At 29.2% G+C, this 144179-nt stretch overlaps 4 protein-coding genes across 10 annotated transcripts in view; 2 read left to right on the plus strand and 2 right to left on the minus strand.

Moving 5' to 3' along the window:
* The first annotated feature begins 299 nt into the window (after nt 1–299).
* On the plus strand, nt 300–18313 carry LOC147812972 (very long chain fatty acid elongase 7-like). 3 transcript variants are annotated; one of them, XM_087158849.1, is made up of 8 exons: nt 300–438; nt 3057–3145; nt 6050–6240; nt 9576–9656; nt 12860–12916; nt 14380–14485; nt 16646–16782; nt 18042–18313. In XM_087158849.1, exons 2-8 carry the CDS (start codon nt 3073–3075, stop codon nt 18213–18215), a joined length of 819 nt encoding a protein of 272 aa, XP_087014975.1. In that variant the 5' UTR covers nt 300–438; nt 3057–3072; the 3' UTR covers nt 18216–18313. The 3 variants fall into 3 exon arrangements, with proteins under 3 accessions (XP_087014975.1, XP_087014976.1, XP_087014977.1); XM_087158850.1 differs by lacking the exon at nt 9576–9656; XM_087158851.1 differs by lacking the exon at nt 6050–6240 and having other exon boundaries at nt 319–438.
* A 17272-nt stretch (nt 18314–35585) lies between these two features.
* LOC110282901 (very long chain fatty acid elongase 7) lies at nt 35586–84200 on the plus strand. The gene is made up of 8 exons (XM_043047530.3): nt 35586–35986; nt 66368–66473; nt 67564–67754; nt 70379–70456; nt 73527–73583; nt 76408–76513; nt 77750–77886; nt 82491–84200. The coding sequence occupies exons 2-8, from the start codon at nt 66437–66439 to the stop codon at nt 82749–82751; spliced, it is 867 nt and encodes a 288-aa protein (XP_042903464.2). The 5' UTR covers nt 35586–35986; nt 66368–66436; the 3' UTR covers nt 82752–84200.
* Nucleotides 84201–89233: 5033 nt separating this feature from the next.
* LOC107454138 (Golgi-associated plant pathogenesis-related protein 1) lies at nt 89234–119461 on the minus strand. 5 transcript variants are annotated; one of them, XM_016071209.3, is made up of 6 exons: nt 119257–119461; nt 102691–102749; nt 102060–102506; nt 98306–98435; nt 96049–96126; nt 89234–90862 (listed from the first exon to the last, which is right to left on the minus strand). In XM_016071209.3, the coding sequence occupies exons 2-6, from the start codon at nt 102736–102738 to the stop codon at nt 90708–90710; spliced, it is 858 nt and encodes a 285-aa protein (XP_015926695.1). In that variant the 5' UTR covers nt 102739–102749; nt 119257–119461; the 3' UTR covers nt 89234–90707. The 5 variants fall into 5 exon arrangements, with proteins under 5 accessions (XP_015926695.1, XP_015926696.1, XP_087014979.1 ...); XM_016071210.4 differs by lacking the exon at nt 119257–119461 and adding an exon at nt 116097–116303; XM_087158853.1 differs by lacking the exon at nt 119257–119461 and adding an exon at nt 112540–112780.
* A 16727-nt stretch (nt 119462–136188) lies between these two features.
* The window catches only part of dysc (whirlin protein dyschronic), a 396379-nt gene continuing 388388 nt past the window's right edge, over nt 136189–144179 (minus strand). Inside the window, exons 12-14 of the mRNA XM_021146525.4 lie at nt 143964–144095; nt 140925–141176; nt 136189–138716 (exon numbers count right to left, since the gene is read on the minus strand). Coding sequence (XP_021002184.3) covers nt 140934–141176; nt 143964–144095 — 375 coding nt within the window. The 3' untranslated portion in view covers nt 136189–138716; nt 140925–140933. The remainder of the gene's footprint in view (nt 138717–140924; nt 141177–143963; nt 144096–144179) is intronic.

Here is a 144179-nt window from a genome sequence, read left to right on the forward strand (position 1 = left end):
CTTGCATAAAAGTAATAATTAGTTTAGTCAAATATTTTGCTTATAATTATCTTTAAAAACTGTAAAATAGTATTTGTAAATTTACTGAAATACACACACATTATTTTTTCAAGCTGAGGACTTGTATTACATTTCGATCAATTAGTTAGTCACAGTCAGTTTTAGATTTCTATCACTACTTCTGTTAAGGTATTTAATCATTCTCCCTTTCAAATTAATTATTTCCTCTATTATATGATGGGCTGATATTTATCACGCGCATGACCTTAAAGATTATGATGCCATAATTATGGAGGAAATGCTTGGATCCGAGCATTTACTTGTAAAAATAGAATAGCGATGTACTGAAGAAACAGTGAAGGCCTACTTGAAAACAGTCGAAAGTTATCTTTTTTTCAATAGAAAGAACAATATTTGCTAGGACAAGCATTCAGAAAGGTATTTAAATTTTTATTTTCAATGTTCGACGTTATTTCTTGTGCAAAAATGCAATTATATCTGTTTAAACCATTTCTTAATGTGACAAGCGTAACAATATGAGTTACATTGTTAAGATTCTTATAAAAAATTGACTGGGATATAATGAAAAAATATGTATTTGCATTTATTTATTTTCATTATAGAATATATCATTTATGCATAAAAATGATTTGTGATAAGAGTAGAATTAGGTAATTATTTACCAAATTTATTTTACTCTGAAAAAAGATACAATTTCGAACAAAAAGATGTAATTTGTGGTCGACTCACACGTAAATTAGTATGCTTTCTAATATAGCATTAATATAGCCAAAGCAAAATATATCATTATAATAGTGTGAAGTTTCTCGATTTGTTTCACTTATTACAAATTATTTTAATTCTCTTTATTTGATTAAAAATAGTACTTAAATGAATGCTTATAGAAACACTAGAATTTCATGTAATTAGTTAATTTATATTGAATTTAATAATTGATTTCTTTTATCTAATAAGTCAACAATGTGGATATTTTCCTCTTTTTTATTACTTCAATCCAAAATAGTAAAAATAATATTATCGTCACGATTACAAAATGGGATTAATTCTTCGGGGAAAAGATTATTTAACAAAATTGTATAAATTTGAAAATTAAGGTTAATTAAATCATAAATAAATCTAAAAACATATTTAATATTAAGAGTATAATTTATTTTCTCTCTCATTAAAGTGAAAAAATATGCAAGCTAGATGCGACGAAAAATTAGATTCCTCTTGTATTCTATCTATTTGAACAAAAAAATGTTTTCCATTGTAAAGATAATTATTAAAAAGACATATATAATTAGAATTTCCCAATAATCAGAGATGCAATTAAGGATAAGTTTATAATCTAACTCAACTAGTAACTAACTTAACTAGTAGTAACTCAAAATGACATCAAAAGGAAAAGAAATCTTGGAAATCAAGAGATTGCATAATTATTGTTAGCTTTTTATACGGGGGTAATTAAAGTTTTTTTTTTGTGAATGCTTAAATGCTCGATCAGTTTTAGAAAAAAAAATGTTGAATTGTTGCTGTTATTGTTATTATTAAATATGGAATTAATTTTAAATTTTTAACCTCTGAACGAAAACAAATTTTTTTAATGATAATATTGTTATTTAAATTACTAAACTTAAAATGTTTACAATTCATTAATTCCTTACTTAAAAGTCCAAAATAGAATTTACGGTAGATTCCATAGTTAATGTTAACCTTGTATATGGGGGTAATAATTTTTTTTTTTTTTTTTGAAGTTGCTAAATTGCTCGATCAGTTTCAGAAAAATTTGATGAATTGTTACTGTTATTAAAAAAGGTTTTCAAATTCCTTCATTATTTAAAAAAGGTTTTTAAATTAGTAATGAACAGGACATTTTCATTCTGTTAACAAACCAGAAGGTAACGAGAATCAAATTGAGATCTTTAGACAAAAGTTATTGAGGTCATTAAAGAAACATTTTAGAATTTTACTGATAGAATGGGTCTATATTTAGGGTCTTTTAAGATTGAAATTTATTAGTTTCAAATTTTATATAATATTTAAATTACCGGTAGTAATATATTTATGATATTTATCAACAAAGTCAAAATATTTCTCTCCATCACAGTGACATTCATAATCGGATATATTCATTTTCTCTAAATTTTTGCTAATAATGAACTATAATATGTAATAAAGAACTATTTTTGCTATAATTAAAAATTGTCCTACCAAGAATTTTATTAGATTTATATCTTTTATTTATGTTAAAATCTTTTACTGGAAACAAATTATTTAACTTGTCAAATATATTATGAAACTTAAACTTAATAAAAATAGGGTTTTGATGGCCGATAAGATATCAAAAGGTTTTTTTTTAATTTGATTAAATTTTACTAATTTTTTTATATTTAATATCATTTACCTTATTGAACTAAAGGGCCTATTTATCATTCATAGAAAAATTTGAGGAATTTATTTAAATATCTGCTTAGGAATTAAAAAAGAGAAAACTTTAGGATTCTGTAGCTAGATTACAAAGCGTGCAGCTCTTTTTCTTCAATTCCAAGCTGACTCCTTACGGAAAATTTTTTTTTTTTAATAAAGTGTTATTCGATATTTTTTTGTTTTCAATGTAAGGGCAATTTCACTTAACTTTCTAAGTTGGCATTTTTTATAATCTAAATTTAGTAAAATTCGTAGCTAACAATTGAAGAAAACAAATATCTCAATTAATGGAGAAAGTTGAATGGATGATGTAAAAAAATATTAACACAAGTGTGCCAAACTTGAAGCGTTAAAATGATATAAAATACTTTTTTTTTCTAGTAGAAAGGCAACAATTTATTCTCGATTTCCAATTTCTGAAATAAATTATGCCTGCTTCAGGAAAAATGCTGCTGCTTGAGAGGCAGTTTGGAATTGAAGCGCTGTAAGTTTTATTATCGTTGCGACGTCCGGTATTTTCGAACTTTCCCCTGCAAATTTGCTTGTATCCTAAAAAAATAAAAGATATATATTTGTTTATAGAAAATTATTAAATCAAAATATATTTTACAATGCATTTATTACAGATTGGATTACTGTAAAATGGCCACCGAGATAATGGATTCTCATTCTCATAATATTACGGTAGATGTAGATTATGTCCTAAAATATGGAGGTAAGTTCCAGTTTACCTTTCTATATAACATATACACACACATATACACTATTGGCCATTAAAATTGCTACACCAAGAAGGATTGCAAATGACAGGATGTTATTTATTAGGCACATACATTATAGTTGGAAAAACAAGTGATTGAATTTTCAGGATATTTGGATGTATAGATCTTGAGAAATCAGTACTCAGAGCAGCCTCCCTTGGTAGAAATAATAGCAGTTATTCTCCTGGGGATCGAGTCGAACAGAGATTGGATAGCATGGACGGGTACAGCATTTTATTCAGCTTCATTATTATGCCACAATTCATCGACCGTAGTGACTGACGAGTGGTGGCACGCCAGTCGTTCGGCAACCATTGACCAGACGTTTTCATTTGGTGAAAGATCAGGAGAACGTGCTGGTCAGAGCAACAGGCAAACATGTTCTGTGTCAAGGAAAGTGAAAACAGTGCTGGCAACATGCTGTCGTGCATTGCCCTGCTGAAACGTAGCGTTATGGAGGCCTCAAAGATAAGGCAGAGAGCAACTGGCCCTAACACATCAGAAATGTAACGGCTGCTGTTCAAAGTCTCGGCAATGCGAACACGGGGTGATAGAGACGTGTATACAATGGCACCCTATAACATTACTCCAGGTGATGGGCCAGTAAGACGATGTCGAATGCAAGCTGCCAATGGACGTTCTCCACGATGTCGCCAAACACTGAGGCTGCCATCATGATGCTGTATACAGAACCTGGATTTGCCTGAGAAGGCGACGTCATGCAATTTCTGCGTCCAGATTCGGGGTTGATTGGAGGCTCTTCTGCCTGTTATGCGGCGTCAAGGGTAGCCGAAGATATGGTCGCCATGCTGCCAGTCAATGCTGCAGCAAACGTCGACGAACTGTTCGTGCAGACACTTGTTGTCTTGCAAATGACCCCACCCCATTTATTGACTCAGAGTTCGTGACGTAGCTGTACGATCCCTTAAGGCCATTTAGACAACAGGTCTGTCTTCTCGGCTGTTAGTGATGGGGCTCTACTGAGATCCTGCATGGCGTTCCATATGACCGTCATGAACTTATCTATTCCATATTCTGCTAACAGTCATGGGATCTCGACCAACGCGAGCAGCAATATTTCGGTAAGATATAAAGCAATCCCGGCAGGCCACTCTATTTACTTCACCAAACTTTAAATTAGTGTTACTATCTCTCTGTCTTATTCTCATTCTATAAAACAGAAATACGCATTACGTTTATTTTAATAGAAAAAAAGAATAGTGCTTGGAGTCCCTCCACGCGGAAGAAGTTAAACTTCGCAACCTGCGACGTTAATTGTAGAAGAATCAGCAGTCGTAGAAGGATCACTAGTTCTATTCAACGAATCTTTTTCCTGATCCGCTCGCTTCCGTGCTCTGTAATCACGGTAATATTGTGCATTTTTCCCTCGTGGACCTCTTGAACCAGTGGAAGTGCTTGTAGTTGCCTTATCGTCTCGCCCTGGAAAATGTATTTGTATTAATAATGTATGTGAATGCATCATAATGTAATTTCAGAAGAGAAAACCTAACAATCAATTGATATTCACAAGAGATTGACATAACCCTAAATCCGTCGTATTGTCCGTGGGATTGTTTTCACTCATTTTTTACAATTGTTATCCACTAAATTTGAAAATAAAAAAATACTATCCTATTAAGTTATATGTGTATGAAAACAAACTAAAAAAATATTTATAGAAAAACAATACTTTTTTTATTATTTTTATGCTACTGATAACCAAAACAATATGGAAATGAATGAGGGAAAACTGGATCCTACCACGTGATTTCCCGGCCAATAAAAATGTAGCGTTAAACGTTTAACCCAACCTTGTTGGAAGTCGCATAAGAAGTATAACTTCAAAAAAAAAACTGATAAAATTTCTTTTTCGCGTTGGCAACAAAGGATTGAAGACAGCCGAACTCGAAGAGCACAAAAATATATATGAATCAAAAGTTTCACAGGATGTATATGTTACCTAGTTTTAGAACTTTACTTTAAAAACGAATAACGCGATATATATACGAAACAGGGTAAAAATACGTTAATTAAGCGAGCGTAAATTGCGATGCAATCTAGCAAGCGGTAGGGGGTTCTAGTATTATATGAGACACTACATAATAGATACTATTATAATAAAAACACTATTGTTTAAAGTTACGTTAATTTTCAATATATTGAATGCCACGAATTCCGCATCCGGCTTGCACCGACCACAGTGCTGACGTGAAATATCCTCAGTGGTAGACAGATCATGGGTTAGAGTTCCCATGCCGTCATTCTAACCGTGGGAAGTTTTAGTGGTCTTCCTCTTCAAATAACGCAAATGCGGGTTAGTTTCATCAAAAGTCCTCCACGAAGGCGACATTTCTCCTAACACTTGATCCAGGAGTTCCCTTGTCTTCTGTATTGGGTTCAAAATTACAAGGCAACGGAGTTGAACATTAGTTGTCGTATACCCAAAAATTGGGTCTGCTGTTCAGCGACGCTTATAGAGTAAAATATTAAATGCCACGCTGCTCATCGGTAACAAAATTAGTATAAAACTAAAAATTCATTATTAAGTGTGTAAAAATTAAGATAAAACTAAAAAAAAATGTCATAGTTATTAAGTAATTACTGAAAATTTATTAAAAATTTAATTGATTTTTATTTATTACAAATACTTTAATTTTTATGTTAATCTGTCAGTGGTGTGCTACGATTTGCTATATCACAATACTAGCACTAATAAACAGCGCGTATGGCAGGACGGGGATTTAATTAAGAAAACGAGCGGAGTTCAATGTGTTAAAACTTATTTATGATTATAGAAAATTTAATAAAAGTCAAATATTTAAATTTCCTAAGCGTAAAACCAACTTTGTGATTTTTAGATCCACGAGTAATTTCTTATCCTTTGATGGATTCACCATACAAGACATACGCAGGTGTTATCATTTTTCTTATTTATATCAAAATAATTGGACCTAAGATGATGAAAAACAGGAATCCATATGATTTAAGAACACCGATGCTTCTTTACAACATTGTTCTTGTAGCTTTAAGTGGATGGATGTTTTATAGGGTGAGTAAATTGGTCTTTATTTTATTTTTAATTCAGTGTCATTTTGTCACTGTCTGAAAGATATTTTGGCATAATTCTTTTAAACTACATTTTATTTTATTTTATATATTTTATAACCGTCGTTGAACAGCCGACCCAATTTTTGGGTTTAAGACTACTAATGTTCAACTCCGTAGCCTTGTAATTTTGAACCCGATTCAGAAGACAAGGGAATTTCTCGATCAAGTATTGGGAGAAGTTTGCCTTCGTGGAGGACTTTTTCGATGGAACTAACCCGAATTTACGTTACATGGAGAGGAAGATCACGAAAATCTCCCACGGTCAGCCTGATGGTAACGGGACTCTCATCCATGATCTGTCTACCACTGAAGATATTTCACGTCAGCACTGTGGTCGGTGCAAGCCGGATGCAGATTTCGTATCGACCAGCCATCGCCGGGATCGAACCCTGGTTCACCTCATTGGAAGGCGGACGCTCCATCCCCTGAGCCATCGCGGATCTTTTAAATTTTATCTCGCTGCTTTTTAAACAACATAAGGATTAGTTGATGGATTTTTAAATTACATAATTTGGTACTTGTACTTTAAGAAGAAGACACACGTGATCTATGACGTCAGCATCATCTGATCGTTTATAAACAAAATGGCGTGATAAAGTCGAGCCAAGTTTTTTCACATAAGTTGGAATATTAATAAACACAAAGTTAATTAAATACAGCGACGCATCGCACATCGAATTTGTTAAAGTATAATTATTTCTCTTCTACGTCTCTTACTTAAATAAGATTTGTTTTTTGGCTATGCATTTTATTGTAACCATGACATATGTTCTGTGTACCTGGCAACTTCGATGCATAATTAGTTTGTTTTTGTTCTGCATGGTATCGTACCTGTCTTTGTGTTAAGTAAGAAATATTCAGTGAAAGAAATGAAATCTTTGTGAAAGAATCTTTGTTAAAGAAATTTAAGTGTGACACTTAAGACAACTGGTACTTGGTGGGCTTGGCTTAATCGAAATAGAATGGAAAGAACAGTTGCTAATGTAAACAAATGCCACGTTTCAATAACCTATAAGGATCAAGGTACCCATACTACATCAACAGCAGGCATACCATTGGATTTCCTGTGGTGTTAGAGAAACTGTTGAGAAAAAAAAATTAATAAATTTATTTTGAGAGCTGTATATTTGAAAATTTTATGTTGGAATGTTATGTGGTTTCAGTAATTTTACAGTTGTGTGTATTTTTATTTTGTCAAGTCTATTATCAGCAATAATTAAAATATATTTATTTGTTTATTTATTCAAATGGATAATTCAGCTTTCTACAATTTTATCCAAAAGGAAATAAGAATTTTCATACTTTTTTAGAATTATTTGCCTTTCTGAAATTTCGTCTTGTAAAATTTTATGTCTCTTACCCTATTTGGTGATAAATATGGCAAGTCTGACTTTATACATAGTACTATTTATACAATTTCCTTTTAGAAATTTAAACTTACATACTATTAATAGAATTAAAGTTATGTAGAAAATATACAACCCTTGACCATATTATAAGACGCACTATAAGATTCTATGTAAAATTATAATTATCAGGTGATACTGTACAGCTTTATTATTTTTACTCGGATGAAACCGGTTTGCATTTGTTTACCGTCCTGTATCAATTGGTTAACATTGTAATGCAATACGTTAAAAATAAATACTCATAGGAAGTATATAAGTATATGAAAGAATCTCCTGAATAAAAACCCATTACATGTATGTTTAATTATTTAAGCATTGTCTATAAACTGGTGCAAATCATGTAATTATTAAAAAACTACAGTGTGTCTACTAATTTGATCTAATTATTATAATATACTAATATAGTGCTTGATATAATAAATATTCTATATTTATATAATATTGTATATCGTCTAATTTATCCTATAGTTGAATTTATATTATTTATCGTCTAATTTAACCAATTGATACACAGACTTAAACAAGTGCAAACCGGTTTCTGTCACATAAAAACAATGAAGCTGTATACTATCACCTGATAATTAAGATTTTACATAGAATTTTATAGTGCGTCTAATAATTTGTTCAGTGACTGTATCTGTTTGGAATATATAAAAATAATACTGATTATGGAAACATACATGACAATATTCATGGTATCTGGCAAAAAGTGTATCAACTAAAAATAATTGAGAAAAAAAAAGAACTTGAAGAGAAACACATGTTCAATAATTTTTAAAGGTTACTTATTCTCATACAAAAAGAAATGTTTAAGTTTTAAATGACACCGAAGTTTGTGAACTATAGCCTTATCAAAAAGGTAAACGCGTGCGCTGATTTAAAAAAAAATATTCGTCTTTAAAAATATTTTTGAAATAAAAACTAAAAATATTGTTCGCAATCTTGGAAATATAATGTTCCTAGTATTTGTTTGGTCAGTCGTAAATTTAGTACCTTTTATGTAAATTTTAGTTTCCAAACTTACGACCACATATTTTCGTATCTATAGAGTATTTGATACTTTTCCGTTAGCTTGTCACAAATGTTGCCAATTGTGAACAAGACGCGAGCCAAGTCGCAAAGAGAAGCGAATGACAAAACAGTCAACGGAATAAAAGTCTAAAGCTCTTCAACTATAAACAAATATTTATTAATAGTAAGCAGAACAAGTTCAACTGTAAACAAATATTAATGAATTGTAAACAAAACAGTTTTATCCCCAAAGAATTCTTACAATAGAGCACATGGCACCAAGCTAACATTTCCCATATGGTAGTAAGAAATTTGGCGCAATTCTACATTTCTCGGCGATTATTTGCTTGCGCCAGGCTCAGGGAGAAGTCCCGAACATTTTAAGTGAATTGAAAAAAATTTCTACTAAGTTATTAAATTCGTTTTCTTAAAGATAATTTCACAAAAAAAAATAATTTTAATAAGTATTTATTATTTTTAATTATGTTACATGATAATAGTCGAAACATTTTTCAATAACAAAATACTCATATTTTTTAATTATTTTAAAGAATTCATTTTTGTGTGGCGAAATACAAAATTTGAGCGAAATCGGTCAAGTAAGCCACTATTAGGAGAAAATACGTTTTGTGTCTGATTTCGCAATTTAAAATGTCGTCTGCTCTAACTAGTTAGCATATTTGTATCGCTTGAAGTTCTCGAAACATTGAGTCCAAATAGATGGAAATCCAATCACTAGATCAAAAGTTATTCACGGCGTTTCATTTTTTTTTTGTGCAGTGAAAACGTCTTATTTTATTTAGCAATTTATATTAGTGTATGGAACACTTCTTAATTTATGAAATTTTTCTTGCAGTTTGCTGCTTACGGCTGGTTTAATAACTTCAACTGGATATGCGAACCTATGGATTTTTCGAATGATGATGCTGCTGTCAAAGTTGGTGATTTTAATATATTTTAGAAACTCAAGATATGTGTGGGGAATTAAGTTTAGATTATGTCAACCTTCATTTATCAAAAGGTACCTCATGATAGAATCAAGTCAACATGTCTTATATACTAGTGAATTGGTATTTAATATTTATAGTGGTAGTTACGCCACATTACTCCCCTTCCAGAATTTTATCTGTAATAGAATTCGATGAACAGATACCACTAGTTGATTAATGCTGTTTATTTATTAAATTTAATTTTTGCTCATTAAATTTTATTTTTTTCTTCCAAGCATTTCGCTCATTATTATTTATTAACCGGGAGACTTTATTTACTTCACCGGACTTCTTTTTTTTTGGAGCAGTATATATATATATATATATATATATATATATATATATATATATATATATATTTAGAGCAAGTCAACTGTTTTAATGTGGTTTCATCAATCAATATTGACAATTTCTTATCACGTCCGGGTCACCAATGTGGGGAATTAAGTTTAGACTATGTCAACCTTCATCTATCAAAAGGTACCTCATGATAGAATCAAGTTAACATGTCTTATATACTAGTGAATTGGTATTTAATATTTATAGTGGTAGTTACGCCATATATGCTCACTCAAAAAATTCTGATTTTTGCCATTGTCAAAATGGGTCATTGGTTGGATTTGATGGCGTCTACACACTTTTCAACTGTGTTCAAGAGTAAAAGTAAACAGTGCGCATGCGTCGTCATTGCATGCGTTGCTAGGGCAACCGCTGCTGTTTTTCTTTTTATTTTCACTAGCAGGCATTTTTAATGTATTTACATAATAATAATTTAAAGTATTTTTATATTCTTTTTATTATTTTAATTTTAATAATATTATTTTAATTTATTTTAAGTATAATTACTGGCCTGAGGGTGATTTTATTCTGAATACGAATGCTGAAGAAGGAAATGTATTTCGTGACGTCTTGAAACACGTACTACATAGGCAGGATTTGAAAATCAATCCGATGACAAACATCAATTGAGACAGTTTTTGCGACCCATGATTTGAAATGTTGTGTCGTTTAACGGAGTCAATCTAGAAAGAAAAAGCATTTGACCAATGAGTGACCAGTGATCGTCATAAGGCTATCACAACTTTTTTGTTGATTTTCTTTTTTTTTTTAAAGTATAACCTAGTAGAAAAGTGCCCCGAATAGCTGTGTTGAAACACATATCAACAAGGCTTGTTTTTAGTTCAGTGCCTGGAAAATTGTTCCGAACTGGTTTAAACTCCATTTAGTAAGCTGATTTTAAAAATAAAACAAATTTTCTCTTTGAGCTTCAAAGCTGCAAGATACGCGATGATAATTTGAGATCCAAGTAGGGGAGAGTCGGGTTGCCCCGCCCAGCTGGTACCCCCGCCCACTGTCAATTTCATATGCATAGAATATTTTTTCAAGTCAATGGGCCATTCAACATTAATTGTTACATTAAAAAAAGTTTATTTTCAAAGTTTCAAGCATTTATGCAGCTGTTAACGTGGTAAACAATAGTTTTGAAAATATGTTGAATACAGTAGTTATGAGATTAAGAAAAATTGGTTGAATGTTTCGATTAAACTTCATTTTAATACTAAAATAATAATTTTTTCTATACGTACAGCATTAAAGTATGCAGTCTTAAGTTTAATTTGCGCAAAGAAAGAAGCCAATATGTGAAAAATTCGAGTAATTACAAATTTACAAAAAAATTGGATTTCGGGTAGCCCCGCTCACATGAATGTCGGGTATCACCGCCCAATTTTATTTCGTCGATAAATCTACGGTTGCAAAGATTATTATTTTATTGCTTCAAATTTGAATGTTATATGCATTTTTAACAACAAATATATGTTTTAATATTATATGAAACATAAATTTATATATTTAAAAATGAAAAATTAAATATTTTTAAAATGTAATTGATATATCCAAATTAAATTTAATATCAGGAAATCATAAATATTATGATAAGCTATTTGTTTACTTATTTCACTTATTTGTGAACGAATCAATCTACAGAAGCATTTGAATGCAATCAAAATACAAAGTGAATTTGTAATTTTATAAGAAGTATTTTATATTAAGTTTATAAGAAGAGATCAACCAAATAAGTTTATATTGAAAAACAACTATTGTTATTAATTATTGTTACTTAAATTAAATTATTTTCGTTAAATATTTAATATAAATATATATTAATATTATAATATATTAATATACATTAATAATGATAAAAAGTATGACATTTGTTGTTATTAAATGATAGAATTCACTAAAAGTATATAAATATGCAATAAATAAAATAATTTTGTGATAAAAATGATAAACGAGGTTTACCTATTGTCAATACATTGGTCATTTTCATTTACACCTGAAAAAATAGTCATAAAACATAATTTTTGTAACTGAGCGGGGCTACCCGACACATTTTGAAAAGAGCTGAAAAGCATGTTTTTTTAAATTTCTATTTAAGTAAAACTATTCTTTTTTCGGTTTATTCTTTTTGTATTATTTAATTAGATGATAAAACAATAGAAACATACAAAAATATTGATTATTACTCAATATTATACAGAAATATAAGCAATACTCCTTAAGTGAGCGGGGCTGGCCCACTCTCCCCTATAATTTTTTGATGGGTAAAATTACTTATAGTTTTTTATTAAAATTATTTTAAATTTATTTTGAAAACCTTTCAAAACGCACACTTGTGAAAATAAAAAGAAATTATTCTAACCGGAGTGGAACATTTATTAATATGTGTTTCTTCCAGAAATTTAATTCCAATTTATCTGATTTCTCCTAGTTGACATTTATATCTTTTATCCACATGTTGATTTTTTAAAACTACAGCAAAGTTTGATGCGCTTCTCTTAAATGCTTCATAATTAATTTTAGAAGTTTAAATTTTCGTTTTTCACATATGTCTCTAAGCAGACGATTTCAGATCATTCATTACTGCGTTGTATATATCGGCTCAGTATTTGAGTGATTAAGTTTACGTTCTTGTGGAAAAGTAGTTTACAGATGAGTATCAGTAAACATTTACCCGATATTCGGGTATTGTATACAAAGGTCCCGGCATTGTAGACAAGGCCTGCATTTCGTATATTTCAACTTTGCATATGTAGAAACTGTATGAGATATTTAATTTACCATTAAAATATTATTATCATTTTTTTAGATGCTTGAAGCCTTTTACGTCTTCTATATATCAAAATACATTGAATTTCTAGACACAGTAAGTATTTCGTCAAAATATATTGTCTAAAATTGTCTTGTGTCTCATGAAACTGAAGTTTTTTCTTCTTTTTTTTGTATTTTTCTTGTTTGTATTTTTACTAAGCTTACACGTAAAATACTGCATTTTTCCTAAAAAAAAATTCTATTTATAGTAAACATTTCTAGTATATTTTTTTTGATCTTGTTTACTTTTTAAATTTTTAATATACAGTCCTTGGCCAAATTTGTGACGCACTATGAGATTCTATATAAACTCGTAATTACCAGGTGATACTATACAGCTTTATTGTTCTTACGCGGATGTAACTGGTTTGCACTTGTTTACGTTCGTGTATCGGTTGCTTAACATTGTAATACAATACGCTGAAAATAAATATAAATAGGAAGTACATGAGAAATCTCCTAAATAAAAACTTATTACAGGTATGTTTAAATACAAAAGTATTGCATATAAACTCGTGGAAAACATATAATTATTAAAAAAACTACAGAGCGTGTAATAATTTCGTCTAATTATTATAATATACTAATATAATACCTGATATAACAAATATTCTATGTTTATATAATATATATCGCCTAATTTATCTAATCTTCGAATTTATATTATATATCGTCTAATTTAACCAATTGATACACGAACGTAAACAAGTGCAAACCGGTTTCAGTCGCGTACAAACAATAAAACTGTTTAGCATCACCTGATGATTAATATTTTACATAGAATCTTATAGTACGCCTAATAATTCGCCCAGGGGCTGTAATATATTAAGGAGGTTTATTATATTATGATGATTATAAACACGCACATGCACCGAAGAGCCATAACATTATGACTACCCTGCTAATAACATGTAGGACCACCTTTAGCCCTCAAGACATCTAGCATCTGCCGTGGCATTGATTCCACAAGGTGCTGATAGGTAGTCTGAGGTATCTAGTACCAAGCGCTCACCAACTGGTTCTGCAATTCCCTCACATTGCGAGGGGGAAACGTGGCAGCACGAATTTGGTTTTCAATGTAGGACCAAAAATGATCTATTGGATTAAGGTCAGGTGAATTTGGGGGCCATGACATGACTTGAAAGTCACTGGAATGTTCCTCGACGATTCGACCCTTATGACATGGTGCATTATCCTGTTGGTAAACACTATCCCTCGCAGGAAAAACTGTTGCCATGAATGGGTGAACCTGGTCTGCAACTATATTTAAGTAGTTTACAGACGTCAGGGATTGTTCTATGAGGATTATGGGTCCTAATGTGCCCCATGAAAACATTGTTCCTGGGCGAGAAACCATGAATACCTGGGCGAGCCCAGTGTTATAGATGGAGGGTGGTCATAATGCAATGGCTCTTCTGTGTATATGTTTTAACATTTATCTGTAATCTTTCTGGGACTTTTTGTTTAACTGCTCTTAACAACAATGACTTAACTTTAAATTTTTTTCTTGATTTGCAGATATTTTTTGTTCTTCGGAAAAAGAATTCTCAAATTACATTTTTGCATCTATTTCATCACGCGATTATGCCAATTACAACTTGGCATTTCGTTAAATATGGTTGTGGTAAGTTGAGTTACTTACTTTTTTTAAAAAAAATAAATTTAAATGTTTTGCGTCATACGCTTTAAAAGTATAATACATTATTTTTAAGTGATTAATGGCGACTCGATAAATTCATGAAAATGCAATTTATTCAATAAAACAGTACTCTTCTCTCGTCCTAACTAGTCCTAGTAGTTCAAACAACATACATGTTTATAAATTACTTATTTTCAAAAATTCTTGTCATTAGTGCTAAAACATTAACCAATGATCCACGCGTCACGACCAAACACCAGAGGCAGTCTAAATGGAGAGTAGTTAGGAGAATAAAGAGGATGATGTAACATTTCCCATCCAATGTGTGTTTGTCAATTATTTACTCGCTTCTGCCGTATGAGTTCAGTCCTTTTTCTTAAAGGTGATAATTTCTATCCTGTATTTTAATGCTGATCGTTTATGACCTAGTGCAAGTGCAAGTTTTCTAATTAGGTCAAGTGCACCTCAACAATAATGGCTTCGACAGCTTCTAAATTTAAAGAGAATAGAAGCAATGCTAGTCATCATAGATGTAGTGTAAGATGGATCAGACTTTTTCTTGTTTTTAGAAAACTGCTCGTTTAGTTTAATTTTTATGCATATATGCATATTTTTTTAAAGTATTTATATTGAGCCACGATGGCTCAGGGGATAGAGCTTTTGCCTTTCAATGAGGTGAGCCGGGGCTCGATCCCGGCGAGGGCTGGTCGATACGAATTCCGCATCCGGCTTGCACCGACCACAGTGCTGACGTGAAATATCCTCAGTGGTAGACGGATCATGAGTAAGAGTCCCCTTGCCGCTAGTCTAACTGTGGGAGGTTCTCGTGGTCTTCCTCCCCATGTAACGCTAATGCGGGTAAGCTCCATCAAGAAGTTCTCCACGAAGGCAAATTTCTCCCAATACTCGATCCAGGAGTTTCCTTGTCTTCTAGATTGGGTTCAAAATTACAAGGTTACGGAGTTGAACAGTAGTAGTCGTAAACCCAAAAATTGGGTCAGCTGTTCAAAGATGGTTATAAAATAAAATAAAATAAAAAGTATTTATATTTATATACAAATATCTGAATAAAATTTAAAATAAAAGAACAGTAATAATAAAAAAATGTGTGCTCTACGCCTAAGCTGATTTTTGATAAGCATTTCTTTCCATTTTTTTTTCTGTAATTTTATAAAAATCATCTCAGAAAAAACTATGTTATACTATATAAACCAATGCTATACTTATAAATTACAATGTTAACTTTAATAACTCATAAGGGTATAGAATTTTATAATAGAAAATGACAAAAAAAATTTTTTTTGACCTTAAAACATTATTATTATTATTATTTTTTAAAAAAAACTGAAATTTATAGTTAAAAAAATAAGTACCAAAACAATTGTATTGTGTAACTAGTGTTTAAAGACGATGCTAAAATTAAAAGCTCCCGCCATGATAAATAACTGTAAAAATTCTGTAATATTCATAATTACAACATTACCTTCTTAATTTCAAAACATCACTGCTATATTGCCGTGCAATTGAAAAAAACAACGTTATTGCTTCACGATTGATTCCGAGATGTACGCTAAAACAAAATTTCAAACGACTAATAAAATAAAACTTATTGAAATTTTTTTATTTTTTTGTATTATGTAGCTTACCATACAAAGATGTCAAATATATAAAAATCTCAATTTCGAATTTTATGTTGCTTACGTTGATTTTTCAATTGCACAGCAGTATAATTCTAAACTAAGAGGCCTACAGCGCAGCTTTCAGGAGAACTCCGCCAGACATCAGTCTCGCGTAGTGGCGGGTGCCATGGTTACGAGGAAAAGTCACTTCGAATAGGGGTGTGGGGTGAATAGTTTTGTCTTGATCTTAGCATAGGTCAACGTGAGTAAACTAATCGACACCTTCATTCCTCCATTGCACCCCCATTTGAAATGAGCTCTTGCTCGTTACCATAGCAACAGACTTTTTGTCTGGAGGAGTTCTCCTCAAAGCCGCACTGTAGTTATAGTACTCTGCTCAAGAAAAACTGATATTGTGTAGAAGCAATAAATTAATACTATCAGAGGAATCTCATGATAGACAATGTAGATTTTGCGTACAAAGAAAAATATTAAAATCTACCATTGAAAATGTTTTATTTTTCAGGAGGTTATGTAACAGTTTTACCATTAACTAATACTTTTGCACACATTGTGATGTACTCTTATTATCTCTTGTCTTCCCTTGGTCCTTCAGTTCAGAAGTATATCTGGTGGAAAAGACACGTGACAAACGTACAGATGGTATGATATTTTCGGCTGTTCATTCGTTTTTTTATTTTTGGTAATCTTAAGAAGATGCTATACCGTTCAATTAAAAAGGCGTTATAATTGTTCCAACTTGTTTTAAAACGAGCATTTTGTGGGTATACAATCGATGTTTTGCTTTTAAGGATATTTTTTATTTGTAGTTAAAACAAAACATTTTTAATGGATTTACAACATCTTTCTCTTAAAATTGCTCTTTTTGATCAGATTATTATTTTTTTTGTCTTATGCCTATTTAGGCAGAGGAGGTGCGATTGTTCTTGTTTTCAGTGGCGCCATCTATGGCCAAGAATTCGATTTCTGCCACACCATTCATTCAACCACAAACCCGCTTATAGGGCGGGTCACATTCACACACATTCACGCACACAAAGGAGAAAGGTCACAGAACACACAGAGAGAAAGAAACATCCATGCCTTGCCCGGGAATCGAACCCAGAACCTTTCTGATGCAAGGACAGTTCTTTCCCCCCTACACAGGCTGGTCGGCTTTTGATCAGATTAATTACTGAGTAAAGTTTAAGCTCAGAAAAATGTAATTCTTACAAAAAATAAGGTGTTTTTGATGTTGTATTGAGGTTGACCGGTGTAAAAAAAATATACGGCAAAACCCCGACTTTATATATTATTAAGGTAATAGTGAATGTTATAACACATTAAAAAATTGTGTTTAAAATATTTAATTAGAGGAATGAAGATTTCTCATCGTTTTACCATTAATTAATAATCTTTAATTAGGTTTCAAGTCCGATAGTTAAATTTGTTAATTTAAAAATAGTTAAATTTAAAAAGATACTAATACAATATTTTATAAATGCTCTTTCCGTAGTTTATTTAAAGTATTGTTAATAGAAATATTATATCCCTTACAAAAAATAACGTATTTTTGAGGTTGAAAGACGTAAAAAAAATACACATGAGGAAGAAAATCAGGTTATCTTTTGCAAGAAAAATAAACTGGTCCATAAACCTCAATTTCACCCTCATTTACACCTCATAAAATCACTAAGGTGATCAACCTCAAGTGTGAATGAAACAACTTCATACACCTTGTTTATAAACTCTGAGAGATGATTTTTTAAAAGTTACTTTTGATGTCAACTTCAAATCAAATGTAAATCAGCCTTAACATCCCAAAAGAATCTCAAAACACCTTACATTTTTGTAAAGGAAGTCGCCCATGCTGAATTAAAAGCCAAAAGCTCCGATTTTAAAATTTTTTTTTTCTCTTTTAGATCCAGTTTATAGTGATAATGGCAACGACTGGATTGGCGATGATAATACGCCCCGAAAATTGCAATCTGAGATTTTTTACAGCTATATTTGGATTCCTGCACGGACTTGTTTTCTTTTGTCTTTTTACCCCTTTCTACATCAATCAATACATGAAAAAGAAGGAAACGAAGTGAAATATAACACCTAGGTACAAATTGCAACTTTCTTTTTTAGTGTATAAAAAATTAGAATTGAAATAAAAAGAAATAAATAAAAATATTTATTTATTGTACTTTGAATTCACTCAATCGCAAAACGATTCATATAACACTATGGCTTTATACAAGATTAATCTGAGTTAAAATTTCCAACTGTTACAAATCTGTTACTTAACCTCAAAAGCTTAAAAACTGGTTGTAAAAACATTTCGTATTCTTTTTTTTGTTGTTCATTCAGATCATTTGCTGTTCAGGATTTAAGTAATCATCCGCGAATGCATGTAGTTCCGTTTGTATTCTTTTTTTTCGCCAGAATAGACTATTCTAGAATACGATTTTTACTCCGTTGCAAGTTAAGAAAAGACCATAGCTGTTCAGGATTTAAGTAATCATCCGCGAATGCATATAGTTCGTTTGTATTCTTTTTTTTCTCGCCAGAATAGACTATTATAGACTACGATTTTTACTCCGTTGCAAGTTAAGAAAAGACCATAGCTGTTCAGGATTTAAGTAATCATCAGCGAATGCATATAGTTCCGTACGTATTCTTTTTTTTGTTGTTGTCAGAATAGACTATTCTAGACTACCATCTATACTCCGTTGCAAGTTAAGAAAAGATCATTTGCTGTTCAGGATTTAAGTAATCCTCCGCGACTGTATATAGTTCCGTTCGTATTCTTCTTTTTCTCGCCAGAATAGACTATTCCAGACTAACATTTATACTCCGTTGCAAGTTAAGAAGAGACCATAGCTGTTCAGGATTTAAGTAATTATCAGCGAATGCATATAGTTCCATTCGTATTCTTTTTTTTCTCTCGCCAGAGTAGACTATTCTAGACTAACATTTATACTCCGTTGCAAGTTAAGAAGAGACCATAGCTGTTCAGGATTTAAGTAATCATCCGCGAATGCATATAGTTTCATTCCTATACTTTTTTTTCTCTCGCCAGAATAGACTATTCTAGAATACGATTTTTACTCCGTTGCAAGTTAAGAAAAGACCATAGCCGTTCAGGATTTAAGTAATCATCAGCGAATGCATATAGTTCCGTTCGTATTCTTTTTTTTGTTGTTGTCAGAATAGACTATTCTAGACTACCATCTATACTCCGTTGCAAGTTAAGAAAAGATCATTTGCTGTTCAGGATTTAAGTAATCCTCCGCGACTGTATATAGTTCCGTTCGTATTCTTCTTTTTCTCGCCAGAATAGACTATTCCAGACTAACATTTATACTCCGTTGCAAGTTAAGAAGAGACCATAGCTGTTCACGATTTAAGTAATTATCAGCGAATGCATATAGTTCCATTCGTATTCTTTTTTTTCTCGCCAGAGTAGACTATTCTAGACTACGATTTTTACTCCGTTGCAAGTTAAGAAAAGACCATAGCTGTTCAGGATTTAAGTAATCCTCCGCGACTGTATATAGTTCCGTTCGTATTCTTCTTTTTCTCGCCAGAATAGACTATTCCAGACTAACATTTATACTCCGTTGCAAGTTAGGAAAGGACTATAGCTGTTCAGGATTTAAGTAATCATACACGAATGAATATATTTCCGTTTGTATTCTTCTTTTTCTCGCCAGAATAGACTATTCTAGACTACCATTTATACTCCGTTGCAAGTTAAGAAGAGGCCATAGCTGTTCAGGATTTAAGTAATCATCCGCGAATGCATATAGTTCCGTTCGTATTCTTCTTTTTCTCGCCAGAATAGACTATTCCAGACTAACATTTATACTCCGTTGCAAGTTAGGAAAGGACTATAGCTGTTCAGGATTTAAGTAATCATACACGAATGAATATATTTCCGTTCGTATTCTTCTTTTTCTCACCAGAATAGACTATTCTAGACTACCATTTATACTCCGTTGCAAGTTAAGAAGAGGCCATAGCTGTTCAGGATTTAAGTAATCATCCGCGAATGCATATAGTTCCGTTCGTATTCTTCTTTTTCTCGCCAGAATAGACTATTCTAGACTATCATTTATACTCCGTTGCAAGTTAAGAAGAGACCATAGCTGTTCAGGATTTAAGTAATCATTAGCGAATGCATATAGTTCCGTTCTTATTCTTCTTTTTCTCGCCAGAGTAGACTATTCTAGACTACGATTTTTACTCCGTTGCAAGTTAAGAAAAGACCATAGCTGTTCAGGATTTAAGTAATCATCAGCGAATGCATATAGTTCCGTTCTTATTCTTCTTTTTCTCGCCAGAATAGACTATTCTAGACTACCATTTATACTCCGTTGCAAGTTAAGAAAAGACTATAGCTGTTCAGGATTTAAGTATAATCATCCACGAATGCATATAGTTCCGTTTTATTTCGTTATCAAAACATACAAATATGTTTTTAAAACAATATGAAAGCTTTTAATACTGTAAAACACGTCAGATAGACATTTAATTCGTGCTATCTTCCTCGATATATATCATAGAGTTATTAAAAAAAGATAATAGTTCCGTAGTTTGACTGGTAAATCCTAGACTTGGCGACACATTTCGATAAATAAGGAGAATATTCATTCATGCAAAAGAAACAACATGACGTAACAAGAGCATTGGATTTGATTGGACCACTAAAAATGGCACATCGTATGCTCACATGCCCTTAACAAATCAAATGCGAGATAAAGAGTTTTACTTTTGTTTCGCTGTAGAGTAAAATCATCTGCAAAAAACAATATTTATTATTTTTTCATTCGTTTCTTTAAAAAGCGAACAGAAAGAATATGATGCAACTCTAATTTTACTCGAAACAAAAAAAAAAATAATAGTTTTTATCCAATAAGCTTTGTTTTCCTCATTTCACGCGATTTAAGAAAGCAAGCAAAAGAAAACCAACGATGGTGTTGTTGGCGATGTTCGTGATGGGAGTTTGGCATCTATTTGGCATGCACTTAGATGCAAACAGAATTTCTCTAAGGGGATAATGGTTTTCTCTTAGTTTGTAACAGAGTATAATTATCAATAGTTATGATGTACATTAAATTGAAAAACTAACGCTTGTTGCCAAACCAGCTTCAATAAATATTTTTAAAAAAAAGTAATAGGTATAAAAATGATTCTTAGCTCTGTGGGCGTTTTTACATAACAAAAATACGCTTGTTTTTAGGTTGCGTAAATTTAACTAAATTTGTACTAATATTGAATACGTAAATGATACAAAATATCCCGATAGGTGTATATTTATAGGTGTATATAGGTGTATCATCATTTGAAGCTTGGGCCACGTGCTACCTAAAGAACGTGGAAAGACAAGACATCTTTTATTTTAAGACGCATTTTTATAAATTTTCGTCATTGCATTTTTAATTAACATTTAGAATAATACCTTATTTCGAAAGTAATATTAAAAGAATTTATTTTATATTTTTATTTATTAACCTTACTTTTGTTGTCTTATAACTGGTCCCGCAGTGGACTGATCGTTAAGACACGGCTCCCAGCAGATCACCGAAGTCAAGCATCACTGACTGCTGTCAGTGTGCAGGTGGGTGACCACTTGGATCAGTCTGCGTAGAGACCGAGGGTGTGCGGCATTGGTCCTCGTTAAACTGTTCTACCGTAAAGTGCTCGATTTCGCGTGCAGGTCGTCGGGCTACCGAAGTGGGGGTGCCATCCCCTCTGCAGAGGATCAAAATTGTGATGGCATGTCTTCGGATCATCCTCAGGGATGTTTCCCAGACCGTCGCCAATAGCCCATTGTGCAGCTCTAGTGCGACGTAAATGAACAACAACAAGTATTTTAATTACCTAAATTTAATCTGACGGAACATCTCAAACACAGTGTACCAGGTGGCGCTAGTGACATACCCAAAACTTACCAACGTTTACGTTCGATAACATTTTAAATTTTTATGTCAAGAACTGGAACAGCGCCATCTGTAACTTTTGAGGAATGCGCATGCGCTCAATGAACCAGAGAAGGATAATGTATGTAACCATCAACGGGAGAACATCTTCTCATTATCATAACTAAAAATAAAGTTGTTTGTTATTGTTTATCGAATCGTTTAATCAACATCCATCGAATTGACAACAAGAACCATGTTATTATTGAAACGTAGGAATAAAGAAAAAACTAGGCGAGAACAAGAATAAGAGAATAAATAAGAGGATTCTTTTTTGATATTGATGTTAGTTGATAAGATGGGATGTTTTGTTATTATCTCTTCGTGTTGAAAAATATCTATTGTTTGGATGATGTACTAAAATAATAGCTATCATTAGCAACCTTGTAATGATAAACTTTGAATATTGTTGTAGTAAGAAACGATATTTTGTCTTTAAAATTAATCAAAACAATGCACTAATTATTTACCCAATAAAACAATATTAACTTAAAATTTCTTTGTTCCCTTAAGTGCTTGCTTTGATTTCATTATTTTAATCGATAAATAAAGATTCATGAAGAATTGCTGAAAACTTTTATAACATATAAAAATATGAATAAATTAGGTTTAAAATTTGTTTGGTATTTTTTAGTTAAAATTGAGCGACATTAATAGTTTTTTTACATAACAAATTATATTTTATATTTCTGAGTAAATTCCTCGTTGCCATTTTCCAGATAAAACCAGAAATTATGATTCAGTATAGCTGCCAGCTTAAACAAATAGAGCTTTAATTGTCTACCAGAGCAATATTGCTTTTGCGACGATCTATTCTAGAGTATATTAACATAGCCTTATATGTATTGGGAGTACAAATTAGTTCGATCCGTTTTTTGAAGGTCAAAAAGGCATTTATTTCAGAACAAAATGAATGAACAGATCAATCAAAGTATTGTCCATCGGTAGCTACTACTTTTTCCCACCTCTCAGGCAACTTTCGAATTTCATCTTGAAAAAATGTCTCGTCTTTTGATGCGATCCAAGTTATCAGCCAATTTTCGGTTTCTGAGAAGGAAGTAAACTGGTGACCCACCAAATCGTGCTGCATCCTTTGAAACAACCTGTAATCAGAAAGAGAAATGTCCAGCAAATGCAGCGGGTGTGGTAAAATATCCCACTTGAGCGTTTCCAAATAATTTTTTACGACATCAGGCCGACCGTTATCATGCAGAAGAATAATTTTGTCATGTATTTGCTCGTATTGCCGTTTTTCTCGCAAAGCACGACTCAAACGAATCAATTGTAGCCTATACCAATCGCCCGTAATGGAATTGCCAGGTTGTAGCAGCTCATAGTATACAACAACATTCACCATTCTTCATTCATCATTCACCATTCTTGAAACGTCGAAACCATTCCCAACATGATTTATCAGTTGGAGCATTGTCACCATAAACTTAAACAAGCATTCGATGCACTTCAGCTGCACTTTTCTTCCAATTGAAGCAGAAACATAAAACCTCCCGCAAATGCTGCTTAGTTACCATAAAATTTGACATATTCAACAAAGTAAAAAACAGGGTTTTTGTATGAAACTCAAAGCGCTATAAACTGAATATTATTGACAGATGTCTAACCTCTTTGAAACCACCGAAACCAGCTGTCACTATGAAACATTCATAACAGCCAGAGACATCTCTCAAAAACGGACCGAACTAATTTGTACTCCCAATAACAATGAAATTACTGATCTAGTTCAGCCTTGGTTTTTTCATAAAAAATGAAAGATTCAGTTAGTTCAAGATTTCCATACATTGTATGTAAATAAATTCCTTGTCTTTTACCTTTGTAAATAGGAAAATGTTTCTGTATAAAAGTAACGTATAATTTACGTTAGTCGAGAAATTCACGCACCACTTTGCCCAAATTTTAACATATATTATACATCTATGCTGCCTGTGCTGTAATTTTGGCTGGATCTGATCTATGCAAATATGTAGTTTGACAATCTGAAGATGAGTCTTCATTTACAGCAACATCACCGAGAACTCCGCATGTGACCTGCCAAATATTATATAGTGAAACCTACCGAGAATGAAAACCTCTATATAGCGACCTCCTTAATTTACGACCACTTTTGGGAGGCGTTAAAACCACTCCCAGCAACCGGGCACAAGCACTGTAGAAAACAAGGAAAGGGTCAAATAAGGAAACACGAAAAAATATCAAAACAGAAAATATTAACAAAACAAATAAGTAGATTAAAATGTGTTCAAAATCTTTGGCTCTTATTTTGAGAACTCTTTTTAATATCATAGAGATCTACAACCTCATGTTGCAGTTAAAGTGCACTTAAGATGATGCTACCAAGAATTTTTTTTAGGGTTGTAAGTTAAATTAGAAAAAAAAGTTATTTCAGAAAAAATTAAGCATCTCAAACAAGCAATCCTCTTCTCTTCTTTTATAGCTAACTAATTTTTGAGATATAAAATTAAATGCAATCTCAAACATAAAAAACATAATTGTTTATTTATTTAAAATAGTTCTATCCCTCATAATTGTGGAGTTATACACATAACTCCACAATTATACACATAATTAATTCAGTAGGGATCATTTTTATCTACGCCAAATTTCATTCGTTCATCAAGTTTTCATGACGCAAATGTCACTTGTGTTCACAAGTGACATTTCCCCACCAAGAAAATTACTATGACTAAAATTAAAATCGTTTGAGAAAAGTGATGTACCCTCGATAGCATTTTGAAGTGAATGGAGGTAATCTCTAAGAGTGAGCACCCTCCATTAATGGTCATTTTTTAATGGAACAGACTGCAACTTTTCCAAAATATGCTTCCTTAACTGGTTATGGTGCCACTTTGAAGTGCTTTTTTTGTACAGAGTAAATAATAAGGCAGTTTCCAGAACCAAAATTTTTAATTATTTAAAAAATTAAATTAAATTTTTTAAAACGTTAAAATGTAGCCCTATGAAATAATAATTATATTGCAATGAAGTTCTGAGATAAATTAAAAATACTAATAAAAAATTCTTAAGAGACTCATAATGCGCAACAATCCTGCAAAAAACAAGGTTTTAAAAACTTTTCCAAATTATGCCTCCTCAACACTTTGAAGTGCTTTTTTCTGCATAAGGCAGATTCCGGAACCAAAATTTTTAATTATTTAAAAAATTAAATTAAATTTTTTAAAACGTTAAAATGAAGCCCTATGAAATAATAATTATATTGCAATGAATTTCTGAGATAAATTAAAAATACTAATAAAAAATTCTTAAGAGACTCATAATGCACAACAATCCTGCAAATCACAAGGTTTTAAAAACTTTTCCAAATTATGCCTCCTCAACACTTTGAAGTGCTTTTTTCTGCATAAGGCAGATTCCGGAACCAAAATTTTTAATTATTTAAAAAATTAAATTAAATTTTTTAAAACGTTAAAATGTAGCCCTATGAAGTAATAATTATATTGCAATGAATTTCTGAGATAAATTAAAAATACTAATTAAAAATTCTTAAGAGACTCATAATGCGCAACAATCCCGCAAAAAACAAGGTTTTAAAAACTTTTCCAAATTATGCCTCCTCAACACTTTGAAGTGCTTTTTTCTGCATAAGGCAGATTCCGGAACCAAAATTTTTAATTATTTAAAAAATTAAATTAAATTTTTTAAAACGTTAAAATGAAGCCCTATGAAATAATAATTATATTGCAATGAATTTCTGAGATAAATTAAAAAACTAATAAAAAATTCTTAAGAGACTCATAATGCACAACAATCCTGCAAATCACAAGGTTTTAAAAACTTTTCCAAATTATGCCTCCTCAGCACTTTGAAGTGCTTTTTTCTGCATAAGGCAGATTCCGGAACCAAATTAAAAAATTAAATTAAATTTTTTAAAACGTTAAAATGTAGCCCTATGAAATAATAATTATATTGCAATGAATTTCTAAGATAAATTAAAAATACTAATAAAAAATTCTTAAGAGACTCATAATGCGCAACAATCCTGCAAATCACAAGGTTTTAAAAACTTTTCCAAATTATGCCTCCTCAACACCTTGAAGTGCTTTTTTCTGCATAAGGCAGATTCCGGAACCGAAATTTTTAATTATTTAAAAAATTAAATTAAATTCTTTAAAACGTTAAAATGTAGCCCTATGAAATAATAATTATTTTGCGAGGAATTTCTGAGATAAATTAAAAATACTAATAAAAAATTCTTAAGAGACTCATAATGCACAACAATCCTGCAAAAAACAAGGTTTTAAAAACTTTTTCAAATTATGCCTCCTCAACACTTTGAAGTGCTTTTTTCTGCATAAGGCAGATTCCGGAACCAAAATTTTTAATTATTTAAAAAATTAAATTAAATTTTTTAAAACGTTAAAATGAAGCCCTATGAAATAATAATTATATTGCAATGAATTTCTGAGATAAATTAAAAAACTAATAAAAAATTCTTAAGAGACTCATAATGCACAACAATCCTGCAAATCACAAGGTTTTAAAAACTTTTCCAAATTATGCCTCCTCAGCACTTTGAAGTGCTTTTTTCTGCATAAGGCAGATTCCGGAACCAAATTAAAAAATTAAATTAAATTTTTTAAAACGTTAAAATGTAGCCCTATGAAATAATAATTATATTGCAATGAATTTCTAAGATAAATTAAAAATACTAATAAAAAATTCTTAAGAGACTCATAATGCGCAACAATCCTGCAAATCACAAGGTTTTAAAAACTTTTCCAAATTATGTCTCCTCAACACCTTGAAGTGCTTTTTTCTGCATAAGGCAGATTCCGGAACCGAAATTTTTAATTATTTAAAAAATTAAATTAAATTCTTTAAAACGTTAAAATGTAGCCCTATGAAATAATAATTATTTTGCGAGGAATTTCTGAGATAAATTAAAAATACTAATAAAAAATTCTTAAGAGACTCATAATGCACAACAATCCTGCAAAAAACAAGGTTTTAAAAACTTTTTCAAATTATGCCTCCTCAACACTTTGAAGTGCTTTTTTCTGCATAAGGCAGATTCCGGAACCAAAATTTTTAATTATTTAAAAAATTAAATTAAATTTTTTAAAACGTTAAAATGAAGCCCTATGAAATAATAATTATATTGCAATGAATTTCTGAGATAAATTAAAAAACTAATAAAAAATTCTTAAGAGACTCATAATGCACAACAATCCTGCAAATCACAAGGTTTTAAAAACTTTTCCAAATTATGCCTCCTCAGCACTTTGAAGTGCTTTTTTCTGCATAAGGCAGATTCCGGAACCAAATTAAAAAATTAAATTAAATTTTTTAAAACGTTAAAATGTAGCCCTATGAAATAATAATTATATTGCAATGAATTTCTAAGATAAATTAAAAATACTAATAAAAAATTCTTAAGAGACTCATAATGCGCAACAATCCTGCAAATCACAAGGTTTTAAAAACTTTTCCAAATTATGCCTCCTCAACACCTTGAAGTGCTTTTTTCTGCATAAGGCAGATTCCGGAACCGAAATTTTTAATTATTTAAAAAATTAAATTAAATTCTTTAAAACGTTAAAATGTAGCCCTATGAAATAATAATTATTTTGCGAGGAATTTCTGAGATAAATTAAAAATACTAATAAAAAATTCTTAAGAGACTCATAATGCACAACAATCCTGCAAAAAACAAGGTTTTAAAAACTTTTTCAAATTATGCCTCCTCAACACTTTGAAGTGCTTTTTTCTGCATAAGGCAGATTCCGGAACCAAAATATTTAATTATTTAAAAAATTAAATTAAATTTTTTAAAACGTTAAAATGTAGCCCTCTCAAATAATAATTATATTGCAATGAATTTCTGAGATAAATCAAAAATACTAATAAAAAATTCGTGAGCGACTCATAATGCGCAACAATCCTGCAAAAAACAAGGTTTTAAAAACTTTTCCAAATTAGGCTTCCTCAACACTTTGAGTGCTTTTTTCTGCATAAGGCAGATTCTGGAACAAAAATTTTTATGCTCTTAAAGCCTTGTTAATTATTTAAAAAATTAAATCAAGTTTTTTAAAACGTTAAAATGAAACACTATGAAATAATAATTATATTGCAATAAATTTCTAATATGAATTGAAAATATTAAAAAAAATTTTTTAAGTAGCTCAGAATGCTCAACAATCCTGCAAAAGACAAGGTAACTTTTCCAAAATATGCTTCCTCAACTGGTCATGGCACCACTTTAAAGTGCGTTTTTTTTTGTACAGAGTAAATAATAAGGCAGTTTCCGGAACAAAAATTTTTACGTTCTTAAAGCCTTGTTAATTATTTAAAAAATTAAATCAAATTTTTTAAAACGTTGAAATGAGACCCTATGAAATAATAATTATATTTCAATTGATTTCTAAAATAAATTGAAAATATTGAAAAAAAAATTTCTTAAGTGGCTCATAATGCTCAACAATCTTGCACAAATCAAGGTTTTAAAAAAATAAACATTTCAAAGATATTTTTAACGATTTAAAAATTTGTTTTAAAACAAAATAACTACAATATCAAACGTTTAAAAATTGAATTTGTGTGTTATAATAATATTATACTCTGTTGCAAATTAAGAAGAAAACGTGTTTTCTTCTTATTTTATCCCTATGGAGATTATATTATCCCTATAGAGATTATATTATCCCTATAGAGAGAGCCTAAGTGCACGCTAAATGGATGCCAAGCATCAAGTGCGAACGAATATCAACATCGCCAACTCTTGAAACGACGTAGTGTTGCCTTCTTTTTGCTTATAAAATAAATATTAATGAAATTCCTGTTCGAATTAACTTTCAAAAGCTTTTATATTGTTTTGAAAACATAATTATATGATTTGATAGCTAAATACAACGGAACTATATTCAATCGCGGATGATTACATAAATTCTATGACGTAATAATGGTCTTTTCTAACTTGCAACGGGGTATAACTGTGATGCAAGAGAATTAAACTTATTATGAATTGAAATTGGTGGCAAAAATCCTTTCGATTCAAAATCTTGTTATTCTTTTAAAGTCAAGTTCTTTTGCGATCAATTAAAAATAGTCACACAACAATTGAAATATTTTACACTCCCGCAAGACTTGAAAAACACTGTTTTCAGATAATATTTTTTTTATATTGAAATCTTGTTTTTAAATGAAACAGTTGTTTCTAATCTCCATATTGAAAACAAATCGTGCAAGTATAGCCACCACCTGTTTTGTTCAATCGACTTTACAGTGTATTTTATTTTGCTGCCCAAATCTATCAGATGGAGACAAATTTGCAATGCTGATGGAGACATTTAGAAACTTGAAAATGTGGAAGTATGCAGAATTATGCAAAGTGTGCTAAAAATAAACCGACCAGCCTGATTAACTTTTGATCTAATGATTTTGATCTTCACGTTCCACGACTCAATCTTACTGGTTCGAAAAGGTGATCTAAAATATGCTAATTAATTAGTGCTGACAATGTCTTAAGTTACAAAATCAGACATAAAAACGTACTTTCTTTGAATAACATAAATTTTTTCAATGGATCCGGATTTCTGACCCCCAAAATATAGGGGGTAGCCGCAATCTGGAAAATATAGTCACAATAGTTTGGTCACAATAGCGGTCCAACGTTTGGACCCCTTAATTTTACTTTTTGTGTATTTCGTTATATCTCGAGAAAATTGTGAGCGAATTGAGAAATTTTTGCACACTTTTATAAAATTCGTTTATCCAAAGATAATTTCATGAAAAGTAGAGCTTTAAGTAAATAATTATATTATTTTTTATTATTTTATTTAATAATGGTCGAAAAAAAATTTGAATTGTAGGGTATAATTTTTTACCTAATATTAAAGGACTTAATTTTACACCACAAATGTCAAAACTTGTCCGAAATCGCTCGAATAAGCTCTTGAGAAATCGAATTTGTTTAAAAAAGAAAAACGGTTTTCTTTAAAATTTAATTTTTCAGAAACTATTTGACCAACGACGCTCAAATTTGTTATTTTGCCTTGTAAATTTTACATACTTTAAAAAGATGTGAAAAGTGATATACCTCACAATTCAAAATTTTCGTAGACCAATTTTTAATAAATAATAAAAAAATAATAAATATTTCTGGAAAGTTATATTTTTCATGGAATTATCCTCGGATAAACGAATTTTTTTCTTATCAGATTGCGGCTACCCCTATATTTTTGGAGTCGAAAAGAAAGGTATGTTTTTTACATTATTAGATACGTTTTTGTGTCTAGGTACGTTTTGGTTTAAAGGTACGTTTTTGTGTCTAAATTTGTAACTTAATATATCACCTGCACTAATTAATTAGCATATTTGAAGTAAGATTTATAAGATTCTATGTAAAATTAAGGATTTCTGTTTTGTTTAAGAAGTAACATCTAGATCAAAGAGTTATGTATGGTATTTAACTACACCACTTTGCTATAAAGTAGTTGCCACCATTTATGGCGGTGATATACAATGACCATTTTTTATAGTGTGTTTAAAATATATATATTTTAGGTATCTAAAAAGAAATGGACCTTTATAATTATTAAATATTAATTTAAATATTAATCAATTCATATAATAGTCTACAAATCTTCAAAGCATGAAACTATTCACTCTTGCGTGTAAAGCATTAATTGTAACATAGAAGAACCAGCAAGTCGTTTCCATAGCAACGAAAAATTAACGAAATGTGGAATAATACGTTCGATGTTTAATGTTCTTTTCCAATCCTCTATCTTGTTTTCCATCGTTAATGGTAAATTTATTGGAAATATTTCTAATATTTCTAGCGTTGGCCAAAAAATTCGAAATTACAGAATTTCGTACTTGAAAGGCATTAACTAGAATATGTATACAAAGTACATTAAATGTTTTTAGATATCGTGACCACAATTGTTGCAAAAATGATAAAACTTCTTTTAGGATTGTTTGTTAAAAAAATAATAATTGATACGTGTTTTGGTAAATTTACCTAAACTCCTTGTCACATGAATATTTTTTACCGTAACATAAGTTTCAACTTAAAATGAGAAAAAAAACTTGAAGAAAGATATTGCTTTGGCAACTTTTTTTAAAATATTTTTATGTTTAAACCGTATTTAAACTGTATATTTCATTAAAATTTTGTTGTATAGACTGTAATAGATGCAGCTATATGCATCACAGAACTAAGTTAATATATTTACTGAGTGTAAAAATTTTTTTTTTTACATATTACGACCACAAATGCCACACAACTAATAAAAATTTTTAAGATTTTCATTTTCTTTTAGAATTTTGAATTTTGTTTTAAAACTGGCAATGCTTGATAAAAAAAAAAACGAATGCAAGATTTTCAACTAATACTATATAGTTAAACTACATTGTGCACTGAGAAAAAATGTATGGCCAAAACTACCGAATATATGGTAAAATTTACCGTATTTACCGGCTCTTTGGGAATACCAAAAATCTCGGTAATTTTTACTCAAGCGCTTTGGTAATGATTTATCGTAAAATTAACAATTAAATATGGTCTTATAAATGAGTGGTAAATATGGTAAAATTTAGTAATTTTATCATGATGCCTTAGAGCATATCATGAAAACCATTTATTCGAGAATATTTACTGTTTTGTTTTGTAGTTTTTACTAAATGCGTGGTAATAAGAAATATAATTTAGAAAACCAGGATTTCCGATAAGCACCTTTCTAAATCTGAAATCAGTTAGAACTCTCATTTAATACAACACCTATTTTCTCGCCAACAGCCGACATTTTTCTCGCCAAAAGAGGCAACTGAATAAATTTAAAGCTCAGCCATTTTAGGAAAAGCGTGAAATATGGCTGACAGCGAAATGAATTACGATCAAATACCAAATAAATATTCTAATATAATGTAATAAAAATATTCTAATCAATCTTTTTTAAGAAGTTCTTTTTAAGTTAATTAAAAGTGTATACTTATTACCCAAAAAAAATCAAGAGGGTGCGTTTGTGTAGGAATATTTTTAGGTAATGTTCCTTTAAGCTGAAATTTTTTAACTTTGAGAATATAGGGATTCCACTGCGTGATGTAATTTTTTAATTCCTAGCAAATTTAGTAACTGACTTCATACGGATAAAACCGCAAAAAAATTTTAAGTCGAGATAAAAATTTTGAGAAAGCGCGGGGATTCAGGGGATAGAACTTTTGCCTACAAATTAAGTGTTCCAGGATCGAATCTGAGCGATAACTGAACGATACAAACTCTACTTCTGGCTCCCATTGACCATAGTAATGACATGGAACATCCTCAGTGGTAAACTGGTCATGGGTCGTCGGGCTAACTATGGGACATACCGTGGTTCTCCTCTCCATGTAACGCAAATGCATGGTTAGTCAAATCATGGTTTATTTCCTTTAAAATGTACTCTACAAATACTAGTTTGTTCCAATGCTTGATCCTGAAGTTTTCTTGTCTTCTAGGTTGGTAAAAAAAAAAAATTAAGGAAACAGAGTTGAACATTTAAATTCGCAATCTCAAAAATTGATTGTTTTTTCAACGCGGTTATAAAATAAATTATTTTGAATAAAGCTAGTTCTAAACCCTTTGAATTCAACGTCTAACCACTCCGAATTAAAAACCCTTTTCTTCTAACTTATAGTGTATGAAATGACAAGATCTTTGGATAAATCATTTATACAGTAAAACACTTTGAGTTCCCTAATTTTTTTTTAATCCCGTTACTTCTTCTGTTTAGTTTTCAGTGCATGACCTTAAATTTTTTTCTTTCTCTTGCACAAATTTTGGAACATGTTGAACAGTTTCAACACTAGTGTTCCCATTTCTAGTGCTATTGATTGCTTAAAGCTACGGTTGTAATTATCTAACTACTCTTTTATTGAAATTTAATATATTATCTTCCACTAACTTTTCAATTTAGTTGTAATTTATGTGTATATATATATATATATATATATATATATATATATATATATATATATATATATATATATATAGTATAGTATAGTAATATATGGTATAGTATATAGAAAGTAAACAGAATTCATAAGATAATCTCAAAATGAAGATAAAACAAAGGAAAATTACAGACATATGAAAAAAGGGGTGAAAAGAAAGAAAAATAATAAAAAAAATAACAAACAACTGGGGAAAAAAGGATAGAATTAGGAAAAATAATAATAAAAAAAGTAACAAACTGGGAAAAAAAGGATAAAATTTAAAAAAAAAAAATACCATAAAGGATAAAAATTTTTAAAATTTTTTTTATCCTTTTATTTTCCTCAGTTGTTTGTTATTTTTTTTATTATTATTTTTCTTTTCCCCCTTTTTTCATATGTCTGTAATTTTCCTTTGTTTTATCTTCATTTTGAGCTTATCTTATGAGTTCTGTTTACCTTCAGCTTATGCGAAATAAATTAAACTTATTGTTTTTCTTAATTTTCTTCGTGTTTTTTTGCGATATATATATATATATATATATATATATATATATATATATATATATATATATATATATATATATATATATATATATATATATATATATATATTTCTTTTTCTTTTAAGAGTTACTTTCTGTTGTCAACTCGATTAACCCCAACATTCAATGTACTTTAGACACAGAAATTGATTTCACTTAGATGTTCTTGTAACTAAATACACTGATCATTTTTCCTCTCCTGTTTATCGTAAACATTTTGTCGTCTCTTTGCCCACTCATATTATTTCTCATCACCCTAATTGTCATTCAAAACTTTCGCTTTAAATGACACTTAATCTTTAAATGACACTTCGCTTTTAACCCTTTTGCGTCGACTCTTCTTCTTCCTTAAACTCCCAATCCAATCCTCCCGTTGCTAATCGCAGATTTAACCCTTCTATGGATGATTCAGCTCATGCTTAACTTACTAGACTCAAACACTTCTCTTCTTCTAATCATAACAGAGAACCTGTTTACTTAACCGGTTTTTTTTCTCTCCCCTTTCGATTTTAAAGTCGCTTTGAGTGCTGTTAACAAAATTAAATCTCTAAAAGATCCTATTTGTTTTGATAATTGATGGCGGATTTATCACATTCCTTGTCAGCGTGAACTGCGTTGCATCGGATAAAATAGACTAACTTTAAAATTTTCACTGAAGAAGCTCAATAGATTTGTTCGTTATCAAGAATACGAAAAATCATCGATTGCTGCGCATTGTTAGAATCTTGGGAATATATTTAATTACGACAGTGCCAAAACTGTTTCCACCCCAGTCACATCAGCTCATCTTGATACCCTGGAATCTTATTTTATTCATATGAATGATGGTTCCCTTATTAACGACTTACATGGAAATGCGTTTTATCCTGATTTGACCCGCTCTGCCACTGTTTTTTCTTGTTCTATTTTTCATCTTTCTTTTTCTTTCTCGGCTATTGTGGTTTTCTAGTTTTGTGTCTCACTTTTTGTCCACTTTTCGTTGGCAACTTTATATTACAAATCACTTATGTTTGTTTTCATTCACATCTGGCAAGTGTGTTGGGCGTTTATGTTTGAGAGCTTGAAACGTTTTGACTGTTACTTGGAATTTATATATTTTTAAGAAGCGAATGAAGTTTTTTAATCAAGTAATATCTTACCCAGGGGATAGAGCGATCGCCTTCCAATGAGGCGACCGGGTTCGTATCCCAGTCGATACGAATTTCGCATCCGGCTTGCACCGACCACAGTGCTGACGTGAAATATCCTCAGTGGTAGACGGATCATGGGTCCCCTTGCCGTCAGGCTAACCGTGAGGGGTTCCCGTGGTCTTCCTCTCCATGTAACGCAAATGAGGGTTAGCTCCATCAAAAAGTCTCCACGAAGGCAAATTTCTCTCAGTACTCGATCCAGGAGTTCCCTTGTCTTCTGGATTGGGTTCAAAATGACAAAGCTACGGAGTTGAACATTAGTAGTCGTAAACCCATAAAATTGGGTCGGCTGTTCAACGACGGTTATAAAATAAAATATTATTAGTTAACTATCTGAAATTAAATGTAAGATTATTTATTTAATTATCTGAAAATTACTTGATTTCTCGCTTCTTTTTTTTAAAAGTATTTTTCCTCAATTTAGAAACGAGCCTTATTATGCTTATCATATTGATAGAAGCTCTTCAAAACAAATGTTTTTAACAATAAAATTTTTTAAATCTTTTAATATTTGAATTTTTTTTTAAAAAAAGTGTGGCCAGATGTTTAAAAAAGTGAAAACTGTTAAAAATGCCATAAACGACCACTAGAGATTTATCACTTAATTTACTATTGAATTTTTGTCCTAACCCATTGATGTCAATGTCTTACATCCCCCGAAATAAATTCTCCCTTTTCTCTCGAAATATTGCGTGAGAATTCGTTTCCGAATTTTTTGACCTATACAGGCAGCGGAGTACGGAGGTATTTGGATGAGATCCAAAGAAAGGGCAGTCCTATGAAAAATCTATGCCTTAATACTCCGAATCCGCGCCATCTGGATGAAGAATTGGCGCTATTCCACCGGTCCTGCCCTTAGAAAGCCACACTCTCGAAAAAGGGGCGGTGGTTTGAAACAGTTAAAACTAATTATCGATCATGAACTTTTTCAAATCTACCTTATTTACATGAATAAATCTAATTCGAAAGTGCACCATCTAAACTGTGAAAGTTTCAACGGTTACATTTCCTAGTGATAGGAAATGGATTCCTAAAAGCCACTCCGTCCCTGAGAGATCTAAACTCATTTGCAATGAGTGAGAGGGTCTTTTGATAAATGTATTTTTGATTAAAATATAATGTCCTTTAAATTCCTGCCAACGTGATGAAAAGTGATTTAGTGCTTATTTAAAGAAGTGTGGAAACCAACTCCAGGAGAATGAAATCTTCAGAAAAAGTAAGAGGAAGTTTTTAATTTAATTACATGAACTCTCTTATTCATTTTCTTAGGAACGCACATACTACCTTCTTCTTAGCTATTTTAGTACCTGGCAAAAACTATTACACGCACTATAAGATTCTATGTAAAATCTTAATTATCAAGTGATACTATACAGCTGTATTGCTTTTACTGTATTGTAATGCAATACGTTAAAAATAAACACAAATATTAGGAATATAAAAAAATCTGAATAAAAACCCATTACACGTGTGTTACTACACAGCTAAAAACCCATTACTATACAGTTTTATTGTTTTTATTTGACTGAAACCGGTTTGCACTAGTTTACGTTCGTGTATCAATGGGTCAAATTAGACTATATATAATATAAATTTGACGATGGAATAAATTAGACGATATATTAGATATAATATATCGTCTAATTTACATAGAATATTTTAATAAAATATAGAATATAGAATATTGCTATGTGATGCTTGATATAAAAATATAGAATATTTTTTATATCAAGCATTATATTAGTATATTATAATAATTAGATCAAATTATTAGACGCACTGTATTGTTTTAATTATTTCATGTTTTGCACGAGTCTATAGGCAATACTTTTATATTTAAACACGCATGTAATGGGGTTTGTATTCGGGATATTTTTTATATACTTCCTATTTGTATTTATTTTTAACGTATTGCATTGCAATGTTAACCAATTGATACACGAACGTAAGCAATGCAAACCGGTTTCAGTCGCGTGAAAACAATACAGCTGTATAGTATCACCTGATAATTAAGATTTGACATAGAATCTCTTATAGTGCGTCTAATAATTTGACCAGCAACTGTAGGTCAAAAATTATTTTATTAAAATTTCATTATGTTATGATATATATATTTTGATAGCATTTAAAAAGAATAATATTTTAGGATTTTTTTATTTATATTTCTAGAAATAGTAAGAAATGTATGTGTACCATTTCGAATTTAATGTATTAAAATGGGAAAATTTTTGCAAACAAATTATTTATATAAAAATAAATGCAAAGGTTACAATATTGATGAAAAATTTTAATTGTTCATCAGTATTGTAACCTTGTATTGTAAGGCAGTATTCTCTCCTATTAATTATTTGACCTACTTCCCGGATGCTTTTCGCGTAGAGATTAGTAAATTATCAAAAATTCAGTTCTCTGATAATGACTTAATAAAAGATTAAATCCCAGTTTAATATTTCTCTATCTTTTTCTCAGTTCCACCCATATTTTTTTTTAATTAAAAAAAAAAGAAAACTTACCTCAAGTTTCTCAAATGATATGTATAAAAAACATTTTAAGATTAAGTTGAATATCACCAGATAATATTTCCTTATTTCTTAAGCAATTTTTTTCAATTAAATTAATATTGCTTCCTTTTTTTTAATATACAGTGGTCCAATATATAAGCCCAATATATATCCCATTTATATAAGCCCAAATCCCATTGAATAACTTTTGATCTAATGATCAGATTTTCACGTACTAAGACTCAAATTTAATGATTTGGGAGGCGTCCTCAAATATGCTAATTAATTAGTGCAGACGATATTTTAAGTTACGAAGTACTTAAATGCAATAATAGTACACACAGTAAGGCACTATCTGAATAAACGAATCATTATTTCGCTGGATTTCGATTTCTGACCCCCCGAAATATAAGAAGTAGCCTGAATCGATGAAATATGTTCCAATAATTTGGTCTGAAGTTTGAAGCCCTAAATGCTAATTTTACTTTTTACTTATTTCGCCACATCTCGAGGATTTTTTTAAAAATAATTTAAAAGTTTTTACTCGTGATTATAAAATTTGTTTGTTTAAAGATAATTTTACGCGAAAAGTCGTTTTTAATAAATATTTTTTTTTTCTATTATATTCTTTAAAAATAATCGAAAAAAATTGATTTGTAATGTCCATAAACTTTTGCATAATTTTAAGAAATGAAATTTTTTAAGGCAAAATACAAACTTTGTAAGGTGCTGGTCAAGTAGTTCCTAAGATTTCACGTTTTAATTATACAACTTTTTTAGATTTTGATTCCTTAGAGACTATTTGACCAATTTCGTTCTAGTTTTATATATTTGTATTTGTGCATATTGATTGATAATCAGCACATTTATGGTCATCTCTTCAAACCATTAAAATTGAGTCCAAGTATGTAAAAATCCTATCAATAGATCAAAAGTTATTCAGGGTGATTCGTTTTTTTTTTCAGTACTGTACGTTAAAATCTGTGCGGGGAATGCAGTTTTTTAATGATTTTTTTTAAAAGGAGCCTAACAAACATAAATATATATATAAGAATTTATGTGAGTTTTAAAATTAAAAGTGTTTGACTTCATCTATATATCAAGCTATTATTACATTTTGGTTAAATTTTAAATTTTTTTTTTGTATAAAACAATTATCTTTTAATTTGATACAGGATATTCCGTAAAATAGCCATTAATATGTAATTTGTATGAAAAATTGAAAACAAAAAATTACTCAATTTGAGATTTGCCAAATTAATATTTAAGCAGAAAAAAGAGAAGCACAAATGAAATCTTACCAATTACAGTAGAGGAATAAGTTGAAAATTGAAAGTTGATATTGAAAGCTTTCTAAGAATACGTATTACGAGCGGTCTCCATGTAACACCCTGCTTAATAGTTATCTAACTTAAATTATGTTTTTATACAAAAATAATATCTCCTTACTTAAATATAAAACTCAATTCATATAAATGAAAGTTTTATATAAAAATGTAGTATTAAGTATGCAAAAATTAAAATTTATATAAAATTAATATCATAATTAAATGTAATATTTAATTTACATAAATTTAGCTTTTATAATAAAATTTAAAAAAATCTTTAGTTAATTATAAAACTACCTTAAAATAAAAATTCTTATATTAAAATGAACTTGTTAAATCTACTATTCAATTGATACAAATTAAAGTTTTGCTTAAAACTAATATATCTTTGTCTAAATATAATATTTAATGTACTTAAATTAAAGTTTTAAATATAATTAATAATTTTTAGTTTCATAATAATAATAATAATTTTTGGTTAATGAATAATTTATTAATAATTTGTAGTTTCAATATAATTAATAATTTTTAGTGAATCAGTAATTTATTAATAATTTTCAGTTTCAATATAATTAATAATTTTTAGTGAATCAGTAATTTATTAATAATTTTTAGTTTCAATATAATTAATAATTTTTAGTTAATTAATAATTTTTAGTTTCAATGTAATTAGTAATTTTTAGTGAATCAGTAATTTATTAATAATTTTTAGTTTCAATATAATTAATAATTTTTAGTTTCAATATAATTAATAATTTTTAGTTTCAATGTAATCAATAATTTTTAGTTTCAACGAGCATAAATTAAAGTCTTAGGAAATATCCGTTTATAATTTTAAGGCATGAATTATAGTTGAGAAGATGCCAATGGCATAAATCTTTACTCTTTGACCATTTAACCCCAAATTTAGTCCCTGTATCTAACACGGTTACAGAATTGCGAAATGCGAGTTTTTTGTAATTGGCTGAGTCTTTTAACCAATCGACGCCTTTTAATATTTTTTTTTATCATTTTTTTGTATTATTTTGGTCAAAATAGGTGAAAAATGAAATCAAATTTAGCATTCTAATTGTTTATGGTTATGAAATACAGCATGAGACACCAGTGTCTTTTTCTACGTTGAAGGTAAAATCTTCCAAAGAATAATTTTTTTTTCAGATTTGCAATTTCTTCTGTTCTAAGAGAAGCAGTTATTCATCATTGAGATTTCTTTAATTTACAAAATCAATTATTGATGCATTTGAATATGAATTAAAAAATCTTTTTCAAACTACTTTTTTTATAATTTTAGTGCGAATACAACTCCGATATTCTAACAGAACTTTTTTCGATTATTAGATTGTTTTTTTATAATTAAAAAAGGCCAAAATGTGTTCTTTCTTGTAATTAGAGCGCCAGAAAAAAATATAGATAAAAGGGTCACCAAGGGACATCCTCGTCAAAGGGGCATAACATGGAATGATGAACAAGACATCTTTGTCCATAGATATTTCAAAATTATATCTTTGTTTTATTCTTTTATTCGTTTTTAAAACTAAGCTTAACAGTTATAAGCAAAAATAATATTAAGTAATATTTTTATTCTTATCGGTTCTATCACTACTCACTGACACACCTCAACCATCAAAGATTGCAGTGCAATCTTATAAGGTTTGCCTTGTTCGCTTCTCTCGCTACTATAATCTTATTTGATCCATGATAGCTCAGGGGAATAGAGCGTTCGCCTTCCAATGAGGAGAACCGGGTTCAAATCCCAGCGATGGCTGGTCGATACGAATCCGCATCCGGCTTGCACCGACCACAGTGATGACGTAAAATATCCTAAGTGGTAGACGGATAACGGGTTGGAGTCCCCATGCCGTTAGGCTAACCGTGGGAGGTTTTCGTGGTTTTCCTCTCCATTTAACGCAAATGCGGGTTAGTTCCATCAAAAAAGAACATTAGAACGGTAGTCGTAAGTCCAACAAATTTTGTCGATTGTTGAACGACAGTTATAAAACAAAAAATAAAAATATAATGTCATTTGAAATGTATTGTAGTGTCAGAATTTAAATAAATTTTTAAAACGTTAAAAAACTTATTTCTCTTAAAAGATTAAAATTTTCACTCAATAATAAGATACTGAAATATTTTTTTTAAAAAAATACATGACATGATCAATAGTTAAATCAATTAAGTATGTCAGTGCGTGTCCTACGCATTCGCTCAATGTTACTTTCATAACTGTCATCAATGCCTTTTTCTGCTCTTTGAGCACGCTTTAAAAGCGTAACAGCACGGCTAATACTCATTTTTGAATGAATAAAAATAACAATTAATGAAATTAGTGTTAATAAACTTAATTATGTTTAATCAAAGCATAATACAGAACACTTTATTTGTTGATATGAGCTGTTCGTTTTGAACCTTCAAAACTTATAGCTCAGTTTTTCGTACGCGAGAAATCAAATTTTAATACAGAAAATATCGATATTTTTAATCTAGATAGAAAATATTTTGATAGACACTGAACCGAGTTTATTGACTTACTCAACCGCATACTTACGACGCCTTGAGATGCGCTTTTATCTGTTGTTTTTCCTGCCGAAACATCAGTTTTTCTCTTTGTTATTCAACGGAGAAATTGCTTATTGATGACCGAAATTTCTATACAAACAAGTCTGAGTGCGAAATACAACAGTTGGTTAACAATTTGCATTTTTTTCTTAATTAATATCTGATATAACAAAGTATATGCCTTCGTTTATTTTTTTTCTAATTGTTACTAAGAGTCAAAATCTTGTAGAATAATTTCCTCTTATGGTGGATAATTTCTTTTAGTTTAAATTGTTAACCTTTGCTTATATTTTTCAACCTTTGTTTAACTTTTGTTAACTTTTGCTTAACCTTTGTTAACTTTTGTTAATCTTTGTTAACTTTTGTTAACCTTTGTTAACTTTTGTTAACCTTTGTTAACTTTATGTTAACTTTTGTTAGCTTTATGTTAACTTTTGCTAACTTTTGTTAACTTTCGTTTAACTTTTGTTTAACCTTTGTTAACTTTTGCTAAACTTTTGTTGAAGTTGTTTAACTCTGGCCATCTTCTCTATGTTATTATTTTCTTTTATATCTCTTCACAATTTCTTTTTGGAGATACAGTGATCTTCTTATGCCTAAGCCTCTCAACTGATCAGACGCACTCAATAGGAATCCAGTGTTTTACTTTTTCTTCAGCTTTCTTCAAATTTATTACATCAGTTCTTCAAGATTCTAAATTACCGATGAATTCGGAGATCTGAACGTGTCATTAGTTCGTAATGTTAGATCGTAAACTATCTGGTCTTTTCAGCGTTGATCAATATCAAAGCAAGATCAATCTATTCTTGAGGTATTTACAGAGCACATTTAAGTTTAGACATGAGGCTTCCTAAATGTGAGATCTCTGATGAAAGGTATTTAATTTTTTTAAAATGGCGTTCTTCCTTTAAATTTTTTTATTCTTTTAAAAATTTAAAAGAAGTTAAAATATATTTAGTTGCTTAAAAACAGGGAGCTATTTACTTAATGTGTTATAAAAAACTATCTCATTTTTTAAATGAGCTGAAGTTTTTTTTTAAATTATTAATATTTGATCAAAAGTTTTAATGAAAGTTTAGGATTTGAAAAGAAAAGTCAGTTCTAAAAATTTTTGCTTATTTTGATTTTGATCCAAATCTTTCTCATTGTATTCCGAGAAAAATTGCATTCTCAATAGTATAAAGTGAGTTAATATTTAGAAAATTATAAAAAAATACAGAAAAATGTGTCAATTAGAAATAGAGTTCTATAAAAATAAATAAGTTCCATAAATTCTTAATAAGTTATATGAAAATCATAAGTTTTATTAAAGGTTCATTACATACATTTACAATAATATATTTATGTTAAAATAATCTCTTATAAAAGTAAATAAGTTGCATAAATTATTAAAAGGTTATATGAAAATAATAAGCTGCATTAAAGGCTCATTACATACATTTACAATAATCTGTTTATGTTTTAATAGTCTGTTATCAAAATAAATAAGGTGTATAAATTGTTAATAAGTTATATGAAAATAATAAGTTGCATTAGAGGTTCATTTCATACATTTATAATAATCTGCTTATGTCTTTACTTAGTTTTGACAATATTTTTGCTTCAAGCTCTTTCATGGATTGACTACAACTGTTAAAACGCAGTCTTCTTATTAAGAAGACAATAAAACTTATTTCGAAAGCTGTTATGTTCCCGTTATGAATTTATGTACTCTATATTAATTGAATAAGTCAATTCTGACTCAGATTCTGTTACTTATCTACGCGACTTATTAAAAAAAAACTAGAAACAAAATCGAGTTAGCAATTCAAAAGCTAGTTTTAATTGAACAAACCCAATTTTTATCCCAGATTTTGTTACTGGAATCTATGCCAGTGGTTCCCAAATGGTTCCACGGAACCCTCTAGTTCCGTGAAAGTGTCACATGGGTTCCAAAAGTTATGACTTTATTTTTTACCATTTACGACTTTCGAAAGCTTTAATTAAATCTGGATCTAATTAATTACGCATTTATTTATAAAATATTTCCATTATTTTGAATTATTTAATTGAATTGTTCGCAAAGAAAGAAATGCCAAATTGAAAACCATGTTTTTTCGAATAACAAATAATAAAAAATAATGAAAAGGATATGCATTTATTGCATTAGTATTCGTATCGAAGGTAAATAAACCAACTTCAAGTGAGTTTCTCTGATAACAGTTCTCGGTGTTTATTTCTCCCCTTTTCTGTTCTTATTTCAAAGGAAACCATATTTCAGCTCATTCATTTTCCGATTTTATCAAATTAAGAAATTGACAAAAACAATCAACTTAAGAGCCAGACAAGATGGCGCTCCAGACCTGTGACTTTAACTGTTTGACAAAAGAACAGAATTTTGAAAACGATATGCTGAAAATTTTTTATTCTTCATCAATTTACTAAATGTATTCATCATAATTAATATTTGAATATTTTAAAAATGATAAATAGTTTTTCGTTGTTTTATATGTTCCACAATTGCTGATGAAATTTATTCATTAAATCTCGGGAGTTCCGCCAAAAGAGAGTTAGTTGATCGCCAAGAGTTGAATAGCAGAAAAAAAATTCGGAACCGCTGACCTTATGCAATTGAAACATACAGCAATGAAATAAAACGAGCTACAACTTTAATGCAAAACTAAGTTTACGCATGCAGAGAAATCGTTTTAAGATAGTTCTCACAAATGCTTGGCTTAAATCCATATTTAGAATCTTGTGTCATCATCACAAAATTTAATTACAAAAGAGGAAAATAATTTTATGCTTTCAGAAAAAAAACATATTATTATTTTGTATCGGTTTTAATTACTTGGAGTCCGCAAAATCCATTAATGAATGTCATAAGTAGCTCAGTACAAATAAAAACTTCCGATCAATAATAAAAATGTATTTGGAATTGCTTACAGGAAATGATTATAAAAATATCACAAATATTTATCTTTATGAGGAAATGAATTATATGTAGTTAGCGAAGGATTAACTTACGTTTATTTGATCCCTATTTATTTTTATAGACAATTATCAGAATTATTCAGTTATGCAGAAGTATTCAATAAACACATATTATCAATGTTAATAAAGCATTAGTGTCAATAATAAAATATCAATAGTTTTATGGCTCCCCAAAAAATACATATTTATCTTTTCTCCAGTATTTTTGTAATGTTGGTAATATGTTGATTGATATAAAAAAACTCATTTCTTAAAGAAATAAGTTTTTTTATATCAATCAACATATTACCAACATTAATTAAGCATCATTGTCGTCAATGATAGTATGACAATTTCTTGCAGTTTTTCTAGATAAATAAATATCTTTACTCCATTACTTTTGCTTTCTAGTTCATAGCTTATTTCTTTTATTTCAACATGCATATAAAATTAATTAAGTATCATTGGCTTTAATAATAGTTAGACGATAATTTACGTTTCTCCTGAAGAAATTAATACCACATTCCCATTAATTTTGTCTTTAAAAATATAAATACTTTTTCTATAAAATTACAGTTTATTTCAAACAAAAAAAATTTTTTTAGAAAAACGTTTTAAAAGAAATATTATAAATAAATAAAAAAAACTCTGGGAAACAGACAACTTTTAAAGTATAAATTTGGCGACGTAGACCAAGTATGCTACTACGTAATGTTCATTAAATTTATCTGACATAGCGAAAGCAAAATATTTAAATATTTAAATAATCGCAATAAATTATTTTTTGACTAAATTGAGCCTATAAGCTAGCAAATATTAATTATTTATCTTTTAAATATATACTTAGTTATCTTTAAAATGTATGAAAATTAAATTGTCTGTAGCTCAATTTAGAACAATGACTAACGCTTAACCAAACAGAAAATTCCATCATTTTATATATATATATATATATATATATATATATATATATATATATATATATATATATATATATATATATATATATATATATATATATATATATATATATATATATATATATATATATATGTATATATATATATGTATATATATATATGTATATATATATATGTATATATATATATATATATATATATATATATATATATATATATATATATATATATATATATATATATATATATATATATATATATATGTAACATAAAAAGCTTCAATTAATCTTTTTATGTTAGTTTCTTTGCTATAAAACTTCATCCTAATTAATTATTCTACACGAAATACTTTCTCACACTTTTAAAAGCCACATCCTGTTCTTAAATCTATTTTTGGCTCAAGTATGCATTTAATTAAGAGCAGGACATTTTTCCCTTTGCTTTGTGTGGGAAACATTCGATCTATTTCATAAACCAATAGCAACTGCTAAGATTTCCCTCTTTCCCTAAATTAAGACATTTTACGGATTTTACTTTGCAAGATTTTCCCTAACATATAACCAAGGAGCGCAACTTTTCATGGGTACTTTTACTCATTCTCATGGCTGCTCTTGTCTAATAATTAATAAATAAATTTTGTACCCTCCTTCCCGACCTATGACCTGTTTTAATCCTTCCACTCGGCAACGACGTTATCACGTATCCTTTGAGTTTATTTTATTTTACAATTCTCATAAAACAATTTCTTAAATTTTTATTGATTATTATTTAAATTTTTTTTCCTCATTTTTGATGTTTCAAAGTGAAACTACTTTTTATATATTAATCGTGTTTACTGTTGAAATTTTTTTTCTTGAAATATTTATTTTTAGTGAATTGATTGTCCTAAGAAATGTTTCGAGAAATTATTTTTCAATTTATTGTTTTATGTGTTACAGCTTCTATGATTTATTGATTAGTTTAATTTATGTTTTTGTCTTACTGTAGTGTTTAGGATTAAGATGAAAATGCTATTTAAATATTTTTCTCTTCGTACTGCAACTACAATAATTATTGAAATTTAATTTAGAAATGTGAATGCAATTACGGTGTTGCAAAAATTAAATCAAGAAATGTTAAAACTAACACAAATAATTTGGAAAAATGAATAAAATATTTGTTTTTAGAATTTGAATTGAAATGTGAAACCAGACATTAATGCTTTAGTTCAACGTTGGTAATTAGTTCATAGCTCAGTTCTAGCTCAGATATGTCCATAAATAAACAGTGTCTCTTATTGCTGAGTGACAATTCCAGCATACAGATAGGAAAATGATCAAACAAAAATTGAAAAGTATTAGTAACCAAATTCACTTCAAAAACACGTTTAAAAAGAAATGAAAATATTTGAATTCCCTAGCAATTGTGACAAATTAAATTACTAATTAACATCTCTACGCAAAAATTACTTTAAAAAATATCCGAACTAAAATTTAAAAAAAAAAAATTATGTCCAAAAAGAAAGAATGAAAGATATAAATGAAAAAAAATAAAAAATAAAAGGTAATTTGCAAATAAGCACTTCAGATTAAAAATAAGGAAAATAGCTAGATCAGTCAAAAATTAAAAACTGATTTACCTTAATACCATATTGAATTTGAAAGTTTGTTTTGGATTTCAATTAGCGATTGTGTTAAACAGGAGGAATGCAAAATCTGAGAAGACTGATCACCTTTTCTGATTATAAAAGCAATTTGTCTTTACATATTTCCTGAAATCCGGGTTAATAATTGCAATAAAAATACCAATAAAGAAAAAGTATAAATAAATATAGAAAGTAGATGGAAGAATAAGAGAGAGAAAGAAAAGAAAAAAATTTACAGAAGGCAAATTTTGAACATAAAAAAAAATAAGTAAAATAAAAAATAAAAAAAATTTCGGATATTTTGCTATTAAAGTGATAAATGTGTAAGGTAAATAAAGTGAAATGAAGAAAATTCTGAAGGGTTGGACTTCAGAATAACAACTACTGTGTCATATTTTATTTTAATTTCAAAAAAGGTAAACAACACTCAAATCTAATTTCAGATTGAAATTTTTCCAGTAAAAATGTTTTTTGTATTTTGTGTTTTACATTTTAAATTACACATTTCCAACAAATGTTTTTAAAATTTTATCATGTTTGAAGAGTTAACTTAAATAGTGTTTTTATGAAGAATACTTCTTATAGTGAAAAAGCTGTGTTGTGATTTTTAAACAAAAGATTTTTGAAACTGAAAAAACTTAAGTAAAAAAAAAACTATTGAAAATGAAAATTTTAAATTTCCTGATAATGCTACTTCAGATTTTTGATTGTGCTAAATTTTTTACAATGAGAACATATGTAAATGTTTTATAAGTTATATTACTTTTATATGTTGTTACCATTATAAATTTGGTTATTTTATTTGTACTTCTACCATAGGGAAGATTTTGCAAATGGATAATTTCAAAATTTTTGGATTCTAATTAGACAATTTTGGCGAAGGGGGATGTAACATAAAAAGCTTCAATTAATCTTTTTATGTTAGTTTCTTTGCTATAAAACTTCATCCTAATTAATTATTCTACACGAAATACTTTCTCACACTTTTAAAAGCCACATCCTGTTCTTAAATCTATTTTTGGCTCAAGTATGCATTTAAATAAGAGCAGGACATTTTTCCCTTTGCTTTGTGTGGGAAACATTCGATCTAATTCATAAACCAATAGCAACTGCTAAGATTTCCCTCTTTCCCTAAATTAAGACATTTTACGGATTTTACTTTGCAAGATTTTCCCTAACATATAACCAAGGAGCGCAACTTTTCATGGGTACTTTTACTCATTCTCATGGCTGCTCTTGTCTAATAATTAATAAATAAATTTTGTACCCTCCTTCCCGACCTATGACCTGTTTTAATCCTTCCACTCGGCAACGACGTTATATATATATATATATATATATATGTGGAACATCTTACAAAGTAAATCCGAGAAAAGTTTAATTTTAGGGAATAAGGAAAAACTTAGCAATTGTTATTGGTCTGTTAAATGGGTCCAGGGAAAAAGTCTTACCCACGAATTAGTTAGAGGGATAATAGCTTGAATGATAATCAATGCATACTTGAACTAAAAATAAATTAAAAGACAGGATGTGAATTTTAAAGTGCGAGAAAGAGCGTTTCGTTTTGTATAATAAATTAAGAAGAGGATTTACAGAAAAGAAATAACATAAAAAGTTTAATTGAAGCTTTTTATGTTACATCCCCATTCCTTGAAAATTTTTAATTGCAATTGAAAAATTTTAAAAATTATTATCTATTTGCGAAATCTTCCCCATGATAAAAGCACAATCAATATGAAAAGAATAAAATTCGTCATCTCACATTACAATCAATATATAAAAATAATATGAATTACAAAAAACACTCTTATATAAACAAGATTAAAATTTTACACTATGTCACATAATTCACTGATAAAGAAATGTAGGGTAGTAGGCTTACTTTTCAACTAAAAACATTTTTTAAATAGTTTTTCTGACTTAACAGTTTTTTTCAGTTCAAAGTCCTTTGTTTGAATATCACAAGAAAGTTATTTACCAAGAAGTATTATTCCTCATAATCACGCAATTAAAAAAAATCTTCAATCAAGATAAGAAAATTTTATAAACATTTTGAAAATGTAAATATTCATAAAAATTGAAAGATAAAAATGTGAAAATGCAAATGATATGAGATATGAAAAGACAAGTTGACACTTTTTGTTAAAAGAAAAATTTCAATCTGAAATTTGATTTCAGTATTGTTTACTTTTTTGTTGTTTATTTTTTACATTTGACATGCAAATAGCGAAAGATTTAAAAAAAATAGCAAAAATTTCCTGAAGTTAGAATTTTTTTTCTTCTTTTTTATCTTGGATTAACACAATTCTGTCAACGTGATAGTGCCAATGTTGGCGCCGGTTACCATTATCAGTCTAAAGAATATTAGAAAATACAAGACCATTTTCAGTTTTGCTATTTAAATCTTATTTATTTTTTTGGTTATGTTTTTTTTTATTTTATATTCACTTCGTTAACATTCTTGTCATTCTTTTTTTATGCCCACAATTTTATTTCCTTTAACATTTTCATTACTTTGTTTTTCTTTAATTTGACATTCTTTTCTTTCTTTTAATTTTTCTTTTCCTTCTAGTTTCTTTATTAGTATTTTTATTGCAAACATTAACCAGGATTTCAGGAAAAATGTGTAAGCATAAGTTGCTTTTATATTCAGAAAATGTGATCAGTGTTCTCAGATTTTGCATTACAACCCGTTTAGCACAATTAATCACTGATTGTAATTCAAAGCATTATTTTAAGCCCACTATGGCATAAGGTACATCTGTATTTAAAATATAAAATTCCACACATTTAGCTATATTTCCAATTTTTAAATTTTAAGTGCAAGTTTGGTAAGTTCCAAATTACCTTTTGTTTGTTTTCATTTACATGTTTTTCTTCTTTTTGGACATATAATTTTTCGAAAATATTGGTTGGGATAATATTTAAAGTACTATTTGTGTTTACTCTAAAACTCTAAATAGATAGTTTTATTAGTCACAATCAGATATTTGTCATTTTCAATATTTTTATTTCTATTTTAAAAATATTTTGAGTGTTTCCGGATACTATTCATTATAAATTTGTGCTTGGCGTTCTCTCTCTCTCTCTCAAATGTAAAGTTAAACATATGTATTATATAATGAAATTAAGATTTATGAGTAAAAAAAATAATTATTTCAATTGAAACATCAAAAATGAAAAAATAATTCTAAATTTATAATCAAAATCTATCATTTTTGTTAATTTATATGAGTGATTTTTTATTAATCAGTAGAAATTTAAGAAATAAGTATGTTATGTTAAAACATTTATGAATATGCCTAATATGAAACAATGCTAATTTATAACAGGCAAGATTAGCCACAATATTAGCGTTAACGGGAGCTGATATAATATTTGCGGTTCCACACTGGTTTCTGATAGCTAGTCAGAAACTATATTCTCATGAATTCTTAAGTAAAATGAATTATTTTATTAATGGAAACACATAATGAAATCTTTACACAAGAATGCAATGGTAGTCTAAATTTTTTTTTCTCGCTCATGGGAAAGTTTAATTGCACAAACGGTTTGTACTAGAATATATAAATATTTAATGTTCTTTAAACTATCAGTGTATCTTTTAAACTATCAGTGCTCTTTAAACTATCCACTATCATTTCAGTAATATTGTTTGTAACAAGAAAGCGAAACAAAATATGTTGTTTCTTTATCTGAGATTTTCACATTTCTTTAAAGAACAACTGTATGCCTATAGGTATTGACCACAGTACATTTATTCCTTAACGTTATACTTTGCCTGAAAACAACTGGCATTGTATACAATAGCGATTAGTATTGTTCACAATTCCTTCTTATCCACATTGCCGGTATCACATGCATAGAAATGTTATAATTTGGATTTTAAAACTTCAAGCATAATTAATTAGCTAATGGTTAGGTTAATGGGTAACAAAGTATAAGTGTTAAGTGCTGCAATTCTGTTGCAATCAAAAATTCAGACAATGTACCTGTTTCAATAATAATTATGCATACGATTTTATAACTATTAAATGGAAATGTTGCGTTTAGTTTACGAGTGTTTGAAAAAGTAACTACATTAAATCAATCAAGCAATAACATATTACCTTGAATTGGTCTCAATCAATCATAAGTTGTCGTCAATCAATAATCTATAACCATGAGCAGCAATTTTAATAGTAGGTGAGAGTGGGGTCAATTGTAACAGGGTACGATTGTAACAGAGCAAAAATTTCGAGTGTCGGGTTCTAGATTTGGTTCTTAGAAGGCGCACAAGGTGTATTTAATAAATCTACATGTAAACCCCTGCTGGCAACCATTTTTATGTACTTTTGAAAGAGTTACATCACAAAAGATATTTTCACGCTACATAAGTACTTTTTTTTGGTATTAGAATATTATATTGTAACAAAGTAATCTTGTTTAAACAAATAAAAATTAGTAACCGAATATGTAAGTGGACACCTTAATTAACATTTCAATAAAAAAAATTAGTTTTGTTAATTAGCTAGCATTGTTTTTAACAAATGAAGCTATAATGGCGCCTTGGGGACGATTGTAACAGCTGAAAATAAATAATCTTCTGTTTACAAACCATTACTAACTCTTTAAGAACCACCAATAGTTTCTTATATCATTTATATTATTTTGCATGTGCATTATTTTATTTGTCACCTTTCACAGCATAAATTAAAATTTTTAACCCCTTAAAGTTAAAAGTTTAACCCTTTAGGTCTCTGCTCATTATTATTTTTACTCCTAAAATGTCACTACTATTCTGATCAATTAAAAAATATATCACAACTATGACAATATGCATAATTAACTATGTTTTAGTTGACTTTGTGAGCTGTTACAATTGACTCCATAAGTGGGGTCAATTGTAACATTTGGTATTTTCTGCGGTATTTTTTTTCTAGTAGAGGATAGTCTACTTTACTCGTCTGTCAATTAATACTAATAATATATTGGATTTTTTTGTTAGTTAAAAATAGTTAAGTAAAAAATGTTACAATTGACCCTACTCTCCCCTATAGTGAATCCATAGTTGAAATATTCAGTAGATCAGTAGACGACTTCGAAACTATTCCTTTTAAAATTAATAAGTTAAAATTAATAATAAAGAATAAATTCTCAATGGAAGTGATTGGTTGATTTAAATGATTAAATGAAATATATTGCTTATTGACTCTCTTAAGTGTCTGATTTATGTATGATTTTAGATTTATGTTAGCGTCAAATTACCGTCCATGGCTAAATTATTAGACGTAGTAAAAATTATATGTAAAATCTTAATTATAATGTAATGCTATACAGTTTTATTGTTTTTACACGTCTGAAACCGGTTTGCACTTGTTTACGTTCGCGCATCAATTGGTTAACATTGTAACGCAATTCATGAAATTGGTTATTTAATAGGTATATTATTACTTACAGTTTCTGGCCAAATTATTAGACACATTATAAAATTTTATATAAAATCTTAATTATCAGGTGATACTATACAGCTTTATTGTTTTTACGCGACTGAAACCGGTTTGCATTTGTTTACGTTCGTGTATCACTCGGTTCAATTAGACGATATGCAATATAAATTCGACGATTGGATAAATTAGACAATATATAATATATACATAGAATATTTATTATAAGAGTATTTTATAATAATTAGACAAAATTATTAGACCCAATGTAGGGTTTTAATAATGACATGTTTTGCGCGAGTTTATAGGCAATACTTTTATATTTATACATACATGTAATGAGTTTTTATTCCGGAGATTTTTTATACATTTATTATTTGTATTTATATTTAACGTATTGCATTAAAATGTTTACCAAATGTTGCACGAACTTTAACTAGTGCAAACCGGTTTCAGTCGCGTAAAAACAATAGAGCTGTATAGTATCACCTGATAATTAAGATTTAGCATAGAATCTTACAGTTCGTCTAATAATTTGGCCCTGGACTGTAGAAGTAAATAAAATAAAAAATTAAAATATCACATTAAAAATTTAATTCGTAATGTTATTCATTTTAGTTATTTGTCGTTGACTTAAAAAATAATTTATAATTAATAATAAAGCTACGTCCTCTACTATGTACGAATCTGCTCGATGACCAACAACCATGTTAGAAATTTATTTTTAATATATATTTTAGTCAGAAAAAAATAATTTCAAAAAATGTGGATTTTTAGGAAATAAATAAGCAAGCAAATCAAAACTAAATATCATATGAAAAGTATGCCACATTGATCACGTGATCGAATCTTCCATAGAGTTTTGGAGGAAAAAAATTTCAGCCTTTTTTTTCTAACTGCTATTCCAAATCTATAAAATTCCCTATGTAATCAGTATGTTACAGAAACAAAAACTTAAAATATATTTAAGCTTTAGTTTTTCCCAATTTTTTCAGTACGCAAAAATTAGTTAAACTTAACAACTTAACAATTCGAGGTTTCTGCTAAGACTAAAAAGTTATTTTTAAAAAAAAGTTGAAATTTTTTTTTTATATATTAGTTGAAAGCAGGGTTGGCAGGTTTTTGACATGTGACAGTTTTTGACAGTTTAAACCATGGTTTAAACCGTCACGTCAAAAACCTCACTGTCAAAAATGTCGAAAATGTCAAAAACCTATATTCATATGTGAAATTTAATTAATACATAAAATTTATATATTTTTTAAAGGATAGTGTTTCTAAATATGTTCTAGAAAAAATAAATTTAAAATTTTGAAGAAACACTTATATTTTGAATAGTAACCAAAATCTTGTACTTTTGAAAACTCACATCTTTTGTAATATTATGTATTCATTTTCATGTGTTATTGAAAATCTGCAGTGATATTATTAAGAAATTTATTTATAACCAAATTTAGTGTATAGTATAGATTATACTAAAAATTAGACATTTTTAAAGATAAACATTAGCAGTTTTGTACATTAGACATCTTCTTTTAAAGAAAAACCTTTTTAATATTCTTTTAAATCTTCTTAATAATCTTTTTAACATAAGACAATACAAATTTAAGTGCTTTCTGTTAAATACACAGAGTAGTTAGTGTCGATTTACAGTATATTCAGCCTATTCCTTTACTATGCTGAAAATTTAGTTTATCCAAATACTTGTGAATTTCATTTTGCTGAATACGATATAGTTTTGTTGAATATCTAAATATTCAGCTGTTGAATAATTACTTCCTGCTTTCAAGATATGCATTATTTGTATTCTTAATACAAGTGGAGAAAAAAAAATTAAGAGATAAAAATTGTTTTAAAATGATAAGTGTAATAATTATAAATAAATATAATAAACAATATGAATTATATTTATCATTATTCATAAATATAACTACTTTTAAATTCTAATTAACATACTGGATAATAAAGATATTCGGTATAACATTAAAAAAAAAATTCTATACACTTGAATTTTATATCAAGTTTGTATTTATACAACATAACTTGTAAGTTCCTTATAAATATTAGTTATATGTTCCTTATATGTCAAAAATGCATAGTAATAAACTTTTAATTTTCTTAAGTATCAAAAAGAGAAAAAAAATTTTTTTTTAAATATAAATATTTAAACAATTTTTGTGCAAAATTTTTCTGCACATGCATTTGAATATAAATATCTGAGATTTTAAATCTGTTATTTTACCTTAATTTTAATTAAAAAATATTTTAAAACCTGCTGATTACCTATAGTATAATTAAATTTCAATATAATGCATGGCAACTGTTGGTAGTTTTGAAGTTTATATATTTTCTTGGCAAACTTCAGTTTTTGACATTTTTGACGGGTTTTTGACGGTTTAAACCAGTATTATACCCTTGTCATGTCAAAAACCACTTTTTGACGTCAAAAACCCAACCCTGGTTGAAAGTTATTTACTTATTTAGCACTATATTAATCTAAAAAAATCCGTCTCTAATATATAAAAACAACTTTTGCCATCTCAAATTACTTACAAATATCTGCCTGCTGACGACGCGGTTATTCTTTATTTATGTGATGATTATGCAACAAAGTAAAAATTATAAATGAAGACTTGCACAAGATTAGAAAATATTCATAAGCAATGATTTGGCAGTAATAGCGATCAACAAATCCAATTATAATATTTTTATCATTCTACTATAAAATATTTGATTTGGCACATTTTGTTATTGAATTCCATTAGAATCAATTTTATCTACAAAATATTTACAGTTGATCATAATTTAAAATGGAAGTTCCACTTTAGTTATATGACGAAAAAAATTAAGATTTCTTTTAACTAAATTTTTTTATTCAATTAATTGTGTGTTTTAGTATTATTCAAATAATTGTGAAAAAAAGTTTGTGTCCCAATTTATTAAAAAATCATATAGTATTCATGAGTAAACTCAATACTTAGACATAGAACCACAATATGGGATTAGTTATATGACGAACAAATTAAGATTTGTTTTAACTAAATTTTATTATTTAAAGAAAAAAATTGTGTCCCAATTTTTTTAAAAAACATATATTATTCATGAGTAAACTCAACAGTTAGACATAGAACCACAATATGGGGTTAGTTATATGACGAACAAATTAAGATTTGTTTTAACTAAATTTCATTATTTAAAGAAAAAATTGTGTCCCAATTTTTAAAAAAAACATATATTATTCATGAGTAAACTCAATAGTTAGACATAGAACCACAATATGGGATTAGTTATATGACGAACAAATTAAGATTTGTTTTAACTAAATTTTATTATTTAAAGAAAAAATTGTGTCCCAATTTTTTTTAAAAACATATATTATTCATGAGTAAAGTCAATAGTTAGACATAGAACCACAATATGGGATTAGTTATGTGACGAACAAATTAAGATTTGTTTTAACTAAATTTTATTATTTAAAGAAAACATTGTGTCCCAATTTTTTAAAAAAACATATATTATTCATGAGTAAACTCAATAGTTAGACATAGAACCACGATATGGGATTAGTTATATGACGAACAAATTAAGATTTGTTTTAACTAAATTTTATTATTTAAAGAAAAAATTGTGTCCCAATTTTTTTAAAAAACATATATTATTCATGATTTCAGCGCGGGAGTAAGAGGAGAAACGTCTCCGCGCTTGAAATTAAGACAACCCTTAATTGAGACAGTGAATTCTGTTTCAGTCACTTACTTCGCTTTATCCTCTGCTATTATACTTTTTGTAACTCTTGCTAATTAAATATTTTGCAGCAAAATTTTTCAAAAAGGATAAACTATTCACTCAAAAGAGGGAAATATCAAATTAATTAAATATTTGATGTTAAAAAAATTCATGTAAATATTACAAAATAAATATTTTTGTCATGCGATCACCAAATAGCTACCTTGTTCCGGATTGTTCACATCCTTCTCCCAAAAATAGCGAAATAGTATCGTCGGATACCACGTGATGAAGGCGGAGCCAAGTGCCAACTCCTGGTGAACGAACTATAGTTCTACTTTTTAGCTCATTAGAATTTTTTTGCGAAGCTCACCAGCTATCACTGCTATATTTCTAACGATACACTTGCTTCATTCTGAAATTACGGTGAAATAACTGTCTTCATGGCTAGGAATATTTTTACACTTACGGTTTCGAAACCGTTTAGAACTGGCGCTGTTAAAATACAGTGAATACAAAACTGTACAGTTTTGTAGCCATTTACCAGCACAGTTTCCAAAGCATGAAAAGGAACCGTAAACGGATATTCGAGGGTGCATTGTCATTTATGTGTGAATGATAGTTAAGTATTCATATAGTTCTGGATAACTGATTGAAGAGTGCAAGACAGCTCTTCGTGTATTGCAGGAATTAAAGCATTATTGTAATATCAAAGCTAGGATTTGAACCCCTGCCCAGTCATAAGATTGACTGATTGGTCCCCTCAACTACAGTATGTACCCAACTCCACGGAACAAAATGGCTTTATAAAGTGGGCCTAGTTGGCGCGGATTGAATTTTGGTTGTTTAACCATATTAGGAAGAAAAAAGCAATTAATAAATGTTTTTCTCACACCTAACAGTTTGAATACCACTTTTTTTATGATTATTTGACAGTTTCGATTGAATACGGTAAAATAACAATTAAATAAAATCCTATTTAACCATTTTTTTGCCGAGAAATTTTTAACAGTGTAATAATATCTTCAACATTTAATTTTTTTCCCCTTGTGTTTAATGTTTTAAGTATAATTTTTTCTAGATGCTTGTATGAGGATACTACTTTACAGAACAAATCTAGAATTTTTCCGTTTTGTACTTGTTTCATGTTCTTGTACTAATGTGTTTCCCTTGTTTAATTTGATTTGAGGAAACTGTGTGTTTTTTTTTCTTTCTTTTTTGCAAGTATGTTTTGGAGGTAAACCCTAAAATATTGAAGAAAAAAATATCAATTTTTATCAAAAACACTATCAATTTAATTCAGTAAATGGTTATCCTATCGTATCTTATCAGTAGTTATCTCAAAGTTTTTTTTTGTCACGAGCGAAATCAGTTAAATAGTTTTTAAAAAATCAAATTTTAAAAATACGACTATTTTAAAATTTGATTTCTTGAAATCTATCTCTTGAAAGTTGCCCTCTTTAAAAAGTAACAAAATACATGTAATAGTACTAATTTTACTTTTAGTGAAAGTACCGTAAGTAAAAGTATGACTTTGTACGCTTGGTTCAACTGACATCAGAGAAAATGAAGCAGTATATAAAAATTTAAAATCATAGGCAATAATAGTCACATAATCTTATAATTTAATCTTCTTGACAAATAGTAAAATTGATATACAATGGACAGCTATCGTTTACACCAAAGTTTAAGTATATCAAGTATTTTAAAAATTATGGCTTAATGCATGAAACAATGAATAATAAAATTAAACGAGAGCAATTAAATTTTATTAACTGCTACGATTTCATTAGGAGCACATTTTTTTACCGCATACGAAAATAAGTCCATTGTTTATTTCTAAAATCTTGTTCGAAAATCGTAAAAACTCTATAAAATTTCTATCTATAATCAAAGCAGTTACCATTTTCCTTGTATTTCAAAATAATTACAAGTTCATTAAATAATTAGTGTCGCTTTTTTTTTTATCTCGTCGAGGTTATTTTAATAAGGTAAAAATGAAACAGATTGTAAGAATAATTCTTCTAATTTTATTTCCCTGTTTGATTTTTTTCCGATTCAGCATTACGAAGCATTTAAAGTTTATAAATAGCACGTTTCTTTGCTCTTCGATAACTTTTTTCTCCTTTAACTCCTTTTTTTTCCATCATTGATTTGTCTTCGATTATTTGGAAAGTCTTTTTTTTTTTTAAAAAAAAGAAAATTAAAAATACGTACTAATATATTAATGAGACAATCAACACAGGTAAAGTCATATTTCTTTTATTTTTAATATTTTCATGTTTTTTATTGTTATTATTATCAATTTTATTTCATACAGTATACGGATTTTCATACTGCATTTAGTGAAAGAAAATGCGTCATTTTTTCAAAAGAAAAAAATTTAAGATTTTACAGAGCGTACAGTACAAATAGAACGTTTCTTTGCTCTTTGATAACTTTTTCCTCTTTTAACTCCTTTTTTTCCATCACTTAATTTTCTTCGATTATTTGGAAAGTCATATTAAAAAAAAAAAAGAAAATAATTAAAAATACGTACTAATATATTAATGAGACAATCAACACAGGTAAAGTCATATTTCTTTTATTTTTAATATTTTCATGTTTTCTTTTATTATTATTAATTTTTTTTCATACAGTATACGGAGTTTCATACTGCATTTAGTAAAAGAAAATGCGTCATTTTTTTAAAGGAAAAGAAATTTGAGATTTTACAGAGCGTACAGTACAAATAGTACGTTTCTTTGCTCTTTGATAACTTTTTTCTCCTTTAACTCCTTTTTTTTCATCACTGATTTCTCTTCGATTATTTGGAAAGTCTTTTTTTTAAAAAAAAAAAGAAAATTAAAAATACGTACTAATATATTAATGAGACAATCAACACAGGTAAAGTCATATTTCTTTTATTTTTAATATTTTCATATTTTTTATTGTTATTATTATTAATTTTATTTCATACAATATACGGAGTTTCATACTGCATATAGTAAAAGAAAATGTGCCATTTTTTTAAAAGAAAAAAAATTTAAGATTTTACAGAGCGTACAGTACAAATAGTACGTTTCTTTGCTCTTTAATAACTTTTTCCTCTTTTAACTCCTTTTTTTCCATCACTGAATTCTCTTCGATTATTTGGAAAGTCATATTAAAAAAAAAAAGAAAATAATTAAAAATACGTACTAATATATTAATGAGACAATCAACACAGGTAAAGTCATATTTCTTTTATTTTTAATATTTTCATATTTTTTATTGTTATTATTATTAATTTTATTTCATACAATATACGGAGTTTCATACTGCATATAGTAAAAGAAAATGTGCCATTTTTTTAAAAGAAAAAAAATTTAAGATTTTACAGAGCGTACAGTACAAATAGTACGTTTCTTTGCTCTTTAATAACTTTTTCCTCTTTTAACTCCTTTTTTTCCATCACTGAATTCTCTTCGATTATTTGGAAAGTCATATTAAAAAAAAAAAGAAAATAATTAAAAATACGTACTAATATATTAATGAGACAATCAACACAGGTAAAGTCATATTTCTTTTATTTTTAATATTTTCATGTTTTCTTTTATTATTATTAATTTTTTTTCATACAGTATACGGAGTTTCATACTGCATTTAGTAAAAGAAAATGCGTCATTTTTTTAAAGGAAAAGAAATTTGAGATTTTACAGAGCGTACAGTACAAATAGTACGTTTCTTTGCTCTTTGATAACTTTTTTCTCCTTTAACTCCTTTTTTTTCATCACTGATTTCTCTTCGATTATTTGGAAAGTCTTTTTTTTTAAGGGGTCACAGTACCTTTGCAACAATTTTTTAAAATAAAGGTATAATCATTCATTTTGAGGAAGCTTTACGTGCTCATTTAAGTTATAATCAATAATTTATCTTCAAAAAATGATTAAACTGTTTAATTTTTTGTAAATTTTAAAAAAAGTTGAGAAAATTCTAAATTTTTAAATCCAAAAGAAAATTAAAAATACGTACTAATATATTAATGAGACAATCAACACAGGTAAAGTCATATTTCTTTTATTTTTAATATTTTCATGTTTTTTATTGTTATTATTATTAATTTTATTTCATACAATATACGGAGTTTCATACTGCATATAGTAAAAGAAAATGTGCCATTTTTTTAAAAGAAAAAAAATTTAAGATTTTACGGAGCGTACAGTACAAATAGTACGTTTCTTTGCTCTTTAATAACTTTTTCCTCTTTTAACTCCTTTTTTTCCATCACTGAATTCTCTTCGATTATTTGGAAAGTCATATTAAAAAAAAAGAAAATTAAAAATACCGACTTATATATTAATGAGATACTCAACGTAGGTAAAGTCATATTTTTTTTATTTTTCATATTTTTATGTTTTTTATTGTTATTATTATTAATTTTATTTCGATTAGAGTTTCATACTGCATATAATAAAAGAAAATGCGTCATTTTTTTAAAAGAAAAAAAATTAAGATTTTAAAGAGCGCGCAGTACAAATAACATGCTTCTTTGCTCTTTGATAACTTTTTCCTCCTTTAACTCCTTTTTTTCCATCACTGATTTCGCTTCGATTAGTTGGAAAGTCTTATTTTTTTTAAAAAAAGAAGAAAATTAAAAATACGTACTAATATATTAAGGAGACAATCAACACAAGTAAAGTCATATTTCTTTTATTTTTCATGTTTTTTATTGTTATTATCATTAATTTTATTTCATACAGTATACGTAGTTTCATACTTGCATATAGTAAAAGAAAATGTGTCCTTTTTTTAAAAGAAAAAAAATGTAAGATTTTACAGAGCGTACAGTCGGCAAAAGAAGAAAGATATCAACCCGAATAACTTTCGTTGTAATGATCGGATTTTCACTAATTAAGTGTCAATTAATCTTAATGGTTTCTGAGGGTGATCTCAAATATGCTAGTTAATTAGTGCTAACTAATAATTAAGTTACGAAATCAGACACAAAGACGTATTTTCTTTGAATATACATATATATATTTTTTTACATATTTGAAATCCAGTCCCTTGAAAGGGTGGGGGGTAGACAAAATTTCAAAAACGTTGGGTCGCAATAAAGATTTATATATTTGGTGATAGTTCAGAAAGCAGCCGAAAAAGAATATTTTAAGATAGCCCATAAATTAACCCATAATTAAGTTACCAAATAGGACACAAAAACTTACTTTCTATGAATAAACATGCATTTTTTGTTACATATTTGGATTCTTGACCTTCAAAATATAGGGGGTAGCCGCAATCTGGGAAATATGGTCCCCATAGTTTGGCCAGGAGAGCGATCAAAAGTTCGTACCCCTTAATGTTAATTTCACTTTTTACGTTTTCAGTCATATTTTTAAAACTAATAAAGCAATTCAAAGAAAATTGCATCCCCTCATAAAACTCATTTACCCAAAGATTATTTCGTGAAAAAAATAATTTTTAATAATTATTTATTATTTAATTAAATTAAGGATGAAAAAATTTTGAATTATAAGGTATGAATTTTTTTATTCCATATTAATCTACACATTTTTCAATTGGAAAATCTAAAGTTTCAACTGTTTTTATTTATTAGAAGCTGAGAAAAATTAAAATTAATCATTTTAAAAAAATAGTTTGGCTTCAATAAAGAAATAATTAAATGGGGCGATTAATATTAAAATGGGATAAACTTGCGAGGAACTTGACTTCGCGCGCGTAGCTCGTTTTTATTTTTATTTCTTTCAAACTATAAAATACGATGTTTCTTTTTAAGTCGCTTAATAATTTATTTGCAATTTAGTAAAGAAATTTGAATAAAACATTTCTCTCTATTCTAAAAAAAAGTTTTTGCAGTTAATTTTGTCCCCTGAAAAACTTTTTAACTACGTGATGAAAATCTAAGATTAAGGAATCAATTCATTCAGAATCTTTCAGGGAAGACATTTAGGGCATTCAAATCTTTTACATAATTTTAAATTTTTATTTATTTTAGTTTTAAAGCACGATTTTGCAGTTAATAATGAAGAATAACCGCCGTTCACAACAACCAATCACATGTCTGAAAACGGCAAGCTTAAAAAAGCGATTTACAAGTCTGAATTTTCTTTTTCAGAGATGCAACCAATCACAAAATAGTTAGAATTTCATTCTTCAGTTTTACAACATCTCAACTTATTTCGTATTGATATATTGATTAATCTGATTATTTGTTTTCTAAAACGTTAATTCGTAAGTTTAATCTGGTTCCGGCATATAAGATAAAGTTGAATGACAAGGAATTTAATTAATATGCAATACAGTAAATAAGCGAAGAGATATTTTATAAAAGTATTTAATGAAAAATAATAACAGCGAAATATATGCGTTTGCGAAGCGTTCTATTTACATCTCTGAATGTTGCCACCTATTTTTATGAAAGTTAAACTATTCTCTGCTATAATAAAATTAGACTTATGCGAACCTTACATTCTATTGATCTAAGTGACGATGGGATTTGTATTTTAAAAAAATGTGATAAGATTCGCTTAAAAAATGTTGACGTTATTATATGGGACGAAGCAAGTATGATTCCCAGAAAAGCAATAGAAATGATCGATAGAACTTTTCGCGATCTTCTAGCTAATGAGATACCATTTGGTGGTAAGATAATCATTTTAGGTGGAGATTTTCGACAAGTGTTACCTGTCGTTAAAAAAGCTACACATATGCAGGTTATTAATGAAACTATAAAATACTCTTTTCTTTGGCCATTTTTTGAAATCCTCCATTTGACAATTAATATGAGAGTTAAAGCTGGTAACCAAGAATTTGCCAATTGGTTGTTGACAATTGGCAATGGAGAACTTTTACATCTTGATGCAAGCACTCCTGATCTTTATTGTAAAGATATCATTTCTTGGTTTTTTGAAAAAATCGATTGTCTTAATACTAACTTCATTAATCACATCATATTATCACCGCAAAATGATGAAGTTAACAAAGTTAATGAAAATATTTTATCACGTGTGCCAGGTGAAGAGGTTATAAGTTATAGTATTGATAAGGCCACACTATATGGAGTAGATAAATCAGATGGGAGAGAAGAAGAAGCTACTTTAAGGTATTCTATTGAATATTTAAACTCCATAAATCTCCCGGGACTGCCACCTCATCAGCTCAAATTAAAAGTTGGATGCATTGTAATGCTGATCAGGAACATATCTATTGTTGATGGCCTTTGCAATGGAACTCGATTGACTGTTCTTTAATTTCTGACAATTTTGGCTCATTTAAAGAACAAATAGGACATAGAAGGAACTGTAGTCAACGAAAAAAAGTGACATTGATATTGACACACTGCTTATTCTGCATTTAAGAAAATTAATTCTTTTCGATGATAACAGTTAATATTCAGTTTAATATTGAAATATATGAAATCAAAGCATTCTTGGTTTTGCGAAGCAAACCAAGCAAGAATTGCGAAGCAATTCTCCGGGGGTTGGCGAGCGTCAGCGAGCAGGGGGCGGAGCCCTCTAGTTGAATAAAAAATACTTTATTCAACGAATGTCTAGTTTTATAAAAACGCGCTTCTAATAGAGTATGATTATACACCAGATTGTGCTTATTTAATGTGATTATTTTTTATTTTTCGATTTTATTTTTCAATAACTGATACAATTTCAATAATATACATACGTATGCATAGATTTGGAATAATATATTTATCAATTTCTTGAATATATATTTTATAAATATTAATAAAAATAGGTAGTCAGCATTTTTAATGATCTTAAAACTTCGTTACTTCTTATATATCGCCTTAATCTTAAAATAAATTTGTAAATTATCTGTCTGCACTTGTTTCGCAGAATTATTTTTCTAACTTTTTAATAAAATTTTAACGCAAAATCTTATTTCATATGCTATTATACATATTATTTTCCAATAATACACTAATCAATCGTTTTAGTACTTTAATTTATGTTTTCCTTTAAAATAAAATTACTTTTTAAGTTATTGTTAAGTTTTTATTGATTAAAAACTTAGAACTATTGCCAGCTATCTGAGAATTAAATCTTGTTAAGAAATTAAAAATATTCTACTGATCACACACAATATCATTCGATGCAGAACAGCTGACTATTTACTAAGAATACTATTGCTTACGAAAAATGAAGATAAATTATTAATTTTCTTTTTTTTTATTGTTTCTTATTTATTCGAGTAATGAAAAGTAAATGCGTATTTGTGCATCGCGAAAAAATAAAACAGATTGTTTTGTTTTTTAAATGAACGAAAATGAACGAAGAATGCTATTTGCGAATCCTACTTATTTAAGAAAAACATGGAACCTAAATATTTGTCATAATCACAATAATATAAAAATGACTTTCACAATAAAATAAAAATGCAAGTAAAATTAGTGATCTAATATTGCGGATAAAATCGTGTGGGCTGACGAAAAGATTATATCTTTTATTTTCCGGACTTTTAAAAAAAAAAAAATTTCGTCCCTTTTTTCTTCCTGTTTTTTGTTATTTTTATTTTTTTTTAATTATTTTTCTTTTTTTCCCCTTTTGTCACTGTTCTGTAATTTTTCCTTTGTTTTATCTGCATTTTGAATATATATATATATATATATATATATATATATATATATATCTATATATATATATATATATATATATATATATATATATATATATATATATATATATATATATGTATATATATATATGTATATATATATATATATATATATATATATATATATATATATATATATATATATATATATATATATATATATATATATATATATATATATATATATATATATATATATATATAATAATAATAATGAAATTTTTTGCAGGATTTCTTTTTTCTTTTCCTTACCTGTAAGTTTTGAACTGAGGTGTAAAAGCAATTAGCCCTACAACTCTTCATAAATCATAAATTTATAATAACTTAAGTAAATTTGGTTTCAGTACAGCATTTTTATACAGATAACATCTTTAAAAAAAATAAAAAATGTCAGATAATAAGTTCAACGTTTAAATTTTGAAATATTGGAAAATCAAAAATAATTTCATTTTCACTTCTTCATTTTAAATTCAAATTTTATTTTCTAAGTATTAAAACGAATACTACATATTTTCTATACCCAGAAAGCAGATCCAAAAATTCTCTTCTTGGTTGCCTATAGCAACAGAGGCGCACAATATTATGACGTCTCGTCCATTCATTCAGTTTCTTTATGGTTGTTTTAAATTGTTTCACTTTCTATGGCGAGGTAATTTGGCATTATTTTAAACTTTCGCCAAATATATAAACCTTTATTGCGCCCCAATTTTCGACCAAATTTTTTCAAAATTTTGTCTACTTCAAGGGTCAGGATCCCAAATATGTAAAAAAGATATATATTTACTCAGAGAAAGTACGTTTTTGTGTCTGATTTCGTAACTTAATTAATAGCTAGCACTAATTAATTAGCATATTTGAGGTCACCCCCTAGAACCATTAAGATTGGCACTTAGTTCATTTAAATCCGATCATTAGAACGAAAGTTATTCAGGGTGATTCGTTTTTTTTTTTTGCGGACTGTACATACACATACATCATAGTAAATGTCATTTTGGGGGTATTTAGAGCAAATAGGTAGTTTAAGAAAAGTATTAATGTATTAATTAAAGTAAGCAATGGCTCAGTTGCTACTTATGTTCTCGTGAATTTTTGAAATATACCGATATTATTACGGAACGCGAAATTCGAATCACGGATTCAAGAAATCATTCTTTGATACACTCGTTTTGCGTCGATATTCTCTTTAATCCATGCGGTATTTCAATCATTCTTTCGACAGTTATTGCTACAAATTTTCTCATTAAAAAAAAAAAATGTTACTTTTAATGTGACGATTTCATCGTTGCTTCGACTTTTTATTGTCAGTGCGACCGAATTCCTCGAAGTTTTTAAAATTACGGTTATTTCGCAGTTAATATTAATTTTACACGTAAAATTTAAATTACGCATTTAAATAATCATTTTTAGACGCGCTCACTTTATGCCGATATTATCGCAAACCCATGCAGTGTATTTTCGGTAGTCATTGATATTGATTTTCACGTGGTTTTGAAATATCCCTACATATTTCAGACAGTATGGGAAATTCGAATCACGCATATGAATATTTAATTTTTAAATAAATGATTCTATCGTTTTTTTTTATGATCTATCCCCCCGCCACTCCCATGGTGACAACAAATCTTGCTTTTTCTCTCATGTAAGTAAATTCTAATTTCTTATTGAAACGTGCTGCAGTAGGAAATAAAGCAGCTTCGCTGAAACTATAGAAACGGAGAGGAAAAAAGTGTGGAGAGAAGGAAAATCATTTAACCTCGAGACGCATATTCTACTTACGAAAATATAAATATGGTGTATCAAGAGGATGATGCACCTTTTCCTCTAACGAAAGTTCGAGATTAAGAATTAAGATCTGTAAAGGATTTATTTTTAATGTAATTTTTATATTCATTAAATTATTTTTCAGAAGCAATTGTTTTGTTAATATGCTAATCCAAACTACTTTTGTTTTTAGATTTGAAGCATATTTTCACTATCAAAATTTGGAAATTATTTTGTACCTAAAAACAAATATCTTTGGAAAATGGAAGTGGATATTGATTACGTAATGAAAAATGGAGGTTTGTAACATTTTGTTTATACTTATGGAATATTCTTTATAGTACTTCTGTTGTCTAACTCAAAGCCTATATCTAATTAAGGAATAGATAAACTTAGAGGAAGGTATGAGTAAAGCTAAACAAAGGGTAAAAAATACGAATAGCACCCCATAAATGAGCATTCCATAGTTTCGGTTCTATAATGAAGAACCTTCAAACGGGTTTTAAACATAGATTGAAAAAGGAAAGCAAGTAAACCTGTTTCCTTGAGTAAAAAGATTGACTGATAGAGAATGGGGAACAAGTTCGTACAAGGTAATAAAACAATGGATGATAAAAAACAGTTATTAAAAAATCATTTAATATTTTGATTTTGCAAGTTTTTTTACGAAAGAAACATGGAATGAAAGTTTAAAATCAAGACATTAAATGATCTTCCATCGCATTAATTCTCTACATTTCTAATCATATGTCTGAGTTTTCTCCCGCTAAAATCATTTCCCCCTGACTTAGATTTCTGGGAATCTTTTGATATTACGTAAAGTTCTAGCAACCTAATTTAAAACACATGGCTGGGTGGCGCAGTTGGTTTGTCGTCGGCCTTCTGAGCCCAAGTCTGCGGTTCGATCCCCGGCCAGACACCGGCTTTTCGGGATGCAGAAAATCCTCAGCGGCCATGTCGTATGATTATGCGGCAGGTAAAAGATCCCTGGAGTGCCTTATTGACTCTTGGCGTTTCCGGCAAAATTAAATTCCTAGTGCACTTTAGCATTCAAATAGAGTCTCGGTGCTGCCATCTAGTGTGGCAGAAACTAGACGTCTAAATTAACATGACCAACGGTATTTCACCCATTACGGTGGTCCTGAAAGAGTGGATACCACCTCTGGAGAACGCAATAGGTCTGCTCATCGGGAAAAACTAATTGTGCAGCTCATTGAAAAAAAAAGAAAATTTAAAACCCTTCTAAAATCCCATTTTTTCCCAACTGTTTACAAATTAGTAATGAAATTTTAAAGGTACTTTTCTTTTTCTGTGTAACACATCCTGTTCCATGTATTAAGTCTGATTTAAGTCTAAGAGTCAAAACTAAACTAAAAACTTTTTTTTTAGATCCAAGGCTTAATTCATATCCTCTAATGCATTCCCCACACAAAACAATCGCAGCCACTGCCTTGTATCTTCTATTCGTGAAAATTATAGGACCAAAGTGGATGCAAAACAGGAAACCATTTGAAGTCAGATATCTTATGATTTTATATAATTTCACATTAGTCATCGGTAGCTTATGGATGTTTTTCAGAGTAAGTATGAAAATATTAATCTTTACTTTATAATTGCTGATTTAAAATTTTTCCGAACAACTTGCTGCGACATCAATGGACAGTTAGTTTAAATAATTGTTTTAAATCGTCTGCCGACTCTTGTAAATATAATAACTACAACTCTGGCTAGTTGCTAGGCAACCAAACGACTTTTTCTTGTTATTATTACAGAAAGCATAAAACCTTACTCCAATATTGAGTCGAAGTTTTTATTCTCCCGAAAATGATTGTACTAAAAACCTTTTTTCAATGAGGCAAAAATATTTCTGTTTCAAACCTTTCATCCTAAAAGGATTAAAAATGATTTTTTTAACTCTTTTTTTTAAATAAGTAATGCCACTTAGGTAAAATGGTCACTTAAGTTCATAATGACGTTTTAACTGACGTCACACTAGCGATAGGATCAAATTGCATTGTCCTATAAAATTTCATGACGAGGTGGATTTTAACTGAGCACACAAGAGTTTGCGAAAAGAAACCTTATAATTACCTAGATTTAAGATTATTTTGACCTTGAGAGTAGCTTCATTAAAGGATTTTTTAAAGCTTGAAAACCCTAACTCAACCTCGATTTAAGGTTTTTGTATAGAAGGTTGTTTTCAAAGGTTTTGAATTAGGGCAATGTGCGTAGAATAGAGAAGATTGTTAAAATCTCGTTTTAAGGTTTACACGTAAACCGCATATCAAACCTTTTTAGGTTTACATTATGAAAGGTTTTTGTTGAGTGAAAATAAACCTTATTTTGCTATCTGGGTATGTTATTTATGAAAAAACAAACATGTCAAACAACTATGATTGTGGGTGCATACATATTATGAGTGAACATACACTGGGGTAAGAAATGAATAAAATTTGCCAAGCTTGGTCGATTATCTCAAGAACTACTGGACCGATTTTAATGTAATTTGATATCTACATACACTGACACAATACAAGGCAAATAATCATTCAACAATTGTAATACACACGCATGATCGCGCGTAACACTCGTTGGAGGCGGAAAGTATGAAACAGTGGTTGCAGAATAAACAAAAAAAATTGGTTTAATAAGGGAGTGTGGTCCCCTCTTACAGATATACAGGTCTTGTAGAGTGATTTCATACTTGAAATAAGGCAGTTTATCGTTTCCTGTCGCAATTGTCCTGAATTGTCCAGCGGCCATTTCATACCTTTTGACCACAACGAGTGTTACGCACGATCATGCGTGCGTATTACAATTATTGAATGATTATTTGTTTTGTACTGTATCAGTGTATGTACTTATCAAATTTCATTAAAATCGGTCCTGTAGTTCTAGAGATAATCAACCAAGTCTGCAAATTCTCTTAATTTCTTATATCAGTGTATTTTCCCGAAAATGCTATCGTTTGAGTTAAAACTTTTGAATGATTGGCCTTTTAACTGTAACTACTTTTTATAAAATACACTCTATATCAAAAAAATCCATGCACCAAGAAGGAATCATCCGATTGCTTTGAAATTTCGTATGCATGAATGCTTTGAACAGATCCGGCTGGAATGATGCCGACTGGGGACGTATAGTCTTTAGTGACGAATCCCGCTTCCAACTGTGTCCTGACGATCATCGAAGACGTGTTTGGAGACGCACAGGGCAGAGGGGGGGGATCCTGCCTTCACTATTGCACGCCACAGTGGCCCTCAACAAGGCATTATGGTCTGGGGTGCCATTTCCTTTGACAGCCGGACCCCTATGGTCGTCATTAGAGGTACACTTACTGCACAGCGGTACGTCGACGACATTCTAAGACCTGTTTTGCTACCCTTCCTTTTGCAGACCCTGGGCTAGGTTTTCAGCAGAACAATGCCAGACCACATACGGCACGTGTTGCTATGAACTGTCTGCAAGCTTGTCAAACTCTTCCTTTGCCTGCCAGATCACCAGATCTCTCTCCCATTGAGCATGTCTGGGATATGATGGGAAGGCGATTGCATCTGGCACGGAATGTTGATAACCTCGTTCGATAATTGGATCGAATTCGGCAGGAAATACCACAAGAGACCATCCGGGAGCTTCATCGGTCTATTCCACGCCGTGTGGCAGCTTGAATCCAGGTTACAGGCGGGTCAACACCTTATTGAACTTGTTACTGTAACTCTGCAATAAATTATTCAACTGTTCTGAAATTTTAATCATTTACTATTCTGTACATTGTCTTCCTATCCACCAATTTTCGTTCCAATCGGACAACTCCTTCTTGGTGCGTCGAGTTTTTTGTTATAGAGTGTATTATGGAAACGTTTTCATTAAAATTTCTCTATCGATAACTGCTTCGTCATTAAATAATAAATAGGAAAATTTATATTTTGTGTTACTTAACACCCAAGCTCAGCCGAGTACTACCAAATGATTGAACAAGCAAACCAATTTATTGAGAAACCAATATAGCCCGTTTCGATGCTTTATTGCGAAATAAAACGCTTTATCATACTGAAAGAGAATAAAATTCATTAAGTTATATTTAATTTCTGCATCGCCGGACACGCTCCCGTAAATCACATGAAAATCAATGCAATAGTAATTATTTAATGAATCATTTTTAATTGATTTACAAATAAGATGTCTTTCTCTCATAATTTTGCAGTTTTCACTAATCTGGTTAACTACGTACAGTTGGCGCTGCGAACCAATTAATTATTCAAATGACGAAACTGCTGTAAAGGTAAGACATATTTTAGATATAATGAAATTTAGAAAAAAAATACTACAGTCCTTGCCCAAATTATTAGACGCAGTATAATATTCCATGTAAATTATCAGTTGATACTATACAGCTTTATTGTTTTCACGCGGCTGAAACCGGTTTGCATTTGTTTACGTTAGTGTATCAATTGGTTAAATTAGACGATACATAATGTAAATTTCACGATAGGATAAATTATACGATATATTATATAAATATAGAATATTTATTATATCCAGCATTATATTAGTATATTATAATAATTAGATCAAATCATTAGACGCACTGCAGTTTATTAATAATTGCATGATTTGCACGAGTTTATAGGCAAAGCTTTTATATTTAAACGTACGTGTAATGGGTTTTTATTCAGGAGATTTTTCATATACTTATATACTTCCTATTTGTATTGTATTTTTAGCGTATTGCATTACAATGTTAACCAATTGATACAGGAGTGTAAACAAATGCAAACCGGTTTCATCCGAGTAAAAATAATACAGCTGTACAATCTTAACATCACCTGATAATTAAGATTTTACGTAGAATTTTATAGTGCGTCTAATAATTTGGATATGGACTGTGGCCAGTGTGCAGACGATTTCAATGTAATTGTAATGATCCTTATTTTAATTTAATTGTCTACTGAAAGTTAGCATTTTTTCAAATATTTTCTTTTTTTTTTCAAGGTAAGAATTATTTGAAAAATAGTTATTAGATTGCACAACGTGGTGGTATTCAGCAAAGCAATCCTTATTTATTTGTTAACTAAAATTTACAGTCACGATACATTATTACATAATAATTAATATAATGACATAAATAATGGGAATTTATTTTTGCGCTTCAAATGTTTGGAGAGAGGTCATTCCCAATTTACTTCACAGTTGCGCCTTTGACAAAACTGGAAATAAAAGGAGTTTCAAATAGTCAAGATCTTCTGTCACTGGAAATAAAAAGATATATAATTTAATAAATTAATAAGTTAATATTTTTGCTCGTTGAAACATGTAATTAAGAAAAAGCAAGTTATGGAATGGAATGTAAATGACAAAATCGGCGAATTAAACAGACCGCGAAAAGTTTGAGCCTTATCCATTTCCTCAGTTACCTTCGCTAAATTTCATTTTTTAACTCGTATTTTATGTTACCCATTAGCAAAATGGGTCTTGGTTTGGATTTGATGGCGTGCACACACTTTTCAACTGTGCTCAAGAGTAATAGTAAGCAGTACGCATGCGTGTCATTGCATGCGTTGCTATGGCGACCGCTGCTGTTTTTCTTTCTATTTTCACTAGCAGGCATTTTTAATGTATTTGCATAATAATAATTTAAAGTATTTTTATATTCTTTTTATTATTAACTTATAATTATCGGCTTGACGGTGATTTTGATATAAATATGAATGCTGAAGAAGGAAAAGTATTTTGTGATGTCTTGAAAAGCCAGTTTTCCATGTTATTAGATAGAAAAATAGTATATTAGTATACATATAACATTCTCCCAATTTCGCCCTTTGGGAGAATGTTATATATAATTATTATATTATATATGCAATTATTATGTAATTATATATAATTATATTATGTAATTATTACATTAATTATTATATATATTAATTAATATATATATTATATTATTAATTGTTAAATCGTCAGTGGGTTAACGAGCCTAGTTACATTGTTAACAGCACTGAACATTACACATAAATAGGTTATGATATTTTTGTGTGTAACTTACTCTGGTGGGTTATTATTAAGGCCTGGATTTTGATGACATTTGCATTTTTTTGCATTTTTTGCACTTTTGGACATTTTTTGTCCTTTAGAGCATTTTTTGAGATTTATAGGGCATTTTCTCTAAAATTTTGGGGGGTATTTTGCATTTTAAAGCATTTTTTAAATTTTTTGTTAAATTTTTCTAATTTTTATTATTTTTTATTATTACACTGGCTTTCAAACAATGAAGAAAATTTCTAGGATATTAACAGGTGAAGCAACATCTTTTCAAATTGAAGAAGAATTGTCAGTAAGTGTGACCGTCCTTTTCAAGTACGCACCAATAACATCAGTAGACGTTGAAAGAAGCTTCTCCTGGTATAAAAATTTGCTTTCAGACAAGAGACGCTCGTTTACATTTCAAAATATTAAAAAAAAATTTAATAATCCACTGTAATTCTGATATTTTGTAATATTATGAGATGGAAGTTGTTATATTCATTTAAGTTCCTATACAAAATGAAAATGTTTTGGAGTCAATATATTTTCCTTTCTTTTGTTATTTTTGGATATAAAACATATTTGTCAAACAACTTTAATGAACGTAGAACAAGTATTGCATTGCTTTATATTTTTTGAAACGACTCATAATAATTTTAAAGAGTAAAACATTGTTTTAGTTCAATATTTTTACTTCTATTTAAGTGATGTCATAAGGCATTTTTAGCGCAATTTTCGCATTTTAAAGGCATTTTTTGCACTTTTAAGGACATTTTTTGCACTTTTTAAGGGCATTAATTGAGATTTTTTAGGTCATCAAAATCCGGGCTCTAGTTATTATAATTTCATCAGCGTTTTCTTTTTCTGACTTAAATATTAACTTTCAGAATCCAATGTGCAATTTTGTTTCTTCATTTTTGACAAGAGTTGTATAAATATATAGAAAGGATGGTCATTGGATAACACCTATTATTGCGCGTTTTTATTCATTATTTGATAGATGAACATATCTAGAAAATTAGGCATGCATGCTAAGGTTTAGATATCTGCTATGGTGGTCTTTCTCAAATGTTCGGCTTTAATTATTTTAATTTTTTTTAATGTTGATAAATTATGGGAAATTTTTTGAAATTAGCATTTATAAAAGTTTGAAAAAGTAACGATTATAGACGTATTTTTTTTGCTGCTGAGCAATAAAAACTGTACAGTTGTCTCAATGAATAATTTTGAACGAGTATGATAATTTAAATTGATTTAATTTAAATATTTGTACAAAAATTGATATTTGCAAAATTTTATTATTTTTAATAACATTTATTTATTTTTTCTAGATGCTGTTCACCTGTTATGTTTATTACCTTAGTAAATTTGTAGAATTCTTCGATACAGTAAGTCATTGCCGTTCGCCATCAGTTTCTTTATTTGCGAATTACTAATTATTGTTACTTTAAAGTATAGTATATCGAACAATACTAGAATTCACTGGTCTCTTACCTGTCTTTTTTTCTATATATGCACCAGGCACACCAATAAGATGATAAGTAATTTTCTTTTTTTTAACATCGCTATCATTAGCATAAAAAAGTTAAAAAGGTAATTCCGCATCTCGATATTTTTACAGCATAAAAATTATTAAAATAACGTCCCTTTTTAAGAGGTGTAAAAAATATAAAGGCATGAAAGAAATAATAATAATAAAATACCCAGTTTATGGACATTTTTATTGCTTTTAAATCATAATACTTGGCCTATTTTTAGACTAGTCTTTTTAGTCCTTTTTTTAAAAACCCATTCATTTTTGGAATTATAAGCCACTTAACTTCAACAGTTAAGTAATATATCATCATTTTTAACCAGCCATTACTTGATGAATGTCTTTTAAAAACTTTTTTAAAAAGGTCGAACTAAAACTTATGCCATCTAAGTTACACATCCTTCCATTCAATCATCTACAGTTCCTGACCTAATTATTAGACACACTATAAGATTCTATGTAAAATCTTAATTATCAGATATTGCTATACAGGTTCATTGTTTTTATATGACTGAAACCGGTTTGTACTTGTTTACGCTCGTGTATAGATTGGTTAAATTAGACGATAAAATAAATTAGACGATAAATATAGAATACTTAAAAATAGTAGAATACTTATTATTTCAGGTATTATATTAGTATATAATAATAATTAGACAAATTATTAGACTCACTGTAATGTTTTAATAATTACATGTTTTGCACGAGTTTGTATGCAAAACTTTTATATTTAAACATACATGTAATGGGTTTTTATTCAGGAGATTTTTTATATACTTCCTATTTGTATTTATTTTTAACATATTGCATTACAATGTTAACCAATTGATACACGAACGTAAGCAAGTGCAAACCAGTTTCACCCTCGTAGAAACAATAAAGCTGTGTAGTATCACCAGATAATTTAGATTTAAGAAAACTACAGTGTGTCTAATAATTTGATCGAATTATTACAGCATGATAGTATAATACCTGATGTAATAAATATTTTATATTTATATAATATGTAGTCTAATTTATCCAATCGTTGAATTTGTATTATAATCGCCTCCTTTAACCAATTGAGGCATGAACGTAAACAAGTGTAAATTGGTTTCAGTCACATAAAAACAGTAAAGCTGTATAGTATCAACTGATAATTACCATTTATTTTATTAAAGACTGTAAAAAAATTTTAAATTTTATGGTACTAAAAATAATTAAGATAATGTTTTTTAATTATATTTACTAAAAATTAAAGATTTTATAAGTTTATGAAAAGAGAAATAAAAAATCGGAAAGTAAAAGCTAAATATGCCGATTTACCCGCACAATATCTAGGTATAGATCAAAAGGGCATTTCGCATTCATTTAATCTTTTGATTAGTTCCTTGATTGTACCTTGCTTCAGAATTAATTAGTTCCTTGATTCGGATTTCGGAATTTCGGTGATAAAAGAGATTAACGATTTTTTTCCAAAATAAATTACCATTTATTTTATTAAAGAAAGTAAAAAACTTTTAAATTTTAAAATAAAATAAAAAAAAAATGAGATAATGTTTTTTAATTATATTTACTAAAAATTAAAGATTTTATAAGTTTATAAAAGGAGAAATAAAAAATCGGAAAGTAAAAGTTAAATATGCCGATTTACCCGCACAATATCTAGGTAAAAATCAAAAGGGCATTTCGCATTCATTTCATCTTTTGATTAGTTCCTTGATTCGGATTTTGGAATTTCGGTAAAAATAGATTAACGATTTTTTTCCAAAATAAATTACCATTTTTTTTATTAAAGACTGTAAAGACTTTTAAATTTTGAAATAAAATAAAAAAATTGAGATAATGCCTTTTAATTATATCTTCTAAAAATTAAAGATTTTATGAGTTTATGAAAAGAGAAATAAAAAATCGGAAAGTAAAAGCTAAATATGCCGATTTACCCGCAGAATATAGGTATAGATCAAAAGGGCATTTCGCATTCATTTAATCTTTTGATTAGTTCCTTGATTGTACCTTGCTTCAGAATTAATTAGTTCCTTGATTCGGATTTTGGAATTTCGATGATAAAATAGATTAACGATTTTTTTCCAAAATAAATTGCCATTTATTTTATTAAAGACTGTAAAAAAAATTTTAAATTTAAAAAAAAAAAAAAAAAAAATTAGATAATGTTTTTTAATTATATCTACTGAAAATTAAAGATTTTATAAGTTTATGAAAAGAGAAATAAAAAATCGGAAATAAAAGCTAAATATGCCGATTTACCCGCACAATATCTAGGTATAGATCAAAAGGGCATTTCGCATTCATTTAATCTTTTGATTAGTTCCTTAATTGTACCTTGCTTCAGAATTAATTAGTTCCTTGATTCGGATTTTGGAATTTCGGTGATAAAATAGATTAACGATTTTTTTCCAAAATAAATTACCATTTATTTTATTAAAGACTGTAAAAAACTTTTAAATTTTGAAATAAAATAAAAAAATTGAGATAATGCTTTCTAATTATATCTTCTAAAAATTAAAGATTTTATGAGTTTATGAAAAGATAAATAAAAAATCGGAAAGTAAGAGCTAAATAGGCCGATTTACACGCAAACTTATCTTGGTATGCGTATTACATAACTATATAATGCTCTTTTATTCAATGTTAAATGATGTGTATAATATAAAAATGAAACTGAAATTTTTTTCCAGATATTTATCATCCTTCGAAAAAAATATTCTCAGATTTCTTTCCTTCATGTTTTTCATCATGCCATTGTTCCAGTAACATCATGGTACGGAGTTAAGTATGCAGGAGGTAAGGAATGACATATTGCTTCTTATTGAATTAAATGTTTGATCGATTATTAGTGATTGATGATTGTTTTCTCTTAAGACGGAAAATGTATGCCAGTTCTTAATTATACTGCCACTTGAAAATATTAACAAGCCTGTTTGGTGAAACCAAGCAAATTTACTGCAGAGTGTGTGTTTTCAGTGGCGCCATCTATGGCCCAAGGATATGACTATAGCCACACACACGTCACAACCCGTTTATAGGGCAGACCCATTCATGCATCCATTTATTCATCCACAGATTGTGAAATAAATAGACACGTTAGTTAAAGTATATAACAGATGAAAAATTTCGTACATTACCTAGTTATTCTATGAAATAACTAATGATAGACAGTTAAAGTGAAAAATAAGCAATTTCAAAGTTATTTTATAACAAACAATGATCATAAATAGCTAAATAGCTCTAAAAATAAGTTTTATCTCGATCGAGGATGATTAATTGACACACTATGAAAGATGGAATTGGATGACACAGTTGAAAAATGGGATGCCAATGAATGATTTATTCCTTATTTTAGTCTGTTATTTAAATTACAACGTTTACCTATTTTGAATGTTTTTTTATTATTTTTTATTGTTGTAATAAAATTAATAACATTTTTTCCTGATTATTATGGGTTTTATTAAATAATTTTTCAGAATAAATTTTTTTCAATAGTTTTTCTCATAGATGGCAGCACTGATATGCTACTTGCTTCAATTTTTTCCGATCAAATATATATTTTTTAATTTAATTTTATTCAATTCAAGCTTCAAGCTCAACTTTAAAGATTTTGCTTCTTCGTGAAATTTGTTAACTGTTAAATTAATATTTTACTTTTAAACCTAAACCACATTTTGCTACAAGGCGGTAAGTTTGGTTTCTGCTTACTTTTACTTCATGCTCTTTTTTAACTGAATTTCTTAGCGATATCGACACATATAAATAATAATTATCTTAAGATCGATGTTCTTTATTCATCAGAAATATCGTATTAAATTATAAAGATGTGTCTTGAGGAAGACTTTTGGTTTTTCCCAGTAATAGTTTTCTATTTATATTATTTTATTTTTATATTATTGTAATAATTGTGTTTATATATATATATATATATAAATAAACAAAATTTTTTTTCAATAATTATTAGTTTAAAATTTTTTATAAGTGAAATGTATGTTTTGTGAAGTTTAAATATATTTTTTCTTCCTTTTTAAGGTGGTTACACTACAATTCTACCTTTATTAAATACATTTGTACACATTTGGATGTATTCATATTACGCCTTATCAGCGTTTGGGCCTTCAGTACAGAAATACATCTGGTGGAAAAAACATTTAACAAAACTTCAATTGGTAAGAAATAAGTAATGTCTAACTATGATTTTATAATATATACAGTCGCTGACCAAATTATTAGACGCACTATTAGATTCTATGCAAAATATTAATTATCAGGTGATACTAAAACAGCTTTATTCTTTTTACTCGGATGAAACTGGCTTGCACTTGCTTACGCTCCTGTTTTAATTAGTCAAAATTAGGCGTCATATAATAAAAATTTGACGATTAGATAAATTAGACGATATATTAGATAAAAACAGAATGTTAATTATATCAGGTATTATATTAGTATATTATAATAATTAGACCAAATTATTCGACGCACTGTAGTGTTTTAATAATTGCATGCTTTGCACGACTTTATTTGCAATACTTTTGGTCAATGGGTTTTTATTTAGGAGAATTTTTATATACAGTACAGAACCCGTTATCCGGAAATCAGAAAACCGGAAAACCAAAAAACCGGAACGAAATTCGATAAATTTTCTCGCCATTTTTTTTAAACAAAATTTTTTTTCCTCATAAGATTTTACGATTTTTCTTTCTTTTCTTAAAGATGTTTACCTTACAATCATTTTGGAAATAATCATTAGTGTATTACTTCATCGTTTTTTCTTATTTTTAAGATTATTTCCAATTTTTTTTTTTTTTTTTTTTAGTTGGGTTTAACAATAAAAAAAAGGCTTTTTGTAGCGATTCAGAAAACCGGAAAAATCAGTTATCCGAAATAGCAATGGTCCCGACCGTTCCGGATAATCGGTTCCATACTACTTCCTATTTGCATTAATATATTATTTTTTTTTAACGTATTGCATTACAATGTTAACTAATTGATACACGAACATAAACAATTGCAAACCGGTTTCAGTCACATAAAAACAATAAAGCTGTATAGTATCACCTGGCAATTGAGATTTTACAGAGAATCTTATAGTGCGTCTAATAATTTGGTCAGAGGCTGTAGCTTAAACCAAAATTGATCTTGATTGCAGCCACCTGTATGTCCATTACCTAAATTTAATCTGTCAGAACATCTAGGCTCCAGCGACAAACCTGAAAAAACCAACTAATCGTTTATGTTCGATAACATACTATTAAATTTCGACATAAATAAAAATCATGGAAACAGGAGAATAAATGAAATTATATCTGGGAAATTATAAATTAATTGAAAATTTTATGTGTTATGAGCGTTTTTTTATTGTTGAGGTCTCTGGGATTAAATCCAGAAAAATGGCAAAAGGTTTTAAACTTGAATGAATGATATAGGATTGAATAAAATATTTATTCACTGGCAAAGGGTTTTAAACTTGAATGAATGATATAGGATTGAATAAAATATTTATTCACTGGCAAAAGGTTTTAAACTTGAATGAATGATATAGGATTGAATAAAATATTTATTCACTGCAAGAAAATCGTCTTTCATTTTCATTTTTTCGAACAACCAGATAAATTTGGAATTAAAACGAAGTTTACTATCAATACCAAATTTAAGAAGACGGGAAAGTATGGGGGAGGGTAAATAAAGTGCTCTTTTTAAGAGCTTAATAAATTCTAAGATGAAAAATACAGAATAAAGAAAAGCAGAAAATAAAATTGTTAATCTTCAATTTTATTATTTAAAAAAAATCTTTGGTTTTGCACCAAAAATTATGAAATCAAATATGCGTGGAACTTACAAAAATCGTGTTGATATAGTCTTAGATAATTTTACAAGTCTTGTGTTCATTTCACACAATGTTTATCTTAAAATGTTCTTTAAGATTTTCTTATAAGATTTTTGAAGAAAGTATAAGAAAATTCAGTGTTTTTAAAATAACAATAAATAATTTCCGCCTTTTCAGTCTTGGCAGCACATTTCTAAATATTCTTCATATAATAAAATACACAATACCTGGAAAATGAAATGAGATTATGTAAACTCAATTTCTAAAAATATCACACAATATTTTATATCTTACTTTTTTATGAAAATAATGGAAAATTAATTTTTTAAAAAAGTTTACATTTAAAGATTAGTAGTAATGTATATTTTCTGCTTTTTGATTTTCTCAAGTAATTTTAATATTTAGGTTATAACATAACATCAAAAATGCTTTAAACGTAAATCTGATTTACAAAATGCTTCAAAAAATGTTATAAATTTATAATTAAGGAGTATAAACAATACAGCCAATGGCCATTTAAAAACATACAGACCATGGCCAAATTATTAGACAAGCTATGAGATTTTATGTAAAATTTTAATTATCAGGTGATACTATACAGCATTATTGTTTTTACGCTGCTGAAATCGATTTACGCTTGTTTATGTTCATGTATCAATTAGTTAACATTGCAATGCAATACATTAAAAATATATACAAATAGGAAGTATATAAAAAATCTCCTGAATAAAAACCCATTACATGAATGTTTAAATATTAAAGTATTGCCTATAAACTCGTGCAAAACGTGTAATTTTTAAAACGATACAGTGCATCTAATAATTTGCTCTAATTATTATACTATACTAATATAATACCTGATGTAATAAATATTCTATATTTGTATAATATATCGTCTAAATTATAATATCCTCAAATTTATATTATGTATCGTCTTATTTAACCAATTGATATTCTAACGTAAACATGTGCGAACTGGTTTCAGTCACATAAAAACAATAAAGATGTATAGTATCACCTGGTAATTAAGAATTTACACTGAATCTTATAATGGGTCTAATAATTTGGTCTAATTATTAAAATATACCAATATAATACCTGATATAATAAATATTCTATATTTATATAATATATCGTCTAATTTATCCATTCGTAGAATTTATATTATATATTGTCTAATTTCACCAATTAATACACTAACGCAACCAAGTGCAAACAGGCTACAGTCACGTAAAAACAATAAAGCTGTATTGTATCACCTGATAATCAAGATTTAACACAGAATCTTGTATAGCGTCGAATAATTTGGTCTAATTATTATAATATACTAATATAATACCAGATATAATAAATATTTTATCCTTATGTAATATATCGTCTAATTTATCCAATCGTCGGATTTATATTATATATCGTCTCATTTAACTCATTGATGCACGAACGTAAACAAGTGCAAACCGGTTACAGTCACGTAAAAACAATAAAGCTGTATTGTATCACCTGATAATTAAGATTTAACACAAAACACAAAATCTTGTATAGCGTCGAATAATTTGGTCTAATTATTATAATATACTAATATGATACCTGATATAACAAATATTCTATCCTTATGCAATATATCGTCTAATTTATCCAATCGTCGGATTTATATTATATATCGTCTCATTTAACTCATTGATGCACGAACGTAAACAAGTGCAAACCGGTTACAGTCACGTAAAAACAATAAAGCTGTATTGTATCACCTGATAATTAATATTTAACACAAAATCTTGTATAGCGTCGAATAATTTGGTCTAATTATTATAATATACTAATATGATACCTGATATAACAAATATTCTATCCTTATGCAATATATCGTCTAATTTATCCAATCGTCGGATTTATATTATATATCATCTCATTTAACTCATTGATGCACGAACGTAAACAAGTGCAAACCGGTTACAGTCACGTAAAAACAATAAAGCTGTATTGTATCACCTGATAATTAAGATTTAACACAGAATCTTGTATAGCGTCGAATAATTTGGTCTAATTATTATAATATACTAATATGATACCTGATATAACAAATATTCTATCCTTATGCAATATATCGTCTAATTTATCCAATCGTCGGATTTATATTATATATCGTCTCATTTAACTCATTGATGCACGAACGTAAACAAGTGCAAACCGGTTACAGTCACGTAAAAACAATAAAGCTGTATTGTATCACCTGATAATTAACATTTAACACAAAATCTTGTATAGCGTCGAATAATTTGGTCTAATTATTATAATATACTAATATGATACCTGATATAACAAATATTCTATCCTTATGCAATATATCGTCTAATTTATCCAATCGTCGGATTTATATTATATATCGTCTCATTTAACTCATTGATGCACGAACGTAAACAAGTGCAAACCGGTTACAGTCACGTAAAAACAATAAAGCTGTATTGTATCACCTGATAATTAAGATTTAACACAGAATCTTGTATAGCGTCGAATAATTTGGTCTAATTATTATAATATACTAATATGATACCTGATATAACAAATATTCTATCCTTATGCAATATATCGTCTAATTTATCCATTCGTCGGATTTATATTATATATCGTCTCATTTAACTCATTGATGCACGAACGTAAACAAGTGCAAACCGGTTACAGTCACGTAAAAACAATAAAGCTGTATTGTATCACCTGATAATTAAGATTTAACACAGAATCTTATAGTGCGTCTAATAATTCGGCCAGGGACTTTATGCATTAATACGATAACTATATAATTAATATGTATTAATTTGTTTCGTTTCGTTGTAGTAGTCTTACCTCGTAATGTTGTTTTTGCATTAAACTTATTATCTTCGTTTCGGAATTAGTGTTAAACATGATTTTTCCATATTAAAACAAATGCATGTTCTGAATATTTTTCAGCTCCAGTTTACAATTGTGATGACGTCGCTGGCGCAGATGGCACTTTTCCCTCCAGAAAATTGCAACGTTCGAAATTTTGCCGTCTGGATAGTTCTTGGGCAAGCGATAATCTTTTTCGTTCTCTTTGTGCACTTCTATTTAACTTCCTACGGTAAGAAAACGGATAAAAATATCAAAGCAAGTAGTAACACTAACGGAGTGCAAAAGACGGAACAGACGAACGGATGCCATCAACTGCAATCCTCTCACAAAACAAAGTAGAAGAATTTATATACAGATCTATAGTTTATCTCTTTCTCGAAATTCCAGGAAAGAGTTAAGATATTACTACAATGTCTTTCAAGTGCAAAACAAAATAAATTGAAAATCTAAATGTAGAGCCGATGTTAAAAACGTGTTCGGAGAAACTCAATTTTCAAGCCTCATTTTACATTTCCTGACCAAACTATTAGAGGCACTATAAGATTCTATGTAAAATCTTAATTATTTGGTGATACTATACGGCTTTATTGTTTTTGAGAGGCTGAAACTGGTTTTCAATTGTTTACGTTCGTGTATTAATTGGTTAACATTGTAATGAAATATGTTAAAAATAAATACAAATAGGAAGTATATAAAAGATCTCCTGAATAATAACTCATTACATGTATGTTTAAATATAAAAGTATTGCATTTAAACTCGTGTAAAACATGTATTATTAAAAAACTACAGTGAGTTTAATAATTTGTCTAATTATTATAATATACTAATATAATATCTGATATTAAAAACAGTCTATATCTATATAATATATCGTCTAGCTTATTTAATCGGAATAATAACTCATTACATGTATGTTTAAATATAAAAGTATTGCATTTAAACTCGTGCAAAACATGTATTATTAAAAATCTACAGTGAGTTTAATAATTTGTCTAAATGTTATAATATACTAATATAATATCTGATATTAAAAACAGTCTATATCTATATAATATATCGTCTAGCTTATTTAATCGGAATAATAACTCATTACATGTATGTTTAAATATAAAAATATTGGATATAAACTCGTGCAAAACATGTATTATTAAAAAACTACAGTGAGTTTAATAATTTGTCTAATTGTTATAATATACTAATAAAATATCTGATATTATAAATAGTCTATATCTATATAATATATTGTCTAGTTTATCCAATCATCGAATTTATATTATATATCGACTAATTTAACCCATTGATACACGAAAGTAAACAAGTGCAAACCTGTTTCAGTCCCGTAAAAACAATCCATAAGCTGTATAGTATCACCTGATAATTAAGATTTTACATAGAATCTTATAATGCGTCTAATAATTTGGTCAGGGTCTGTAGGTGTAACTCTAATTGAATACGAAAATTGGAAATCTAATTGAAAAAAAGTATGTTTCTTCAGAGAAATTACATATTTGTGTTCGATTTCGTATTTTAAAATATCGTCTGCACTAATTAATTAACATATTTGAGGTAACCCTTTCAAACCTTTAAGACTGAGTCCTAGAACATGAAGATCCGATTATTGTATCAAAACGCTACTGAGGGTGGTCGGTTTTTCTTTTGGTGCACTGTACATCACGTCCCTTAAGAATATCATTTTTGATCCGGCATTGTATGATCAATATGCTACCTTTTAAAAGTTTTTCTTAACGTTTAATTGACACATCCGTATTTCTCGCTTTTAAAAAGAAGTCCTCAGAAAGTAATTTGAGTTCTATTTTACAGCAGTTGTAAAAAACTCAAAATGAAGAAGCAAAAGTCAAGAATAATAAAAAAAAAAAAAAAAGCTGCTGAAGCAAATCTGAAATACTTATAGTACCAAGTATTTAAAAAAAAGTATTTAAGAGCAATTTGTGATTATTAAGCACGTTTTAACTGACGCTCTACTAATCAAGTTACTTTATTAGAAAGGAATTACTCCTCTGACTGTTCATTCTAAAATTTATTAAAGCAAAACAGAACATAATGTAGGAAGAATTCCCTCATTTTTATTTGCATTTAAAGAGGTATTCTTGCATTCAATACCACCTTGTTCTATAATTGTATTTAATATCGAAAATACAGCGGATTCGGAAATTTATCATGCACTCTATTGACGAAAATGTTGTGGTTTCCTTAACCAAAGTTGAACTTGTTTGTAATCGTTTGTATACAAGCTTACACATCACGCAAATCCAATCTGATGGAATACCGCAAATTTTTCATTCTAAAATTTATATTTATTCTAAATTGATAAATATATATATATGTATATATATATATATATTATGTAATATGTAATACATAATATATATATGTGTAAGGTGGTATCAAAACTTTTAAAAGATTAGGATTTTAAAGTACAAGTTTTAAAAATACTTATAACTTTAAAATTTCATATTTGGCACCTAAGTTTAATACAAATTTTAAGGAATAAAGCATTATTGAATAAATGAAAAGATTCCGGGCACATAATTCTTAGATTGCTCAAAGAGGGAAACTAAAAATCTTTTCTTTAGTCGAAAAGGATACTTTAAGCTCATAATTTAATTTAATAGCACGGCAAATTCTAAAGCGCGAAAATTGCTCCATTAATTTTTCTTCAAGGTTACAACAGCTTCTTGTCAATTCTCTGCCTGGCCAGGTTAAATGTAAAAATTAATAGCACTTTTCTATCTTCCTTGGCATGCCATTGTAAATAAAATATAAAATATGATGCTTATACGCTGTGCTAGATTTTGCTATGCTATATTTATAAACAGTTCTTTCAGAGCTTTAAGAATGCCTAAATAGCACTTGCTGCACTTTACTTCAGCAAAGATGAAACAAGAGGTTTCAAGTTCAAACCTTTTAATAGATAACGAGTATAATCGTTGGTTAAAAAAAGAATGTCATTACAGTGCCGGCAAAAAAAAAATCTTGATAAAACAAATGCAACAGTATTGAGTGCAAAATATTTTTTGGGGGAAAAGGTAAAACATAATGACAAAGTCAGTTGCACATCTAAAATGAAAAAAGTTTTTCTTTTTCTTTTTTGGCTAAAAAAAATCTTGACAGGGTCTTTAAAATTACGCACCAAAAAATTGAGTTTTTTTCCTTTCTTTCAAAGAAAAACTTAATTACAAGGTAATACAATTAAAAGTTTTTTTTGTGACGGCAAAACATTTTTAACAAGGCAAGACACGCATTATAACAATATGTCTTAAGAGTAAGGAAGAAAAAAAAACGAAAATATTGACATGGTCAGTACAACTACAAATGTGAAGATTTTTCTATCGGCACTGCAATCACAAGCCACATTTTCAGAATTTTAAAACACATAGTCTAGAAAAGTTAAGGATCAATATTAAAAATCTATATAAAAACGTTGTTTACTTGAATTAAACAGTCAGAGGGCTTAGCTTAGCAAGTAACAATTATTTTGTAACATACATTGTTAAAGAAAAAAAATTGCTTTATATTAATTTAAACTGTGAAGACTTTTTAATAATTTTTTATGGTACAAAATGCATTAGAGCAAAAATTTCTGTATATTTTTTGTAGTACTCAAGAATGTAGTTTTTATTATAGTTCACTTATATAAGGTTTTCTTTTAAAAATTTAAACTCTATTTATTTATTTATTCAGAATGTTCTTTTTTCCTGTTTGTGTTTTAATAAAATATTTTTCTATACCAAATAAAAGCAACACAATTATTCTTGTGTGCTGTGTTTTATTTTTTTCTAAATACATCCTTATCATTTGAATACATCATACAATATACACATAGAAAATAAAATATGGAAATTTCGAGTAACCCGCGGAGAGCGTTAATAATTTTCCTAAATTATTAAAATCTCTTCTTAAGAGAAGGCACTGAACTTATCGTTCTTAGTTATAATTATTAAAAACTTGCTGAATGCCCGTTCTCCGTACGGGGTGAAAAAAAAGTAAGCAATCACTTAATCAGTACTGAGGTACACTATGAAATCAAGCGCAAAACTGAAAAGCACATGCAAAACATCTATAAAAAAGCTAAAATGATTCCAGTTGCTTTTCATTTAATGTTTCGTCCTTGCTGATGACTTTACATTATTATATTAAACAAAAGACATTTTCGTAATTTTTCCCGTCAAAATGAAGATCAATTGTATCATTTGGCATGATACTATTGCTCGAGGCGAACTCATGATCGCAAAATTTACAGCAATCAAGTAATTCTTTTTGGTACTTATACTTTTAAAATGCTCACTGAAAACGCACTTCTTTCCACAATATCTATATTTTTAAACTGCACAGATTTGATGCAGGTTTCATAGGTACCAAATTCAATAATTGTAGTTATATTAGTATACTTGATACGCATTAAAATCGCATCAACATTGGCGCCGATAATAGTCTGACAATTTTTTACGTTTCTACTACACGAATTAGTATCCTTTTTTATTTTATATTTTATTTTATAACCGTCGTAGAACAGCTGACCCAATTATATAAGTTCACGACTACTAATGTTCAATTCCGTAGCCTTGTAATTTTGAGCCCAATCCAGAAGACAAGGGAACTCCTGGATCGAGTAATGGAAGAAATTTATCTTCGTGGAGAACTTTTTGATGGAGCTAACCCACATTTGCGTTACATGGAGAGGAAGACCAAGAGAACCTCCAACGGTTAGCCTGACGGCAAGGGGACTCCAACCCATGATCCGTCTACCACTGAGGATATTTCACATCAGCACTGTGGTCGGTGCAAGACGGATGCGGAATTCGTATCAACTGGGATTCGGACCCAGTTCGCTGCATTGGAAGGCCAATGCTCTATCCCTTGAGCTATCACAATTCTGCTTTTTAGTACATAGCTTATTTTTTTTAATTTCAATTAGTAACTATTAACAAAGTTAATGATAGATTGGCACCAGTAATAGTAGGGCAATTTTTTACGGTTCCCCGAAACGAATAAGTTTCTATTTTCCGTTAACTTTGCTTTTTAGTTTCGAGAATATTATTTATTTCAATTAGAACCTACTACCAAAAATAATTATGACATCATGGGTGTCAATAATTGCATGTCGATACTTTACACTTCTTCTAAATGTATTAGTGCTTATTTCTCCATTTATTTTGTGTTACAGTACACAATTTTTTTATGCCACATACCGTTGATTTTAGGGCCGGGATAGCCTGGTTGGTAGGGCGCTAAGCCCATGTCCAAGAGTTCGTGAGTCCGAAAACTCCCCGTGTAGTAAATGATGACTGATGCACGTTAAATCTGTCGAGTCACAAAGTCCTCCATGTTCCCATAACAAATCATCCCTCTGGGAGTATACTGATCCTGGAGTTTCCTTGTCTTCTGGATTGCTTCAAAAGTACAAGGCTACGGAGTTGAACATTAGTAGTCGTAAACCCAAAAATTGGGTCGGCTGTTCATCGACGATTATAAAATAAATAAAATACCTTTGATTTTAAACTATTTAATTTTATATAAATACCTTTTTAAATAACAACGAGAAACAAAATGAACATGTGGTTTCATATAATAATGGAAATGTTAATTTCGTGACGTAATCCACCTATACTACCAGGTTCACTTTGATCATTGAAATTACCTGACAAACTGAAAAAAAAAAAAAAAAACAATTTAGTTAAACAAACAATTTAGTTAGCAAACAAACTTAGTTCAAATGACGCTCCATTAAATCTGAGTACATCGCTCATCCTATTAGTTGTTCTTCTGGTATAGCGTACCACACAGAGCAGATCCCCACGTTAGTTACTAATTCGAGAAGCTGGATGTCTCTTTTCCATATTATTTGCTTTGGCAGGTATATGATTGACCAGTTTCATTGAAAAAACAAGAGTGTTTTAGCATATCTTTAATTTTTAAATGTAGAGAAAAGAAAACTCGAATATTTAAGAAACTAATGTGTAAGCATAAGGGAAAAGTCAGTGTGTCATTAAATTAAATACTTTTGGTCAATACATTTTTGAAAAAATACTATGGAATTTCAATGATGAAGTTTCAAATATATTTTTATTAAACTAAATCTAATTATATTTTAAGATTTTGGAAGGCTAATTGATCTAGACCAGGGGTTTCCAACTTACACGAGGCCGGGGGGCGCAATTAAAAACACTAGTAAAATGGCGGGCCGCAACTTTATTAAAATTTTATGTAGGACTCTTTTATGTTTGAAGGAGCATTAAGTATTACTGTCAGAGTTTTATCAAGTTGTACAAAACAAAAGTATTGAATTATAAATTAAAATAAGAAGTGGATTTTTAAAAATATTTAATTGCATATTAAAAAATTCCGGCTACAATAACTTTCACCTATGTGTTAAACAATTAATGTGCAACAGACATCAAATTGTTAAGATATAAAACTTAAAAGCATTTAAAACCCATATAGCTTTTTTACGAAATTTGTCCACAAAAAATGACGACTAATATATTTTAGTTCGCGGGCAACAAAAAAAGGCTCAGCGGGCCGCCAGTTGGTAACCACTGATCTACACTCTAACAAACTGGGAAGGGTCGCGTTATCCCGTTCCCACAATGTTATCCTTTCTAGTGTATAAAGAACATGAAAATATGTACATTTGTGAGTTTTAGCTAAAATTTTGTGTTTTATATTCAGGGCCTTCTCTATATTATTTTTAATAACAATTAGGATTTTATGTACTCTTGCACTGCTTTTCGAATATTATCAATTCACAAGTGACATATTCAGCAAACTAATCGAAAGCAATAATGAATACAATACAGAAAACACTTAGAGTAAAAATTTTATTTCAAAAAAATATTGATATTTCCAAAACTGGAATAATCTAAACATTTATACTCTCAAAAGATTTCAATAACTGTACATGTAAAACAAAATGGAATGATATCAGTTTTCAGTTTCAATTCAGAGCTGAAATTTAACTGAATAAAATTGTAAGAACAGAACATTTATTTTTTCAATAAAAACAAATATCATGCTTTTAGGTCATTAGGAAGACATACATTTGAAGACAAAATTATTAAAATGGAATCATAATATTGTCATTGGGGTTATAGGTTATAAGTTCCATATTTCAATTCAAGTATGAGGAAACATGATTTAGATTTTAAACTGTAGAAAAAATCACCCAAGACTAGGAGATCTGATGCGGACATGCATTTACAGAAGAATTAAAAATGTAATTGCGAAAGAGAATTATATAATTTTGCGCACACTCACAAAAAAAATTAGTTCAACGTTGTTTCGTAATATTTGTACATTGAACCATAAAAATCACATAAGTAAAATGTAAACTCTGAATCATGTTTCTATTCAAGTCCAATCGTAGCAGCATGTAATCAAGTTTGAAAAGGAAATTTTGTTTCTATTTTGTGAAGCCCGAGCTGAGTTCGTTTCTACTTTAGGATACTTAATTCACTATTTTCCTAAAAGATGGCGTCAGTGGTCCTAGCTTTTCACTGATTATGACAGTCGAGGGAGGGAAAATGTAGGTAAGGGTTTCGGGATATACCATACTGTAAAAGATTTCTAAAATTTATGTACTGAAAATCATAATGCTGTGTTTTCATATTATATTACACTAGTAATATTATATTTAGCTTCAAAATTTTGTCCAATTTGCTCTAGTTGAATATGATGTGTGTGTGTAATCCATTACTTTTTAATGCAAAAATGATAAATACAGTAGTTATTGCATTTAAAATTTTTGTAATAAAAAACCATTTTCCAACTTTTATAATAATACATAGAACAAAATTAAAAAGTCAAAAACATTTTCCATTTTTGGTCCATTTTTTTTGAAATATATGTCACTATTAAGAGGTTAAATATATGATAGGTGTAAAACTGCATCAGTATAATATTTGAAAAAAAAATAGAGTGTAACTGACTATAGACTGTTACTATGTTTAAGGCGATAGTTCATAGGAGTAACTATGCGAGAATTTGAAGTCGCAGCGCTTTTGGACTAAATTAGAAGACCAGAAACTCTCAATTCGTAACGCTGTCTCTGTTAATTTCTTTCAGAAATGAAGTTCATACATTTTTTTGCAAGCAATTCACGTTATTTTATGCTATACTTATCGTTTCAATCAATCAGGATCAGGGAAAAGTTTCTAAAGCAAAACTGGCACCAAGTTCATCGCCTTGAGAAAGATATTGAAGAGGAGGTTTAAAATAAGTTATGAACAAGACCAGAAAATATGATCAACTATTAGTAAAAGTGTGATTCGTAAATTCTACTTTTTCTTTGGTGGTACATTTTGTGCAAAATGACCGACAAAATTTCCTTTGGGATCGTAGTTGGCAACCACAAGAATTTTTCCTGATTTGCTTCGAGCCCAGGCAACTCCTAGCTTCTGACTCTCTTTCCAAACAACCTGTGTAAAATGACCTAAAAAATAAATAAAAAGAAAAACAAAATCAACAAAGAAGTTGTCATTGTCTTATTACGATCACTGTTACTCATTGGTCAAATGCTTTTTCTTTCTGGATTGACTCCGTTAAACATTTCAATATCATGGGTTGCAAAACCTGTCTCAATTGATGTTTGCCGTCGGATTGATTTTCATATCCTGCCTATGTACGTGTTTCAAGACGTCACAAAATACTGTTCCTTCTTCAGCATTCATATTTATATTAAAATCACCGTCAAGCCAGTAGTTATACGTCAATAATAAAAAGAATATAAAAATTTTTGCTCATGAAACTAAAAAGAAAAACATCTGCGGTCGCCATAGCAACGCAATGACGTCGCATGCGAACTGTTTACTATTACTCTTTAACACAGTTTGAAAAGTGTGTGGACGCCATCAAATCCAAACCAAGACCCATTTTTCCAATGTGTAATCTATACATAATAATAAAAGCGGCTGTGTGTGTGTCTGTCTGTCTGTAATCACAATATATCGCCCCAGAAGCCTCGCCAAGGCACGAAACTCGGCACATAATTGTGTTTTGACATAATGAAGAAGTATTTTTTTTCTTTTTCAAAAATTTTGATTAGTTATTTAGTTATCAGTCATTTTGTAAGTCTATGCTTTTCGTCTTCAAAGAGCCATATTCAAAAAACTATTAAAAAATGCATATACTTTTCCCCACTCTTATAAATGCATGCTAATGCGAACCTTACAATTGAAATATTAATTTTCGACAACTTAAACCAATGATATACGAAGGAATTAATAATTTAATTGTAAAGTTCGCATTAGTTTACATTTATTAAAGTGGAGAAAAGTTTAACTTTTGTATTAAAAATGTGGCAACATATTCGATACGTAAATAGAACGCTTCGCTTTGATATATTTGTCGCTGTTCATAATTGTTATAATAAGTTTTTCTTCTTCTTTCCACTCTCTATTTTTTTTTTTCTTAAGCGAAGACGATAATTTTTGTAGCGATATTGTAGTACTTTGTACAACTAAAAATTCTTTTCACAACACTTTAAAAATATTTACTTTATTTTCTTTATATATACAGAGAACAGTCGGCAAAGAATTCGATTAGGTTGAAAAACATTTTGCTAAAAAGGAACGAATTCCAAAAGAAAAAATAAGCAACTTAAAGAATGAAAATGCTGATGCCAGCCAATTTTTTGAAAGTTAACTTAGAAATAACAAACCAAACGATGTTAAATAACAAACCAAACGATGTTAACAAAATGACGTAGAAAGCGCAACTAGATCAAAATTATACAAGCACAACTAGATCAAATTATAATACCTGAGTGCTTGACGTAACAGATATAGAAATAGAATTTGATACCATAAAAAATTATATAGAAATAGAAATTGATACCATCAAAAATTTATTCGTTTTCGTGTTCTTTTCATGTATTTAGCATTTTAGTTTTTTATTTCTTAAGCGTTGTAGCTATATAATTTCAAACATCCTCAAGAGCTATAACACATCTGCAACAGAACTGGATATGAAGACAAAATTGCAGGACAGGAACACTTTATACATAATAATAAAAGCGGCTGTGTGTCTGTCTGTAATCACAATATATCGCCCCAGAAGCCTCGCCCAGGCACGAAACTTGACACAAAATTGTGTTTTGACATAATGAAGGAGTATTTTTTTTCTTTTTCAAAAATTTGGATTAGTTTTTTAGTTATCAGTCATTTTGTAAGAAAATCTATGCTTTTTCGTCTTCAAATAAGAGCCATATTAAAAAAACTATTAAAAAATGCATATCTCTTATAAATGTATGCTAATGCGAGCCTTACAATTGAAATATTAAATTTCGACAACTTAAACCAATAATATACGAAGGAATTAATAATTTAATTGTAAGGTTCGCATTTGTTTACATTTATCAAAGTGGAGAAAAGTTTAACTTTTGTATTAAAAATGTGGCAACACATTCCATACGTAAATAGAACGCTTTGCTTTGATTTATTTGTCGATGTTCATAATTGTTATTATAAGTTTTTCTTCTTCTTTCCACGCTCTATTTTTTTTTCTTAAGCGAAGACGATAATTTTTGTAGCAATGTAGAAATAGAAATTGATACCATAAAAAATTATATAGAAATAGAAATTGATATCATAAAAAATTAATTCGTTTTTGGGGTAGACTATATTTGAGGGTGCCCCCGCCAAGTTGTGATCGAGGTTGATCGCCAAGCTGGGCGATGTTGAAAACCTATCGTTATTCTGATTGGTTTAGATTTTAATCGTGATTCTGATTGGTTAAGAATTTAGCGTTGTTTTTAAATGTAATTTCAGAGATCCGTTAGTTCTACTTTGGATACTGGCTGGTAAGGTTACTTTTGCTTCTGGTACTAAAAATGAATACTGTCAATAAGACAAATCTTAAGTTTCTGTACGATTTGAATAACAAAGGAAAAAAAGTAGTGATTGACTGGTGTATGAATGAAGGTTTAATTAGTAATAGATATAAATGTCCTGTTTGTGGGAAAGATGTCTCTGGTTGAACGTAAAGATTGATCAGATGGATTTGAATGGGTCGTGTGAAAGGTTCAAATGCTCCCAACATAAAAAGATCTATTAGAAAGGGATCGTAGTTTAGACAGTACCTAACTGCAATTAGAGAATTCTGTGCACCAAAATCTGAAGATATTCAAGCTTAATGAAGAAGTGAGTTATTTTTCTCTTTTTCTTTCTGTGCTTACTCCATTAATTTTTGTTTCGATTCAAAATGCATTATAGTGGGTTTATTAATTTTGATTCTATTCTGTTCACTGCAATTTTAAAAAGCTTTGCTTGAATTTTCAATTGTTTCATTGAAATATCACTATGTTTTGGCCGCTATTCCTGTTACCACGGAGTTCTGGCAACCAAGTAAGACGCCAAACATAAGTCGCCGATTTCGCCAAGGGGCACCCTCAAGTATATTTTCCCCCGTTTTTGTGTTCTTTTCATGTATTTAGCACTTTAGTTTTTTTTCTTGAGCGTTGTAGCCATATAATATATAAAATAGGAATTTAATTGTTTTTGAAGGAACGATCACACTTACCTTGGATCTCTTTGGTTTTTCTATTCTTTATTTTAACAGTTTTTATTAAATGTAATTAGTTATTTCAGAAAGTTTCAGTTTGCAGGTAAGCACTTAGATTTTAATACTGAAGTTTCATGATTTGCTTTCATAGTATGTTCTAAAGTATTCGTTGACTTCTTAAAAACCCGATTACTGACATGACATGGCAGAATCGCCTTCCAAAAAACTTTGTATTTTGTCAAAGAAAAGGATATTAAGAGATTCTCAAAGAAGAAGAAGGGCCCAAGAAACATCTGTGGAACGTCGAAGAAGGATGGAACATGACCGAATTTCGACAAGCAATTCTAGAGCCCAAGAAGTATCAGAGAAACGTCAAAGATTAGAAGAGGTTTTCACCTAATGATGATTTCGAAAGCAACTTTTGTATTATGCTTTTACAATTTCTGAGGCCTTTTTAAAAAAAAATTTAAAAAAATCAAGTCTCCACCTGATATTTATATTATAGGTTAGATTACCATAGGCCTTAGGTTACCATAGGCCTTATGTTACCATACCAAAGTTACATCTTCAAACATCCTCAAGAGCTATAACACATCTGCAACAGAACTGGATATGAAATTGCAGGACAGGAACACTTTAATTGTCCACTAATTTTCAGATTTCCTGCTATGTTTTAAAAAGCTTTATTTGTGAAAACCGTTAGCGTGGCGGACAGCTGGCCGCCTTTAGCGGCTAGTAAATAAATAAAATTGAAATAAACATGTTTCAAGTAGTAATTGTTTGGTTTTAAAAAAATTAAGCAATTTGGTAACTGCTTAACATTTTTAAAATGTATTATTAATTAGTAATGCCAGTGGAACACCACACGTTACGAGGATCGATACGTATCCCTATTAATGGTAAAAAGGAATAGAAATCTCATTCCTAGTAAGATAGCTGTAGACATTGCAACTACTACCGGTACGCAGGTTTCTGCCAGAACAAAGTCACGGAGATTGAATCAAGTTGTAACGGAAGCCTGTTCGATTCAGCTCGCTTCAACCACGCCATCGTCGAGTGAGATTACGCTGATGTAAGGATTGGTTGGGGTCACCAATAGCTGCCCAGAGTGATATTCTACGATGAATCCCATTTCACAGTGACAAGTTATTCTGGTCACCAGATAATGAGGAGAGTGACATTTAACTGTGACAAGTTATTCTGTTAACCAGATAGTATATAGAGAGAGAATGGAACATGTTATGTATAACAGCATATTCATGAAAGTGATCGGTGTGGCCCATTCATGATGATGTGGACAGGCATAATGCGCAAAGGTAGAATACCGCTTTATATCTTTGGGAGCGGTAACGCTACAGCTCAGCGGTATTGCACATAGATTATTCTTGGATTATGTTCGTCTATTTAGAGATGTGGTAAATCCAAATTTTCAGTTTTCAAACGACCATGCGCTGCCATACAGGAGCACTAAGGTATAGGACACACTAGAAAGTGAAGGTATTGTTCGTATGCAATGGCCTGCGCACTCCCCGGACCTGAATCTTATAGAGCCTGTCTGAGATATCCTTGACAGGCATGTTTCGTAGGGAACGCGCTTAGAAGAGTTAGAGCACACCATTTGGCTTAAAGGTGCATTAAACCCTATGCCCGGAAATGTAGCAGCAGAGAGCTAGCGAGCTTCCCTCTTATGAACTGTTAAGAAACACATGAAGAAGCTCAGCACAAAGTTCTCAATAGGGAATCATCCCCAGTGGACGAATCCTAGGAATAAAATTGCATAGATCACTAGGAATAAAATCCAACAGGAATAAAATTGCATAGATCCCTATGCAATTTTAATCCTGGTGGTGTGTCCTAATTCCCTTGGGAGGTTATGAAACATTTATGCGACTCTTCTGTTATTAATAACGTTTTGAAACTTGCACATTTCAACAAAAATTGGCTAAAAATGTCATTTAAAAAAGAGTGCAGCTGGAAGAGAGAAACCGGTTTCAGACTCAATCACGTGATCTGTAAAAACAAATCTCATGCAAAAAATAAAATGTTCCGCATAAGTCTTATTAATAAGTAAACTAAAAAAATAAATATTTCGAGAAATATTTTAATTTAAATATTTACCTGATTTCAATGTCTTTGGCTCCTGCCCAAAAGTAAAATCTTTAATTTCACTATACCAGCTGTCAACAGCTTCTCTGCCTATGAGAAATGTAGAAAATTACTGACTCAGGTAACTACACTCGGAGAATTTTCTAACTACGTCTTAAACGTCTATTATAGCTTTTTTATATGAAGTTATTATTTAAGATGCGAATTTCGTACATAATATTCTTAAATTTGTCGCTGAAATTCTAGTATTTTTTAATTTCCAACAGAGTTTACATATGCACCCGGTCTTATCCGACGAGTGGGGTAATACGATTTGTCTTTTTTTTAAAAAAAAAATCATTTATAAAATAAAGTGCATCGATGAATTTTTCAGGAATGATTTATTGTACGTAACTAAAAATGACTTATTTATTGTACACAACTAACTAACTGACAGATTTAATAAATAATTTGATAAAATCTGACAGTTTCTGGGTCGAACAGTTTCGCTCCAAAAGGCATTCGAATCTTAGCTACCTGCTCTTACCCTCACTTTGCCCTAATTGTTTTTGATAGCATTAAGCTACTGTGTCCCTTAGGAAAATTTGCCATAAGAAATTACCATAAGATACCTTTGGGGTTTTGCCTATGTTTAAATTATACTATGCAATTTTGCCATAAACGCACAACAAAAATTATACCATACAATTTTGCCATAAACGTACAACAAAAATTATACCATACAATTTTGCCGTAAACGTACGACAAAAAATATACCATACAATTTTGCCATAAACGTGAGAGTACAGCAAATTATTTACCATATGCGCATGGCAAAAGTGCATGATAAAATTTAAGGATGAACCCATTGGGATATCCTAGGGTCACTTTTTTATGCCATACAACTATGATGTGTTATAGCCTATGAAATTTTTCCATAGGCTATGCAGTAAAAGAAGCCTTCACCCTTCCACAGCCAGATCCTCTCTCCCATATGAATGACGCATGCTCATAGTGAATTTCCATTACTTTGCCTTAGTCTATGGTACTTCCCTTTAAACCTACCATAAATGGTGTCCCGTCATAAAGTACCATACAAATTTGTATGGTTATTATAGCCTTATGATATCTTGCCAATTGAATGCCATACAAATGTCTATAGTAACCATATACTTATGGCTTGTCGACATATAAATTTCTATAGTTACCATAGGCTTATGGTATATTTCCATATAAATTTCTATGATAGCCATAGATCACCATAGGTATGTCTACGGCAAATTTTTCTAAGGAGTAGTACTTTCGCTCAAACGAAGGAGAGCAGTGTTGGTGACTATGTCTACGAGAATAATTGACTTCAAGTAACGGTTTGAGGGTGACATGTATGAAAGATTTTGACTCAGGTCTGCGAAACAAGCATCAACACCCTCTTTGAAGCGCACCTGATGGGAGAAGTTCTTTTATTAGACAGATAGTACCGATATTTTGCTATTATTATAAAAAAAAATCCGAAAGTATCAGGTGTGAGGTTACATACTAGTATTTGTGACGTCATATTAAATAAATTTCCATGTTTTGTTCTAAAGATATTGACCTACAATTAACCCTTTGTCCCAGGTAGGTCACCGGTGACCCTTTTATAAATTTTTTTCCAACTCTCTAAACACCAGTAAAAAAATTATTACGATACTTTTAAATTGTGAAAAATAGTCCAATAGTCACTAAGAAATCTGTTGAACTACCGGAATTATATTTATACTAAAATATTAAAATATATCAACTGAAGACATCGCATCATATTGTGCAATTTGGAGTGTAAACTAACTGTAAGACAGTGAAATCTTGTAACTGTAAACCGTTGAACGGTAACTGATGTACAACTCAATTGATTTAAACGTTTTGGGGTACCGCCGTTTACTAATCGTTAAGACACGGTTCCCAGCAGATCACCGAAGTCAAGCATCACAGGCTGCGGTCAGTGTGCGGTTTGGTGACCACTTGGATTAGTCTGCGTAGGGACCGAGAGTGTGCGGTATTGGTCCTCGTTAAACTGTTCTTCCGTGAAGTGCTCGACTTCGCGTGCAGGTCGTTGGGCTACCAAAGCGGGGTGCCATCCCTTCTGCAGAAGATCAAAATTGTAATGACATACTTTCGGATCATCCTTAAGGATGTTTCCCAGACAGTCGCCAATAGCCCATTGTGCAGCTCTAGAGTGACGAAAATGAACTGCAACTTGAACAACTGCCCTCTTTAAAACTAATTTCTGCACTAAAATTTATTCGTGTATTACCTGTAACTTGGTGATTAGGATCTGAGCTCCATTTCATGTAAATGTTTTCACCATATTTGTGTTCTTTGCGATGTTCGAATCGGTCAGTAGTAGCTAAATGATCTGCCCATTCTTTTGCATAGGCGCAAATCTGGAAAATAAATAGACCTCTGATAAAACTATGAGAGAATAAAAGAGAAAAAAAACATCAATAATTAAGACTTTAGCAGTGAGATATTTAAATATTTCTCAAAATATTATATTTTGCATGTAAGTTTTAAACAGTCAACAAATAATCAAATACGGTCCCTGGCCGAATTATTAGACGCATTATAAGATTCCATTGAAAATCTTAATCATCAGGTCATACTATACAGCTTTATTGTTTTTACCTGACTGAAACCGGTTTGCACTTGTTTACGTTCGTGTATCAATGGGTTAACATTGTAATGAAATATGTTAAAAATAAATACAAATAGGAAGTATATAAGAAATCTCCTGAATAAAAACCCATTACATGTATGTTTAAATATAAAAGTAACGCATTTAAACTCGTGCAAAACATGTAATTATTAAAAAAATTACATTGCGTCTAATAATTTGATCTAATTATTACAATATAATTATATCAAATCTGATGAAATAAATGTTTTATATTTATATAATATATCGTCTAATTTATCCAATTGTCGAATTTGTATTATAAATCGCCTAGTTTAACCAATGATACTCGAACGTAAGCAAGTGCAAACCGGTTTCAGTCGCGTACAAACAATAAAGCTGTATAGTATCACCAAATAATTAAGATTTTAAGTAGAAATAGTTAAAATGATATTATAATTTCCTCGTATTTTGTCTCTGAAGCTATTTAAAAGAATCTTAAAATTTTTGTAAGCAATTATAAAACTTTCTCCTGAAGCGCTATTTTAAAACAAAAAAATTATTATTATTTAATAATTATTATTATTATAAAATATTTATTATTTTGCTTAATTACGGATAAATACAAATCGTAACATCAAGATAAAATACCGCAATTTTGAAAGTAAAAAGAAATGCAAGTTAATTTCAACCGGATTGTTAAGTAATGGAATTTTAAAAAAAATATATTTCTAAATTTTTATTTCTTAAAAATTATTCGAGCGATTCCGTTCAAATTTTAGATTTGATCACTTAATAAGCACTTTAAAATTTAAAAAATACTACTATGCTATACTATTCAAGCCTTTTTCGATCATTATTTAATTAAATAATAAAAAATTGAATAAATATAAAAAATAAATTTCACGATGAATTATTTTTCAAATAAGCGAGAATAAAAGTACGTTCAAAAACTTTTAGAAGCTTTTGAAATATTCTAGAGATTTTAAAAAGTGCGTAAAAAGAGAAATAATCCTTAAAGGATCTAAATTTTCGATCAATATCCTTCTTAAATTATTCTAAGAATATTTTTCAGTTAGAAAAGATCAAAAATAAAAAAAAATCAGAAAAGAACTAGAGCGTCTGAAAATAGCACTAACGTTTGTCTAGAATATTGAACGTTTTCCATGAAAATAGGATTAAAATTATAACAATAAATAGAATATTTTGGAGGAAAATTAAAATGTATTTTTTATACAAATATTTTTAATTATTTTAATTTTTAAAATGGCGTTCTACAATTAGGGTTTCAGTTTTATATTTTTCTGGAAATATCACTTATATGATTAAAAGTCTAACGTTTACATCAGATAGTTTTGAAATTAATTTTATAAATTTACACCACGAAATTTATATCATTTTATTATAAATATTTTTTAAAAAATCATATTGTAAAATGGCGTCTTATTTTTTTTATTTTAGTTCCAATTTTTTTTCCCCATCAGATTGTCAGACTAGTCCTTAAAAGTTTGACACATTTTAGATTAAAATTCCGCAATGATGAAGGATAGTTTGGGAAACTTACTTTTGGCCATAAATGGAAATTTGGCCATAAAAGAGATTTATAAGGATTATTTTGTAAAATGGTGCTGTGCAATAATATTGCACAACACCAGATAAGTGCACCATAATATTACACTTATCCATCACTAATTTTTTGAGCATTCATCATGGATAAAGAATTCAGGAAAAAATATGTATGATGATAACTGTATGGTAATACCATTTTAGGTAGAAAAAAAAGAACATAATTCTGGTAAATAAAATCAAAATATACTGTATATAAACCACTCATTTGGTAATGTTTCCGCTCATATGATATCAATTTACCTGAAATTCTGGTTTAAAAATTATATTTCTTATTTCCACACATTTTGTAAAAAAAAGTGAGAAATAAATTGAATCGAATAAATTGCTTTTATGCCATGATCTAAGGTATCATGATAGAATTCAAAAATTTCACCACATATTATAAAACCATATTTTCTTGATAATTTTACCAAACCCATTAAAAATTACCGAGTTTTTTGGTGTTCTCATACGTTTAGAAAAGCGGAAAATTGTATCATATTCTGGTAGTTTTAACCATACCTTTTTTCTCAGTGAAGCATCCAATGATGTAAAAATCACTATAGTTTTTATCCCATATTTCACAAATAACATTTTTTAGTTTCGTTCTTTTGGTGTCTTAATATGCTGTCATGCTGCCTTTCTATGGTTCACGCTGCCTTTTTATGGTTGCTATCAATTTTTTCTTGCACCCAATGTTCTAACAGAACTGTTTTTAACTCAAAAATATCGCGTAATAACTTCTTTGGTGAAGATTTTTGAAACTCAAAGTCTTATCAACATGAATTAATGCTATATACTTAAAAAAAGGAAAACTAAATCTTTTCCTGAGAAAAAACATTTCTTTATCGCTTGGAATTTTCCTCACGTGAGCTATTTAGTTGGAGCTCTTGAAAGCAAAAAGTGATAAACCATGTTTTTATGTATAAAACAAGAAATTTTGCAGAGACAGACAGTTGAAAAGATGCGTAACATTAGTAAACCAGTAGTGCGTTGTCATCTACTAACAGAGGCAAAGTGAGCTAAATGTAAGTCATTGAAGAATACAGTTAGTTACAGTAAAGTAGGGGAATTTTTATAGAATGTGGGTTATCACTTTTTTTTACCTACAAGTTCTTGAAACATAATAGAAGAAAATAACCAAGTCAATGATTGACAAAAATGACATCATGTGCTTGCTGTGGCTAGAGCAGGTCTTTTAAATAACAAATAATATAGTTTTTCTTTTTTAATTATCGTTTTCCTTTTAATTTATCGTTTTCATTATTTAATTATTATTTTATAGCCTATTTCATATTATTATCGCACTTTCATTAGTATTTTGTTGTTGTAAATTATGGTGATGGCAACGTTCGTTGTTATGGTAACGAAAAAGAAGTTTAGTAAGAGTTCTAAGAAAACGTTAACGCTGTGTGAAATAAATAAAAGATCTGCTTTTAAAAAATGTCTGCCACTTATTAAAATACGAACTAACAAGAAAATAAGCACTAAAATTATTACTGTTATGTCTATGCCAATGTGTTTAAGTTATTTAAGTGCACGTTAATTTTTTTCGGGAAGGAAGCGAGTCAATGAAAACGCTTTAATTATGTCACTTATAAACAAAGACCAAAAATGATCCAGTTTTCTAGATCAAATTCTCAACAGCTGAAAGTGCACAAACCTATTTTTTTCCCGACTTGCTGACACTTGACAGTATGTTATTTTATATGGCAAGCAAGGTCAATGTGATAAAAACCAAAAATTTAATAAAAATTAAAATTTAAGAAAATGATGATGTAAATACTTCTTTTGATAAAGTCAAAATCGGTACACCATGAACTTTTCGATATTCATTATGAGCCTCCAAACACTCTTTTTCAAACTGGCCAGGCTTTACAGTGGCTGTCTTCGCTGCCTTTGGCTCAGAAGACTTGGTAGTATCAGATTTGCCGAGATTGAGTCCAAGCTTTTGAGCAAAAGATTTGCTTTCTGAACCATTTTTGGGTTTTTCGGATTTCTCCGGGCTGTCATACGTTTCAACCGTTTCCTCGATGACTTCTTTTTTACCAGAACTATCTGTGTATATGATTTGGCGGGTGACGCTGGTCCCCCCTGAATGGAACTTTTTGGGATCAAGGTCCAAGGTTTTGAACGCAGAATCAAAGTCATCTTTCGTGCAGGTGATTGTGGTCGTTTTGGTCTGTATTCCACCTGTTGTTTCTACTTTTTCGGTAACAATTTTCTTTGTTACCTGGAACAAATAAAAAGTACAATAATTAACAGATTGAATAGTTGAAATACTTGATGACATGAATGATTTATTTTTTTTAAAGGATAATGGCTTTTAGCAATAATAATGTTTAAGCAACTAAATTTGCGACAAATTTACGACAAGTAACTAAAAAGTGACAAGTTAAAAGAAACTTTGAACGTACCTTTGCGTCATCCGAATCCTTAGTTGATTTTGTTTTCGATTTAAACATTGCGTATAAATCTAAAAAAAAAATTAATAGATATTCAGAAATTATACCGAGACAAACAAAAGTTTGAAACAAATGGGAGTAATATCAATCATAAGTATATAGCAAATGAAGGAATTAAATAAAAAGATTCATTTACTTTTAGATTAAAAATAAAATAGATAATTTGATTACAATAAATAAAATACTTTCCGTTGAAAATAATATTATCAAAGGTACTTATTAAAAAGTATTATTACCCAAAGTATAAGCTCTAAGTATCTGAATCTTATTCCAAAATTTCTTTTTTTTTTCTAGATTTACCTTTTAATACAATACTGTACAGAAGGGTTTCTTAAAATTGAACAAAAACGTATTTATTATTGATTTTAGTGACATTCTAAATTGAAATAGCATTTATTCATTTTTGAAAAAAGAATAATATTCAAAAAGTTATTTATCTATAGAATTGTATATGAGAGATATGTGTATGTTACTGTTATGAGTCGAACCGAGGGCTTCTGGGTTCGTAGTAGGATATTCGAACAGTCATATTTGCTCACCACAGGCCCGGAATGGGTTATGAAGCATTATTAAAGTTAGACCGCCGCAGTCAGACATCATTATATACTTAACACAAACTTACACATTTTACATAATTTAATGGTACAAATTGTTGCAATTTGAAAAGCGTGGTCTCAATAGTTTAGTCAGAAAATCGGTATTTTCAATTTTATTTATTGTTTCTTTCGATATTTTTTTTAAAGGAAGATTTCCCCGAATTGAATGCATGTCATGATGTGTCATTGTCGCGGCTACTATATAAAGCTTCCTAACTTTCCCGGGTCTGGGGAGAACAATTATAAAAATTAAGGCATTCTTTTAAAAACCCAGCAGTCCTTGGTTCGAATCTTGCCGACAGGCAACGAACAACTCTCTCACGTATTCCCTCCCTCACAGCATTTTTAAGACAATGAATTTTTCTCAAAAGTGAGTATATGCTGTTTGAATTTCACATGCCATTGTATTCGAGAATGGATACATGTATTGGATACATGAATGGATTTGGGATAACCAAATTTTCAATTTGGAAACTAATATTACATATTTTGGCTCAATTTCAAGAAACTCTTTTTTTACTGTGTAAAAAACTTAATTTTTAAAAGTTAGTTTATGCATAAAAATAATTGAATAGTTTGAATAGAATATAAATTTACCGTAATATTTTTAATTACATTTCTTAGCTTGGACCACGCAATAATTTCGTTATTTTTAAATCTGAACGATTCAAAGTTGAGGTTTTTATACGAAATATTAAAAAAGAAAATGATTTATAAAACTTGTTTTTCTTGCATATTAAATTTATTTAATCTGCTTTATAAAGAGTTAAAAGAAAAATATTAACAATGAGCACTGAATTGACAAAGAAGACTTTTCTAAGACTCAGTTCTAATCTTCTTATGTTATTTTTTATTTTTATTTTAATGCTTATAAGTCTTAATATTCCAAATCTAATCTTCTTATAAATTCTATCTTACATTCTCAATATTCACTATTAAGCTTCCTCTTATTAAGTAAAACTCAAACGATTTCAAAACTCTTATTAACTTTATAGATATTATAAAAATTAAAGTACTTAAAAAAGTGTTTTGACATAAATTTTTAGTCTGATTCCTTTGCAAGTTGCTGTATTTTTAGAATGTCAAATGATGAAAACGCTTTCAGGGGATTTCATTTTCTTGCGCTATTCATTTCGCTTACCAACCTTCTTAATTGCTTCAAAATTGTGTTTTTTTATTATCATTATGAACAGATTGTTACATAAAAAATAAAGATTTCTCAAATTTAAATTTAAGACTCCAAAATTTTTAATTGTTTTAAGGTGAATAATTGTGTTAGTAGTTTAATTGTATTAAGGTTAGTGCAAAAACATGATTTTAGACAAAATTTTCGAAATTCAGTTTATTATAAATTTAGAAATCCTGTAGTCATAGCTTCCTAAAAAATACTTTATTTTCGTTTGTACTTCAATTATTTACAAATTTATAGTTTTTGTACAAGGTGTTAATATTTTATAGACAAGTGATTTTAAGTCTCTAAATATATTTATCTCAAAATCTGTTTTATATTTTCACGCTTTACCCCACCTTAAACACGATTATCTACAATTTTTCATGAGTGTTTATGATTATAACACACATGTTTTGAACCATAGACTAAGAGAAAAAAGTTGAATTTATTTTTTATGCATGCATTTTTGTAAAGACATGTGCCGAAATTTAAAAAAGTCTGCTTTTTTAACTGCATTGATCCCTAATTCAGTAGTATATGCACTTGCTTTTAAAATAATAGTTCAAAACATTGTTGATAGCTTAGTAAATAAAATTCTCAAAGAATTTTTTATTTTAGGTGATAGAATTGTGTTTTACAGTGTTTAGTGTCTACGAAAAAAAAAGTCTTATTTTTTACCTAAAAATAACCACTTAAAAAAAAAAAAACTAATTATAATTTTTTTATGCTTGTTTAAGTTTTTACACTTCATAAAAAACTAGTTTTTCAAAATTTCATATTAATATTTAAGATAAAGTTGTCGAAGTTGGTCGGATACCTTAACACAGATTTAGTTCCTTTGATTTAACTTCCGATTTTATTCGAATAAAACTTATACTAATCATTTATTTCGGTTACCATTGCAACCCTATCCACAAACCTGTTTTTTTTTGTAAACTTCTATTATGTAGTATTGCAAATTATATAAGGTATAATCGGATACCATAAAATAGATTTGGTTCTTATGATTTAGTTTCCGATTTTATTCGAATGAAATTTAAAACTAATCATCTATCTCAGTTACCATTGCAACTGTATCCACAAACCTGTTTTTTAAACTTCATTACGTAGTATTGCAAATAATACTACTCAATACTGACTGGACAGCAAGAACAAAATTAAAAATGTGGAAACTTTTTGTAATGTGGAAACTCATCGTTTTGAGCTTTCTTTTAAAAAGTACAAAAACCACTTAGAAAATTATTTGAAAGTTTTATATTTTTAAGACATTTAAATCAAATGTTTTCCATTAGTTGCCAAATACGATTCATATCACATTTATTGAAAAATATTCTTCCTCAGTACAAAAGAACTACTACAAATATTCATATCTTCATATTCATTTCATTTCATATCTTCATATTCATTCATATCTTCATATTCATTTTATGCAGTCATTGCAAATAGCAACCAAAGTAAGCGATGCAAGCTACAAGCTTATTGCTTTATTCCTTGTCATAAGGTGTTCAAAAATACTTGTTTTCTGTTGCAATTTATTATTGGTCCCTAAAACTCCCGAAGGATTTAAACTTTATAGCTAAGTATGAAAAATTGCATGAACCAAACACTTCTAAAATTTCAAAATTGTCCTGTAAGTATTTCTTAATATCTTAAAAAAAATATCAAAAACCGAAAGTGTCTCTTCCATTATTGCAGGGTAGTCTATGAGAAACACCGTTAGGCTCACCTTTTTATGCAACATAAAGTAACAAAATATACTTACATTTGCAGTGGTATATATCAGCTGTATCTTTCTGTAATAAACACACAGTAATGCGTGTTATACGAAAAGTTTTTTTTTATCTTCTGAAGATAATGTTACTTTGTATCCATTACATATTTCAATCAATATAGTGTTGGCTATATTTCAACGTTTTGTATAGAGTTCTATTAATCATAAGTTTGCATCAGAGTTTATATTTAACTCCCCTAATGGTCGTCGTTTCAAGGTCTAAAAAAATACATGCATGCAGTTTAATACATGCATGTAGACTTGTATCTTGGATTCATTTTTGGAAACGTTTCACGAGTTCACACATAGAAACTTAATGTAAAAAAATAAAAGGAAATTTTATTGATTAATTAAATATAAAGAAAAACATTTTTAACTTTATGAAAAGACAATGTAAGGAATTTTTATGCTTAAATAATTTATTTAAAAAGAAAAAGAAATTTTATAATTTATTCAAAAAGTAAAGAAAACAATATGCTAGATGTAAGCATAAAATTCACTTTTTACAACCTGGTCTTTAAAAAGTGACAGTTTTTAAATAAAAATTTTGTTTAACAATCAGTATCCTACTGCTTATATGTTTTAAACGTTGATGTTGCTTCACTAAAAATGTCACTTCGACCCCTCTTCCACTAATATCCTCGTTTATAAGATTCTTTTATGGAAAGATATTTTAGCACAAGACATAATTCTTAATTATTATATAGTTTTTATGAAACAATTTATTTTAATATTTGATGAAATATTTTACTGTAAAGCTAAGCATGTTTTGAATAATTTCCTGCGTAATTTTAGATGATTAAGATCAAAATTTTAAACCCAATATGTTTAATAGTTCAAGAGCATGAAAACTAAAAGCATATGTATGATTTTTCATATCATTGGACTCTTATTTAATTTTGAAAGTTTAAACAATATGATCAAGATATCTAACATGATCAATGGGATAAAAATGTGATCAAGTATCAATAAAACAAAATAAATGACACCTTAATAATTCACTAAAAATTATCTTCAACTGTAGCCAATAGGAAAAGTAATAATCACGATTGCATAATCCTTATGAAACCTATGGCCAGATCAATTTTATGAGATAACAAATTTTTTAATTATATTGACTCTGATTTGGTTTCTTAGATACAGCTTTTAATTTTATTCCTATAAAATTTAAAACTAATCATTTTTGCCGATAACAATGGCGAGTTATATCCACAAAACAGTATTTTTTTAAAAAATTTTTTAGACTTACCCTCTATAATTCCCCGACCTGCAATACGTTGTTGTGGGAATAGTTCTCTTTTTATGAAAATTTATGAAATATTTTTCACCAAAGGAAAAATTTAAGAATACTGATTATTCAGCAATTTTAACACACATTGATAGTAAATAATTTCAATTAAAATTTCTGATAATCGACTCTATTATAAAATGAATTCCTATCTTGCGAAATATGCATCATCTAAAAATAATTAAGATAAGGAAAAAAAATACAAGAACTGCATGAAAAGAGCATTGAAGAAGTATCTTTGTTTAATTATTTCTACAAATTAAATATTTTCAAATATTTTTTTTTCTTTTTTTAATTTTTGACTGACACCAAATTTTAAAAATGATCCTACAGCAGGGAATTGAATATGAAAATGTGGTCAAGTATCAATAAAGCAGAATAACTGACAACTTAATAACTCACGAGAAGGTATCTTCAACTTGTAGCCAATAAGAAGAGTAATAATTTCAAGATTGCATAATCCTTATGAAACCTGTGTCCAGATCAATTTTATGAGAATTGAGTCGCGATGCTCTTTATATTTGATCTTAAATGTCCATACTGCGCTACTCCAAGAGCAGACGACCTCTCCTCAATGGTAACCATGGCAACCACGCATTAGGAATGACTTTTACTGTTTTTGTGTTGTGGCATTTATACTAACACACGCAAAAGCAATCGCAGTTAGAATACAATGGAAATGTGCGTATTGTCTTTAATGTTTATGTTATTAAAATCATTTATAAATTTTTTTAAGAAAATGTGTTTTTTTTAAACATATTTGTTTAAATGCTTGGTATTGTAAACAATATGAAGGAAATCAGTGATTGCGAAAACAAAAACTCTATTTTCGAATATGACTAATAGGAAACAATGGTTATTTATTTGATACGCTATTGTTTCTTTTTTTGAAATATTTTAAATTTATATTGCTTTGAAGGACACCTTACAGAAAAAGCAAACTCTGTTATTTTGATCAAATTTAATAATAAAAATAAATTAAACGTTTTAAAAAATACGTTTTTCAAACGGAGTGAAAAAGATGAAATATTTTTTCTCGTCAAGCCTGAAATTCAAAATGTAGATAGCATCACTTTCACGCTAAACTTTTCATTCTAATAGGAAAATTCTCTCACATCTTTTGCTCTTCGTTTTTCAACTTAGTTCGGACAAGAGTAAAATTATTTTCTTTTTAGTCTATTAGAAAAACATATATTATTAAATTTTTTAATGTATTTTATTATTAGTTGTCGGTTATTTTATTTATAAGGAACTGAGGGTGATTTTTTATTTGTGCTAGAACACCAAATAAGGCCTCAATTCGGAATCTGTAACAAAATAAATTATTAAGCTAGGGATATATTAACTGTTGACATTGACACAAAATTGAAACAGTACAGTTTTTAAAAGTTTTATGTATTTTATTAGTTGTTAGATATTTAATTTGTTAAAACTTAGGAAGATTGTTTATGTTTTTCAGAACTGCAAATAAGGCCTCAACTTTGAATCTGTTGCAAAAAAAAAAATATATAATAATAATAATAATTAAGCTAGGAATATATTAAAGATGGATATTGGCACAATCTCATTATCTCTTAAAAGGAAGTCGAAATTTTGGTTGAAGATAAATTATCTTGAATGGTAATTTCTGCTTTTAGCGATCTGAAAGATTGGCTCAGGGGATGGGACGTCCGCCTTCGAATGAGGTGAACGGGTATCGAATCCCCAGCTATGGCTGGTCGAAACGAATCCGCAACCGGCTTGCACCGACCACAGTGCTGACGTGATATATGCTCAGTGGTAGACGGATCATGGGTCAGAGTCTCCTTGCCGTCAGGCTAACAGTGGGTGGTTCTCGCGGTCTTTCTCTCCATGTAACGCAAACGCGGGTTAGCTCCATCAAAAAGTCCTCTACGAAGGCAAAATTTCTCCCAATACTCAATCCAGGAGTTCCCTCTTCTTCTGATTTGGGTTCAAAATTACAAGGCTACAGAGTTGAACATTAGTAGTCGTAAACCCATAAAATTGAGTCGGCTGTTCAACGACGGTTATAAAATTGAGATATTTAGCTATTTTGCAGTTTAGTCCGAAATTGGATTGATTAGTTAGATTTGACAATAAATTCCACATATATCGGTTAGAAAACTATTGAAACTTGTTTTCAGATCGAGCAGTTACAGTTAAAATATAAGAATCCTAGCTAGTCAGAGAAAGGTCAAAATTTATTTTCAAGATTCCTACATGACAAACACGTTAACAAGTTAACAAACGATGTAATAAAAAAATGTTGGAAAAAAAAAGCTTTTTGTCAATTTATACTTGATTTTGTTAACATTTGTTCACTGAAACGAAAATTATATAGTCAAAACTACCGAAGTATGGTGAAATGTACCGTGTTTCTGACTCGATGGAAATATCCAAAAGCTCGATTATTTTTATCGAAGCGCTTTGCTAATGATTTTGGTAAAATTAACAAAAAATATAATTTTTTTACATGTGATAAAATTTATTGATTTAATCATGATGCCTGTACTTAAAACTTCGTGGATCGTAAAAAATCTATCATAAGAATTAACAGTATTGGTGCAGCTGTCATCAGCATCTAATTTACTCACAAAATACTTTGCACCTATATAGGAGTACATTTGGAATATTCCGCCCATGCTGCAACTATCAGGTTGATCATTTACACACATATATGGCAACGTTACTTTTAAAAAGTAACGAGTAAAAGTACAAGTATTTTTAAAAAAGGTAACGAGTAAAAGGTAAAAAGTTCTTATTTTAAAAAGTAACGAGTAAAAAGTACAAGTAAAAGTACAAGTACTAAACAAAAAAAGTAACGAGTAAAAAGTACAAGTAAAAGTACAAGTACTAAACAAAAAAAGTAACGAGTCAAAAGTACATTTCTAGGAAATCGAAAATTCAAAGTAACCTAAAATTTTATTGAATAATATTCTTATGCTCTTTAAATGTTTCTTCAAAATTGTTGTTATTTATTAAATCATTTTTAATTTTGAAAGTTATTGATATTAATTTATTTTTAAATTCGGAAGAATATTATAATATAATTTTATAATATAATCGTATAATATAATTTTAAAATCAAATATAATTTTAATATAAAATTTTTATGGATTCGCACGAAAAAGAAATTTTATCTATTAATTTTAATTTTTAGTTTATTATTTTTATTTATTTAAATTACCATTGATTTAAAATTGTTTTACTCTTTAGAAACGCGTTTTAAAAACACAAACATAAACAAAGCAAACACGGGGTTTCGGATAGCTTTGCGATCTTTGAGCTAGTAAAAAATAATTGAATGTGCAGTATAAGTTGAAACAGAAGGTATTTAAACACGAAGTTGGCTGTGAATGCATATATATTGCACATTAATTTTATAAATTAAAAAAACATAAGCATTTTTTCTTAATTTAATTGGGTTTTTTTTAAAGCTTACCGAGTTTTAGAAAAAAGTAACGATTTTACTCGATATTTCCGTTACAAATACTTGTACTTTTTCCCTAGAAAAGTAACGAAAGTACAAGTAAAAGTACTAAATTTAAAAAGTAACGAAGTACAAGTAAAAGTACGTAATTTTTACTTGTATCGGCGGTACAAGTAACGAAAGTAAAAGTACTGCCATATATGTTTACACATAACGAATAAAAAATAGAATATGACATAAAAATTATTAATGGGGTTTAGTTTACTTTTCAGTTTTGTATTTTACTGAAGTCGTGGTAATAAGAACAATGATTTTTTAAAATCTAAATTTTTGGTAAATCGTTACAAAATGAAAAAAATCTTCTTGATTCGATTACTAGTACTAAACTTATCTCTATTAAACTATTAAAAAATTACTTTAAGGAAATATTTTTAAATTTTTTCCAAAAAGTGGTGATAATGATATATAATGATATATGATAATGATATATATGATATATAATGAGTGGTGATAATGGTGATAATGATATTGTAAAAGCTTATCTATGTTGTTTTCCAAATTATTTTACTAATATTCTTAAGTTCACAAGTGTAATGCATTAGTAAATATTATAATAAAAACAATGTTTTTATTAAAAAAACTGATTCCTTAAAAGATCGAATTTGAAATTATAATAGACAACAAATATGGTTACTTTAATGATATAAATACTAACGATGCAATTAATACTACAATTATTATTTTTCAATTTTAATTAAATTATCATTCTACTGATCTGATTGTTTTTACTTTTTTAATATTTTTGTATAATAAAAAAAAATTTTCACGGAAGAATAAAAAAATTTCGTTTTTTAAAGCAACTTTAAAAATACATGTCAATGAAAAATGAAATCAAGCTGACGCAGTTATAGAAAGTAAAAGTGAAAAAAGTTAAACCAGTTATTATTATTATTATTTTTAAATTTTTCCTGCTTAAAAAGGTTATCTAAACTATACCAAGCACTTCTTTGTCACGGAGATGATCATTCTACTGATCTGATTGTTTCTGCTTTAATTCAGTTTTTAATATTTTTGTATAATAAAAAATTTTTTAACGGAGGAATGAAAAATTTCATTTTGTAAAGCAACTTTAAAAATATATGTCAATGAAAATTGAAATCAAGTTGACGCAGTTATAAAAAGTAAAAGTACAAAACGTAAAACCAGGTATTTTTATTATTATTTTTAAATTTCTCTTGCTTAAATGATTATCTAAACTATACCAAGTACTTCTTTGTCACGGAGATGATCATTCTACTGATCTGATTGTTTCTGCTTTAATTCAGTTTTTAATATTTTTGTATAATAAAAAATTTTTTTAACGGAAGAATAAAAAATGTCGTTTTTTAAGACAACTTTAAAAATATATGTCAATGAAAAATCAAATCAAGTTTACCAGTTATTATTATTATTATTTTTAAATTTTTCCTGCTTAAAAAGGTTATCTAAACTATACCAAGCACTTCTTTGTCACGGAGATGATAATTGATTGAGGAAATTACTCACTTAAATAATAGAGTTACATCAAGGACACTGATTGTAAAGATTGCTCTTCATCCGTTCGTGAAACTTCAATTTTATAATAAAAGGTTGACTGAAAATCTTACAGTTTTTATTGTTAAATTACTGTTATTTAAATCATAATTTTGAAACACTAGAACGGAGTGGGCTTACGGCTCATATTTTAAACTCGTACCCTTTTATTAATTCATTGCTTTATTAAACATTTACATTGTTGTAAACATGCAAATGTTACATGATGTACCACACACTATTATAAATGAATCACATCTGTTATCGTGATTTTTTTTAGCATGAAGAAATAATAAAAATGATTATCGCTGCTTTCGCTGCGAAGATTTTGAATCGTGACTTAAGAATTGATGTTGAACACACGATATTTAAGGAGTATTACAGTTTATTTTATGAAAAAACGTATGCGGTAAAATCGTAAGGTAATGTTTTTATTAGATGATGGAGCCTTAAGGGACATGTATTTTTCTTTATTCGGCAAAAGATACGTGACACTTTAGAAGCACGAAATACAATTTTAATACATTAAAAATCAATAGAAGTAAATTATAACAGTAAAGCTATTGTAAACAGAATAATAAATCAGGATGTAAGCAAAATTATTGTATATAACTGAATTTTAAAAATTTTTAATTATGAATGAATTGCAAACACTAATCTGAAAAATAAAGAAATAAATAGCTATGACATTTACATGCATGTTTATGAGAAAAAGACGCTTTAAATTATTTTTCAAAGCGAATTTTCAGTAAGTAAAGCAATCTTAAATCAATAGAAAAATGATTTCAAATAGACTAATAACGAAAACAAAACTTTGAAATACATGTAGAAGCTAAACAATATACAGTAAACATAAATGTTAGTAGTAAGTTAGAGTAATAGTAAAAACTAGATACTACGTAATTAATGCTACGTAAACTAAGTAAATACCTCCTTTACATTTAAAGCTAGAAATCAAATTTTAAAGACGTATTTTAAAAACTCAATTTCTCAGAAACTATCCGACCGATTTCGAGCGAATTTTGTATTTTTCTATGTAATAATGCATTACGTTTATTGAAATGATGTAAAACAATTGTACCGCACAGTTCAAAATTTTATCAGCTTCTATTAAATGAAATAACAAAAGTAATAAATATTTATTTAAAGCTATTTTTTGCATGGAATTATTTTTGGAAAAACCAAGATTAGAATTGCGTGCAAAATTGTTTCAATTCGTTTGAAAAGTTCTAGAGATATGGAGACATTTTGGGGGTTAGTAATCTGAATCCATCGAAAAAAGGCATGTTTACTATAAGTACGTTTTTGGTTCTGATTTCATAACTTAAAATATTGACCTACAACCTAATCTACAACCTAAATGTTATTAAATTTTTACGCGAATAAAATATTTAAATAAACGTTGTTTTGAATGAAATTAGAAACTGATTAAGGTTGCATATATGCATGTATATTCTAAAACTTGTTAACAAATTTACTTCGATGCAAACAGAACTCAAAATTAAAGGTTCTAGGGTGGTTTTGATTTCATAGAGTAAACATCAATGTACAATTTTATTTGACTTTCTATTACGTAATCTAAAATTTCATTTAGAATTCCGACCTTTTTACAGGAGTTTAACATAAGCATAAAATTAATTAACTGAAAACATTTAGTTGAAACAAAGAACTTTTATTATTTATTCTTTTAGAGTCAAAATGTGAAGAAAAAAGATACTATATCATCTTGCATACATGATAAAAGTTATACAAGTCAGGTTAATGACTTGAAACAGCGCTTAATTAGCAGTCAAACATGTCCTTTCAAAAATTTAATACTATATTAAATTTAATACATGCCTTTTTAAATGTTTTAATACTAGCTTACAGAAATTGAAATATATATTATTAAATTTAAAAAAAGCTAATATACAAAAGCTATTTATACAAAGCAAATATAAAGTATTAATCAATATCAAGTGCCAGTAGGAATTTAATCATCTTGCTATACCTTTAAACCAATTACCAAATTTTAAATTAATTGAAGTCGAACAATCTTGCGAACCATAAGTGAAAAATTGGAATTGAGTAAAGCAGATTTGAAGAAATTTTTTTTAATAAATAACTTTAAACAAAATGCTTGAGTTTGTAAGCAATTCCAATTTAAAAATTTGTGAGTTATTATCATTTTCTAGTGAGTGGCTTTCAATATTTTTCTTTAAATTCGGAAGATGTTTGAGTATCTTTTACTTGGTGGCAAATTCCTCAGAATGAAACAGGTTATAACGTGTATCTTCTCAAAAAATTGAACAATTTGTTAGCAAAAACCATCTAGATTCCTTAATATCTCTATTCGCGTGCTTCGCTTAAAAGTAATAATATAATTTTAATTCAATTTCAGGTCATTTGTTATTTGAATCACTTTACTGTTCGTATTACAAATAATTTATAAATCGTGTTATATCATATTTTTTCTACAAAGTATAGAGTATAATTTTCTATATTGTTAAAGTTTTAGATATACACAACGCACAAATCAGCTTATAACGCGTTCCGATTTCACAATAATAATTTTTCTGTGTTATTTAAAGCGGTAGTATAAAAGCAATGGGGATATTTCCATATAGTGATCGGTCGCGCCAACTACAATCGCCAAGGTGCCAAATAGATTTTAAACTTGCAAATTCTTTTTTAAAAAACCATGTAGATGTTTGCCCGGGAGTGGCTACGAGTTATACATTTCGAGTTGGTCCCTTTTAGAGCCCCTGAATTAGACAGGCCGACTCATCATCTGTTTTTGTTCCAAAGAGCTAACATAAGCACAATACTAACATAACGTTAACTTGCGAACTTTTTTGCTCCAATATTGCTTGATAGGTCAGCTCTGATAGTATAGGAACCTTAGTCCCTTTCTATGCTGCTTTTTTTAGTTTCTCGCAAGCCGCTGCCCGGAAGTTGCCAAGACTAGGTGATTTTTCTGCCACAGATGACGATACGGAAATCTCCCCAAAGCAATGACTATTAGCAATTTTTTTTTCTATTGAGTTGGAACTTAACACACTACTGTAAGAATTCTTTAATGTTTTCGAGTTATTTATAAATCGTTAAAACATTTTTAACTTAGTACTTTTTTTTCCAATGCCCGCCTGGGGAACAACTTACTTCATACAGGCATCGGAAGGGCAGATTTGTTGGCCCCTTTTTCAGGAACACCACGTTAGGTGGGCCAACATTGTCCCCACAGTAAGGACGGATGATACAGAAAATGAAAGAGCATCCATGCCTTGCCCGGGATTCGAACCCAGAACCTTTCTAATGCAAGGCCAGTTCTCTGTCCCCTACACAGGTCAGCCGGCTATTTAATACTTAACTAATTGGAAAAAAAAATATTAAATCATACAATTCCCTACAACTAGATAAACTCTTACGGCTTAAAAGAAAAAGCTATGTGCACATTGTTTTATAAAACATATTAAGATATTTATCTAACTGTATGTACATGTAAACATATTGATTATTGCTTTTATTATTAAAAACGGAATTATATTTACCTTTTTGATTACCGTGATGTTATTAACGAATTTTCTAAAATTTATTCATATCTTTTTTATAAAGCATTTGGGAAACATTTCGGAACTTAAAAATATATAATCATTGCAAAAGGTTTAGTCATATTTTGATAATATATCTTCAATATTTGATAAGATGCTGATAAGATAGAAAATGTAATTCTATTCTCTGAAACTGACAATCAAAAATAGTTTTCTTTTTTCTCTTTTAAATGACTCATTCAATGATGGTCATTTGCCAAAACGAGAAAATAATGTGCGGAAGTAATCAACAATGATTTAAATGATCATTACTAAATTTTTAAATGTATCTTTAACAGCATTTCTTTCTTAGGAATGACAAACCTACACTGTAAAAAATTTTAGTGTACAATTGCCACCATTTTTGATGTTGAAGTACACTAAAATTTTTTCAAAGTGCATGTAGTCGCATTTTTTTTTAAATTTCTTTTTTCATTGTTACAGTTTTGTTTATTTATTTATTTGTTTATTTCTTGTTTGCATTAGAATAAATTTAGTGGTTTCATTGCAGAAATATTTCATTTAAAAAAAGTAAGCTCATTTTTAGTAATATATTCGCACTAATTCTTTAAAGCATTTGTTATTTTATCGATTTTCTATAATTTTTTGCACGATAATTGAAATTCAGCTCACTGTAAAGAAATTCCGAATCAAATTACAGTATAATGTACCTGCACCTTTTGGGTGCGTCATTTGTTAATTGAATTTTGAAGTAAAATCCATTTTTACGGTAAATTAGAATACCGTAATTTTTCGAGAAATATATATTTATTTACAGTGATTCAGTTATTTTGCAGTAATTCTTACTATAAAAAATAACGGTCTATTAGATTTTGTGTTTCTTAAGATGTTGCGATAAAAATTTAGTTTACGATCAAAAGTTCCGCCACCCTGAGTGCCAGTACTATTTACAGTAATTTGATCGGGAATTTCTTACAATGTATTAAAAATGTTCTTAAGTTTACCTCAAAAGAAAAATATGTCACCAATACGCCAAAATTGTTTTACAGCGTAATGTACATGTTTATTTTAATGACACAAAGTTAATTTAAATGGAGTCAATCCTAATTTAACAGAAATAAATTAATTTCTATGTATTAAAAATAAGATATCCTTTAAAACCAGATATTAAACTTTAACTTAACAGCAAAAGTATCTGAATAATGTGATTTTTTTTATAAAAAAAACTGTAAAAAGCACAGTCTCGCAACAGCGTGCTGTAATTCAGGGGGGTTACAGAAATTGAACCTCGGAAATTTTCGAGCCGAACGTCAATGTGGTCCGGGTAATGTGGTTAGCATTATGCACAGGCCGCCTTTAGTTTCAATCAAATTGGTTCACATTGAGCTGAAGCTGGATGGGCTTCAAGCCACCATTGAGGATCGAACCCATGTCCATCGCAATGACAGTTTGACACCTCTAACCACTGAGCTATCACTGCGGTAAATAACTGTAATGATATTAAACATAAAGTTTGACTTGTGCTCAAACTTTTGAATTCAAATTGTATTTTTAGTTGAAATTAAGACGAGAATAATTGTTCACGTAGAGTCTTAGCAAGAACTTTTTACTGGGTCTCAAACGTACGGAGTTAACATACATAAGGGCTCAAATAAACCTTTTAATTAAGTAAATAATTGCAAGAGACTGAATTCATAATTGAAATTTTTTTCTTCCAATTAAAAACCAAGCCATTTCTGCCATTAATTCACAAAAAATTCTTTGCATTTAAATTATTATTCGATCTCCCGATAAAAAGGCATTGCTGTATCAAATGAATTTCAACAGGAGACAGCTCATTAAAAAAAAAATCTTACTGCTTTTATGTCGCGGTGATTTTTCCCGTAAAACACTTACAAAATATCTTCGGAACAATCAGAGAATGTGGCTTATTATTTTACTCTCCCTTCAAACATGCAGAAACCCTATAATATATAGATAAAACAAAATACAGTCGGATTTCTATTTAACGAGCTACCTACTTTTTTCGAGGAACCAAGAACATTTTGGAAATTTCTTCGTAAAATAACTTTCAAATAGTGAAGTGAATTTTCTATTTAACGAACTCTTCTTTGAAAACCACTTTTTTCCTATTTTCCAATATTTGTCAGAACATTTCAAACTTGTTAGCGCATTTTATGGGGGAAATGACCTTGAATTGATTTTCATAGCCCCTTAAATTTTTTGAGAAAGCAGTAAAAACCCTTTTCCCTTTTTGTTTGCATTTCAAACGAAAAACTCAGACAAAATGAACGGATTTTATGACTAGAAATTAAATTTAAGAACACATGTGGTAATTAATGTTTAAAATTACTTTTATAATAAATGTAGCTATAATTTTATACATAAATTTAGTTTTCATTAGTTGAAAATGTATGTAGCATGATAGTATAACACTGGATAATGTTTTACTCTATTCTTGATTTCCATGCAGATTTCTTTTATGGTTAAGATTAATAAGATAAATAGTACACTTATAAAATAAATAGTACAATAGATAGTAGTAAAATATATACAAGATAAATTGGTATTTAAATTATGTCTAGTGTTTGTGAATTTAAAAACTGTTTTGTGTTGTTTAAGTATTTCAAAAGGTGATTTTCTATTTAACGAATTTTCCATATAACGAACTTATTTTCGGGATTTAGCGACTTCGTTAAATAGAGGTCCAACTGTGTACTCCGTTGCCTGCATGCGCATATACTTACCTATAAAACAAAAATCTAAAGCCGCAAACCTAAGTCTCCCATTAAAAAGTATAAAATAATAAAATTTTGAAATTGTTAATTATGGATATTATAAAACAAATTTTTCGAAAACTTAAATGTTAAAATATTTTAAAATTATATTAAAACAAGTAATGAATTAAACATTTACAAAACAAAATTAATGCTATGATGGGAACAGTTGGGACTAGATTATAATTTTGTCATTCCTGGCACATTTGGGCTCTAAAATTAATATAATACAGAACAATAACAGCCGAAATCAATAGCAATATTCAACCTTAATTTTAAAAACAATTCTTTTTAAAAAAGCTTTAGCTAAACTAAAATTAATTACAACTGAATTTATATTTTTACATTGTTCCAGAATCATATTCATTGGATAAAATTCTTACCTTATTAAAAATTTCCGAATCTTATCAAATTTCGCAAGCGACAATTTCTTAACTCGTTTAAATATGTATTTCTCGCCTTTTTAAAATGTCAACTATATAATCACTCATGTATACAACCCATTCTCCTTATCACAATTCCTTTTTATTTGTTTTGTGTGAGATAACATTTTTCATTGCCTGTATGTTTTATGATCCTTTTTTTATCGACGGAACTAATTGCACACCCTAGGTAGAATCGACAGGATATCCTGACGATGGCAATATCTTTTCGCAAATAGTTTTTGTTCCCGATTGAGGTTGAGTCATTTTTCGTTTATAATTTCATCTTTGCACCAGCGTATTGCATAAATAAAGTGATTTTTAGTATAGATAAGAGAAATAAATACTGAGAATAAATATTTTTACGACAGAGATGATTTTAAAGAATTGTTTCTCTTACAAACAAAAAAAAATAGTGCGTGGAGTCCCTCCGCGCGTAATAAGTGAAACTTCGTAATGTGGAAATGAAAATAGGAAGGAGTAGAAATTGATTTTTAGTGAAATCATATTATTTAAGACAAACATTATTAACATTGCTTACAATTCACAATTGATCGCATCTTTTAATTATCATTTTCGAGTGGAGAAATATCCAAATCTATAACATTTACAATGGGATTATGATAACTAAAGTAAAATACGAAATGTTTGAGTTCCATTTTTTCAATATTTCTTGCAAAAACTGCATCAATGGTAGTTACCCCTTTGGTTGTTGGATCATTCCTACCATTTATCATTTCCAATCCAAATTTGTCTTTAAGGAAGGTTAATAATGTTTCAGCTTCGGGTAACGAGAAATTCACATTAAAATCTTCTGCAAGGATCACAGGCCGCTCACAATAATCAATTTCTTCACCAGTAACGTCTGCCAGAGCTTGTGAACCTGCAGTGGATAGTGGCAATAAAGATTTTGCAATAAATAATTTAATATCCCTCATGGCTGTATTTGGTGAAATATAAATGGCAATTAGAAAAGAGAAAACCTAACAATCAATTGATATTCACAAGAGACGTACCTTGACATAACCTTAAATCCGTCGCATTGTCCGTGGGATTGGTTTCACTCATTTTTTACAATTGTTATCCATTAAATTTGAAAATAAAAAATTCTACCCTATTAAATTATAAGTGTATCTAATCAAACTAAAATATTTATAAAAAAACAATACTTTTATTATTTTTATGCTAGTGAGAACCAAAACAATATGGAAATGAATGAGGGAAAACTGGATCCTACCACGTGATTTCCCGGCCAATAAAAATGTAGCGTTAAACGTTTAACGCAACCTTGTTGGAAGTCGCATAAGAAGTATCACTTCAAAATAGTCGGACTTCTATTTAACGAACTTCCATTTTGCAAATTTTTTCGAGAAAACAAGAACATTTTGGAAATTTCTTCGTACAATAACTTCCAAATAGCGAAGTGAATTTTCTATTCAACGAACTTTTCTTTGAGATCCATTTTCCTTTTTTTCCAAAATATTTGTCACAGTTTTCTCTTAAAGTTTTTTTAGCGAAAGCAGTAAAACCCTTTTCCCTTTTTGTTTGCATTTCAAACGAAAAACTCAATCCAAATTAACGGATTTTATCAGTAGCAATTAAACTTAAGAACGCATGTGGTGATGTATGTTTAAAATTACTTTTACACTAAATGCAGCTATAATTTTATAGATAAATTTAGCTATATTTTAGTTACTAGTTTTTTTTGTATGTAACATGATAATGTAACACTGTTTTGCTCTAATCTAGCTTTTCACGCAGATTTCTTTAATAGTTCAGATTTATAAAATAAATAGTAGATAGTAGTTGACAAGATAAAGGTGCATCAATTGCTATTTTAATTATGTTTATTGTTTATGAATTTAAAACCTGTTTTTTGTTGCTTAAGTATTTTAAAAGATGATTTTCTATTTAACGAATTTTCAATATAACGAACTTATTATCGGGATTTAGCGACTTCGTTAAATAGAGGTCCGACTGGTTTTTGGTACGTTTATATAAATCTAAATATTGGAGGTTTCTTAGTTGTTTCCTTATAAATTTTGACTGGTTAATATGATGAAATACAGATATAAAATTACAAGAGTAACTCTTTGTGACTAAATTAAATTTCATGAAAAATTTAAAAAACATTTTAAGGAAAACCTATGCGTGTTTCAGTGCTACAATGGTACTCACACCTTCACCAGTAGGATAAAAATAAGAAAAAAGAATTTCTTCATCAGGAAAAGGATACAACAAAAGAAAAACTCAATTATTAATGACCTTACTCCTATATCGGAAATCATTAATTTTTTTAATCTTCTATTATTTTCCCTTTTAATCTCTCCAGTTTGTAAAGCATTATGTTTCTCATCTAAAGTGATACTTCAACCTTGAAGGTTGCCTTAGGAGATATTAACAGATAAGCATTCTAGCCAGCAATTAAAATTTGGGAAATTATTTCTAACACTTTTAAACAAATCCGATAAACAACACAATTTTGTCGTCAAAATTTAAAAATCTAAACCAAAATCTACTTTGTGTTGAGCTAGTTTAACATAATTCTGGTTACAGTTTGGGTTATAACGTTATCCATCGTAAATTTAAGTTAGTGTGGAAAATAGAGGACAACGAAATTAGAAGTATCGTCAATATCGATTGTCGTTTAATAATTCTCTTTCAGTGCGAATGAACTGATCACTAACCTTTCTAGAACAGTTGACTGAAAATCGTTTGATGTACTTTATTTTTGCTTCTGCTATTCCTAAATGTATAGTGTAATTACAAAATATTAAAAAAAAACATGACGAGGATAAAACCATTGAGTGAAGTCAACTATATTATTTAGTCAAGGTTCCATGCCCACGAGACTAATAGTGAGAAATAGTTAAAATGACAAAAATAAGTAATGATGATAAAAATAAACCATAACAAAGCTAACGCGTGCGGTCATTTTTGTGAAATTTTAAATATTTTTTATATAATTAAAATGAATAATAACTAGTATCGTCCTTTTATTTAATTTTACTCCAGAAACTAATCAAATATAGAAAAAAAATTCCATTTTTTATTTTTTTCTTCAAGTTTATGTGCATTTAAGTTTATGTGCATTTAAACATTACATTTTTCTATAAAACTCGAAATATATACAGAGAAAGAAATTCTTGTAAGATTACCGAACTGCATGGTATTGACATTTCTGTATTGACAGTCTCATATTTTATTTTATTTTATAACCGTCGTTGAACAGCCGACCCAATTTGTGGGTTTACGACTACCAATGTTCAACTCCATAGCCTTGTAATTTTGAACCCAATCCAGAAGACAAGGGAGCTCCTGGATCAAGTATTGGGAGAAATTTGCCTTCGTGTAGGACATTTTGGTGGAGCTAACCCGGATTTGCGTTACGTGGAGAGGAAGACCACGAGAACCTCCCACGGTTAGCCTGACTGCAAGGGGACTCTAACCCATAATCCGTCTACCACTGAGGATATTTCACGTCAGCACTGTGGTCGGTGCAAGCCGGATGCGGATTCGTATCGATCAGCCATCGCAGGGATTCGAACCTGGTTCACCTCATTGAAAGGCGAACGCTCTATCCCCTGAGCCATCGCAGCTCTCTGGTATTGACATTAAAAACCGATTTATAAGGTATTTAAACCATTCCGGCTCAGCTGAAATTCTCTCTTTTAGATATTATATTTCCTATTAAAGCACATTTAATATCAAATAATAAACTGAATAGTAAATATATACGAATAAATCGTTTCTATGCCATGATCTAAGGTATCATGATAAACTTAACAAAATTTATCATAATTTATAAATTGACATTCTATTGTTAATACTTTATAGCATGGCATAAAAAACGTTAATGCCGTAAAAATAACCTTTTAAGTTTGTATTTGTATTTAATGTGTGGCAGTAAGAACTATAATTTTGAAAACCAGAGCTTTCTGTAAACCGTTACCATACGAACATTAAATGTGTTAAATACTGCATAGTTTTGTTTAACTTCCAGTATTATAGTTTTGTTTTTATCACAAACATCATTTCCATAGAAGTACGATTCTACCTGAATTTTTTTTACCGTGCGAGTTGCGTGCATGCTGATGGATATAAATTTTAATATTGAAACATCCGCTTTGAAGATTAGTGATTCAACACATGTTTTAACATCATCATTTAAATACATAGTGTAAGAAATTTTGGAGGGTATTGAACTCTAATACTACTCAAGTTTGCTATGCCTTAATATTGAACTAATTTGAATTAAATTATCTTACTACTTAAATGTGCTTCTTGTGGTTCAACTTGGACTCGAATATAGGCTTATGTAATTTTCCGTAAACTTAATTTGCTACTAATTTGCACCAAATTATCATAGTACTTAAACGTGCTTATTGCGATTCAACTTGAACTTGAATATGGGTTTATATAGTTTCCTGTGAACTTAATTTGTTGCTAATTTGAACCAAATCATCATACTTCTTTTAAACGTGATTATTATAGTTCAACTTAAGCTTAAAAACATTTTTTTTAATATAATTTGCTGTAACCTTTATATCGTGGTAAGTCGAACCAAATTATCATGCAACTAAAAAGGGACTCATTTTGTTTCAACTTGAGCTCAATCATGATTCCTTATAATTCACAGTGAATTTAATATGGAGCTAAATTTAAACAAATTACCATGCTACTTTAAACATGATTATTCTCCTTCAACTTGAACTAAAATAACATCAATTCGAACTCAATTAACATAAAATATCTTAACAAATTTCGAGCCTAAATGGCGTCGTAAATGGAAACATTAATCGTATTATAATTAACGTGAACTAATTAACTCTTCCCGGGAGAATCCTTAAAAAAATGAACTATAAACAATTCAAGTGTAGAATAATGACAAACATGTATTATTTCTAAAACGCAATCTTCTTCATAGTTTAGTAGCAAATGGGTGCATTATTGCATAAAATAATATTTAACTATATTTTTAAGATAGGCCACTGAACTTCGGTGCACTCGCTAAAATTGAATTTCTGATAAACGAGTTGAGCTTAATCAGACATAAAGTCGGCGACAAATTGTCTCATTATATTATGACTACCGCTACGTCTACTTAAGAAACTAATAAATACGCTGTCACTTTTTTTTCTTGCTTAATTAAATAACTCAGTTTTTTTTTCAAAAAAAAAAAAAAATTAATTAAGGAAATTTCGATCTCGACTTTCTTGAATTAAACATATTAAAGCGGATTTAAAAAATGGTTTATTTTCATCATTAGATTTACTGAGAGTTCTAAATAATTGAGTTTATAAATTAAATACATAGAATAATAAACTAGTTTTGCACTATTGTAAATTTCTCGTAAAAAAGGGTTAAATAGCATTTTGTTTAATTGTTATAATAACATATTCAGCCAAAACAAACAACCATAAAAAAGATGTTATACAAACTGTTAAATGTTTGAAAAATTACATTTATAGATAGTTAAACTACCAGAATTCTACACATGTATTGCATACTGCAACTAAGAAATCTAATCGAACAATCTCATTACCGACTAAACAGAGGCCTCCCAATGAGGTAAACCGGATTCAAATCCCAGAGAAGGCTGGTTTACTCGAATTCCGCACCCGGCTCGCACCGACCACAGTACTGACGTAAAATATCCTCAGTGGTAGACGGATCATGGGCTAGAGTCCCCTTGTCGTTAGGCAAACCGTGGGAAGTTCTCATGGTGTTACTACCCGTGAAACGCAAGTGCGAGTTAGTTCCATCAAAAAGTTCTTCATGATGGCATAATTTCTCCCAATACTTGATCCAGGAGTTCCCTTGTCTTCTGGGTTGAGTTAAAAATTACAAGGCTGCGGAGTTGAACATTGGTAGCCGTAAATTGAAAATTCGAACGGCTGTTGGGATTCTTCATTTCGCTAAAATGAACTTCCAGAAACGTGTTTTGCTTAATCTAATAATGTAAAGTTACCAGGAAGAGGAAAAAAAAAAACAGGAAATTCTAGACCCTTCAGTTTTGTGCATGATAGTGTATCTAATTTAATGAGAAACAATAATTCTTAATGAAATTGTTTACTCCTCGCGAAGAACCAAATTATGATAGTATCAAATAAAAATTACTCTAAAATATTTTTCTAGTGTTAATACAGTCAAACCCCGCTATAGTTAAAATGATTTTTAGTGAACTCCCGGATATAGTGAACGAAATGTTCGCTTCCGTGCCTTGCTATACACATATAATCTAATTTTTATGTGGATATAGTGAATCAAAACAAGAGAGGAAATTGGATATGGTGAACTTTTTTCTGCCTTCGACTGATTTTTTTTCTTCATTTTTTTGGCAATTTTGAAATTTCTACATAAAATACATAAACCGATTTTTAAAACCATCTATTGAGTGGATTTTTAGCCATAAGCATTTTTTCTTGCAAAAAATTTAGGTAACCCCTAAATTTTTTGTACTCCTGACGAAGAGTAATAAAAAATAAAAGTTAACACAATTTCTGTGATTACATATTGTTTTCTAATCATTTTTGAATTTTTTTATTGGTCATTTATTTAAATAACGCGTAAAAAAGAGGCAGCAGTTTGGAAAAATTAGTGTTTGCAGTACGGATAAAGCGAACCAAAATGTCGGTCCCTTTGAAGGTTCACTATAGCGCAGGGCTCGAAAAACCTCCCGTCCGCCCGTCTTCGGCGGTCAAAAATTCCCCGCGGACGACGAATTTCTCGAATCCGACGTCCGCGCGGACGGCCATTTTCCCGTTAATGTTCGTGATACATTTTCAATTTTTGTTATTAGAATTGATGTTTTCTCTGTCTGGGAGTACTGCAGTGGTTGAAAGGGGCTTTTCAGCCATGAACTTACAAAAAAACACATTACGTACTGGTCTTAAACAAGAAGTGTTAAACGCAATTATGAACATCTACCTAAATGAAAAAACCTTTTCAGATTTCCTTGCAGAAACCTCTGTAAATCATAGGCTTAATTGTGGAACTGGAAAACATCATATTTGATTCATTTAAAAAACGCAATAGCCTCGGATAAATTGACATTCCAGATAACTTGACCTTTCGTCATTTAAATTATTTCATAAAAGAAATACTAGGTTACTATTAGTAACCTAGTATTTCTTTTATTACTGTATAATTTCTTTTATTACTGTACTAATTCATTGTGCAATTTATGTAAATGTTTGTAATAAATAAAAGAAAATTATATTTTTATTTATTTAGAAGCTACGGGTTAGTTTCGAAGGAGGACGGGTACATCGTTGAACAAGCCGTCCTCGAGGACGGGTAAAATTTCTGAGTTTTTTCGAGTCCTGCTATAGCGGGGTTTGACTGTAATATTAAACGATATCTTATCGCGAATATTTAAAAAATAAGCTCGTAAAAACTTTTTTTTTAAACCTTAACCTGGATTTCGACACGCATCAATGCTCTTAGAACGTTTAATGCTATATATTCTAAAGAAAATCGATTAAGCTTCCGAGAAATATTGCTTTAAGCAGAATTTTGCTGTACAACAATATCTTTGATATTTCATACCTTCAATTTAAGACAGGTAAATATAAGATAACATTGTATCTATTGTCGCTATTTATTTTCATCTAAAACTTTTATGTGATGTTATGACGTTATCTTGTGAGCTTCTTCAAAGAATATTTCCGACAAGATGGTAATCAAACAAAATGTGACATATGATAATAAAAGTAACAACCTGAAAAAAAAAACATCGTTGTTCCTTCCTGAAAAAATTTCTTTTTCAGTTGCAAATAATTTTTTTCTTCATTCTATTTTAAATTTTATTTAGAAATTTACATGTAAACTAACATTTATATGGAAAAAAATCGATTCAAAGCTAAAATTTTGTACAGGTTTTAAATATTACTTCAAATAAAAAAAATATTATTTACATATCTATTATTATTAATAATTTTAATTGATGGAGTATTGACAAATTTGTTTATCCAAAAATAAATAAGAAAATTAAAAAAGTCTATCATAATATTTAGTTTTATTATCTTTCATTTTATTGTATTTTACTTAATTATATTTTATTTTCTATAATTTTATTAGGTTTTTAATTTATTATATTTTATTTATTTATTTGTTCAAAAATTAATTTTGTCTCAACGAAGATAGATATGAGTATATAAAAATAAAATTATAAAATGAAAGCCCACCGGCCTGTCTAGGGGTTAGGGAACTGACCTTGCCTCAGAAAGGTTCTGGGTTCGAATCCCGGGCAAGGCATGAATGTTCTTTCCTTCTCTGTACTATCTGTCCTTACTGTGGGAGCAACGTTGGCCCACCTAATATGGTGCCCCTGAAAGAGTGGCCAACAAATTTGCCCTTCAGATGCCAGTATGACGTAAGTCATTCCCTAGGAGGGCATTAGAAAAAAAAAATAAAATGAAATGCAAATTATAATTTGTTTAGTAATGTTAGAGTCCTAAGAATGTAACATGTTTTGTTAGATTTAAAAAGAATTCCAGGATTTAAACGTGATAAAATACATAATAGAGCATTGCCATGTTCTGTGCTCAATTATTCATAAAAATGCTTTTTATTGAATTTAATTGCCATGCTTTAAATTTTAAGATTGAAAGTATTTTTAAAATTTCGAAAATTGAAAAAAATTTAAGCATCAACTTTTGTCACAGAAGTTAAACTGTTATTGCAGTCTAAGGTATATAAATTTGTGAAGAACTAAGTGCATCTTTCTCAAATGCCAACTTATATACGATAAAGTTTATGTACCCGCAATACTCACAGGACTGGCTGAATAAAAACATGTCATGAAGTGCAGGAAAATATCTAGTTTCCCATTGAGATGCGTGCCAAGTGAGCAGGAGGGTACGCATTTAATGTTTGTGACATGTTCCAGAAGCTTATTGAGTTTCTGTATCTTTCCATGTACGTGCCAAGTGACAAAAGGTACACGCATTGAATGTTTGTAGTATGTTTCAGAAACTTGATGAGGGTCTGTATCTTCCCATGTATCACCTGTCTTTGTAAGTAAAGACTTGGAAATAAATAGCTATTGAGTAAGCTTGGAAATAGCTAGCTTGGAAATAAATAGATATTGATGATTGCATAATTCTCCAGTAGGACTTAAGACAATTATGTAGGATGAACCAATTCCTTTCTCAAAATGTTTACCAATTACCGAAAAAATTCTTCATTGATGAACCATATAAATCAAAACTGAAGACTCTTTTTCGTTGATTTACCTGGCTAAATTGTCGTGTTGCTTACTTGTTTATGTATATCCCGTGCGTTCCTTGTGAAACTGTCTGTCTCCTGAGTAAAAATACCAGCCCACTACTGGAAATTAAAAAAAACATCCCAATGAATCAAATACAGTAAAAAAAGAAGCAAAACATACGTAAAATAGTTTATTAAGACATATAAATACTTATTTTCCATTTAAAACACAAGTTTCAAGTGCACAACAACCAACAAATAGTGTTGTAGTTTGCAATTGGCATTTCGAAAGAGGGTATAAGACACGGATTTTACAGTGTTGGTATCCTTTAAAAAGTGATTTTTTTTTCAAATTTGGATTGTCAATTGCAAGCGAACAAAACTTACAACTTTCACATAGAATTCTTAGAGCCAGGAAAAATGTAAAGACTGTTAACAAAGTTCATTAGAATTCGCAACAAGGATTTATTTTAAGGGGTAGAGTACTCAGTCCCACGCCTAACTAGCAACCTTAAGGAGTAAACAAAATAACGAGCTAAGTTATTTTGCAATTTCGATAAATAATTAATTATTTATTGAATTGTGTGTAAATTTATCAACTATAAGTTAGACATCATTTATAGCTTATATACAAGTATAATCTGTTTATGAAAAAAGAAGTTTTTCTCATGTCTGAAACTGAAAAATAATTAAACAATTATCGGGTTGGAGGGAAAGTTCTGTCGTATTTTAAAGAAAATATTTGAATTCATTTATAAAAATATGCGTTTAATATTAATCAATTTTATATGCTTCGTTATTTGTTACAACCTGTTGCCATCTTTCACGTAACCTGTGAATTCCTGTTTTGTAGAAGTTCTCGTCCTTAGAATTGAAATAGTCAGCAACTGCCTTAGAAGCACTTACAAAAGACTTGAATTTTTTACCCGTTAGATAATTTTGTAGAGATCTGAACAGATAACAATCTGATGGTGCAATGTCAGGTGAATACGGTGGGTGACTAAGGATTTCCCATCCTAACGCATTCAGTTTTTGTAGTGTCACCATTTCAGTATGCGGGCGAGCATTATCGTGGTGGAACACTATTCCTTTTCTGGACGCTAATGTTGAACTTTTTTCTTTGATAGCAGCTTTTAATTTATCTAGCTGATTGCAGTACAGAACCACGTTGATGGTTTTTCCCCGTTTCTGCAACTCGTAGTACACTGGACCTTTCCTGTCCCACCACAAACAAAGCAGTACTTTTCGCTGATGGATACTTGGTTTTGGAACTGTTGCTGACGATGTTCCTGGTTTGCAGTAGGATTTTTTTCTCTTAATATTCTCGTAAAGATTCCACTTTTCATCTCCAGCAACCAGCTTGTCCAAAAACGGCTCCACATTGTCTCTAATCAGATGTGATGAACACATTCTTTCACGATCAGAAAAATTATTTTCCGTTATTTCATGTGGAACCCAAACACTTTGCTTTAACACAAACCCAAGAGATTTAATGTGATCTCCAACAGTTGTATGATGAATGCCAAACTCTTCTGCAATTTGTCGACTTGTTAAATGTGGATTATTTTCCAACATGGATTGCAAAACATCACTATTGATTGACGACAGAACTTTCCCTCCAAACCAATATTTTGAACTTTTTAAAAAAATATTTAAATTAAGCAATTAATTAATTAAATATTTTAATTTAATAATAATGTAATAGTAACTTAATTAATTAATTAATTAAATTATTTAAATATATTTGCGTAAATTATTATAAATAAGTTTGTATTAAACAATGTAAAAATTATGCTAATACTTGATATAGTTTTCAGAAATCATGCACGTTTACATCATTTTTATAATTTTTTTTTTAAAATACAAGATATGTTTTCATTGCATAAAATTTTCCCATGCATCAAAGTAGTTCTCGTAGTACCTATTTTTATTATTAAAAAAAAGGAGAAATCTAATTTAGAAGCAGAGGTGCAAACCTTGTGTTAACAGACCTTGTGTCAACAAAGTTTACGATTAGAATTTATTCTTGGTTTTGTAAATTCCATTAAGAATGATTTTGCCCTATACTATGTTTTATACCCTATAAAATAGAATGCTTTTGCACCATATAAATATTTAAAATATAAAAATAGCTATCTAGTTCCAGTTATATCACGTTAAAGCTTTAAAATGTTCTAAAAATTTATAAAAATTCTACTAAATTCAGTGTTTAATTTTCTATTACACAAAATCTTTTGCCTAAAGTGGAGTGGCTGCTATCCCTATAAGTACTAGTGGTTGTACTAGTAGTAGTACATTTTCTGGGTGCCGTTAGAATACTTTTAAGATCGTGAGAACCCTCTAAGGAGACATTTTTAAGTTAGAATGAAAGTTGAAAGTATAAAATTTCTCTTAGTTTTACAGAAACTTGGTCATCAGCTTTACATTTTTATCCTTCACTTTAAGAACCCCATTTTTACAAATTATATATTTTAAACATTTTGGCAGTATTTATGCAATTGATATTTCGGCACATTTACATTACAAAATGTGTGCTTAAATTGTATACACTAAAAACTTTTCCAGGCTATATATACAATTTGTTTTTGCACACAAATAACGATTTATAATGAATACAACAAACGCACATACAATTTTTGCATTGTTTTGGTTAAAAAAAATTTATAATGATATATATTACGAGTACACAAAAAATACAAAAGTGATGCATTATAGTTTATAAACTTAACAAAAAATTACAACACTTATAAATTTAGCATACAAAGGGATTTCTTAATATCATTTTTAATATTTGCTCATTAACCTGCTAGTGTCCAGCGTCATATTTATAGGACAGTTTCCTTTTTCAAAAACATATATTGTGGTAGGACAATTGTTTCAATTTTGTCTTTTATCTAGGAGAATTAAAAGTTTCGCTTCCACCATAATTTATTAGTGATTTAAGTTTCTATCACTAAATGTATAACTATAAGGTGCAGGGACATTTCGAACTGAAATGGTGACAAATAGTTGATATTAGCCATTTAGTTGAATAACATATTTACATCACTTTTTTCATAAAGCCACTTTTTGCACCACTTCAATTTAAAAAGTCGGGATAAAACGGGTTAAACTGAGTACTTAAATCCGAAATTCCAGTGTACTCCAGTTTTACTATAAAAATTTCGAATCAAATTTGTATTTTGTGTGTAAGTTATGTGTTGAACCTTACAGCTTTCGTAAGAATGATATAAATTTTTGAAAGCAATTATAGATAATTGAAATCAATATGAGCGATTAAAATATAAAAAGGATTTGCTTACTACAAAAGGATTTGGCAGCTACAAAAAAATAAGTGAGTTATACTATCTCTTATGATAGTGGTTTTCTGCTGGAATTAATCCCACAATTTCGTGATATCCACACTTAAATTACTGAAATTCTAGTAAACCATCATTCTAAAATTCATCATCTATAGCATACCTGCCAACTCTTCCGGATTTTATTTTCATATTTAAAGTGGTAGTAATTATATACTATTTTTTCTTTTATAATCTTAATTTTTAAATGATATTGATCACCACTATTCTTACAAAAATTAAGCACATATATTAATATGCGTTACTATCATGGTTGTCAACTTAAGTTTGCTCATATACAACGTATTTGTTTGCTTAAAATTGAAGTTTTAATTCCATTTTAATACCACTGGGAAAAATGATAATGGAAGGGATTAAAAGTTGGCAGGTATGCTATAGGATAGTGGTTCCCAAAAGGTGTTCCGCGGAACGCTAGGATTCTGTGGCTGAGTTCAAAAGGGTTTTATGAAAAGAATATGCATTTATAAGACAATGTGTTAAAATTTAAATTGTTTTGATTGAAAAGTTTGATCTCCTTCACTTTTACGCTTTTATTTCAACGAAAACCATAATTCAGCTAATTTTTTAGCAATTACAATAACTAAACACTCGAATTCAGAAATAAACTAAGATGCCAATCCAGCTCTGCAAATTCAACTGTCTGACGAAAAATATAAACTTAAAAATATTAATAAGTCGAGATTTCGCTGCAAGAAAAAGGAGGTTTTAAAGATTTAAAAGGGATTTTAAGGATGAAAAAATTGGGAACTGCTGCACTAAGAAAATATTATCACGACTTTAAATTTAAGACATGTTTGAATTCCATAACCACTGAGGGCAAAATAATATTTATCCAGTTATTAATATAAAATGAATGAAATATATTTCTTAATATAAAATGAATGAGCAGTTCATAACCACCTAAGTGGGACCAAGGCTTATGATTTGCTCATTTTTGATGACAATGAAAGAGGGATATGAAAAATATTTACGTAAAATCTTCAAATCCATTTATTTTCTATTTTTTTGAAAAGCAGAAGGAATTATAACAAATAAATTTTGAAAATTTTAATTTGAGAGTAAAAGTTGGAAGAAATTCTTAACACTAGATTGCTCAAGGAAGTCCTTTTGACTGCTTATTAATTTCAATTAGAAAAACAATGGTTTATATAATGACACAATTTCTTAGAATTTAGTAACTTTTATAATTATTTTTATAATTGATGTTTACGAATAACTTGTTATATAACTGAAAATAATATCAAAAATATTAAAAATTAATTTAAAATTATTTTTTATACATTAGTTATTCTTTCACAATGCAGTCATTTTGACTGCTTTTGGGCAATATAGATATTTTAGTCTTTCTAGTACTTTCGAATATCTATATTGCTAACGTATATTGTTCTTTATGCAAAGTTCTCATTTATTATTAGTATAAAATATTTATTATTTGTATAATTATTTATTATTAGTAAAGAGGGATTTGTAAATATTTATTTATTATTAGTACATAGTATTTATTGTTATTAAAAAATAGGAAGCAAACATATGAATTTTTTCAGAAAAAAAATAAAATGGCAGTTGTTGCGATTTTATAGTTAATAGATAAGGGAGGGTTTTATAGTTTGTTTATATTTGGTAAACAAAGGGTAAGAACTCCGAAATGGCTAAAACCATGTTTACAAAAACCCGTTAGAACTTCCATTAGGACACAAAAATATCCATTCGAAAGTAAACTTAATATTTTGTATTAATTTTTAAGTCCTCTCCCCCTAAAATCACAATACAATTGATGATATTATCTCCATCCTGATAGCTTGCTATTATCGATAAGCAGTTTCTTTCACGTTCTATTCATTCAAAAAACACAGAGTAATAACCCTGTATACTTAAAAGTACACTGTACTTCATTATAAAAATGTATAAATACAGTACACATATTAAAAACAAATATCACAAACAGTTTAAATAACCTTTACCAGTGAGTTGTAAAAATATTTTGTTGTTAAATACTTTCTTTTTTAAGTTGCTACGGAACAGTTTTTTTTTAATGCAAGAGATTTTTTTTAAGAAAACACTTTGCAGGAATAAAACAATATTTGTATTTAATTGTTTAATTTACAAATGTAGGAGAAAACTTATTTTTCATAGAAGCATAGTTTAAATAGATTTAAACATAGTTTAAAATAAATACATGGTATTTGATAAATAGAGTATACAAGGGGAATAACAGCTTTAAATGCCGATTTCAAAAAAATAATTAATACTGTACAGATAATATAATAGTATTAATCAATAATTTGTTATTTTGATTTCAGATAATTATGATTACTATTGTAATCATTGCAGATGATTATTGTCATTCATTACCATGAATGACAATACTCAAAACCATGGTTACTAGTAATCACAATTACAACCCATTGATTACTTCAGTACTAGCAACCAAAGAAATATTTTCATGTAATACATATTTTCTTAGCTGTTGATGGTGAAATAAATATTTTTCACGTTATTACATGGGATGTTAAAAGTGAAATGCGATCTCAAAAAAAAAAGCTTAAAAATATGTTTAGTACTTCTAAAAAAATAAAAATTTAATGAAAATTTAGCAGAAAATGGTAGTTAAAATATATTTCTAAATCGTTATAACTTGAAATATACAAACAGCTTAATTCAAGTTTCAGATTTTATTTGCAAAACATTAATATTAGCACAATTTAAAAATTTCTTTATTTATAAACTTTTTTCCTTTCATAACGAAAATCTTATAACGTCACTTAGTTGATACATTTTGGATGCACATTGTAGCTGCTACGACTAGCAAGTCATATTTAAAAACAATTGATTTGGGGTTTAAACCTAACGACGTTGTTAATGAAAATCTTTTATTAACCTCTTAAAGTGTATATCTCCATGTATGACACACTCTGTATAAAACGCCATATAACTATTTTTTTACCATATTCTTCAACAAACTCAAGAAACATGACCATCAACCAATATAATCTACTGCTCTAAATTTCATATTTTTACATTCTGCATAGTAAATGTTTGTCAACACGTGATCGTACAGACAGCATCATATTAGCAACATTGAAATCATAAAAAGATTTTGATTCTTATATGCATTCAAAATCAATTCAAAATTTTAATTGCAATAATGGATTTTGAGCATCAATGACAAATAATAAATAAGAATTTAATAGATTCACAATTTCCAATTGCAAAAATGAGAATTATATTCATGTTTTTAAAAAAACAATCCTATCTAAACAATTAATTAATTTAATTCCTTATTCCATTCTAAACGGAATGGAATTCACGAATGGAATAAATATAACTCCATTTGTAAAAATGAGAATTATATTCCTCTTTTTAAAAAAACAATCCTATCAATTAATTAAATTTTAATTCCTCATTCCATTCTAAACGGAATGGAATTCACAAATGGAATATAATTTCATTTGTAAAAATGAGAACTATAGTCATCTTTTTAAAAACAATCATATCAATTAATTACATTTTAATTCCTCATTCCATTCTAAATGAAATGGAATGGAATTCACGAATGGAATTCACGAATTTCATTTGTAAAAATGAGAATTATAGTCATCTTTTTTAAACAATCATATAATTTAATTACATTTTAATTCCTCTTTCCATTCTAAATTAAATGAAATGGAATTCACAAATGGAGTATAATTTCAATGGTAAAAATGAGAATTATAGTCATCTTTTTAAAAACAATCCAATCAGTTAATTACCTTTCGATTTCTCAATCAATTCACAATCACACATTTCAGATATAATAACAAATTTTAAACATCGATGAGATATGATACTTAATAGATTAAAATTAAATATACTCACAAACTTCCTTTGGGAAATTGAGAATTATATTCTTGCATTTATAACTCATCTTTTCATATTTAAAAATATTATATATGTAGCTAATTTATATCTTCTAATCGGATAAAAATAGATAGAATCATTAAAAAATATTTTTTAGATATGTGAATATTAGGAAAAAATTATATTTAATCCATGCAGTGATTCATTCTTTAAAAAAGATATTTTGAAATATTCTTGTATATTTTATGTACAAATAGTATTATCACTTATACTTGAATTTTAAGTCGTTGTATTAGCAGTTTAGCACGATATTTCTTTCAAAAATTATATATTTTACTAAGTTACAATGTAGCCTGCATCGATTAAATGCAAATGGGTAAATGTAACTCTAAGTCATGTTTTTGTTACTATAAAGAATATTTCTTTTTATAAATTTATCAGCTTTTTCAGTATAAATCATAACGATATAAAAATCAAAATATTCTTTTTTTTTAAGTTTACCAAAACTCCTTATGATTTTTGATTTGATGAATTTGGTACAATATGATATGATTTCGTACCAAATTTACGAAATGATTTGATTTTCGAAATGCGTTTGATATGATATTCAATCTATGTAACCACGATTAAGTCGATAAGTGCTAATATTTACTAGAGTACGCAAACGGACATGTGTTTTCTGATGTATTTGAATATTAGATTAAACACTTAATTTTAAATAAGTATGAAATAGGAGAGATGTGGCTTTTAAATAACAAAACAAATTTCACTGATAAATAAATTTTTAGAAAGTGGTGGATTCAATGAAATCTCCAAGACAATCGCTGATTCAAACTATGCAAAATTGTGGTGTTTTCCCTTCGTTATGTCTTAGATACATTCCTTCAATACCATTTATATTTCACAAGAATTACTTAATATTTAAATGAAGTACCCATGAACATAGCATTAGCTAGGAAAATAGTGAGGATATCTAGCATGACATAAGTACTGTATAGTTCAAGATATAATATCTAAAATCCACACACATTGAAACTACATCCTTAATCAAAGGTGTTTAATTAACATTGGTCCTTGTACATCTATACAGTAACAATGAGTGCAATGCACTGCATGAGTCTTGCATGAAATCATTAAGAAATTTCCAGTGGACCGGAATTCTGCAACAAAACAACTTAGTTGAGAGGAAAGCCTTACTAAATATGTCAACCTTGGCATAATACAAAATCATTATCTTCTTCGAAGCAAGAGATACTAAGCATATTATGTTTCATTTGTTGTTATGTCCCAAAATTATGCTAGTGTGAAAAGGAACGAGACATGCTTTTGATGACGCCATTACTTTGAAGAAAAAAACCACATAGCTCAGAAAAGGAGACACAGGGTCTATTTAAAGTCTATCTAAAGTCTTTCTGCAAAAAAACCTTACACGAAGTGTTGTGAAGACATGAGAGTGCTTTCTTTGGAAGAAATTTCCCAGAAAGCAAGTAACCTTACAGCAATCTTGAGTCGGAATTTTTCTTTTGTTGTCACGAAAATGGTTGTATTAAAAACCTTTTTTCAATGAAGCAAAAGTATTGCAGTTTCAAACCTTTCATCCAAAAAGGATTAAAAATTATTTTTTAACTCTTTTTTGAAAAGTATTGCCACTTAGGTAAAATGGTCACTTAGGTGCATAATGACGTTTTAGCTGACGTCACACTAGCGATAGGATCAAATTGCATCGTCCATTAAAATTTCATGACAAGGTGGATTTTAGCTGAGCATACATGTTTATACGAAAATAAACCTTATAATTACCTATATTTAAGATTATTTTCACCTTAAGACTAGCTTCATTAAAGGATTTTTTAATAATTGAAAACCCTAAGTCAACCTTGATTTAAGGTTTTTATATAGAAGGTTATTTTCCAAGGTTTTGGATGAGGGTAATGTGTGTTGAATAGAGCAGATTGTCTCAGATCTCGTTTTAAGGTTAGAATGTTTACACATAAACCGCATAACAAGCCTTTTTAGGTTTACATTAAAAGGTTTTTGCTGAGTTAAAATAAACCTTACTTTGCTATCTGGGTTGTTGGTAATTTTTTCAAAAAATTCATTTTATCTAAAAGCCACATTTCTCAGTACAACCTACTCTTTTTGAATTAAAGACATTTACAGCACTTGTTTTTTTCCAGAATATAAATTATTTTTATATCGTTAATAAAAACAAAGCGACACAGTATGAGCATCTTAATGAAAAACACATTGTGAATAAAAATTTACTCAGTATAATTAAAACAAATGCTAGAAACGTTCTTCATTTTAGGGTTATTTTTAAACAGAAAGGGGTGAAATACAGCAGTAAAGAATGTATCAAATACACTTTAAGTCTGAGAAATATTAATTTTAAATTTCTTTCTTAAGTACTAGGAGCATTCGTAGTATATACAAGAACTAAATATTCCTTTCATAGATATTAATAGTTAAAAACTCTAATAGATATTTTCCTTTATATAGATTTCACCCAGTCTTCATAAAAAAATAACATATCTTCAAAAATAGGATATACAGAAATGGCTCATTTTTAAATATCAATTAATGCAATATTTACGCACATTTAACAGTTTTGCTGACATAAAACAGTAATAGTGATTATGCATATGTATGATACAAAAACACTTATACAACATGATACACAAAATAAAGCTCTTGATATGTTCGTGATGTGTTTCTTAAAAGTTCGGATTCCCTTCAAACTTGAAATACATTTGCAGAGAGGGTTTAAAGATATGATACATCAACGGAAATGTTCCAATAAACTGGATCTGGTTCATTGACGGAAATTTTCCAATACTCTGAATCTGATACATCAGTGGTAATCTTATGCATCAATAAATTGTTTCAGTTCTTCAGCTATTTAGATTGTTATTCCTTGTCATGGATTGGTGTATCAATTTCATTATTAGTAGTATTAAATGGTTTGAGTCGATGAATTCTGATCCTCAGAACTTCTGAAGTATATCCATTTACCTAAAAGAAATTGTAATCAGCTTATAGATAGATTTTTGTTCATATAAAATCGAAGCTATTAAGCATTAAAGTACTATATTTTTATCATATGGTTTTATTTTATAACCGTCGTTGTACAGCAGACCCACATTTCTGGGTTGACGACTACTAATGCTCGGTAAAACTCCGTAGCTTTTTGAACCCAATTCAGGAGACAAGGGAACTCCTGGATCAAATAGTGGGAAAAATTTTCCTTCGAGGAGAACTTTTTGATGGAACTAACCCGCATTTGCATTACATGGAGAGGAAAACCTCCCACGGTTAGCCTGATGGCAAAGGGACTCTAACCCATGATCCGTCTATCACTGAAGATATTTTACGTCAGCACTGTGGTCAGTGCAAGCCGGATGCGGAATTTCTATCAATCAGCCATCGCTCGGATTTGAACCCTGTTCTCCTCATTGGAAAGCGAAAGCTCTATCCCCAGAGCCATTGCAAAAAATAGCGAGAATCATTGAATTTAAATATCTTGGAACAGTCAAAATTAAAAATTAAATGAATTTTGAAATTGATTACCGCTTGATATTTTCAAACAATTAATTAAAAATTAATTTTTAAACAATTAAACATTTGCGAATCCAAGATCAAACTAGGATCATTATTAATAATAAAAATAAAAACAGTATTAGAAACACAAACTAGACCAGTAGTCCTCTACGGTTGGACATTGAGTAAGCAAACTTAAAGCAGACTACTAATTTCAGAAAGTTCTACCTAAAATTTTCAGCGCAGCCTAAAAAAATCAGGCGCCAGGCGAATTATTTAAACTCATGAAATTTACAATCGATGTTAGGTAATCAGAAATTGTAAAAATCATAAAATCGAACTGGATAAGGTATCTTAGGCACTAATAAAGTCCAGAAAACAAAAACCACACTAAGATGTTAACGTTCTATAAACCAGGTGAGATATGAAAATGGGTTGACTGCCACACATAATGACTTTGAGAAAGATCTGAAAACATTCAAGGTGACGAATTAGAAACAGCAAGCATCTGAAAGACTCTGTTGGAAAGAAACTCGTTGAAATGTTCTTGGCCTGATTTGGGCTGTAGTGCCAGGTAGAAGAAGAAAACTTAATTACAAATTTTATTTCTCTGATATTGTTTAATTTTAAAAAAACTCAACTATGCGACGCGTATTATTAAAATTAGATAGAAGCATTTTTCGTTTATTTTTTATTAGGTTATTTGTCGTTAGTTTTTCTATTAATTGATAATATTTATGTATTAATAGTGGTTAATTCGAACTATAACTGAAGAGGGAAAAAAGCGAATGAATGAGCCAGCGAATAAATTAACTTAATATTAATCAATTAATTAAAAAATTAGATTGAATCATTGAATAGAAGATGTAGTGAAAAGGTAGATTAGAAAGTTAGTGAAGAATTAAATACACGAGCTAAGATGAGTGAATCAGAGAATTAGGAAATCAGAGAAAATTCGAATAATGTAAATAGACGAGACGGTGTGTAGGCGTGTTATACCTCCTGAGACCAGAGTTTTAAATGATGGAAGAAAATGAGATTTTTACTTCGAAATACGTGACTTAAAAGAAAATATAAATACAATGAAAAAAAAAACTACATTTAATTATTTTCATAATTATTCTTTATAGCATAAAAAATAATATCTTTAATTTTTAGCATTATTTAGACATTGTAGGTGTACTTTTTAAATTTTTGTCTTGAAACAAAATTCACTATACTCAAACAATACCATATTTATAAAACTTATAACGGGCCGAAAGGTTACTAGAATCAAATTTGTCATTGTAATTAAAAATTCCAACCAGCCAGTGCAAAATAATTTATATTTTTACATTGACAATCGCTTTGAAAATCATACAAAAGAAAATCTAAAATATTATTTAATTGGTTTTATAACACCTCATTTTTTTAAAATGTCGAATCAATTTGTAACTTAAAAATCTTACGCTGCATATTTATCCCATTCCCATATTGAGCTTATCAACACCGTGATAGAATTTCGACAAACTTCTGAATATCAAATCAAATACCAAATTAATTTAAAACTTAAAAATCTTACGCTGCATATTTATCCCATTCCATATCCCATACCATATGAGCTTATCAAACAGTGATAGAAGTTCGATCAACTTCTTAATATCAAATCAAATACCAAATTAATTTAAAACTTCAAAATCTTACGTTGTATATTTATCCCATTCCCATGTTGAGCTTATCAAACACCATAATGGAAGTTCGACGAACTTCTGATTCCACATTTTTATTGGTCTCCATGACCAGGAACTCAACTTGATCTCTGTCAGTGTTGTAGAAAGCGTGAGCTATCAGTTGAGCAACCTCGTGGTGAGGCTTTCGGCTCATTTTGATTCCATCCACTTCCAAAATCACATGACCCACTCTTAGTCCACCGGCGTCAAAAGCTGCACCAGAGTTCTAAAAAAACAACCAATTAGAAACTTTTCAGTATTTTAGTATATCTCCATAGTTTTATAAGTACTATGTAATTATAGTAAGGAATCTGTCTCAATTGGGAGGAAAACACTGCCTACCCCCATGTGGTAGAGCTCTCATTAGGTTCTTACTACAGATAATCATCCACACCACCTGTTGCACACAGTTCACTAATCAAAATAAGTTCACTGATCAAAATCCAAAAATGTGAGGAAGATGAGATTGGGTGAAGAGTTATCTGAGGTAAGAACCTCATGAAAGTTTTACCTCATGGAGGAGGCTGTGTTTTTTCCGAAAGCGGCAGAACTCTCATATTTCTCCTACTATAGTTCTTTTCCACTAGACGTTTGATATCTCTTCCATTGACATGCATTTCCTTAAATTTGTCATAAAAAACAAAGATGCAATCAAATTCTTTCAAATCAGAAGTGAGTATGAGAAAAAAAAATCCAAACAAGTTTGATGGTCTGATGATCTTAATGTTTCCAACAAATCAATTTTCATTTGCCCATTGTATTTTTGCGCAATCGAACAAGTTTTGGTGTTTCATTGGCATGTTTTTCATCAGTGATTCATCTGATTTCGATAGCGTTTTTGTTCTTCTCTAGCTTTGCGAAGCCTAATATGTATACTTTCTTGACTACTGTGACAAGAATTCTAAATATATATAATACGGAACATCCTGTGAAAAGTGTAATTTTATGTAAAGTTGAAGAATTTAATAAATTTATACATATTGCAAGTGGAGTTGAAACAAAATATTCTTCAAAGAAATGTAATCGGTTGCACGTAAACTGCAGCTTTTTTTTCAAATTGTGTTTAATCCATTAAAGATTTTCTTCCTGATTTACCATACTTCACAAGTTGTTTTTAAAAAACTATTGGTATCCACATTATGATGACCTACAGTAGTACTACGAAATATTTCACGAAGATCTTATAACAATTGTTTTAAGCTTTACGGAAAGTGTTCCTTAAGAATTAGAGCTTTGAGTTTACTAAGAGGAAGAAGATATACCTGTTGAAGATGTATCTCTATACCCTCTATTAAACTGCAGTTATGGAGTTGACAACGAGCAAGATGCTTTAGCATTGAGAACTATAGCATTTTAAAAATGTTTTAGTCCCTATTACTTAGCCAGAATGTGCATGAAATGTTACTATTTTAGAATCACACTAGTACGCTCTTTTTTACTAATAGTTTTAAAAATGTAATACGCAGGATGATAATAAATAACCCCGGAACATACTACAATATTATTACTTTTTAAAGTATCACAACTCAACTTTCTAATAAAAATTTTCAATATCAAATGCAAAACTGTAAACATGCCTCATCAATTTCTGATATAGGCCGAAAGTCACTTATATTTTGAACCAATCTTTGCATATGAAATTTTTGTAGAGTGCCTAAATCTTATGAGTTTTTCAGGATTGTTCTACAAACATGGGTGACATAAGTCTTGTAAGTAAGGTGGTCATTTATGTTCTGTATAAAAGAAATGACCACCTTACTTACTTCACCGACAGATCTAAAGACAGTGATGAAATATGCCTGGCACCATTCTTCACCGTTTTTAGAGCTGTGTTTTGGAACAGAATCCTGTTAGACGGTAAAAATGTTCGCGAAAGAACTTTTGTGGTCTAAGAAGCATAGTTTCTTTGAAAATGAATTCTAGGTAAGCTTCAATAAAAACATTATGTTTCAAGTTTGTCTAAGTCATTTCTTTATTTTGAACAACAGTGCAGTTATTCAATTAAGCTGCTATAGTATTTTTTTTTTTTTTTTGGCTTGTCTCATTATTATGGATTCTTGTGAAACATCAAGAAATATCAGATAATCCTATAATTAAAAACATGATATAGATTGTACAGGGTAGTCTATTTTGAACGCTAATAAAAAAGAACACAGTTTGAGATAAAAATGGGCAGCTTGCTGCATTGCTATTAGAAAACCAATAAATTTTGAAAAAAAGAACATAGTGTTAAAAACAGTTTTCAATTTCACTACAACGTGGCGCTGGTAGCTAAAACCTGAGTAACAATATTGTTAATATAGCTGCCCTTTGAAGCAATAATATGCTTCAAAGTCAGTTTTTACGTGCATTACAAACGTACAACGTGCATTGCAATGCCAGCAAGAGTTTGAGGCTTTGTTGAAATTTTAATATTCGAAATATTAGTCTTTCTATAGAATAAACCATGTTTGCACAGCAAACTTTAGCATGAACGTACTCAATGAGACTTCAATGAAAATTAGTAGACGTTCTGTCTGTATTCCTACAGCGGATTGGAATACAGACAGAAAGTTGAGAGGTGGCGAACCTAGTGTCGAAATTTGGAACTGTTTTTAACGCTACGTATTTTTCGAAATATATTGCTTTTCTATAGTTTGTCTAAAGTTGTCTAACTCTCATAGCCACTCGTCTGAACCAGTGGCGGTGACTATGGTAACGAGGTATAACTATTTCAAGTAGGGGTATGGGGTCATTGTTTAGGACAGGTGTGAGAAAGGGAATCTTTTTCTTCGGTCTATTGTGTTAGCCCAGAGTGAAGAAAAGCTACCCTCCCTTAAATGAGCCATTCTTGTTTCCATAGCAACAGACGGTCTTAGACTTTGTGGAGGGGGGGGAGTTCTTACCGTAGACAAACTGTAATAACAAAGCAATGAGCGGCTTGATGTGTTTTTGACGGTGTTTTTTTCTTCTTTTTTTAATTTGCGTCCAAAATGGGTCACTCATTTGGTGAACACCCTGTATATATGCTTACGTGAATACTGATTATTCTGGGTAAAGGTTGTGTCGTATCTACGCCGCCTTCAATAGCGATCCCCAAAAGTGGACGAGTTTTCTTGACGATGATTCGAAACTTTCCATCTCCCTCTGGAATCGTTCGATGACCCTGGAAAAAAAAACGGAATAAAATTACTATTATGATGGCTAATCCGCAATAGCTCTTAAATGTGTTTTTCGAAGATCTTGTATT

Source organism: Parasteatoda tepidariorum, chromosome 3 (assembly GCF_982258835.1).
Source record: "Parasteatoda tepidariorum strain Cologne lab strain chromosome 3, Ptep-v5.0, whole genome shotgun sequence".
Taxonomy (NCBI): Eukaryota; Metazoa; Arthropoda; class Arachnida; order Araneae; family Theridiidae; genus Parasteatoda; species Parasteatoda tepidariorum.

Excerpts from the sequence above, each read along its gene's own strand:
- LOC147812972 (XM_087158849.1), top strand. The coding sequence starts at position 3,073 with ATGGCCACCGAGATAATGGATTCTCATTCTCATAATATTACGGTAGAT. Across the intron at positions 3,146-6,049 it reads TTATGTCCTAAAATATGGAG|ATCCACGAGTAATTTCTTAT; the intron begins GTAAGTTCCAGT and ends TGTGATTTTTAG. Across the intron at positions 6,241-9,575 it reads GTGGATGGATGTTTTATAGG|TTTGCTGCTTACGGCTGGTT; the intron begins GTGAGTAAATTG and ends TTTTTCTTGCAG.
- LOC110282901 (XM_043047530.3), top strand. The coding sequence starts at position 66,437 with ATGGAAGTGGATATTGATTACGTAATGAAAAATGGAG. Across the intron at positions 76,514-77,749 it reads CGGAGTTAAGTATGCAGGAG|GTGGTTACACTACAATTCTA; the intron begins GTAAGGAATGAC and ends TTCCTTTTTAAG. Across the intron at positions 77,887-82,490 it reads ATTTAACAAAACTTCAATTG|CTCCAGTTTACAATTGTGAT; the intron begins GTAAGAAATAAG and ends AATATTTTTCAG.
- LOC107454138 (XM_016071209.3), bottom strand. The coding sequence starts at position 102,738 with ATGTTTAAATCGAAAACAAAATCAACTAAGGATTCGGATGACGCAAAG. Across the intron at positions 98,436-102,059 it reads TTTTGACTTTATCAAAAGAA|ATTTGCGCCTATGCAAAAGA; the intron begins GTATTTACATCA and ends TTTATTTTCCAG. Across the intron at positions 90,863-96,048 it reads GCCAAAGACATTGAAATCAG|GTCATTTTACACAGGTTGTT; the intron begins GTAAATATTTAA and ends TTTATTTTTTAG.